The 137,312-nt window shown below is 45.3% G+C and overlaps 2 protein-coding genes and 1 long non-coding RNA gene across 10 annotated transcripts; 1 reads left to right on the top strand and 2 right to left on the bottom strand.

The window, feature by feature from the left end:
- Positions 1 to 1,869: 1,869 nt before the first annotated feature.
- GSG1 (germ cell associated 1) lies at positions 1,870 to 37,779 on the bottom strand. 8 transcript variants are annotated; one of them, XM_079304548.1, is made up of 10 exons: positions 14,883 to 15,256; positions 14,029 to 14,202; positions 12,982 to 13,048; positions 11,673 to 11,729; positions 10,842 to 11,036; positions 8,396 to 8,714; positions 5,811 to 5,858; positions 3,656 to 3,808; positions 3,425 to 3,536; positions 1,870 to 2,210 (listed from the first exon to the last, which is right to left on the bottom strand). In XM_079304548.1, the coding sequence occupies exons 6-10, from the start codon at positions 8,712 to 8,714 to the stop codon at positions 1,898 to 1,900; spliced, it is 945 nt and encodes a 314-aa protein (XP_079160674.1). In that variant the 5' UTR covers positions 10,842 to 11,036; positions 11,673 to 11,729; positions 12,982 to 13,048; positions 14,029 to 14,202; positions 14,883 to 15,256; the 3' UTR covers positions 1,870 to 1,897. The 8 variants fall into 8 exon arrangements, with proteins under 8 accessions (XP_079160674.1, XP_079160671.1, XP_079160673.1 ...); XM_079304545.1 differs by lacking the exon at positions 11,673 to 11,729; XM_079304547.1 differs by lacking the exons at positions 11,673 to 11,729; positions 14,029 to 14,202; positions 14,883 to 15,256 and adding an exon at positions 37,436 to 37,779.
- A 163-nt stretch (positions 37,780 to 37,942) lies between these two features.
- On the top strand, positions 37,943 to 52,349 carry EMP1 (epithelial membrane protein 1). Its single transcript, XM_079304560.1, has 5 exons — positions 37,943 to 38,099; positions 48,914 to 49,031; positions 49,701 to 49,803; positions 49,908 to 50,048; positions 50,653 to 52,349. Exons 2-5 carry the CDS (start codon positions 48,954 to 48,956, stop codon positions 50,814 to 50,816), a joined length of 486 nt encoding a protein of 161 aa, XP_079160686.1. The 5' UTR covers positions 37,943 to 38,099; positions 48,914 to 48,953; the 3' UTR covers positions 50,817 to 52,349.
- A 13,341-nt stretch (positions 52,350 to 65,690) lies between these two features.
- Positions 65,691 to 71,782, bottom strand: LOC306801065. The gene is made up of 3 exons (XR_013773968.1): positions 71,699 to 71,782; positions 66,231 to 66,394; positions 65,691 to 65,828 (listed from the first exon to the last, which is right to left on the bottom strand). It is a non-coding gene; the product is annotated as an uncharacterized lncRNA (long non-coding RNA).
- Between the last annotated feature and the right edge of the window lie 65,530 nt (positions 71,783 to 137,312).

Raw genomic sequence — 137,312 nt, forward strand, 5'->3', positions numbered from 1 at the left:
TTATGCTGCTGCTCCAGGTTCAGACAGAGACAGAACTAGAAGGCTTTTCTGTGCATTTTAACCCTATTCTGAGCCCAGTATTGCCATTCTCTTGCCAACCCAGCCCTGTGTGCAGCTCCAGGTGGAACAAGCCAGCCTTGGGACACATTTGTTCACAGTGTGTTTTGAGCTGTGTCCCAGAGTGTGCCATCATTCTCTGTTGCATCTGAAGAGCATCTGTATGAATTTTCTCATAGAAGAAAAGACAATATAAAAGGGGAACCACTTTGGTGCCCCAGTAGTTCCCCACAGTTTAGGGTAACAATATAGGAACTGCTTTCCTAGCAGGCCATTCTAAGTCTGGCCTTTGACATTAAACAGAGCCAGGCTGAGATGAGGATTTCAAAGGATTCTTCTGTCTAGCACGTGCCCTTCCAGCCTCCCCACATTTCCCTATGAGTTGTGAGGTGACAGCAGACTTTGACTCTCCATCCAGATGGGCACATGAGCCATGGGTTTGCCCTCCTGGGCCCTTGACACCTCTCTTTGCTGTATAACCCTCTCCATCATCCCACATATCTGTATAAAGCTTCCAGGGTAGCCCTTCAGGTTTAGCTGCAAGCCCCAAGGCTGGTCCTTGGGCCCTGATCTCCTAATGTCAGAGCCTGTGAACAGTTTGTATATGTTTAATGGTATTTTCATGTAAATAGCTTTGTATATATTAGCACAACTGTAGCAATGGCTCTAGGCCTGGCATCTCCCTCCAGACAGGGTTTAGTGTTTATAATATGTAGTCAATTAATAGAGCTGCATAATAGGACTGAAAGTGTGAGGACCAGTAACTTATGAGGGCTTAAACAGGAGTTCCTCTTCCCTCCTGTCCAGCCAACACCTTGCTGGGAAAGGTGAATTGGCTGTTACCTAAGTAGTTACTCCTCTGAGATTCTTCCTGAGAGAACTGATACTCAAGAGCAGTGATGTTAGCTCCTCCTTAATGTGAATTCACCCTGCCCACACATCCCCCACCCTGCCCCCACTGTGAATAAAGAGTCTGTCTGTATATTGTTGGAAAAATGTATTTGAACTGCAGTGAAGCAAAATAAATACTGTGTACAGCATCATGTGTCATGTGAACCAGTGTTTCGCATTTGAGAGATGATGAGTTTGCTTGGGGTTTTGATTCAGGGGTTGTTTGCAATACTTTTACAATGGACAAAAAGGAACAGATGATTAGAAGTAACATAAAAAGCAAAAGTCCTGCCAAATTCTTAAGGATTGCAAAGAAACAGTAAAAAGGCGCAGACAGAAAGTACCTCAGAATGGGAGATTTTTTGGGCAGAAGGCAAGAAAGGAACATGTGGGAGTCATTACAGATAGAAAAGAGGAGGAGAGAGATGTCTGAAAGCTACCCCCTATGCCTACAGCAGGACTTTTAATCTGAGGGCAGGGAGAAGAGTTTGGGCCTGGAAATTAAGAATAGACAGGGTGTTCAGAGAGTGTGACAGCTGATCAGTGTGAACACTGATCAGTATGAACCATAGCACTCAAGTGGAGGTGTTGACGGAAGGTCAGTGTGACACCACCCAGTGCAGTTTGCCATCTGGATGGTGCTGACTATCTGTTCCCAAGTGCAGTACTGGGATTAGGACATCTGACTCAACTCTGAAAGTGCTTGGAGACAGCTGGCACCAGCATATCCCTCCAGTTTCACCCTTGTCAGATGAGGGCACCCATCACACTGTATATGACCAGGGAGAACCCCCACACTTCTAGTCTAGTTGCCCTGACCCAGTGCCTGCCTCCTCACTCCCTGAAGAGACAGGAAGAGCTCCTCAAAACCTGCTGACAGTAGTGCCAGTGCTTGGTTCAGAGCTCTTGTGCCTCCCAACCCCACTGCTATGTCATTGTACACTCATCCCTAGCAGCGATCCTCCCCGATTGTCTGGCCCAAGACTTCATCCAGGTCCAGCTCTGGTTCCCTCTGTAGTATTTTCTGCTGCAGATCGGTGTAGAAGTCGACTCCCTCAGAGACTGAATGGAAGGCCTTGCCTTTGGGCTCGTAGTAGCTGCTTATTTGCTGTATGAAGCACTGGTGGTGCTGAGGGTTCTCCTTGAGGCTGTCATCGTATCCCTTGATGTGGTTCCTTTTGAATTCCAGTATTGTCTTGGTGTAGGTGTTGAGAGTGGTGACAGCAGAGGCCATGCAGCAGGTAAAGGAGGCCCAGGCCATGCTGCCAGAGACACACAGAAGAAGCACATGCTGTAAAAAGCTATGTAGGGTAAGGAACACTGTGACACACCCCAATTCTCCCTCATTTGCCAGGCAGAACCTACTGGGCACAGACATGAACTAGAGTGACTAAAGCTTATAGCATTACAGTTTTTAGGGGTTATCCCACCACAAGATTCTTAGATCAGTGGGATAAATATTGGTCATCCCCATGACAGGGAAGGGAGTGATAAAAGGAGAAGAGCAGCAGGAACATCTGTAACTGGCCAGAGCAGGAGAGCACAGCTTGGAAGCAAGTTCTGTATTTCAGGGCTGCATAGTGTCTTACTATGTATGAGGTTTGTCTATCTGAGTGTAACCAAATTGCCATCCTGGCATTTGATGTCCAGTGGCACAGAGCACTGGAGTGTTTAAGAATCAATGTGGACATCATCAATACAGCATTGTAAATTGAACCTGCACTTTCCATGGGTACCTGCAAGGCTCATCCAACTGTTTTTCAAGTCCGGTATGTCATGTCAGCCATGCTTGGCTGCTTTATCCTTTAGACAAAGGCACACTGAGCCACTTGCTTTTCACAGCTCCTCTTCCTGGCTCACAAGTGACACTGTGGTCTATTGCCTGCTTTCCCTCCTTCCTGCACGTAGAACCATTTTCAGATGACCTTTGCCTCCAGTGCAGCTTCCATTTTATGGCTGGGCCAGCACTGGAAGAGATGGTGTGACTGCTGCTTGGGGGCTGAGCTGTGCCCACATCTTCAGGCACCTGTCTAGGCTTGGTGTTGCAGGAATAGGTCCTTTGGCCCAGCCTTGGTTAGTGCAGGTGCCAAACCAGCATGCAACTTATTAAAATTGCAGAAAAACAAGGTGTGTTTGAGAGCATCATTACAAGTGTAACACTGGCCTCTGCACGCAGGGAAGAGCTGAGACCAAACAGGGCAAACCAGCTGAAGGGCAAACCTAATTAGTCAGCAGGGCTGAAGGCAATTGTTCAGGTGTGACCCTATTGTTTTCCCAGTCCTTTGGTAGCTATTCATTTAAGTAGCCACCATTTATTAAAAGAGGGTGAGGCAAAGACAGGAGATTAGTAGCAGGAGAACCGTGGTGCTCTTGTCTTTGGAACACACAGAAGGTCAAGAAAGGAGGAGGAAGGGGGTGGCATGGCTGAAGCTCTAGAGGCTGGGGAGGGGTGAAGATGGCTTCAGAGCTCACATACTAGAATGCCCAGCCATAGTCCCATGTGTGCGGTCTCCAGTCCTCCGGTCCCAGATTAACTGTTGCCTGGAAGACTTGACTGTACATCATGTGTGCCACCATCCCAAGGAGACCTGGACACAAAGGACAAAGCAAAGAAGTTACACCAGGAGCCAGAGCAGCATACTTCAGCCTTGAGTGGAAAAGCAAGCTCTCCAGTGCAGAGATTCCAAGACTACAATAATACACTTACCTGACAGCACTGAGGAGACAGCAGCAAAGGCATTGAGCTTCATCCCACAGACAGGATTGCCAGTATGCAGAATTTCCACCATCAAGAGGATGAAACTGATGAGCAGCAAGCTGATGTACAGCATCTCTGAACCCAGTGACAGCCACAGGATTCCTGCCAGGAATACAGGATGAAACCATGTTCAAGGAAGAGTACTCCCCTCTCTCAACCCAATCCTGAAAGGATGTCCTTTGGATAGAAGGGCATGAAGCAAAACAGCAAATAGCCAAAAGCAATCTCCCCAGCCTGTGAGCAATGGATGCTGTAGGGGACAGAGTGCCTGTCACAGAGGATGGCTTGGCTCTTCTAGCATGGCAGAGCTGAGAGGAATTAAAATGCCTTCTGTAAACAAGCCAGCATTATTCACAAGCAGCAAAGAGGAAAGCAAAGAGAGAAAGACAAGGGGAGCTGTTAACTGTTAGCATAAAATCTAATGGCCATAGATTGCCCACAAACACATTTGAGTTCTAATCATAACAATGAAAGAACACGGTTTTTAACCTGGGACTCAACTAGTTAAGACCTATATGGTGCATCCATGGGACATGGCCTCTGGAATTCAGGAAGCCTCTTGCAAGCCTGTATTTCTCACTGAAACCCCAATTAAAATGGAAGTGCGTTCCAGCCAGGGCAGTAACATTGACCACTCACCCTACTTCTTGAGCAGAGTGCAGGTCTTTCATCTGGGATTTTGAGTGGGTTTTAAGTGATACCAGAATCCACAGCTGAGCTTAGTTCTACAGCTGTGCAGTAAGAATTGAAGGAGAATAAAGGAAGGCACTCTGTAATGCTGGGCTGTGGAAAAGCACAGAATTCACTGAGGAAGAAACATTAATCTGACAAATGAAGCAGCACTGTGAACACTACTGTTAGCAACTATTAATGGCTGCAGAGGAGACATTCAGCTAGGGAAAAGGAGTGTGAAGAAAACCCTCATTAATGTGGCACTGACTTGAATACTCAACATCATTAGTGCTATAGAGTCACCCAGCTCTTTAGCAGAAATAGATGAGCTGCATTCCCTGTTTAAAGGAGCTGGCTTGCTTGCTGCAGCACCATCAAGGAGAATATTTCATTAAAGGTCAGACTGTCAAAAGTATTCTGGAGGTTGCAGTCACCACACATACACAGAGACCTCTGCATCATTTTCCTTGTGAGTGCAGGCTTCTCATTGATGATGTGTAATTTGGTCTTGTAAGGTTGCCTGTGCATTGTGGAGCTGCTCTGCACACACCCAGCTCAGCCAGCCCATCCTACTATCAGCAGTCACACCACCTTGTCCATTTCTAACCCAGCTGTACAATGGCACCTGCACTGGTCATGCTAAGATGATACTTTGTGCAGGAAGGAGTGAAAATGGTGTTTCAAATCCCCAGCATTTACTACACCCTTACTCTCAGGGTTTGAATACTGTCACAGGCTCTGCACCTCAGGCCTTTCCCTTCACATATAAACATCTTCTGAAACAACCTGCCTCCAGCCTCCATCTCAAGGAATAGTTAGCAAGCCCACAACAATTGAAAAGTCTTCATTAAGTAGAATCTCCATAGCATATGTACACTTACATTGAAGCATACTGAAGCTATCCACAGGGGGATTTGAAACATGTGAGAATGACAGGAGGGGTGATCTCTCCTACCCAAATGTAGTTTTGTATTTAATGAGGCAAGAACTTCACCTTGAGAACAAAACTTTCAGATGTACCACAAAGTAAAAGGTGATTCAGCTTCCAGATTCATCATATTAGACCCCAAAACTGAAGCACTGAGTTGACGTGTAGCCTGTATGAGAGGAGCTGCCCTGAGGCTGCATCCCTCCTGTTCCCCTTTACTACTGCAAGATGACAACCCCAGGCCAGGCAATTTACCATAAGAGACAAATCCCACTTCATACTGGAGGGAATCTGGGGTTTCTAGCACTGACTTCACAAATGGCAGTGGTTTATGCAAACATCTGGGAGGAAATCTTTGCTCTTTTAGCAACCACGAGGACAGGATTTCATGCCTGGCTCTTTGGGGACTCACCTTGCTGTCCCCACGCAGGCAAAATATTGCAGGTCCCCTGTCCCAAGAGACACACTCTACAGCTACAGTGAAATACAGGGGTTTGTTCTTACCTCTCTCTGCTGGTGGTGAAAGCTCAATAAAGCTGCGGCATTTCTCTTCTGAAACACAAGACCAAAGCTTCTTGTTTATAAAAACAATGCAGGGAACATAGGGGAAAAGAAAATCTCTTCAATCTCACTCTCTTTTCAGTGCATACATCTAGTCATCCCTGAAATTCCCCATCAGACTTTCTCACCTCCAGACTTGTCTATCTTTCCAGACCTTTACCGAGGCAAAGGATGAGAATGTAACATTTTCCTGCAAAACTAGAAATGGCCTCTTCAGAAAAAAAGCTTCAGCTTCTTCGTAAATCTTACTAGCCTCTGCTGAATAGAAAAATCTGTTGCTACTTATTCACAACATTAGTGATGATCAGGTCTATTAGGGGTGTAGCTTATAGACTGCAGATCCATCACTTCTGCTGAATTCCCACACACCCTAATCTCAGAAGAGCATTTCTAGCACCGCTTCTCAAAGAAGAAAACATAAAAAGAACTTCCCAAGTGAAATACTTCATGACAGAGATGCAAGTCCCCCTCCTGTGGCAGCGACATACAGAAATATGGTCTTTGGTCCTCACATTTTAGGCATGCTATTTCAACAAATTGTGTTAATATTTGCTTTGGCTTTTTATGTTGGCCAGGCACAAACTATTCTGTTCCTGCATTACTGCATTTGAGGGTCCTCTCCTCCACTTGGCACAATATTTTCTCCCAGACATTTCTGCTTCATGTAAGAATCTAATTTTCTTAATTTCTATCCCCACTTCTAATCTTTCCAAATCTCCTGTGTTACTTCTGTCATCCACAATTCTCAGGATGCTACCCAGTTTAGTGCCATCTGTGGTTCTCATTAACTTGCAATTTGCTACTTCACCTAGAGCTTTAATGAGGATATTCAGTAATGGCTCATCTAAACTGATCCTGAGATTAGCCTGAATAATAAAATCCTTTCTCCAGCTCAACTCAAACCCCTTTTGTTCTAAGTAGAACCTTTTTTTTGTTGTTGTTTTTATTGTCTATGCAGTTGCTTCAAAGATGCACAGTAGTGGGTGGGTTGAGCTTGATTTACAGGAAGCAGGAGACTGAGACTGACTGTGCTTCTGCCCCGTGCTCTATCTCGTGTTCTGCTGCAATCCAGATGTTACATACTTTCTGTGTTCCTTCAGGCACTGGGGTTATTCCAGGACTGCCCAATGGACAAAAAGTCGTTTAGAGAAATCAGTTGAGGGATGTAGTTTCATTCCCAAAAGCATAATGGAAACACAACCCGACCCAACCCAAACCAGTTCTAAATAAACACATCTCCTTTCACAGTCTGTCTGGAAATGCTCTTAACAAAAAGCAGCCCACTTGTTAGGACACGAGAGTTTCAAGCACATTCCCTTCTGCTCCAACCCCTCCTTCTGTCTGCTTTTCTTCACCAGTTATTTATTTTCAAGCTGTGATAGCAACAGAGATGAAAAATACTATACTGAAAGGATGGCTTGGTTAAAGAAGGTGAGACGTTTGTACTTGGGCAGAGCTGAAGGGAGGGTGGTGGGCTCAGGGGAATGAACCTGATGAAAGTGACTTTCATCACTCTGTCTTTAGATACAAATCTCTGTGTCAGCCACCTTTTGGATTAGTTCTGATACTTGATGTGTGCACCAGGCAGTAAAGAACATCTGAGCACTGCAAAGCATCCACCTGTGCTGGTGTGGCACAGGTTCCAGCAGAAGGACTTGAGCAGGTCTGGGCAGGAACAAGTCAAGGGTGAAGGGAAGCACCAAAGGGTTCTAGTACAGGTTGCAGAGCCAGTCATGGCACTTCAGGATTTACACTGCCAGTCCCACATGGTCAAAAATCATAAATGAAACCTTTCGCAATATCACAAAAACTAGAAACAATTACAATATTGTGGCTCTAATAATCAGCTCAATTTACCTCCTAGCTTTAGTTCCTTTGGGTTCAGACCTTCCAGTTTTTTTCTCTATATCTATAAGGTAGTAATTATCTTTCTCTGGTGTTTTTTTTTTTGTTTTGTTTTGTTTTCAAGAAAAGCCCAGTTTCTGTTTAATAAGACATAACTATTGAGTTTGGTGATTTAAGAACACCAACTATTGTAGTCCTCACAGTGATAGCTAAAAATTAACATCTGCATAAAATTACTGTACTTAAACTTCTGAGAGGATATGCACAAATTTACCCTGAAGAGCATGAAGTAAGCTGTGCATAGGAATGGAGATATGGGAAAGGGAAAGAAGGCTTATGGAAGTTCCCTTCAGGAACTTCAGGATGAACATTGGAACATCAGGAGCCATCAGGATGCAGTGCCATCATAAAGTCACTGCTATCACCACCATCACTTGCACTTCACAGCCTCTATTTCAGACCAAAGGGCACATCAGAGACAACCATTCTCCATCTCCCTGCTCGCTGAACATTCCAGTGAAGGACAGAAGTGCATTGACCGCAGCAGTGCACAGGCCTGATACCATCCAGGAAAAGGTAGAAGACTTTTCCCTCAAGTGTTCTCAGCCTCCCACCTTTCAGTTTCCAACTTCTGTGGAGTAAATACAAGGCAATAAGTTGTGGCTGCCTGAGCAACACACTACCTGGTCCTTCCAAGCTCTCTTCACAGGAAAGCCACATCCCTGTGTGGAAGTATCTGAAGGCAAAGCGGTCATCTCCAGTCTCCCAGCTGTAGTGCACTGACTCATCCGATGTAAAGTTGCTTGCCTCTCCATCAGGAGGAATGGGGACACCGATGCACTGGGAGGCTTTGGTCTTCCCACACAAAGGCTTGGGCACTTTCTGGGTCCCGGTGCACCAGTAGCTGCCCAGCAAGGCTGTGGTGGAGAGGGTGAGAGCCAGCAGGTTCAGGACGACGGCCAGCAAAGTGCGGCGCAGTGGCAGTCCCTTCAGCAGCTCCATCTACAACACACAGAGGAGAGACCATCACACCAGCCACTCATCCCATATAGCCTATGAATCCCACCTTTTCCCAGCATGCGTCTGTGGGGAGGGGTTAGGAGCACTCTGCCCTCCTCACAACATCCCAACAGCCCACTCAGCATGGAAGAAACATTTCTTGAAATGGTTCAAGGGCAGTGGACCAATAGGTTAGCTTCAACCATCTCAAAGCATGCTGAGTATCTGTGCTGGGGAAGAGAGGGCAATATAGCAGGGCTGAGTGCATTGAGGTGTCTGAGCACATGAGTGAAATGAAAGGAACATCAGATTTGACCATCTCAGAGATGACAGGGAGAAACTGTTAACCAACTTTCCTGAAAACCATGTGTTACCTCTACATGAAATACAATGAATGCTCTCTCCAACTAAATGAGAAATCTTGCTGCCAAGTGTCCCAAAACACTTTTTCAAGTGGTTCATTACTGTACCTAGGGAGGTTGAGAGTACAGTGATTTCTCAGTGGGAAAAGGCAAGAAAATGTTGCCCTATCGCTGAAGGTCACACATCAAAGCAGCGACTGGCTCAGAGAGGACATTCAGCTATCCAGACCTGGCATCTTAAGTACAAGCCACAGAGCAGCACCTTCCACCTGAGCTCTCATCTGCACATCAGAAATTTGGTAGGGTGGTTGGGATGACAGTGTCTCTGCTTTCACACAAAGTGCCAAACGTTTTTGTTTTCCTCTAAGAGTGAATGTAGCCACAAGCATTTTTACTGATTTTATCTTGTCATTAAAAGTAATTTAGAAAGCAGTTTGTGAACCAGGGACTTTCTCACTCAGAGGGAAGATAAAGACTTTAGGGTTCCTGCAAAACCCTGCACTGACTCCTGAGAGCCCCAAAATATCACTCCATAGATTGATTAGATGTCATCTACCCACACATCAACTTTCATGTAATCAATGCATGTTTCTTCCCACATGGCACTCCCTATGTTTGGCACAACTTCATCCAGATACTCCCACCCTTTCCTATTTATGCCTCTGAAAATCTATTTACCCATGAATAGATTCAGTTTGTACAGACACTGCCTGCTGCTGGTCCTCTTCACTTAACTTGGGCTGACTCACCCAAGGCTGAAGGTGTGAGAAAGACCCAGCATTCTGTGGAAAACACTATAAATAAACAATGCAAGACCCAGCTTTGCATTGTTTGTGACTGAACCACAGATAGAAGTGGTGCAGTTAGAATCATCTTTTCTGCTAACCAGCAAGCTTGGAAACATGGTCAACAAAGATGGTGGTGAAGCTCCTTTTGAAAAGCAAGACATTGTTAGTGTCTCATCACACTGAGAAAGCAGTGCCTGACCCCAAAAGTCCTCATTGAAAGCAAGAAAATACTCAGCTCCTGAAATTTTTCTGTATTTTTCATACTCTGGTTTCTTTTGTCTCTTCACCAGGACATTTCTTTCTGTACCCTGAAGATGGTAACATCTTAGTGAAGCCATAACTAATGGCTTTCATGTTTTGAAGATATGTTGAATATCACCATTTTTTGCAGAGTAGACACCTACTAGGAAGAGTTTCTGGCTAAGATTAGTGGCAAACTTCTCACTGAAAGTTTTTTTGGAGGAAAATTTGGCTTATGACTGAAAAGGAAATTACAGACAAAATTGCTCTTCTCAACAGCATAATTTTTCACCTGAAAATTGAAACCTTCAGCACACAAAGTTTTTCAGTTTTTCATCAATGACTAATTATAAGATTTTCTGTCACCATGTTTTTGGGTTGATAATGCTTTTGTTTAACAAAAAAAAAAAATCCACTCACAATATTTACAAAAATTATCTTTCTAATTTAAATCTTCAATAGTGGGAAAAGTATTCTCTCCAGTTGATTTATGACAGTAGTTGAAAGGCCATATAATTTCAGGAAGAATGTTAAGGAAAAGACAAAAAATACAAGAAACAAATCAGTCAGAAGTAGGAAGTGGATAAAGGATGCAGAAAACATATGGAATGAGAAGCAAATCTGAACTACTTCCTGAAAACATTGTTAGAAAAGCTTCCCTCTACAAAAGCCAAGCACTCACTGATAATAACCAACCATAATATCCAGAGAGCCCCAAAAGGAATGATAGTTGAATTTACCTTAGCAGAAAGTCTTTGAAGTCCTGTTAATTTGGATGAACTGCACAGGAGTGGAACTCACGCTATGTCTGCTGTTTTGTTCATTTCCACATCCTCCAAGAAACCCAATTGCTGCAAAATCCCTTCCTCCTTTGTGTGGTCCCCTCCTCCTTTGCCTTGCCAGTGATTATTAAATGTGATCCTTCTGGTCAGCAGCTGTTTGGTGGAAAAGGGTCATTTTGTAATCCACAATGCAATCACAGCACAGCTGTTCTGGGAGATTATATAGGAAGCGATTGGTGCTGTGGGTTGGGATTAAATGCAGAAGAGTGACCTGTATTAAATGAGTAGAAGGTTTCTTTAAAACACTGAAAGATTCCAGCCATGTGGTAGCTATTTGGGAGCTTGTATGGAGGAAGATGGCAGCTTCAGCCAATGCTACAGGGGAGGAGTGACCTTAGCTTGGAAACTGCCAGCACCCTTGGCATCGGGTCACCCCTTGCACTGTGCATTGTCTCAGCAGACTGGCCAAGACCAAAAGCATCCCAGCCTTAGGATATCATCTTGGCCACACCTGATAATTGCAGAAAGGGCAGAATAAAAAAAAAAAAAAAAGGGGAGAGGAAAGTTTGTGCAACTGCATCTGCTCTGAGGACTGGGAATTTCAGTCACTGAAGAGATACCAATACTGTCTTCCCATGGGCACTGGAAATTTTGATGTCAAAAGGAGCCCCTTGACAGAAGAGCTGCTGAGTGGCAGACTGACACCATGACAGCAGCAAGTCAAGCCAACAGTCAAAGCATAGGAGAATGAGGCAGATTGTCAGTGTCACTTGTAGTGCCAGCTCTTACCAAAATGTGAAGGTCAATGGGAATCCCAGCTGGTTCACCTTGGAGGAATTTGGGAACCTAGTAAGAAGAGACAGAGATTCACATTCACACAAAGTCGCCTTTGAGGTCTTGTCCCGGAAGTTTAAAGGCTCTCAAAATACCAAACCCATGAAGAGTAAGAGTGACATCATCTTTCATGAGAATGTAGTAGATTCCAAGGAGCAGAGCTGCACTGAATCAAACTGCAAGGGAGGGGAGCATCCAAAGGAAGACACGTCCTGCCTTCCCCACAAGCACTTTGCCCAGTGCCAAGCTGGGAGGGAAGGAGGCAGATTCCCTGCATGCAGTTCTCCCAAGACAGAGGAAACCAGAGGTCCATCCATCCATCCTCACCCCCACATCCAGCAGCAGGGCCCAGGGGCAGGGGCAGGGGCAGGGGCAGGGGCAGGGGCAGCTCTGGGTGACAGCACAGCCTGTGACAGCCCCGCACAGCACGGGCAGCAGATGGAGAAGTTCACGGTGCAGCACATGGGCTCTGCTTTCTGGGCTCCTGACCCTTCCTGCCCTGGGCAGAGTGGGCAGCAGCTCTGTGGTTATTTTAATCCCAGCCACCACATAAACTCCTCTAATATAGATAAGCATTTCTAAGACGGACTAACTGAAAGCAATGCTAAATGTCCCTGGGCTCCATGGACTGCCTGCAGGTTTTTGATTAAGAAAAAAGTTCTGTTTGAAACAGATGTACTTGATTTACTGAAGTAGGTAGAACAACAGCTGATGCCATTTAAAAGGAGAGAGATTTCTTTTTCTCTTTCTTTTTTTTCAGCCTGTCCACCTTAAATTTAACTTCTAAATGCCCAGTTAAAAAATAAAAACAAAAACCTGATTTACAAGCTCAAGAATGGATGAAATCCATCTCTGCTGATAATCCTTACCACCTTCCCAGTTTTAAGCTTGGTTAGAAGAGTATCATTAAAACCCAAAATCCTCTGTCAGTTTCTAAAGCTGGGTTCATGGCATATATATCAGTGAAATTAAATTGAATTAGTTTTATATGGATAAGGATTCATGTTGGGAAATAAATTTATCAGAAATATGGTATGGTTAAAAAAATATGCTTATAGCAGATTTAGCATTCTGAATAATGGCAGATATTTATCCTTCCAGAAGATGGCAATCTTTCTCTAGTCTTCTTTTTGGGAGTCTCTGCTGCTCACATGTATATTGGAGGGAAGCAACACCGAAGTTTAGACTTCTATTCCTTCTGTTGAAATTCCTCCCCCCGACACTTTTTTTTTTTTTAATATTTTTATGAACACAAACTCTTTACCTTGACTATGAAATGTGGTGTGAGTCTGTCTCTTGGAGTTATCTGAGCCTTGGAACACTTGAAATCACTGAGAAAAGAAAATAAAAGAGGAATGATTGCAGGAGCTTAGCTTTTGCTCACCTTCTGCCCTGCATGAAACTATTTTTTCTAACACTTTTCACAATATTTTGTCAAGTATCACATTAAATTTCCCCAGATTACTGTACACAACTCATGGAACACCAACACCAGAGCATGTTTCCTGATGTTCAACAAACGCCCCTTCACAAAATTATGGGTATTTTATCTGGTTTTGATTTGGATTTCAGTTGTTTGGGTGTTTTTTTTTTAAATTCTCTGTATTAACCTCACCTCAATCTGACCTATTATAAACAGGAAAATCAAGCTGCATCTGTCTTTCACCCTGCTGTGCCTCCAGTTTTCTCCTCTTTGTATCTGACATTTCCCACCATAATTTGGCTTGGCTAGAGTTTTTGGATGTCTCCTTCTCTTTGAACTCAGCCGCAGCCAGTCCCTGGTGACTTGTTTAAAATTCGCCCATTGAAGTGAATGCCCATAGCAGTTGATTTCCTGTGCAATCAGCCAAATGCTTGACTTATAGAAACAAAACAAGGAAACAAAATGAAAAAAAAAAAAAAAATCAAAATCTTTGCACAGCACCACGGTGGAGATTGCCAAGTCTAAAAAAGCCTGGGCGTTGACAAGTGATGCATTTTTATCCTGGCTCTATCACCATCTACACCCTGGCTTGGGTGTATCCTGCCCCAAAGTGACAAATTCAACTCCCAGGGATGTCGGTGGAAAGAAGGTCAAGGAGACCTTGCCAGATAGGGCCCAAAACTTGCAATATTTGACTAGTGAGTGTCAAGAGGCACCCAAGTCCCCACAGCCCCCCATGCAGCGATGCTCCAGGGATATCAGGGAGCATCTGCTGTCCTGACATTGGCTCTCCAGCTGACCTGAGGAGGAAAGGAGAGGAGGAAGGGTGGCTGCTCACACCCACAGAGTCGCTCTGTGGAGACTGGACAAAGACAGGCTCATACTCACCCCTCATTCCACACATTCCTCGCACATGACACTTCCCACCGCTCCTGTTCTCGCCGTTTTTACGGGAAGATCACTCGGACCCGCAGTCCCCTCCCTTACTGCCACGCAGAAGCAGGATGTCTCCCGAGTGACAGTGACACGGAGAGAGCCAGACTTCTCAAACCCAGTGACAGACTGCAAATGCCAGATTTCTCCCTGAGCTCTGAATAATTCCACTCAGATTGTAACCTTTATTTAGCTGTTTGCATGATGCATTAACTCTTGCTCTGAAAATGACCTCACCAGGCATATTTTTTCTAGTCTAAGCACATTTAAAGGTGAATTCTGTTTTCAAAGATGATCAGCTTACATTGCTAGACACCGAGACTGTGGCAGAAATAAAGATTAAACTGGACTAAGTAAATGCATCTTAAAGACGGACAAAGATGTCAATTTAGACCTAACTACTTTTTTTTTTTCTACTTTTTCTTCTCTCAACAAGTCGTACTTGGTTGCATATTTTTTCCTAATCTTTATGGTTGTCAGGCACTCAAAAACCACACAGAAAGCAGATATGAAAAGGAGAAAAATCGGATGCAGCAACAAAGATTTTGAGGGCTCACAAGAGATTCTAGGTGTCTCAATTTCTGGATAGGAAATATAAGACTATATATTATATAGAAGGCTAGGGGGTTGCTTTTCACAGAGTACTTAAACTCTGGGATGTGTTCACCTGAGCACACACCCAAAAAGTAGTATTTATGTAATTTAACAGACAAGAAAAGCACAAATTCATACATGAATCTCTGAGGATATTAAAGAGGTGCCAGTCCAGAAAAGGATCTGTACAAAAACTCAAGCAGATAAATGCTTACCTTATCCACTGGTCACTATTCCCATCTGCTCTTCTGAGGCATCCAGTGAAATACTACAAGGTGATCATGGATTCACCCCCATGTCTTTCTGTCAGACTGAATATGTAGTAGCCAAGAAATTCCATGAGATCTGACCAGATGCTTTGAAATGTACCAAGTCTGTCATTTTATTGATGGTTTAGTTCTTTCTGAGCTCGCTAAATCATCACAGCACATTATATCAGCTGCTAGATTGGCAGGGCGTCCACTTCTGCAGAATGTGCCTTTGTAATTTGGTAGTCCCCTCTATGAAAATTGTTGCTACTTTTAAATCTACCACTGACGAGATCTCAGTCTGTTACTACTCAGAATCCCAAACATCCAGACTCAGGGACTACCACAGGCTCATGGGGGTTTTATCATCAAGAGGAGCCATTGCAACAACACAGTTTCCTCTCAGATGTAACAGAACCCAAAGAACTCTGGATATAAATTTATAGTAATAAACAGAATTCCTTCTGGGGCTTTAGCATATATTTTATACAACTAACTGGTATTGACTGTGCAGCAGAGTATGATGGAGAACCCATCACAACCTTAGAAAAGTTATTCCAATTATTAATTAACCTCATTCTCAAAACTTTACTCTTGCTCTGTGAGTAGTGTCTGCTTTAGTTTTCCAACCTGACCAGGCTGCTCCAACGCACAAATAAATACCCAGTGAAGTGATTTCCTAAAAATGTTATTGTAAAAGTCACAAATCAATGAGTTTCATTAGAGGCACACAGTGTGATCTAACCAGCTGGCTGGTGGCCCAAATTCCTAGTTCTGTACTTGGCTCTGACACATAATTTTCCCCTCCCATCGGCCAAGTCATTAGTGGTGCATTTACACTGCAGTCAAAGCAGTGGCAGTGATGGGGAGTAAACATTCAGTGCTTGTTTTAATTGGGTGTTGCTAGGAATTCACTCCAGCAATATGGAGCACAATGCAGGGTGCAAACCTAAGTCCAGAAACAGAGTAAACTGTGCTAAGCTCCACATTGCCATGGCTGGATTGATATTCAAAATAGCCCTAGTTTCCATGCACTATAAAGTTGGGTCTTTGCAGTAATTCCCACAGATGCAAATCTACAGCACATGGGATCCTTGTTGGTACTGGAATCAGCACAGAGGGAAACTTTCTGCTTAGATACTGACAAAATTTAAGGACCTAAAATTAATCTGTACAAAGATTAATCTGGACCTAAATTAAATGTAATTTAATTCAAAATTAATCTGTACAAAGAGCACCTCACACATATGCAGGTGATCTTGGAGTTAAGGACATGTTTAATATGTTTTAAAGCAAGAAAATAAGTAAAAAATTGAAACAATACAGTTAAACCATATTTCACTTTGGTTTCTCTCATGGAAATGTGAAAGACAAAGCGACTGTTCTTTGCTTTAATTTATTTTTTCCTCCATTTCACTATGGTGAATCAGAATAAGCAGAGTTAGAGGAAGTCTACAAAGATTATCTAATCAATCCATCTATATCACTATGACCTTAGCAGCCTGAAGAACTTCAAGCCTACTTTTAAAATTTTTAAGCAAGGGACATACCACTCCATCCTGGAAAAAAATCCCTTGTAATATCTTTTTTTTTTCTAATCAAATCACAACATAAACCAGAAATTTTTTCCATCTCTGCTAAATGCCATGGTGTCTATTCCACATCTGATTTACTTGTTCACATGGATTGTCCTCTCAAGGCCATTGGAGCTATGTGGTTTATTGAAGTTCTACTCACATGCTGGTATTTGAGGAACCAGTGCCTCAAAGGAAACATCTAAGCTAGCAGGAAAGGTTTGGAAATCTAAAAGAGTGAGTAAGACAGAGTTAGCTTTTTTAAGGCAAGGCGTGGGAGGTGTTTTCGTTCTTTAGCTATTAAAAACTCCTTGCTTTGACAAGGGGAAAAAAAAAAGGGGGAAGAGAACTGGGAGGGGAAGGATTAATGAATAAAGAGGCAGCATGGCAAGAGATGCAGCAAGCATGGTGGCCAGAAGGCACGAGTGAGTTTCTCAGAATGTGCTCCCTGACAGAGCAGGGGTGGCAGCAGGCACAGGTCAGAGGAGTCAAGGTCTAATGTGCTGTTGGAAGGATAATGAGACCAGCTTTCCTTACAGAGCTGAGCAGAGGGGATTTGTTACAGTGGCTGCTTTGAAAACAATCATGCTAGATATTACAATTCCATCTTTTATCTTTCTGGATATCCTGATAATTATCCAGGATTGAGGGCAACTCTTTTTTTCCTCATATTTGATGCAGATTAGGGATTCCTTTTCATTTCTTTCTGGCATTTTGGAGCTGTGGCTTCACAGGCAGTCCTGCTGTCAAGTCCAATCTCCACAGCTCATGCCTCCATGGCCTTGCTTCAGTGTGGGCAGCACACTGTGCACCAGGGAGGAGACAGGTCAGGACAGGGTGACACTGGTCTGGCCCCGTGCCTTGGAGTGGGAGCAGGCAGTGCCAGGAGCAGATGGGGTCACTGCCACGGGCCTGCGGTGGATGCAGCACGTGCTCGCCCTGCCAGGGGAGTTTCGGGGCACCCAGGCTTCCCTACAAGTCCTCAGGGGAAGGAGTGCCCCAGTTGTTACAACACAAACACAAAATATTTTGGAGACAGCCAGCAGAGAAATTGGGCGTCTGCCTCTCTTCTGCTGTATTTTTTTTTTTTTTGGTTGCATTTCTTTCTGTTGGGTTAGTTTTTTTTTCCTTTTCTCGCTCCTCCTCCCTCCACACCTCCTTATTTCCTCATAGCCAGGTTTCCACATGCCTGGGCAACCCCAGTTCCATGCATGGGCAAGGACATCAGTTCCCAAGGGAGTTCCCAGCCATGGAAAGGAGGGGTCCAGGTGCAGTGACAGCACCTGGGAGGACAGAACAAGGTGATCCAGCCACAGCCAGGGGCCTTTGTGCCTTTATGCTTGCATAAATCTGGGTCTCAAATCACATGCTATTTTTTCCATCAAGCTCACAGTTTAAGAAAAAAAAAAAGATAAACAATTGTCCTTCCTAGCCCCCATCATTTTTTCTGTGCAGGCCCAAGCTGCAATATGTCAAAAGTTCATTATTAGCCAACTTTGCGGGGGCCTTTGTCATCAATGACAGAAGATCTGTTTCTGACAGAAAAAGAGTGATTTATTTTAATGCAAGGCATTGCTCAAAATGTGGTTTGCTGGGTTTTTTAAAAGAAAAAGTAATGAGGATTTTTTAATGTGGATAAAGCAGAATATTCCCCTGCCAGGCTTGTTCTCAAGAAATAGCAAAGTGGTCTCGACTGAAATTAAAAACAAAACCAAAAAGAACTCTATGAAACTACTCAAGCAGACATGAGCTAGATGATGTTGGTTTAATCTGGCAATGCCAAAAGCAACCAAAGCCAGACCTTGTGATGGAATGTGTCAAGTGACTTATACAAAAGAGCCAACACTACCAGCAATGTCTGCTGTGTTCTGTGCACCCATTAACATGCTAATCTCAACGTTAGTCTTTCCCAGGTAGTCAAGGACTATTATTGCTGAGCTTTACAACTAAGCATTAGGCATTGTGGCTAAACAGCTTGACTGAACAAGAATTATTTGCCATCACCTCATGTTACCACAGGCAGAACTCAAAGAAATTAGGTCAGGCAGAATGGAAAGAAAACTTCAGAAAACTCCTCCAAACAGTGAAAAGTAGTCCTCTGTGGTACAGTTTCTCATGGGAAGCAAAGGATGCAGGCTGGATAATGCACTGGAAAATGTATTGCAGGCAAGAATCTTGCAGGAATTGGGCTAGGCTAGAATGTAAAATAATGGACAGGATGAGCTAGCAAGATTCTCCAATCTTTAATTTCCATGGTTTAAAAAAATTGCCACAGTTTGCGTTGCTTGAAATTCCTTCACACGAGTTACAGAATCTCTGAGTGAGGCAGAATATGAGGCTGGAGCAAGAGAGGTGGGTGTGTTTCCTGGATGACACAAAGCAGAAAAAAAAAAAAAAGTCTTCAGCCTGGAAGAAGCTGTGAAACTTGGAGACTGGCTGGAGAGAAAAGGAGGGAACACAGCTCAGAGGGACTGCTCCCACCAGGCTGAAGCATGGGTGACACTGAGGACACCATGGTGAAGGTTTTGGGGCTAGGCCAGTGGTAAAGAGGGTGGCTTTGAGAGCAGTGACACTGCCTAAGCATCCTGCCATCACCCATGGCCAGTCTGCAGCTCTTGGTAAGAAGTAGGAAAGCTCAGATCCTGCTCTCTGCATGACTCTTCAATATCAGTTTCCACCAACAGATTTTTCAATTTTCAGAACATTTTGATTAGAGGCTTCTCTTCCACACTCCTTGTCTTTAAAACAATAATTTTCTGTTTTGCTTTGGTTTGAACTCAGATTCAGAGGGCTGGATTAAAGCAAGGGATTGAAGAGCTGGTCTTTCACGCCAATCCAGGGCTGGAGAATAAATATCCTCAATTACTCCCATCAGTCATGAGGCCTCACACATAGCTTTACCAATGCACTGCAATCCTGACTTTCAACATCCCTAGCATTTCAGTTCATGACTGGATGCAGTCACAGGTCACCCACACCGCTTTCAAAGCAGGGCACTGGCCTGTGCTAGGGCCCTTCACCACTTTTGGTAACCTGTCTGTGTAGCAATCCTGAGGATGCCCTTGGGCTCTGCTAAGGGACACCTGAAGTCCAACCTTACTGAACAATTCCCAATTCTCTTGCCTAGGAGAGTTCAGTCAGTCCTACTGCACCACATTTATTATTCCAGCCTTGGAACACCTCTAGGGCTAACCCAGCAGACCTGGAAAACAGTTCCCTCTGCAATCATCATGTTCCATGTTTGGTACAAAGGTGACATGGGATGTACAATATTGCTAAGATTCCAAATGAAACCATTCTTGAACTTAACTGGTGTTTCTTTCCACCCACAGTCTGTTACAGACCTTAAATGTGTGCTTCACAGCTTTGTTGGAGCAGATCTGCTGTTCTCCTCTCTTCATAGATTAAAATGAATGCATTCTTTAATTATTAAATGAAAATTAAAATCTATAGTCAACTTCCCACAGACCTTCTTAACCATTTTTACTGCTGACTTAAACTCTGCACTGAAGATCTAGACACTGTTGCTTCAAAAGCTCTTCTGAGGTCCTCAAGAAGCTTTGAGATCTTCTAGAACAGAAGAGCTACTAATGTCTTTACATTGTTGCTAAAGAAAAAAACCTGTGGGTCGCAGATCAAATCTGGTAAGGTACAGGCTGTCCCAGACAGCACCAGTTGCTGCCTTGGGGATGTATTCTGGAAAGCGTAGGCAGGGGTGTCAGAGCAACCATACATCCAACCTGGCTTTGTTTACTGTATTTCCTAATGGGAAGATTCCTGAGCTGTTCCTTCTCCACCTTCCCAGGTGTTCACTGGTGTCCTGACTCAGACACCAGGCTCACAAGTCCATAACCAAAATGTACAGGCAGGTAAAGTGACCTGATGTCTGCAGGACCTTAGCCAGCTTATTCCACCACTGCCTGCAAAATAGCCGTGGCTTGGGATGCCTATGTCCACCCCCAAAAACCTTCTCTCCCTCTTTCTGAGCTCTGAGCCTCTCTCAGCTCCTAGGTTATGTGTAAGAATTCCCACAGAAGAGAGCAGCAGGGAACATAGGGAGTGCCACTTCAATCTCCTGTCCCAGGGGCAGATTTAATCGAGTGCTTTCCCCAGAGCTTAGGGCTCCTAGCAGTCATGATGGAGAATGATTGTCTCTACAATCATTTGGAGGTTCTCACAGAGGCTTTCCCTGTGGTGGTCACACCTTTCAGGGACACAGCTGGACACAGCTCTGACCCTATGCACAGCACTCACTCCTGGGGCTTCTCCTGCCCACATTGTGGCCATGGATTCTCTTAAATCTCTGTCTTTTTAGGGTGACATCAATCTGTACTGGAAAACTTCAAATGACAAGGAATTTACTACCCATAAACTGTCCCACTAGCTAACCAACCTCACAGCTCAGAGTGCACACCCTATTTCTAGATGGTCTTCACTGCCAGCCAGTGAGGCTACTTCTTCATTAGCAGCTAATGCAGTTCAAGGCATGCACAAGCCCTGACAGGCATTTTCCCATGTTGTTCACATGCTTTGTGGCAAGTTTTGGCTTGTGGCAGCCACTGTTCTCTGAACAACAGGAGAGTACTCTTTTAACAGCTGGACCAGGGCATCATTCCTAACAGATTATTTGGCCAAGGCTACCTTCTTTGGGGGAGAAGAAGTTTTATTCAGATGGATGCTGTACCACTTGCTCTCAGGTTCAGAGAACTAACCCTGATCACTTTATTTACCAGTGTAGGTGTAGCCTAGATTTCGACAAGACCTGTTTTTTTGCCAGCAGTGTTTACTATTTGAAATCTATCTCTCAAGTGAAATATTTGTGGACTTTGATTAAGTCAATTCCTAACTTTCTTTTACATAAACTACATTTTGAGTCCTTTCCAGCTTTTAGCATCCTTTGAGAACTTCGAACAGGGAAATAGAAGACAGTCCTCTAGCATGATCTCACCAGCCAGACCTGTACTGCAGGCTCTCCCCAGTTTGCCTTGCTCTTAGGAGCACAGCACAAGGCACAAATCCTCCTGTCCTCACCTGTGTACCTCATTTCCAGGCTCAGGAATCCTACAGAATTTGTGCCAATTGGAGAATATACTAATCTTGTCCCTGATATGAGCTCTCAGGCAATCAAGACTTTACTGGGTGCCAAATTATACTTCCACTACTCAGCTTGGATACAGAAGTTAGTGGGACTGAAAATACGAAAATGTTGCCCCACTCACTATTCCCCTCATATATTTGAGAGTGATGTCTTTTCTAATCTGCCAAGGTTTTCAGCCTGGAGACTGTTTATTTTGATTCCCATATCCTCTATAGTGGCATTGTGAGACAGGACACTGTCTCCTCTCCCCCTGTCACATCCCAATACACACTTTGCTATGAGAAGGTCCCACAGCATTTTCTTGTTCAAACGTACTTACGACATCCATCTGTGCAGTTTGAGCTGACCATACTGTTGTTGGCCTCCTCCCTGTCATTTATGTGATATAGTAGAAAAATAAATTTTCCTGATGAAAGAGTTCAGGAGATGACAGAAGATGACATCCATAGGAGCCCCACTAGCAATTGCTGATAAGAGGATCTCCCCTGGCAGGAGCTTTCTGAGGTCTAACCATTGACACGCTTTCCAGCCGTGCAGCAGGGGTGGTGTTGGTTATTTGCCTCTAGAAACCCACAAGAAGGTTTCTGCATCCCAGCCCACAGACTCTTACACACCATGGTCCTGCTCATTCCATCACAACACAGAAACAGCTCCCACTCAGTCTGTGCCTCCATAACCACAGCAAGGCTCTGTCATTTCTGTCTGCAGGGCTGTTGGTAATGCCAAGCTGGGAGCCACTGCAGGCACTGTGTGCTACGAGTTAGGTGAGCACATAGACAGTGTCACCCTGTCACTACAGCAGCTCTCATTGACTGAGGGACACACTGAAGCAAGCTTTACACTATTGCAAAACAAACAGTACCGAGTTTCAGCCTCAGCAGCCCACAGGTGTGACACAGCTGTCACTGTGCCTCAGCACAAGTGCCACTGCCTCGCTAGGCAACTACCACAACATGGCAATGCCTGTCAATGTACCAGGAAGGTCACAGGGCTGAGTCCTGAGCCTTCAGCTGCAAGCTCTGGGGCTGCTCCTGCTGAGCTCCCCATGGTCAGGTAGCCCAGGAGGCAGAGATTCTGTCCACCAACCAATATTTGTATGAATAATAAAAAAGGGAAAAAGGAAGGAAAAAAACCAGGGAAAAAGCCTCAGCCTGCTTTGTGAGCACAAGTACAATTTGCAGCTATGAGCTTGATTTCCCTGCCATCAAAATGTGTTTTTCTCTGTGCCTGTCCCTTTTCTCCTCAAGGCAGATACTTCACTATCCTAAAACCTTTTAAGGGCTATGTTCAGCCCTCTTGAAAAATACCACACTTAGCATAATGAAAGCTTACTGTCCCTACTGCCACTGCAAAAACTTCTCCCTGAAGTCTTGCCCCTGACTGGTTACCTCTGCTGGGGCACTGAGAGGGGCAACTTGGCCTTCAGCAGAGAGCAAGGTGGCTGTAAGTGCTGAGCACTAGATAAAGGCAAGAAAGCAGGAGTCTCATTGTGCTAACCCTTATCTGCAGAAACACCTTTGACATGCAGAATGTTTGTTCGAGGTGATTACCTGGGTGGAGAGGTTATTGTTGCATAAATTATTTACTTTTAAAACCACAGTTATTCGCCTCCACCCTTCTCACCATTGCCCTGTGTACCCCCGTACTAACACACCTTAGCATTTGAAGAAGAACTGCAAAGGGCTCTAGGAGGATAGTTTCACCAGGATGCACCTGGACACAGACAGATATCCACCGGGACCAGTCATTAGCACAAAACAGCAAAAATTGTCACCTACCTCTGTAAGGGCTACTGGGCAGAGTAGCCCCAGGGGAGCAGGAGGCACAGGGGAAGGGAAGTAAGATCAAACCTCTAGAAAGGCATCAATTCATTTGCCTTTCCCTGTCTCTGCCACATCAGAGGCCAGGGTGAGCTTCAGTTAATCAGCAGCACTTGAGGACATGGTTTAGTGGTGAACATGGTGGTGGTGCTGGCTGGACAGTTGGACTTGATGATCTTAGAGGTCTTTTCCAACATTAATCATTCTATGATTCTGTGAAATAAACAGTCTAGCTGGCCTCATGCACAACAGGGATGTGTTCCCTCCCATCACTACAGGTGAGAAGTATATCTGACTCTCTTCTTCTAATGCTCTGTGCATCTGAAACTCTCAAGAACATTCCTTAACAGCCTGAAGGGAGCAAGCAGTAGAATTGAATGGAAGTGCATGGATTTGGATATATTGGTGACACAGCTGCACTGATAAGCAACACCTTGGAGTGCAAAGGGAAGATGGAAAATCAGCACTGGGTTGCTGGTTAGAAGGAGCCTGAGGTCACTGGAAACACTTACATTGGGTTTTTGGGGAGCAGTGTCACATCCATGGGCTTCATCCCAGACAAAGCAAGTTCATTTCCCGGCCTGCAGTATGTTCTGCAGTGTCCAGTCCAGCATTGGAGACCAGAACTAATAGGGTTCCATTACTGGGTTTCCCTTGGGAAGCTACTCCACACACCAACAAAAGTCAGTCCTGATATTCAACTAAAACTTTCCTTTCCTTCCATTACACCAGATACTTTCTTCTGGGTGATGTCCCTTAAGCAGCATATTCCATTTGCCTCTGTCCTTCCAAGACAAAGTTTCATCACTGTGTGTGCAAGCCCAGTTCTTCAGCAGAGCTGCCTGTCCCAGCCCTGCCCTGCCTTGGTTCACCACCTGTCACAAGGAAGCACACCACTTGCAATGCTGGGAGCAAGACTCAGATTTTCAGAATCATTAAGGAGCCATGATCCCAGAGCAGTCTGTGGGAGCTGCAGCAGTGACTGTGTCCAGCTGCCACAGCAGGCAGAGAGGACACAAATCCCAGTGGAACAGGACTGGTTATCTCCAGGGGCAGGTCTTGCTGTTCCTGATGGCAGCATTGTGATCACCAGAAACAGAACAACTGAGGTGCAAAGGTCAGCATCACATGCAGAGAAATACTCCCCAAAGTATCAAAACTGAAGAGAATTATGAAAAGAAAATTGTTCTCTTTGAGGCCAATCATTGCACTCTGAAACAGGGACACAGATCTCTGTGACAGCCATGCTAGTGATGCCTGCAACATCACAAGGATTTCCAAGAGCAGTGGTGGATGATTTTATTTCTGACCAGCATCTGGCACCCTCGGGCCTGGCTTCTCAGCCTTGCCATAGAGCAGATAATGTTAATTATCATTAGTAATAATACTGATGGTTTCTTTCCTCAGACTGTTAGAGTAAGTTGTCAGTAAGAGCAATGAGCACTGTGCTTGCCTTTCATGCCAGTGCAAATTCAATTCCACTGCTCAAAGATATTCATTTGGCTCTATGAGACTATAGTGACACTAACTCTAGGCAGAAATGGCCATATTCCCCAAAATACACGTCTATTCCAGATGTTCTGTCTCACTGAAAGAACAATCCAAAATTGAGAAAAGAAAAAATATATTCACTTATCCCCCAGAGCTGTTAACCCCTTGTTCCTTCAGTAGGCTTACCAGGGAAACAATATGTGAGTCAAACTATGTGAGGTAGTACATAGGCTGAATATGGCTCAAATATGTGCAGACTATTGAATTACATTACATTTGTGGGACAGCCTGGGAAGCTAAATTGAGTCAGACAAGTACCTATAAAATCTGTCATGGTTTGAGTCACTCCTGTTCAGTGGTTTATTGCTATCCTCTGAGCTATGACACATGAGCTGAACAGTGCCTGTCGTGGTATGACGTGAAACAGAACTGCATAAATCACATCCTGCAATAGTTATCAAAAGGTGAATGGATGCCTTTAGTCTCTCTGGGACTGAGGATTAGAAAAGTGAGATATATCTATTATAATATATTCTTCCAGCTCTTGAGTGCATGTACATACATAATACATCTATTCTTTTCAGAACAGGGCTCACTCACTTTAAGAGTAAAAATTCAACAACCAGCCACAAATGGTTCCCAAATTATACTGACATAGAAGAATACAGCCTCTCTAGTCTGTTTGGATTTGCAATACAAGAAGGAACATCAAGGCAGATGTTTCCAGGCAAGGAAGAAAACAGTACCTTGGTGTGATGCCAGAAGTTAAGGTAGTTGGACCCATTCAGGTCCCAGAGATGCAATGCAGGGTGAAACTCCTGAGGCTATTGTTGAAAACCAGTGAACTCCCACAGGAAAGGCACGAGGAGCTGCTGGCCATTCTGGGAAAATAAAAGCAGACAGATTCCCATTGGGGAACAAACAGGACATCCCCCTCACTGTTTATTTTTAAAATTACTTTAGGGGAAAGACACACCTGTGTCCTCTGTGCCAGGCCTTAAATTCCAGACCACTGGTTCAGTGATCCTTGTCCTCTTAGTCATGACAGGGGCATTTACAACAACGATGAGTGTGGTTGTAAGCATTGTAAAGCACTCCATGATGCAGTCATAGGAGAAAGCCTATACAGGCTAGGCAAACCCAGTGATAACAAATAAGTCTCTGTTCTGAGGTATTTAAAATTGAATTGCAAATTATCCAACTTCCTGGCAAGCAGGGGTCAGATTACAACAATTTACTCTAAGGCAAAGAGGATTCAAGAAACATGAAGTTTTATTCTTCAGTGGTGGAAGTCAGTAGAAGCTGCAGAAGTTTGTAGTAGAAGTTTGTCTTTGGGTGAGACAAAATGCAGCCCACAGGCCACTGGCTGGACCATTTGGACAAAGTCAGATGTGGATGTTGGAACCTATGCAATGCTTCAAGGCAATTCATTTTAAACTGTTGCTGGGTGCATTTAACACCTCAGAAGAATAAAGTTCCCTTTTCTAATTGCTTCCAAAGTGTGTGTTTGGAGACCCCAAAACAAGGAAGCCCCTAAACCCAAATAAAAATTCCCTCATAGCAAAGAAAGTCTTGAAGTCTTGCACTTGTAAAGGGATGTCAGGGTCACTGGTTTCTGCACAGACTTCCCTCATAAAGCCTTTATGCCATGTCTGCAATAGAGTGTTCAGACAGAAGGTTACATGGATTGGATTTCAAAGCAAGGAAGGTCAGAAGAGACCTTCCAGCTGTGAATGGCCTCCAGATGTGGGCTTTTCTTCTCCAGTCCTGGGGGAGGGGATGAAAATGCCTTTTGTTAGTCTCATAAAATTAAATGGAAAAACATTGTCTACTGAGGAGGCTGGGCAGCAGAGAAGGTGGAGTCAGAAACTGGGCAGAACAGAATAGGAAAAAAAAGCAGAACCACAGCTGAAATAGTTCAGGATGTGTATCATCCTAAAAGCTGTAGTCTCCGAGAAGGGATTGGCCATTAAACAATATGGCAGGCATCAGCAATCGAGGCATTTGAAATGGAAAAGGCCAAATAAACCAAAACATAGTTTTGAGGGTTTTTTTTATTTTGCAGAGAGAATATTCTCTCCTTCCCCAGAGCTGTGACAGATCCTAAGCTGTGAAACACCTCCAGGCAGGCTTCTGGGTGAAACTGTGCTAAGCCACAAACAACATGCTTCTCTTACCAGCACCCTGCAGCCCTGGATTTGTATCTCATTATCTTTATTCTGCAAAGATTGGCTATGGACAGCCTATACCTCCTCTCAGCTTATTCATGCAAAATTATTCTCCTTAATTGAAATTTTTCTCCAAGCAATGAATCTGTGCAAGCTGGAAAGACCAACATCCCTGGGGACAAATTTAACTCTCAGTTATTTCTGCAAATGTACTACTCAAAATTGTAAATACACAGAATCCAATTTTATTGCTGATACAAAATTTGGTATTTCCTGCTTGGACAGGTGTAACTGTTTGGATCAGACAGCCAGAGCACATTTACTGCAAGGGAAGACTATGTCTCTTCTATTTCCTAAATGTCTAAGGAAATCTACTGCCCTGGTAGAGCTAATAGGGAAAACCACATTTTCCTCATTTAAAGAACATTACCACAATATTTGCTTGCTTTCACCTAAAAGTCCCTGTTTCTGGATTATGGCATGTCCTAGCACATTGTTCAAAGAAGAGATGTCAGCTCTTCATCTGGAAGTTTGTTCTCTTTTCCAGCTCATCAGTTCAGTTTCCATTTCTCCTGCAATATATCAGCTGTGATCAGATAACAATGTGGGAAATTACTGTAGAATAAAAACAACAAAAAACATCTTTACTAGAAATGTAAGATGACCTGTATTAGCCCAGAATTAAAAAACAGTATTTCTTCTCTTGCAGTCACCTCATTTAGAAAAGAAGTGTAAGAAAGAGAGGAAATCCAAATTGTATCCCAGTCCACCTTCTCAGCTCCCATCAGCCTGCTGTTTAGGACACTTCTGATGCAGAGGTAACATCTGTGCTGCTGCATTTGATAATCTCCAAAAGAAATATGCTGCATAGATGTGCCCATCCCCTCCATGGACTGTCTTCCAGCAACAGTCTGTGGCAGAGATCCATTATTCCTGAATGCCTACGTGGAAAAGTTCATAGCTTGTTTATTTTAAACCTGTTGCCTAACCAGTTTATCGGGTGCCATTAGTTTTTGTGATATGGAACTGCATGAATGTTAGTTCTTTGTTGACATTCTCCATACCATTTGTGATTCCCTTTCAGGCATCTCCTCTTCAAGATTAGCAATCTGTGTTTACCCAGAAACTATCTCCTACTTCTGATCATTGTTGATGCTCTCTCTTCTCTTACTAGTGTTTCTTTATGCTCTTCAGTGTAGTAACCAGAAGCACTCACAAGTTTCAGACTTTCAGTAGACCATGAAGTACACAGAAGCATAATCATGTTCTTTGTTTCTTCTGTGCTCATTCCTAACATTTCTTTTTGGCTTTTTGACCTCAACAGAGCCTTGAGAGACTGTTTTCAGCAGCCTGCCTGCAATGAATCCAAGAATTTCTTTCTCTGCTAGTAGAAGCTGGCTTAGAGACATTAAATATATCTGAACAGACAGAGTGTTGTCTTCCTAGTGGAATTCCCTTGCATTTGCCACCACTGAATTTCATCTACCAGGGAGAGCCCAGGCACTCACCGCTGGCAGATTTTCTGCAACCCTTTGCAGTCAGCTTTACGTTGCCTCTCTGGAATAACTGTGGCACTCATGTAAACTCGCTGCTCATGTTCCTGTCCAGACCATTACAAGTGTGTTGAAAACACTAGTGCTAGCACAGAGCCCTGTGGGGTCCTTCTGATGAGCTCTTTGTCGAGACTGACCATTTGAAGTGCCCAGGTTGATGCTTGTTTTCTTACTCATGAACCCCTTTACAGAGCTCTCCACAGCCAGGGCTTGCCTCTGAGACTGGTCCAGTGCAAATGAGTGCCTGGCACCAGCCCTTACAGATGCAATGTGCTCAGACAACAGGTATGTGAGGCCACTCTTTGTGATAACTAGACCTAGTTGCTTTAATGGCCTGGACTTTAAATCAAGAAAATCCAGGGATACAGGAAAGTGAACCCAGATGTTTGCTGGTGTCTGTGTTATTGAGTTTCAGGGCATCTGAGGGCTGCATAGGAAAACCAGGGTTACTGCACAAGGAAGGTTGGGGCTATTCACACCAGTGGAGGATAGGGTGCAGATCTGCACCATTCCACTGCCTCTCCTCACCTCCATCTACCAAGACTAGGGTGGCTTAGACACAGATCAGTGGGCCAAGTGTGAGCACAGCACACCCTCTACTCTCCTCTACCAAACCACAGGCTCAGCCAGGATATCACCCTTATATCCTCTTCATCCAGCCCCTCAGAATCCCCCAGCTGGGATTCCAAACTGCAAAACATGCCTTCTGCTCCTGACTGTGCAGCTGCCAACAACCTCATAGTCATGTGCCCCACGGTTTCAGGTGCCACACTGTCTCCAAGGTGAGAGGGGCCACCTTGGGGGAAAGCAAATAGGAAAGTATCCCAGGCATGAAAATGCCTCTGTGGTTCTCAAGACAGGAATTTGTCTCACACCCATCCCCTCCCTCTATCCCCCCACACTGCTCGGTGCAGTTGCTGAACCAGCAGCAGCAGCAGCGGGCGAGTTCAGTCACTCCAGCACCTGGGTATCGATTACACCTGAAGGTGGAAAACAAGCAATCAAAAACAAGGTGTCAGCTTTGCCAGAGGATTCTCCTCAGTTCCCAGTCTGGGCCTGCTGCCAGTTCTCACCCTGCTGTACTTCAGCATCCCAGCTCTTCCCATGACAGGTGTTTATTCAAGCAGAGGCATTTCACTTCACAAGTCTTCAGCCTTCATGGAAGGCAGAGAATTTCCAGAGCTGCTTTTCTGAGCAGCATTGAGCAACCTAACACCACTGACAGTCAGGACAGGCAGAAAACAGAAGCTTCTTTGTGTCTGGGTCAAGCCCTCCCATTACTTGTTTCTGCTGCTGACATTTCCCTAGACGGCAAAAGGATTTTTAAATTACAGTGACAAGCTGGCCTTTCTTATATTAAGAACTCAGCTTGCATGGCACCCAGCAAGTCACGGGCTGAGCAACAGCCTGCCTTCAAAGACTGCTCTCCTGGGAAGAGAAACCTCACAGATCTCTGACTCAGAGCCTCTCAGCTTGGCAACCCTCTCCAGGCATTTTGGAAGGGACACAGTGCATACCCAGTGATCCACACTGCGAGCAGCATCAGCCTCTGCTGGGACAGAGAGCAGTGGAGAACCATCAGTGGCCACTTGTTGGGTGGGATCAGCTTCCAGCAAAGAGAAAGGCTGGAATTCATGCCTCCAATGCAGCCACACATCCTGCTCCCCCAAAAGGGGACAGCAGAGACAACAGTAAAACCCCTCTGGGAGATGAAGATGCACATCAGCTGCCAGAGACTTTGCAGGTTCCCTTTGTAGTTACTGTTTCCATCCTGCTTTCACTCTGCAATCACTTATTTTGGTGGTGGTGTCATGCCACCAAAAATCACTGAGTTAAGAGATCTCTTGACTTACAGAGTTTCACCCTGCCCACTCTTCGTCCCATGGCACAGATATCACAGGAGATGTAACATTTTTTCTCAGCAAGGCATTACCTACAGCTTTAGGTCAACTCTTAAAACTTCAGTCCAAGGCCCAAAATCTGAACTTTTCAGTTTACCTCCAAAAGTCTTTATTCTTCACCTCTGAGGATTCTTCACTTGTATGATGTGCTTTGCTTCAATTCACTAATTCTCACTTTTTGTCATATATCTCACAGAGCTGGAGATGTTCAGACACACCTATCAAATACAAGTAATCATTTTCTGACATTGAGATGTTTTGCTGAATTTTGTTCACACTCACAAAACATCATCCTTAATAAGCACACTTGAAATCCAAAAGTCCAGGCTTTTAATACTTTGTGCTTTCTAATCACCCTGAAGGCCTGGCAATGTGGTGAGTGCTCCCTTTTTCCTTCCTCTTGCTAGCTCATTTCCTCCCCCATATTCCCAGTATGGAGCTGCACAGAGACATGATGCCTTTGACTCCAACTGGTATGAAAGTATCACAGACCACCCAGGTAATTCCTTAGTCCCACAGTTTGAGACTAGGCTACAGAGAGATCCCTTGTCATAGGGTTTAAGTGAAACCCTCTCAAAAATGAAAACCTTCAGCTTTCACTGTCATTACCACTGGTAGGCCATATCTGAGGGCGAAATATGGCTCTGAGATCTGTGAATGTGTGAGAGACATCAGCATCTGAAGAGTTCTAAGTGACATGATCTGTGTTCTGTGCTATCACGCTGAAAGCTCTTCTCCATCTTTGTCTCTCTTCTGTCCCTGCTAAGTTGCTTCCAGCATTATTTCTCTTGCAAGTTCCAAGGGCTCACACCCTCTTAACAGCTAACTCTGAATTTATTTTCCCTCAGATAATAGGTTTGCATTTTTCCAGTTTGAATCCTGTACTATTATTTCCTGCCCATATCCTGCCTCAAGCACGAGGGAGCCACACAAGCAGTGACTGTACATTACAAAAGCAGAACAAATGGAATAATGAAAATTTTTGTGTTTGTGAATGCACAAGGCACAGACAAGGAGCAGTATGCACAAAGGAAGCAAAGTATAAGTTATGTTTCTTCTCAAAAGTCCAGTCAAGAGTTGGCAAAAAGCAAGGGATGAAGGGAGCAAGGAAGGAGAGAGAGCTTAGTAAAATGTTCAGTCTTTGTGCTGTGGTGAGAGGTTTTCCCCCTCACAAACTCTCTCTTTACCACCAGTTTCTTGACACGGTGGCACTGCTTCAATCCCTGATTCATCAACCAGAAAAACAGCCATGACATGGATTCAAGCTGTTCTAGGTCTGTCCTGCTGCAGATGAACTCAGAAGCTGGTCCGTGGCGTGACACAAGTACACGTTTCCTCTTTCGGAAGGAAACCATTGCTCTGCAGTCACAGGAATCATATCCCTCTCTGGCAGGGAATGAAAAAGCAAACCTAGAAATATTGCCCTCCTTCTTCCATGCAATGGCAACATAAAAGAGAGGAGCTGCCAGCCTCCTGCCAGCTGTCTGCACTTTGTTCAGGAGCTTGGAGCTCAGAGGCATTATCCTTCCTGGCTGCATCACCCATGGTGTTCAGCCCTCTCTGTCCTGCCCTCAACTCATCAATGTCTAGCTGTCTTTCCATCCCAGACACACTTTCTTTTTTTTTTCTTCTTCTTCTCCTTCTTACTATGCATTGAGCTTGATGCTTTTTTCCCTCCCATCAACCCTTCTCAATGGGAGATCAGTATAGGATAGGTAACCACTGGTGGGAAGCCCTCCCTGGGCTTTCCGTTCCATTTAGTTGTGAAAGTGATCTGCCTGCTTGGTTTGTTAATATGCCAGGTCCCTTTCAGCCTCTGCCATCTATATTCCCAGGCTAGACTCTTCCTGCATATCTGTAGAGCCTGTGACACTATAATATTACTTAAATAAATGCATGCTGAGATACAAAAAAGCAAGTTATTGTGCAGAGTGAGAAGCAAGTACAGAAGCCTTAGTGTGCCTTCCAAACCTCACCTCTAGCTGCAGGAGATTCTACAACTTTCTCAGAACACCAACATCTGCTCTAAGAAGGAAGTCCAGCAAACCTTGAATAGAACTAACACAGGCATACAGCACATGGGAGCAGCAGATAAATAGAAATATGTCCCATTATCAAACCTCAACCACAGTGCAAATGGCACCTTGCCCTTGCCATGGCCTCTTAACCAAGGTCCATTTCTATGAACAATCAACACAGCTGCATCTAGAATGCAGGGCAGTCAAGCAGCTAATTCACTTTGTTGTCACTGAATGAAAGAAGAACAGTAAGGCAATTTATACCATTGTCAATTTATACCATTTCTTTGTGCTTGTAGGGTTTTTTTTTTTTTTCCCTCTGCTAATATGGTAAAACCTGTTGGTGAAGCAATCAGTACTGAGCAGAGCACAGTACAACAGTCACAGAAGACAGAGTTAGAAATGAACCAGGAGCCTGAGAGAGCAATAAAGAAAACCTCTTTGGCTGACAAAATGCATAAGAAAGGCCTTCATGTGCAGGTGGAGAACACCACCAACCACCAACCCTTTGATGTGGAGTGGGAGAGGTTCTTGTGGAAAGTGACAGCTCAGATGGGTCTGCCCAAGCAGAGGCACCATTTGCACATTATAAGCAAATACCTTCAGTAGGGCTGTTCCCAATGGAAAAAAGGAAGAGACTAATATGGAGGTTGAAGTAAGGGAAAATAGGATGGGGACTGCAGTTCTCCTGCTATTATAAAAGCAAGAGAAGACCATCACATTTCAGATGGCTCTCACCAAGCCTGCTTTTACACCAGAGCACAGAAAATAGTTAATTTTTTTCAGGTTTGTGTCTCTGTTCCTAGCTCCAGCCAGCTCATGCTGCTTCCTCCATGTGCTCAGAACCTCAGCCTGAGGATCATGTTCATCCCATCCAACAGCACTTAGAAAGCCAAGGCACCTTTGGGCTACCCACCCCCTGAGAAAAAGTTCAAACCCCTCCACCAGTTAGAAATGGATTGCCATGACCCAAGCCCACAGAATCAACCACAATGTGATTGTCAGTCAGTCTGAGATGCAAGTCTGCCCATGCACAGCAGAATCATACCTCTCTTTCTGACATAAGAACAAAGCTATGGTCCTTTTCCAAATTCCAATAACTATGAAACGATGGTAGGAATTATTTCCCTTTCTTTTTTAATTTTGTTTTATTTATTTGTGTTAAGAAACAAGGAATCTGGGTCTTCCCAGGTGTGATAAATGAGGCATGAGGAATGTATTCTGTCACAGATCCCACACATAAAGTCCTTGAGGGAACTATTCTAATTTTTGCCTGCTAAAGCTTTGTGACAAACCATGCCTACACAAATGCTATAAACCCAGTGCATTTTCAATTCAATACCTGTCTTCCTCTTTCAAAAGATCAGCCAGGCTGGCAAACCTCAGTGATTTTAGAAAAAATCATACGTAGATGTTTCTGTGGGTTTTGATCATCTTGTAACTATTTGTACAGTTACCAGAGTACTTAAGACAGAGGTCATCCCTGACATTCAAAAAAACCAAAAAAAACCGAAAACAAAACAAAATTAAACAAAACACACACACAAAAAAAGAAACAAAAACAAACAAATACCCCCCAAAACCCCAAACAAAAACAAAGCATAGCAAACCCAAAAAACCTACCACAAAACCCAAAACAACAACCCAATCCAAAAATTAAATAGTGCACAGGAAGAATTACAGCTGTTCAGTGTTGACTGTAATCCACCCTTTTCTTGTACCATTGAGCTTGCAAAGTCAGCCACCCTAAGTACTGGACATCCAGCAGTCCTTGGAGGGACAGGAACATGACAAGACACATTTAGAGAACTGACCAAAGCCACAGAGGTGGGACTTCCAATATCTGCTTCCTCAAAACTGAGAGAAGCTATAAATAAGAGAACCACCACCCTTTCCTCTCCAGTGGGTGACTGCTCACATTTGAAGCCCTGCACAGTCAGGCGTGACAAATGCAGTTTATCATACAGCTCCGAGATTTATCCTATGTCTCTGCCAATTGTTGTATCACGTGGATAATCCCACAACACACACACAAACACATCAGTTACACCACTACAGAGCAGTATGAAACTTGCTGGTTTCTATTTCTTAAAACCCACACACCAGCTGAGGCTCAACCCCACCTTCTCCTTGTCATGACAAGTGTAGAAGTAGTGAACACCATATCACTTCCATTTGTCCTGCACCCAGCCAGCAAGATGATGTACAGGGTAAATAGCACATATAAGAGAGGGGAACTCTTTAGGTAGAAAGACTATTGTTATTATGCCATTTAGACTGAGGGAGGCTTAATATGCAATATGTGTTTGCAGATAGCCAGAAAAGCACATCCAAATAGCATATAGTTAAATTGCTGTTGAGAGCATCCCAGAGAGCATAAGAACCCAGTTACAGAACTTTCCCAGTTCTGAGTTACAGAACTCAGACACAAGCACAGATCCTTGCATCTGCAAAAAGTGCAGAGAATTCACGTATGGTCTGTATCTCCTGGCACCTCCAGTCTCTAAAAGCAATCTGTTCTAGATGTTTCCAGCCAAGCCTGGCCATACTTCCCCCACTCCCAACTCCACACCCCATTTCCCACTCATATCCTCCATTTCTCCTTTGATCTGGGCTTGCAGAGGCTTAATGCTTGTCTTATCTAATGTCACTGTGGACACTCACCTTTAATGCCAAGGACTACTGTTCACAGAGACTAATAATGCTTGCAAATGTGTGGGGCATGGCAAAACAAGCAGAGTTACAGCAGCTGCAAGCTTCTTTTTTGGGAAGGCAAAAGGCATGGCACATGTGGAAAGCTTCACCCTCTCATTCCCTGTGGAAATGCTAATCCAGATTCTCACATCTTAAATTAACGTCTACCTCCAATTAACAAACTGCAGGCACTCAGAAAAGCCAGTGAAATGAGTGCTGCTTAAGTCAAGGGACACCATGAAGTATGGCATAGAGATCTTAGGCAATTCAACCTTAATGTGTCAAATCTGCAGAATGCTTAAGACTTTTGATTTTGTGTTGAAACTTTTCATGTCATAGATTTTCTATTGCAACCTGGCTTGTGGAAACCATGCATCATAAAGGAAGAAATTGCTGCAGACACACAGAAAGACAGCCCTCTTCTCTGGATGAGTGAATAGAGCTAGTTCTCCATCACATACATAAGAAAAAGACTTGTTGGGCTAACCCTTTATCCACAGAAACAGCTACAGAAAACATGATAAATCTTATCAAATTGAAATTTTCTCCTTCCTTAAGCTTCTGGTAAGATACTTCCTTAGGCTTTCTCTGTATCCAGATGAAAGGTGGAAGTATCTCAATGAGCTACCAATCTGCTTGATGGAAGCTGAACTCTCCCCTGACCTCATGGTACCTTGGAATAAGAGGGATACCCTCTCTTCCTTAAAAATTATCTTGCTGGCATGCAGCACTGCTCCCTAACAGGAACATCTATCTGCACTCCTGTTCACTTGACACATGCTGCTACCCCTCTCATACCCAGCCTGGCAGGTCTAGCAGCAGGGATGAAGCCAGTGGTTGGCAGAGTACCAGTGCTCCTCCAGGGCCATGGTCACAGCCTGTGTGGCCTGTCTGGTTACTCTTCTCTCTGCTGGCTGGGCACCAACACTTCCAGATGGAGAGCTAGAAAACAACCCTCCTGTGGGGAAGCTGATGCTACACAACACCTCTGCCTCCCTGTGAAGCCTCTGATATTGGCCATTGCCTGTCACACCTCCCAGGGCAGAGAGCAGTTTGTACAAAACTAGTTTGCTCTCTCTCTGGACAAATTATGCTTTGCCAGTCACAGCTCACTTCATGCCCAGCCTCTTAGGGGGCTGCACTGTTGCTGCCCCATGTGGGTGTCTTTTTGGTACAGATGTTCTGTCTGCTGGGTCCTGGTAAGCAATTCTGTGATTGCAGGCAGCTGCTCCCTGACAGGTGGGCAGCAGCCTGTGAACGGTCTGGGGCAGAGGATACTTCACCACAGCTGAACTCTGCCAGCAGAGTTTGCTTTGGATCCTGCACTCTAGTATTTTGTATGGAGCTGAGCATCCCTCACTCCAATAAACTCTGCCAGGGGAACAGAGCAGGAGAAATGGATGGTGCAGCTCAAAGCAAATAACATCTTCAACTGCAGGGTAAGCAAATAAACTTTCCTATCCCTGGATATTGTATTCATATATATCAACAAGAAGCACATCCTAATTCACAGGTACTAAACACAGTTAGGCTTATTTTATCCTTGAGGAAAAAAAACTATCTTTACTTTCCATCAGTGGAAAAAATTCCCACGGGATTGTCTTTGCCCACCATATGTGCCATCTTTGCTGCTGTTTTATCCATAGCTCTTTTTTTAAGCAGGTTGCTGTAGTCTAAAATTAGACCAGACACATATCAATAACACCAGACAGAAGGAATAATCTGAAAACCAGTAAAATCTTTTAATCTGTGTAGATTTCAAAGAGAACCAGCTTTGTTTTTCAAATAAAGGCAATCCAATGTCATCCTCATTAAAGTGGGAAAGGCCTTTGACAGGTATTTTGACAGTGTCTGCTTATCTCTCGCTGGGCCTTACAAAGGCAGGGTTGATTCCCTGCATTAGCAGACTGGCAACTCTATCACAGTATGGATCATATTTTAACAGGGATGCTCTCTGACAAACTTATTCCCCTTTCACCCACATCTCAAGCACATCTCTATTCAATCTGCCTGTAGCATCTAAGACACAACTCCACCAGCCAATTCTCAGCAAATGTAAAGGATCTATTTTTAGAAGTCTTTAAGATGACAAGAAATGCTGACCTCAGAAAACTGAATAACAAGCCCCTTTATTTCTTCTTCCGTGCCTGCTCTCTCTGTGGAAGCAAACCACCACTATCCGGCCAAATTGCTCCAGAGTCACCACCAGGTCAGAGCTGCATTTTGAGCACCTCCACTTCTTGATATATTCCCAGAAATCTTGTCCATGCCAAGCTCACCGGTCCGATGAGAATTCCCGTGCTCACCCTCAGCGACTTCTCTCCATGCAGCACGGGAGGGGATGCGGTGACTCACCCAGCCTGGGATCCCCCTGCCAACCCACTGTTTGTTTGAGTGATTTTATTGTTGAAGCCCTGTTGCCACATTTGTAACTATCTTTTTTTTTTTTATGACAACCAGAAGTTCAGTTTTATAAACAGATGCTGTTGTGGGCCTCTCTTACTCAGCTGGATCAGCGTCAGCCTTTTTTCCAGCCTGCGGTCTCTGTGCTGCACACTGAGTCACAGGCAGCCCTGCACAGATTTCTTTGAATCGCTGGTTTCCTCCCAGAGACTCTTGACACCCTGCCAACAAAACAGGGCGTTGCTCATTAATTTTATTTTTTTTTTTCCCTTCTCTGTAAAGGCAGTCTGATTCATAGTAACTCCTTTAAAACAGAGTGGAAAGACACCACCCTCCCACACCACCGGAGGAAACTTAAACCACCAGCAGGTCACTCCCCTTCACTCCAGCTCTGCGCTCCAGGACATCGGCGCTGCAGCCCAGCTCCTTCTTCCAGAGGTGCAGCACCGGCCCCAGCCCACACGGTAAGAGCTGGCCTTCAAAACCCTCACCAGCTTTTCCCCCTCAGTGGCTGCTCTCCTCTCCTAGCAGAACCTTTCTCCTCTGCTCCTTCACTTCTCTTCATCTTGGCATTCGAGCTGGCTGTGGCACACACCTTCATTTTCACCTTTTGCTTTGAATCCAGCTGCGGTGCGGGGCTGGATTGTGCCTCTCGCAGTGCTAGCAGCAGCAATGTTATTTTCACCTCCAGGACACGTGCAGCCAGGGTGCAGGCACAGGGTGCCCAGCTTGGGCCAGCTCACACTCAGGAGCTGCTGTGTGCTTTTGGTGTAGCACTATGGGCAGATGTGGAAAAATGCCTGCTTGGAATTGAGGCTGCAGGCTCAGTTTTTCTGGCGCTCAAATATTTCTGCTCATCTCTCTCCCTTCCATAATTAGTTTGCCAAGCTCTAATTTAAAGCAATAGCAGTCATTCCAAGTGAAGACTGAGGCCCCAAAGGTGCAGACTCTGGGGTGCAATGGAGACAATCTCTCTTTATCCAGGGGTTCTGACTCCTGAGGCTGAAGCCGAACCCCAGTTCTTGAGCAAAGCCACGTGAAGGAGAGAAATGTGTGTTACACCTTCTCTGGCAGCACAGACACTGCAAGGCAAAGTGGGGTGGAATTGCTAGAAGCACCATGCTCTGCTGGTAGGGTGTGTGTCAAGGAGATAGAGACACTGATGGGAAGTGTGGGATTGCAGAGAGTGGCAATTTTTCCTCTTCACCTGCCTTTTTCCACACAACCTCCCCCTCTTTCTTTCCCTCCTCTTCTTCACCATTTCTCTTGTTTCATGTGTCTGCTATGGTTTGCATCCTGTGGTCAAATCTGAACTGTTTTTGAGGTCTGAGAAAGGGAGTGCAGCAAAGCCAGTTTGTTGGCACCACACTGGTTCCTGTTTCAGGAACTCAGCCCGCCCCTGCACAGTTTCAAGGATTTGAGAGACTGAGCAGTGTTTAGCCGAATACAGCCAGGAATGGGTGGGGCTCAGGCTGTGTCTGTGGATAATTACTATATGAATGAACTAGAAGCTGAGCTGACCATCACTTTTTGGATAAAGGACGGGTTTTGTGAATTTTTTACTCCCCTGTGTCCCTGTTGCTTGTAGCAACAGTAATGCAGTGGTGCCTCCTGACTGAGAAATGAATGTGTTGGAGTGGTGGGATAACTGTCTGAGGTAGCGAGTGTTTCCAGGGCAGTCAGAAACCAGAATGGGAAGAAAGTATTTTTGGAAGTTGTCATTTAATATGATTAACAATTAAATCATACTGATATTAAAAAAATGCTGTGGCCACAGAACAACTTTTACTCAGAAGCTTTGAATTCCTCAAGTCACCTCTGAGAGCAGATTTGCCCAGGAACCGCCCACTTGACATTTCTGGATGTAGTGGGATTCTTTTCTGAGCAAACACTCGAGGGAGGTGGGCATAAGAGTGTGAAGGCTTGGAGCCCATGAGCTGCTGTTCCCATGATAACAGGGGTTTGAACCAGCTGAATGCCTCCACCCAGTGCACCTGGGGACTGTGAGCACTGAGAGTGAGGCCTGAAGGCAGCTTATTCCTATTTGCTCCCTTGGGGATTAGCATGGGGAAAGGATCAGAATTGAGGTACCTTACTGTAGTGGCTGAGAGCAGCGCCTGAAATGCAGCGGTGGGAGGCTCTGCACATCCCCTAAGGAATTCCCGTCATGAGGCTCTGGAGGCTCCCCCAGCTATGACTAACCAGGCAAACACATGACACACGCTCTGAGCCATTCATCCCGGCTACCCCTGTGACAGCAGGGATCTCCACTGGGCACATGCCATGCCCAGCGAGACGTCTGACAGCGGCGGAGCCACACCCAAGGGCACATAAATGCAGGAATGACGTGGGATCTTGCGGACAAGCACCAGGTTGTGGAGTGGGTGCCTCCACTGCAGGGCTGCTGGAGCTCCCCCAGTGAGACCCTGCTGAGGACACAGAGCCCTGGGCTTGGAAAACCAGCCCTTCTGGCTTAGCCAGTGGTCATTCAGTTTTGCAGTGTGGGAGCAATGCAAGTGCACGCAGGAATTACTGTTTGGTGGTCTGGGGTGGAGCAGAGGTTGTATTTTGAAACAGTTCTGGGAGATTTGCTGATAATAGCCAGCATGTTTTTGGTAAAAGACCCACCTCAGGGCCTTGCTTATAATGACACTGGGGAGATTTGCTGCACTCTAATGCACAGATTTGTCACCCTCCCAGCCGCAGGGCTCACACATGGCACTCAGCCTGTGCCCGCTTCTGGCTCCTCAGAGCAAACAACAGTGGGAGGGAGCTTCCATAGCCCTGCTTCCAAACCCTGCCCCAAAATGGGCCCCAAAATACCCAGCTAGCTGCTGGACACCCCTCCCTTGGCATGTTTCCCCTTGCTCACCCCCCAGTTCACTTAGTGCTCCCTTTGCTGAGTGCTGATGGATGGCAAAGGAGGAGACACCTTGTGCTGGCCTGGAATTTGCTCTCAGATTCTCAAGTGCTCTGTAAAGCAAGAAATAGCACTACTAGACCCCTTTGGTCTCAACAGATTCCTGTGCCTGTACCTTTCAATAGGGAAGTGACAGCACTGTCACCCAGCACAGCATAAGGCAGGTTGCAAGGTACAGCACTCCTAATTTTTTTTCCTTTCTTCTGTTTTCCAACAAAAAATTAATGAGATAAAACTAAAAGATGAGATTTATTTATCCTTCCTTCAAGGAAGGGAGAATATGAGGCCTGGAGCTGCTATTTTACTCCTCTAAAAGGGAGGGCTAGGGAAGGGATTTCCAATCTTCTCATCTGAAGATGGATGCTTAATACTTCATTGGCCTTTTCTGCTGAGGCAAAGCAGCATTCACAGAAAAGGAGGCTCTTCTCCATGGCCCTGCCAGGATTGAAAACTAACTCATAGCTACAGTGCTGCAGCAGTGGCAGTGAACAAATGTGCTGAAGCACATCTCAATGATGCCTGTATTGATCCTCTGTCAGGGCCAGTCCACACCCAATCATCCCGCAGCATGACACAGGGTGTAGCAGCAGTTCCTGTATAAACTGCCCAGAGGGAAATCTGGAGGGCCTCTTAAGCTACTTTCTGCCATTACACAGCAGGGAGAGCAGCAAAGCAGCACATCTTGGGGCTGCCATCTGGAGTGGGATTTCTTCACACCCTGCTGAGAGAGTTTTGGAAAGTACCTGCTTAGCTAGAACAGCTTGACCATGAACAAAGGAAACTCTGGCCAAATTTGCAGTTTCATGCACCCTGCTCCTCCTCAACTGTTTTCAGGAGGGCAGAGAGTATATGGAAGGTGCTCTCTTGTTAAGACCAAATATAGCCCATGCCTTGTCTTAGAAGGGAGGGACAGGTTAGGACAACTCAGCTCCAGAACCCACGTTGCCCGAAGGAGTGACAAGTTTGCCAAGATCATAATTAAGATCTATCCCCTTTACCCTGTGAAAACCAGTCTGCAGCAGAGGCATGGGGAGACACCCATGATGAGAGCCCAGGGACAGATCTGGGCTGGGTCATCCCTAGTCCTGCAGGAAGTGCACTGAACTCTCAGCACTGGAGTGGCTGACACAGGTGAGCAGTGACTCATGCTGAAGGCTTAGTCTTGTAATGTGGGGCCACCTGGCAATATGTTTGTATTTGAGGAAATCCAGGGTGAGGACCTTTGTTGTCCTTTTGCCCTCGAAGGGCAGAGTCTGCTGCAGGAGAGGAGTTGTGAAAGCAACTGCCACGACTGGGTCCACTGTCCACATTCTTGTCATTCCAGAGAGATATCTTCCCTGCATTGGCTCCAGCAAGCCTCTGGGAAGGATAGTGATAGCCATAGGAGCAACAGGGGAGAGCTACAAAATGCTCAGAGCCTGGAGTAGGCTGGTGAGGGGATTGCAGAAGAGCAGCACAGGAATGTGGATCACTGCTGGAGGAGAGCTGGGCACATCACTGGCTGTGACAGCTTAGGCAGCTGGGCCAACCTGCCTGCTAGCTGGCCACCAGTGGCTGCAGCCAGGCCAGCGTGGTGGCCCTCAGCAGGGGAGCTCTTGTGATGTCTCCAGAGCACCAGGAACAAGAACCAGCTTATACAGGACTGATGACAGGTGCAGGGAGCCCTCTGAAAGCCAGGTGAGGTATTTTACACCACGACCACCTTTATCCCACCCTGCCCAGAGCACTGACCAGCTCCAGGCTACACAGCATCCTCCTGTGTCTGCTTCATACACATGCTCCCCCCAGTTCATCACTTGTGCACTCTGGTTGAAAGAAGGAGCTTTCACACAATTTTGTATTTGAATCCTGCAGAGTCTTTTCCAAGCTGGCTTGCAGGAGCAGAGGCACCCTGAAAGCAACCTGACCCAAAAGCTCGGACTCTTGAGATGCCTGAGTCACACTGACCTCAGTGTCTCATAGGCTGTACTGGCTTGTTCAGGGGTTTTGCAGTTTTGAGAGACAGACACACTGTAAGGTACAACTTTGTTTTAGAGTTACACTTCTTTGGAAAAGAGAAAAAGGAATTTCTACACAAAACTGTCTATATAAATCATAGGATTACAGTTTTAACCCAAGAATACAGCCAAAAGTATGGCTGATGTGGGCTTTACAGTTCTTCAGCCTCTATGTCAGGGCTGTTGCAAAGAGAAAGAGCAGGAGGTCCCACCAGAGGTGATGTGTGTTCTTTTGCTCATACCACTCTGTAAGCTGAGCTTTCCTGTCAGGGCTGTCAGACAGTTTCTCCCGCTGCCAGTGTGGCACAGGTAGATCCATGCACCCATGAAGAAGCTGTGCACACACACAGAGTTCAGAGGGAGCCCACAGATGACACTCCCATTCACAGAGGGAGCACACAGAGCTTCAGATGCACACCCCTACACACAACACCTCAATGCCCAGACTGTCAACCTTCCCACAGATGCTTCTCACACATCTCAGGATCTTGCTGGAACTCCTGCCAGCAGCTCTGGTGTGTGATTTACCCACCCAGGGAGCACCCAGTGCTCTGAGGGGTCAGAGTGCTCTGCATGGCCCCTCTGCAGGTGTGGAGGAACACCTCTGTGCCTCCCTTCACTCTGGGGTCCCTTCCCAGCCCTCCCTCTGCCCATCAGTCCCAGCCCAGTGAGGAATGACAGTGTTTTCCTGCAGCAGCAGCTGCTGGCTGCCTGCCAGGCCCAGGCAGCTGTCTCTTCCCTTTCCGATTACCAGGCAAGCATTGGAGTTTCACTTGATGTTGTCATATGGCTGAGCGCTCAAGGGTGGTTTCTTCTGGAGAAAACGCCGATTTTTCACTGTCTGCCTTAGGAGTTGTGATATTTTCCCCACTCTTATATGAATCATGAGCATGAGAGCTGGAAAACCCTCATGTGTAATCTTTTGTGACTCCCCTCTGCATCTCTCAATGAATGGAGGTTCATCACCAAGGGTAAATTCTTGAGGAATTTGTCAGATCCCAGAAGAAATTTTTCACTTGCTGGTGTTTCACCACTCCCTTGGGAAGGCAATTCCACAGATCTCTTGGAGTCTGTTGCAGACAAAATCTTCCATTAATTTATTTTCAGCTGTAGTCCCTCAGGTCTACACTTTCCTTTTGATTGGCATCAATCTGCTGGTTTTACAACCTTGCTCTGCCCCATGTGGTCATCACAGCCACTGCCCATATGTACGTGAAATCTCACTGGCATAAACCAAAGGCTCCAAAGGTCTCCATGTGCCCACGCCCAGCCCTTCTCCCACACATGTGAAATCTCTTCCCAGAGGCACTAGCCTACTCATCCCCATGTCTATAAAAAGCATCTGGCTTGTAAATTGAGTCAGGCTGGTCTGTTAAAACCAGGCTGTCAACAGCAATGCTGACATACAGTAGTTTGTAAAAGTCTGGAGTCAGCAAGGACTCTGGATTCATCAGGATCTGAAGCAAGACACAGAGCAAAGGGTGAAAGCAAAAGGATTCTTCCTGTTACTTTGAGTTGTCATGAGCGTTCCAGTAATGATGTGACATGTCCAAAGTCATCATAGCACCAAAATATCAGAGAGGTATTCACCTCTTTGCATCCTGCCAAATGCCTCTGGGCACAATGAGGACTGATGCTCATAGCCCACACAAGGACAAGGTGTGCAGTTGTAGCAGGTCCAAGATGCAGTGATGGCCTCAGCTCAGTCAAAAGGCAGATGTACAAATTCTCTAGAAGGTTTTATCCCACACTGAGGTTTCCCTTACTGGTAGCAGCATGGCAGCATTGCTCTGTGCTTGGCTTTGCACTGAGGAGTGTGGAGGTGGAAGTTTGTAGCTATCTCAAACAATACCAGACAGTTTTTACTTCCTGTCCATTACTCTCCAGTTTTCTCCTTCCTTTCCAAGTGGCCTTAGCCCTGATTTGAACCACCAGTATTCCTGCTGTGACTCTGTGCCCCTCAGACAGTGGCCAAGTTCACATGTTTTCTCTAAATATGGGACCTCCTGTTGTCCCCATCAGAGACTGGGAGAGTCAGACCACTGGTCTGACTTACTACTGCCTTCCTTATATTCTGTTGTGGCAGCTGGGAAAGGCAGAATTTCATTTGTGTTAGTTGTTTGCAATCTTTGGAGATTTTTGTTGACATTAAAACTAAAAACATTTGTTTTTTTCTCCAAAAGGCCATCTTCCATTGTTGAGAAATCTAATGTATCAAACTAAAAGGTCCTCAGGTGAAAAACTCACTTTGAAAGGAGTCAGAGGTCACCAGTGTGCACAGGCAGTGTGATTCAGATGTCCTCTGCTCCCTGGACACTCTGGGGAGCTACAGAGTATTGGCTGGGTTCTCACCTCAGCCAGCATCTCTCACACTGCACCTCACCAACTCAGCTTGGGAGAGGCAGTCCCAAGCAGGGACCTCAGTTCAGAGAGGAAGATGGAAATGGAAGTCAGATGAACTATATCCATTAAGTAATACTTGAGATCTGAAATACTTCAAATTTAGTTGAGAGTGCCCTGATTTTTCACCCGAAACAACCCCATTGTTCTGCAGAAATATCCTGTACACTCACCCTCTAGTCTTTTCACTGCAATGCACTCTGTCAGAAGCAAAGAACCTCTACCTAATCTGGCTTCCCTCTCGAGTACTCCCTCCCTATATTTAAGAAATGATACCATTGGCCTTTATCATATCTCCAAGTGCCACTTCACATTCCAGCCTAATCCTTTTCTAGGAAGAAAACCAGGGGTAAGGACTCACTTCTTCATATTGCCCTCAGACAGAAGGATCCAAAACACTTAAGTAGGCTGAGGGGTGATATAGGTGGCAACAATCTGCCTGCATGAGAAGTCTTAGCTTAGTTTTAACAGATAGTACCAGCCTGCTTGAACTTGAGCTGGGGTGCAGCAGAGCTGTGTGTTGTTCCCCAGTGTGTGCATGGTCAGAGAAAATCTCTCCACAGCTAAGAGTCTGTCATGCTTATCTGCAGTCTTTTTGTCCTGAAGGCTTCTATGGTGATTCTTACTCGTGCTTGCTGTTGGTGTGGCTTATTATTTCTCTTCATCCATCACCCCATGAAAAGGAAAGTCAGTCCACTGTTATCAGCACAGTATCTTCTCTTGACTCACACGGGCTGCCCAGCACTTCCCCAGCAGCCTGCCCTACCTCAGTAGTCCTGTTATGTCTCATTCCTTTTTTCTTGGCTTAGTTGGGGTCTCTCCTCTGAAAGGTGCTTGGGGAAGGCTCACAAATGGTTTGCTTGACTCGTTCTTGAGAAGCAGTCCGAAAACTGACAGTGTCCCGAGCACTTAATCTTTCAGGGTTAAATTACTGTGGGGTTTGAGAGCTTTGGGGTGAGTCAGTGGAAAAAACTGGCAGCTCTAGGAAGGCTAAGACTGACTCATAGCCCAAGAAATGCCTGAGGAACTCCAAATGCAGCTGCAGTTTAGGTAGGAGAATGGAAGAGAAGGCATTTGCATGCAATTTTGTCCTATTGCTCCAGTAATGTGACCCCACCCTGTAGTGGAGAAAGATGTCTCACACTTAACAAATGGAAACGATATCCTGTCAGTCCCCGATGCTCTGCCAGTTTCTGTGTCTAATGGGAGGAAAAGTCCACGCCACAGCATCAGAGAGAAGTGAATCTATTTCAGTGCCGTTCCTTCACCCACAGCTCCTCTGGGATTGTTCTCTCGTGTTTTATTTAACAGGCAGAGAGAGATGAAGAACGGGGAAAGCAAATGAATACAGAGGGAGGCTTGTGCTTTAACTCACAAAGAATCAAAACTAAGCTGTGAGCACACGTCCCCTGGGGGAGTTTGCATTTGATAGCGTGTGTATTCAGGGAGAGGTGCTGACGTTCTCAGGAAGTAGGTGCACTGAAAGCACCTGAACTAACACTGCTCTCCTGCAGTGCTAGAACAGGCAGAAAAAGCAAAAAGAATAAAGGATTTCAGTTTTTTCTTAGAATATTGGTCATAGTCATGGGCATGGGGTCATGATTTTGGTTTTTTTACACTGTAAAGTAGCATTTATCCCTCATTTTCATTTCTGAATGCAAACAAAAGATGCATTTAAAAGGAATGTTCTAGTCCTTAGGATGTCATAAAAGTAGGTTTTTAATCTTTCAAGTAGGAAGCTTTGTTTGAAGGTTCTAAAAAATAATAAGGGGAAAAAAAAAAGCACTGAATGAGATTTTAAAAAGGCCATAGAAAAATACATCCATCTAAGAAAGAAGAAAGTTTAGCCACTGTTCAGTAAAGGCAAATTTCAGAGCAGGCAAATTTGTCAGGGTTTGGTTTATGCTTGCCAGTACCCTATAGTGTCAAGAGCACTTGTTAAAGTTTGTGTAAGAGCCAAGGTAATCAAAAAAAACCAAAAAACAACAAAAAAAAAAAAAAACCAAAACAAAAAAACAAACCCCCCAAAAAACCCATGAGAAGTAGTCAAAGGGACAGGAAGACTTGATTCAAGAGTTTGCTGCAGATATGTCACTTAGTCATGGCAACAGCAATAGTTTCTCAGAGCTGCAGTGGTGATATGGTATCAGTTGTCATCTAGCATTTTGAAACCTTCATTCCTTTTACAATCAATGCAAAGAAGGGGTTTAACTCTTAGGTTAAGTATGTTCATGTGGTAGCCTGCATAAACAGTTGAGAACCTGGGATTTTAGCAGTGCTGAAATCATTAGTCACTGTCAGTACAGACAGGAGAGGTCACAGTGACCAGGCCATCCAGCCAAATCAAGCTCTAGAGCATGAGTTTGCTAGGACACCCCCAAAGCAGACAAGTAAGCCTGGCCCACATTCAGCAAAGCTGGGCTTAACATCTCTAGAGAGTTCTCCAGGTGAAGGAAACTTCACAGTAGACAAGATTGGCTGGGGAGATGGGACTAGTCACCAAACCTAATCTGTTTTGCTAAAGAGTAGCTTTGCTTGGGTGGGAGCAGTGGCTTAAACTGGTTCCTTGAAATCCTAAACTCAAGGAATTCTTCCTGGTCAGCAAGTAATGCTGAACTGGTCAAAGTGCCACTGATGGAGAAGCCTGCCTATCCACTGTGGTTTGGGAAGCTGTATAAAAAGCAGTGCTTTACAGGAATACACTCCCACTCATGTCCACAATGAGAGGAAAGACAGTCGTGGAGTAGGTGGAGTCATCAAGTAAAAAAAGACACGTGAATGGGGCTTCACAAAGCCTTTTGTCACAGTTTGTGTGAAAGGCATCATAAAGTATAAGTGTGTTGTTTCATGACAGTGTTACCACACCCTGTACAAATGTGACAGCATCAGACCTTATCTGAGTCACCTGGACCAAAATAATTTGACAGCTAACATTAATCACATGCTTGATACTGCTCTTCAGTACCAGCACTATTGAGGGAAAGAGCAACACAGCCCTGTCAAACTTTCTAGGAAGTTTACTAGCCATGGAGTGGACTCAGTACATGCTTCTGCCTGAAATATACTCACTTGGTTTGTGTAAATTGTCTGCACATATTCTCACGGCTTAGATTTGTTCTTTGTATTTCATGTTTTCAGGTGAGAAGCCATCAGTCTTGACAAACCATGTCATGCAAACTTTCTAAAGCACATTTCCTTCCCTCTCTTTCCAGTCACATGTTCATCAGACAGGAAATCTTTAAAAAAGAAGTAAAAGTTTGCAGGGTATAGAGGCAAAAATTCCCAAAACCAAAGAGGAATCTGCATTACAATAGAATTTTATTGCATTCATAAAGTGACCTGCATGCCTTAGCTTTTAAAAGGGAAACAGGCAGTTTTCATTGAAAACCTGGGCATCTTCCCCAGCTCCAGAAAACCTCATGGTATTTCTTTTCTGGTTACTCCCCTCTTCACTTAAAGGAGTGGTATACTGAGTAGAGCCTCTCCTCTGGCTCTCCACAACTACTCAACAGCTGAGGCACCAAGGAGCCCACAGTCCTCAGTTCCATACCAGCTGGAAGTGGCTGAGACACCAGAGGAGAACAGGAAGAGAAAAATCTTTCCTGACCTCTGTGAATCTCATGGACAAAAACTCCTCTTCCAAGAACGTAGGCCTGGAGTATGGCATTTTTACTTTACATTAGCACACATCAGTTTAAGCAACCTGTGTATATATTCAGGCTATATTTAAAATGCCTTCAGGTTATCTACATCTCCTCCCATATTGGTTCCTTAATCTTTAGGCTTTATTTAACCTCTTGAGCAGATTTTGACAAAGTTTTTAGGGTTTTTTTTGGAGTCCACATTTAAAGTGAACCTAAGGCCAGTGTGGGCTTTTGCATGTAAACAAATCTTACGGTAATGCTGTTCTTTGACTCAGTCCTTCCCTTCATGTCCTGCCTCTGTTCTTGTTCTCCCTCAGAGCTCTCTGTATCGGTGACACCGCCTAGAAGAGACACAAGATGTTGGTGCTACTGGCTGGTATCTTCGTGGTTCACATCGCCACTGTCATCATGCTCTTTGTCTCCACCATTTCCAACGTAAGTAGACTGCTCAGGATGGAGGTGGCTGTCACCTCCTGCAGCAGCAGCCAGCCTCAGATATAGACCAGGGTGGGTGCTCAGGTGGGGGTGAGGAACATGCACTCACGGTTATAGGGGAGGTGAAACTGAGGGGTGCGCTCGGGGAGCAGGAAGGCAGCCGGGGTGGTACAGGTGGTGCAGAGGCAGCCTGTGTCTGTCACCTCCCCGACCCCAGAGCAGCAGCCCCTCAATGCCCTTCATCAGGGAGTGGGGAGGTCAGCAATGCCAGCCCTGCCGGGGCTGTTCCACAGCTCCATCCCACCAAGGGGCGCCGGGAATATCTGTGCAGAGGGGGACCCCTGGTGGCACTGCCGGGGCCCCCACCCCACTTCGGAGCCGATTTTGGGGTCCCTCACACCACCTGGCCAGCCCTGAACCCCCACCACCTGGCACGGGAATAGGGCCAGGATGACCTGGGAGATTTCTCCACGATGGTTGGAACAGACTTTACGGTGTTTTGCCCAGACCAAATGGTTCCTGGCACTGTAAGGCAGTGCCGTATCCCGCCTGTCCAAGTGCTCATTGCCGACATTCTCGGGCACGTGGGCTACTCGTGCTCCCTTTATGGGTTAGTCTGACAGAAGAAGCTTTCCTGCCCCTTGACACAACTGTTCTATCCTATTTCAGGTTTGGATGGTGGGTTCTTCTGGCTATGGAACGATCTCAACAGGACTCTGGCTGCTGTGTAACAACACCTGCAGTCAGCTGCCAGTTAGCAGTAAAGATGAGGGTAAGTTACATCTGCATTTTCATCCTGGTGAATCACAGGACATTGATGAGCACTGCCAAGGCTGAGTCCTGACCTTCTCCCATCTATTCTCTGTGTTTTGACAGCTTCCCTCAAAGCCGTGCAAGCCTTCATGATCCTCTCCATCATTTTCTCCGTTGTGGCGCTCGTGCTGTTCATTATCCAGCTGTTCACCCTGGAAAAAGGCAAACGTTTCTACATGACCGGTGCTGTCATGCTGGTTTGCTGTGAGTATGCACCTGCACACCCTGCCATGGCTCTGCCTGCATCCCACTGCCTCTGTGAGCACAAGGAGCCACGGATGGTCACCAGGGGAGCTTGTCAGCCAGATAAATGTTTCCAGTGACCCGATTTTTTTACACAACAAAGCACCAGGGAACATGAAAGTGTTGGGTTGGGATCTTTTTTTGCTGTATATCATGAAAGTATTTCCAGATTTTCATTAGGAAATCCCAGTGGGTTTTGCAAAATACCTTTGAAAGACAATGAAAAGGATTCAAGTGTTTTGAGGGAGCAGAGGAATAAACAGTTAGACAGCTACTGCACATGGGATTCAACATGTAGCACCAAACTGTCGTCATATCTTATTACTGATTTCCTCCTAACAAAGGTTTATTCCTCATGGCACTCACTAAACAAGCCCCAAGTGTCTTATGTCATCACAGCTGCAAAAGAAATCCTCCACAAATAAGCCTAATGGGCAGCAGCTCCTCTCTCACATGGAACAGGACATGCATTACAATCTCAGGGGACAGCAGTACTTCAGAACTCTTGCAGTAATGCTGTTTCCTGTGCCTTTTCCAACTCCATTTTCCCTCTTCCTTCCCACAGGGATGTGCATTCTGATTGCAGTCTCCATCTACACAGCTCGGTTCACAAGTACTGTGGCGTACTCCACAAACCCTCACCATGGCTACTGCTTCATACTGGCCTGGATCTGCTTTTGCTTCAGTTTCATCATCGGCATCCTCTACCTTGTTCTTAGGAAAAAATAAGGCTGATGGTGTCCAGGGGAGAGGGTTGGCTACTGGGAGTGGGGAAGATTACTCTGCTGAGAGAACTGTTGGGCCAATAGACAAAAATAGCCACCGTCATCACCACTGCCACCACAGAAAAATCACTAACAAAGCTAGAATCCTCAGAAACTCCTTCACCAGAGAAGGAGAAACAACTCCTACTGATCTAGCACTTCTGGGGCTAGAAATCTGCAAGTGACCCAGACAGCACTTCTCCTTTCCTGCAAAGTTGTGCCATACCTTCACAAAGCTTCAAGCTCAGCAGTGATGACTAAAGGGCACCACAAAAACAAGGGCTGTATCTTTTTCCCTTCCTAGAGCCCTTCTCACTTACATTTGAGTGTGCCTTGTGGGTTGGGCAGTGAGGATTATGACCCCTTTATTTATCCGTTGAGACAAATGGGATGGGCCTTTTGTTACATTTTATATATATATATATATATATATATATGCACATAAGTGAACATTAGACATTAAATTGATAAAAAAATAGAAATTGGATAATTTTGTATTAAAATATCTGCAAAAATAAGGCAGCAATTATTTTGCTGTTCTGTTTTCTATTTGATATCACCATGGTTGAATAAGATACAAGTAGGAATGGCAAATATACAGTCATGGATGATGGAGGGAGCAAAAAAAGACAGAGAGAGAGAGAGAGAGAAAGTGCAGGGGTAAAGATATACAAGGGTTCTTAATTACAGAGGATGCAGTTGCTCAGTGGTACACGTGCAGGGAGGGAACCATCTGGATGTGTGTCTGCACTAAAATAATCTTCTGTTCAACTCCAAAACATGATAACAGCACTGCTACATCACAGATCCTTACTGAGACAAGTCCTTATCTGTAGGCAGGGCTTTTTTCTCCCATTGTCACCTGGTATATAATATTAATTGAGTGTCCCACCTTGTGACAAAGCTCATCTCAAAAGCAGATAATGGTTAGCAGAGGAAATTTATTCCCTAATGACAGATCAGGAGAGATGAAGCAGGGCTTGTGAGTTCTGCTCCTTGCTGTACAGCCTTAGGCCAGCCACTTAACCCAGTGCTTTTCATCTGCCAAATTCTTCCATAAAACTAGCTACCTCCCAGGGTTGCTGAGAGATTCTGAGTCCACTCTATAGCATAAGGTCCCCATGTGAAAGGCTGGCATATGAAAGTTAGGCATTGGTACTGCTGCAACCCACACATTTCTTTTAGTTTGAAGAATCTCAGTCATAAGAGGCATTTGCAAGAGATGAGGTCAAAATTTCCTGTGACTCCATTCACAAGGTGGAGAGTAAAAAAACCCATGTTAGTCCAGACTGTGCATGGATGCTATTTACCTCTCTCTCTCTTTCTGTTACATTTTCTTCTTATGTAGACTTTATCAATTTGGTGGATATATTCTAGTACTGTATGTTGGTGTTTCATTAACAAAGGTTATTTCATATATAGTCATTGTAAATATTTTGAAAGGCATATTTTTAACTTTGTGGGTATAAAAATAAAATCTGATTCCCTTTATAATAAAGAGTTTTGCTCTGTTGGGGTTTTTTTTGGGTTTTTTGGGGGTGTGTGTGGGGGGCTTTCCCATTAGTGTTTCAGATATTTGTTAGCAGAAGTATTTGCTGTTCTTATTGAATCCCAGCCTGCCCCTTTAAGACAATGCAGGACTACCATGATTTCTTGCATGCCAGTATATGAGATTTCCTGTTCTGGAGGAAAGGAGGAAGCAGAACAACTTTCAGAGATCCTGTTTCAGGCTGCCTGCAAGCTCAGGCAGACAGTGTGAGCAGTGGTATCACTCAGTCTCAGTGCCAGGCTTTGCTTCACACCCAGGAAAGCTGGAAACATACTTTCTCACTCTGGCAGAATCTCATCTGTTCTGAAGCAAAATCACTGAGGTGTTTGTCTGGGTCTCGTGGGTTGGTATAGCTGTTGCCTCTCTACCACTGGCCAAACACCTCTAGACCTTAAGAAAGAGTCCAAAGCCCAGGACACTGGCAGATCTCAAAAACTTGGGACACAATCCTGTGAGATGTGAGGTAAGACCTAGCAAGAATCAGCTGCATAGGAAATTTTTCTTTACCCATTAACCTATCACAGGGAGAATGAATCTTCAGGAGCTGAAGTTTTACTAGAGGGAGACCTCTTACAGCAGGATTTGAGAAGGGCTCACAGTGTGTCATGAGTGGACACTCGTCTTTGTCTCAGGAGGGTCCAGGAGTCACAGAATTATAGAATATGCTGAGTTGGTCAAGTCCAGCTCCTGGCCCTGCAGAGGCCATTCCCAGAACCACACCATGGGCCTGAGAGCATTATCCAAATGCTGCTTGAAGGCTGCCAGGCTTGGTGCTGTGAGCACTGCTTAGAGCTGTGGCCACTGAGTCCTGCTGTTCCTCATGCTCCTGGCACTCCTAGAAGGGCAGGGTAACCAAAGACCATCTGGCCAAGGATAATACTGACAGGTGAGACATGAGCCATCCACTGAGGTGGGAGTAGGGAGGGAAGTGAGCCTTGCAGGAGCACAGCCACTGCTGGTCTGGTATCTGTACCCTGTTCCTAGGGCACAGCTGTGCCCTGTACAGATCCTGTACAGATGTGACAATATGATACCTCACAGGATGGCAATGCCAGCCTTGTTGGCATGACTAGGACAGGTCATAGGCAATGCTCTCAATTTTTGAACAGTGGTCTCCAACAGCATTCGTGTCACTGCAAATGGTTGTCCTTGGTAGCTTAGAAGCATATGAAGGGTACTGGACACTCTGGGTAGCTTGGTTTGCCTGAAAAGTCACTTGGGCTACTAAAGGATCAGTATCCTAATCTACTGATGGAAAAAGTCACTGAGTCCCCTGGCATTTGACAAACCTAGTTATCTGGTCCCTGAAGTGTAATTCATTCCAAATGAGACAATAGTCTGCTCCACATTGAGTAGCTTCCACCACATCTTCTGAATCCTGTTACAATTAGGGGCTCACAGGCATGAAATCACATTTGGCACCACCAAGACAGAGCAGATCAAACAGAAAAGCAGATGCCAACAAATATGGATCAATTACAAAACGTAAGGAAGCAGAAAAGGATAGGTGCAAATAGCACTACTGGTTGTATCATATGACAGATGTTTGCTCAAAAATCATCTTCAACACAGCCTGAGGTGACACTGATCCAGTGCCTTATGGACTGTGAGATGCAAACTCATGTCACTCCTGCAAGAGCCATTACAGAGATTTCAGGGACCAAACTTCACAAGGCCCAGGACCACAGCTGACTCCAGCACTTCACAGCAGAGTCCTTGGACTTGGAAGAGAAACCTTTGAAAGAGGAGAAACAGAGAAGAGAAATTCCCATGCCTGAGGTTCAACTGCAGAGCAAAAGGATTCCCCCTCCCTGATTGTTTTCTACAGGTCACTGCAAGGAGAAAAGTGTTTGCCACAAACAGCTGACTAATTCAGGGCATTTGACTACAGTAAATCAGCTGCAGAAAGCACTAAGAATGAGGGACAGCCAAGGGGTGAGAGCTTTTTGGACAAGAGACATTCTTGCTCTGACCAGAAAGTCACACTGTATAGGCTGGGAAGAAGTAGTCCAATAACTGGTAGCATTAAGGGGTTTGAAAATGTCTCTTCATATTCATGGTTGTGTTGCAAAAGCTGCTGCAGACACCTTAGGGGAGAGCCCTGCTCTGTGAATGGCAGAAGCCCAGACCAGCCAAGCAGAGTAAGTGACTCCTGGCCTGATCAAAGGGTGATGACAGCACTGTGAACACAAAGGCAGCAGCACCTGCTGCACTTACAGAGTGTGGCTGACTGCCAGCACACCCAAAGCAGAATGGCTTGATTCCCTTGAAGCAAAGACAGCAGAGGAAAACCAAACCACCACCACCAATAACAAAATACCAAAACCCCCAAACTGAACAAAACTAGATAAAAACCAAGTGTGCAAAGATTGAGGAGTTCATGGGAGGTATCAAAGGTGATGCCAGGAATGATGTAAAAAACTACAGGATGCTTCCAGCACTGGAATAACTCTCCACTGCTGGCATCCTGGGTGCAACTAGCCCAGGAACCTTTTAACAGAGGAAAGTAAGGTGAAATCAGCGTGATATATTATTCCACTCAAAATATATCCAGTCCAGGGGTCAGCCTAGAAATGTATGCTGTGCTTGTACTCGCTGTAATTAGAAGGCTGCCTAAACTTGTGGTTATTTATATTTGCAGCTCTGTCTGCTCAGATAATAAGAGCAGCCAGGGTACCAGTTGATTATTGGAGGAACTGGGGAGGAATATTAATGGCAGACCCTCTGTTCCTGCATTGCACAGTTGGTGAGGTGCATCACTGCAGGCAGCTCAGCTCTCCCAACATTGTCAGCACCAGAGTATTGAATTAGATACACTATGATCTGATGCATGATGACAAATCTCATGTTGCACAATTCACTCAAAGTATGTGGGTATCTGGTATAAATATACACCTTGTCATCTGTTACAGTGCTTAGGAAACCTGATTGCCTTTCTGCTCAGCCTAGCATGGAAGGCTGTAGCTGGCAGCATTCCTACATTCCACCCCCATCCAGGCTTCTCATGTGAACCATGTTAGCCAGAGACCAGAGGGGTCAATCCACAGCAGATGCCTCAAGGCAAATACAGAAAGCATGCTCCTCAGCAGAGATTTATGAGAAGCCAAGATGCTTCAGCTGATCTCTGAGGCTAATTTCAATATCAGGGTTTGGATGATAGAACTGGATCTATCTAAAGGAAGAGGCAGTGCTGTGGAGCTCTATCCTGTGAATATGGTTACTCTCATACAGATGATCTGGAGAACACAACACAATCAGAGGTGCTAAAGAAGGGGGTTTTGGGAATGCCCCTACCTCTGCCAGCCTTCCAGATAAATGCAAAGGTGGACAAAGACTAGCTTTTCATAGATAGATGGGACTTTTTATGCAGTGTTTTATGGAGCATCATAGATTATTTCTTTCTCTGGAGAATAATTTAATTGATGTGCTCACTGCAGAACTTTTGGGGCCTTGCTCTGGTGATATCATGGAGCTGGAGAAACTGAGCTGTAATTCAGTGAGTAAGAGCACTTCCTAAGGCTTTGGGAGGACGGAGGAGTGTCTGGCTGTATGAGACAGGAGCATCAACCAAACGAGGCACTGTCTTGTTATCAGAGCCTAGAAACCATAAATGCACACACCAGGGCAGCTTAGCCAAGAAAGCCAAGGGTGCTGCTGTGGGCATGGCCCATGAGGGGTGGGGTCAGCATGCCACAGAGGAGGGCTGTGAAAGAGGCTTCCATGTGCTTCTCACACTGCAGTCATGCCAGGTTTCCCTATGCTCCTGGGAATGCAGGGCTCCCTGGGAATTGCTGACAGCCCATGACTCCTAGTGGTGTCCCTAAGAGCTGAGTCTGCTAAGCATTTTGGAGGTACATTTAGCAGCTCCCAGGACTGCATCCAGAGCTCTCACCATTTTCATTTACAGACTTGGAGAAGTAAAAGATAACACAGCTTGTGCATATTTTTTAGAGGGTTCTGTTTCTAAGTGGCGTTAGAAGCAGGAGATCCTTCATGTGTATCACACTGAGCATGATCCACGATGTGGTACAGCAAGAAGTTTTGTGGCAAAGAAACCAGAACCCCGGCCCTTTGCACCCCAGCTCTGGAAAGCACTTGCATGCTCTGCAGGAGAGCCAGGGATGAGGAGGTGATGCCGAGGTCAAGCACAGAGGTGAAGTACTCAGGATCACCCCTGGGCAGACTGGCAGTGGTCAGATGCTATCAAGGAATGGGGCAGCAAAAAGAATGGGGTGTGAAATTTAGGGACAGGAGGGAGAATGAGATGGACAGGTAGAACAAACACTGCAGAGGACAAGGACCATCACCACACCGGTGAGTTGGACAAGCAATTTAGCAGGGAGGTGTTTGGAATCTGTGACACCTGAGACCCGCTGCAGTCATCTACCAAGCAGTCAGACCCTCATCAGTCAGTGAGCTTGCTTCCCAGTACCACAGGCTCATGTTCACAGTTGTGCCAAAAACTGTGTTGAACTGCTGTAAACCACCCAGCACGGGTGGATGGACCCAGACATGCCCTCTCAGCCCATCGGTGGCTGAAGGCCCTGTCCCCTGTGTTGTCACTAGAGGTCAGTGCAAGCCCAGCAAATGCCTCTGCTGAATTCATGTTTCTATGTGGTACAGCCATCGCCAGCCACCGACAGTGCTGGTTTACCACAGCATAATCAGAATCGGGAGCATGCCCCAGCCCCACTCGGCAGCCCTCAGATGGGCTCCCTGCTGGCCTGTGGCACGTCATGGAAAAGAAAAATGCAGCATCTTGACCTAGGCAAGAGGCGACATCGTGGGAGCTTTTACCACCAGTAAGAAACCCACAGGGCAAATGGAAATGGAGGAACAAAGTCTATGGGGAAATCAGCAAAAACTGTGGAATCATCAGTCTGGAACAGATGACCATGGCTCAATTCCCTTTGGCTACTGAGAACTGTTTCGGGCTCAGGGAGGTAAATGGCTTTGCCCTTTTCTCCTGCAGTTAATGCTAACCCCTCTGCCATGTACAGACAGAGAAACTGAGGCAAAGAAATAACATCAGCCTGGGGGGAGCAGACTGGATGCAGAGAGTGGAGGAGGTGATGGGATGGCCTGAAGATGAAAAGACTTCAGAGCTTTAGGACCTCAACATGGTGAGGGGTGCTCAGGGGAGCACCATTTCTAGCTAACTCCCCTTCACTTTCAGGGTCTTTCTCAGTTTTGCAAATAGCAAGCCTTAGGTCCCTAAAGACTGATTGCAGCACATCAGTAGCTAAACCTGTGCTAAGGCAACCAGTTTTCAGGGGTGTGGTTTTAATCCTGATGATTTGCCAGTGAAATCTGTGGGAGCTGTAGAGGCTTGGCAAGATCCATCAGTTTAATATCTCGTTTCAAACACCCAAGATACAAAAATTGGATACAGGCACCCAGAGACCTCTAATCCCTGCAACAGGGAGACAAAGAGAAGTCTCTCTCTTTCTTTTTTTTTTTTTTTTTTTTTTTTTTTTTTTTTTTCCCATGTGTCTAGCAGAAGATTTGCAATGACCTTGATGCAATAAGAGCAAAGTTTGTATTTGCAGTGCAGTAAATCTAGTGGTCCCTGTTGTATAATTGCTTGCCCGTAGAGAAGCATGACTATAATATATAACAAAGTGTCACTTAGGCCAATACATATGCTATAGATAAAACTACTCCTTGCTCAGAGAATCCACAATCAGGAAAACGAGCCCATTCTTAACTTCTGGCCAATTTCAACTGTGTTGCACATGTATCCAAATATCAGAAAAGCTTTTGTGCCACAGTAGAGTCAGATCTATTTGGAATTCAAGTGGAAAACATTACACAGCCCTGCTTGTGTTATGCCAGATGGAGCTAAGAGAACAAATCCATGTCTCTATGTTTTAAACTTACTCTTTTCCTCAGAATTACTGATTTGAGTAGGATTCAAGTAAAATGGAGCTCTTCTTTCATCAGGGAGCTCTGTCTGTGAGAAGGTGCAGCGGATGGGAAGCCACAGACCCTGAGCCCTTGTTTCTCCCCTCTTTCACTGCCTGGAATTTCTATTTATAGCAGCATTTTTCATATGCATGGATTTAACTCAGTTTTCATAGTTCCACATCACCTACTTTACAGAAATTGAAAACATGGCTGCAAATTCACCTCCAGCAGGTCTGGAAAGGCAGATTTCTAGTATGAGAGAGAAATCATACTACCTCTGCTTCCTATGGGTCTGTGAAAACCTTTGGTCTGGTGGTTTCAGAAAAGCAAAACAAGGCTACTATGTAAATTCCTACTTTCAAGACAGCCAGATTAACGGGCACAAAATAGGCACTAGTTGCCATTATTTAACCAAAAGCACCCTTCTCCCAGTCTGATCCCCAGTCCTTCCAGTGGTGGGCTGACTCACATGCCTTGTCACACCTCCACCACACTGCTTCCCTGGGGACTGCATTCCTCTTGCTTCCCAGTGCTGCCACCTTCCAGAGCTCCCACTGGTATCCAAGGGGCAGAAGTCTGGCTTTAATTCTCAAAGCCATCAGCAATTATCTTGCATCACATTTGCCACTTTTCTCTGTCACATGTGCACTCTTAGCTCCCACCGGTGTGGAAAGCTTCCAACAGCCCTTGCCTTTTCAAAGAGCAGTGCAGACAGCCATTTACACTTTAAATAGACATTAAAATGAAGCCACCTGCATGCCTTCCAGTTCCCAAACTGCAGAGCAGAGCAATGGATAATGGAAGTGTACCAACACATCAACAGTTTCCACTGGCAACTGCTGCAGAATAGCTAATACCAACTTCAAATATGGACAGGAAATGGCTTTTGATATCAAATGTAAGTTTCAACCGCACAAGAGTCTCTAAAAAGAAACATTCTGTTCCTACCCATCCTTGATTTGATACCAAATGGATTGTGGAAAGGGACCAAACTCTAGAAAAAGGAATAATAAAAGAGGTACAGTTTTAATTAACTGATCCTATATTCTTCCTTTTTCTGCTGGACCCCCTGCCTCACTCAGCACACAGAAGTGCTCTGTGGATGAGGTTATCCTCGTTATTCACTCCTGTAGCCCTATTTATCTGCACACCAGCAGCGCACTGCACAGCACACAGAACTCTGCTTCCTTTCTGGGCTTTTCAATTCACCTCATTATTATCACCATCAAGCCATTCCCAAACTCAAAAGGACTTTTGTCTTCCAGTCACCTCTACAAAACCAAACCATTATCACAGATATTTTAGAAACAGGGGAATTGTTTCACAGGCAGATCACAGCTAAAAATCTGCAATGCTGGCCATTAATTCTAGCCACCGCAGTGGCCTCTACATACAAAACAGCTCATGGCCACTGCAGAAAAGCTGAGGGGCTGTGATGTGCTCAGCATCACATTCAGAGCCCATGGTAAAGGCAGAGAGGGAAGAGTATATTTCTACAACCCACTACAATGTTATCAGTATAGCAAGCTGTATTCATCTTCTTGCCTGCATAAAGAGGTTGAAGAAAGATTGCATGCCTCTCCTTAAGCCCCCAGTCACCTCAGGTCAGGATTCCTGATTTGGGGAACACCAGGAAGCCTCTCACCAGCATAAACACAAGAGTAACACAAGAACACAAAGACAAATGTCAAAAGGATCAGTTAATCTTAGATGCCTCTGCGAAGACACCAATAGTCCATGTATAAAAATCTCTGTGCACTCAAAGCACAGATCCCATAATCTTCAGCTACAGTGAGTTCTGCAAGCAGGCCCCAAGGGCTGCCATCAGCCCCTTTCCTTCCCTGCAATAAGTCATGTCTGCATAGATCTGCTCTGAAACAATTGAGCACAAGCTCTATCTTGGCTAAGCACCAAGTGCCGCACATTTGCATCCCAACTTTACGCCTTCTTGCGCATTGAGCCCATCCAGATGGCAGGGTGTATTCGAGGCTTAATGATCTGCTTTCCCTCCCCTCAGTGTGGACACAATAAATCACTGGCAAATCTTCCTGATGGTCTTTTAGAGGGAAGACAGATCAAACACATATAGTGAGTTTCAAAATACCAAGTCCTCAGGAAAATTATGGTCTGCAACATTGGTACAGAGCATGGATTCAACTGGATGACTTAAAATGCCTGCAACCAAACTTCCCCTGCCAGTCTCTCCTTCCCATGTCCCTGTGCTTCACTTTCTCCTTCACCGGGCAAAGATTTTGCCAGACTTGGCTTGCTTGCTCCACTCTTGGTAACCACAGTTCTCTGCCTGCTTCAAAGAAGCAATCTTTTAGCAGCAACACTCAGACCAAAACTTTTAACAATCCCAAGAAGACAATCTAGAGTTTGGTCTTTTGAAGGCTGAGCACTGCTCACCACAGAGGCTGCTGGAGACCTGACCTTCAGGACAGAATTTTACACACCCAAGGCATGACCAGGAAATGCATGTGCTCATGGCATGAGACCAGATGCAACTTCTGCCTACAGAGCACAGGGCAGGACACAGGGATCTGTTTACAGGACCAGACATTAAATACCAGGGAGAAATCTTAAGATGTTATTATATGTGGCTGCATAAAAAGCTTTTCTTGTTTGATGAGAGGGTAAAGTGGCACACAAAAATTTAATCTCAGCAAATGACCACAGCAATCTGAGTGCTCCCCACAACATCACACAGAAAGCTGTGGCAGAGGCAGGCATTCCACTGAATTGTCCTGACAGCATTGTGGAGGTACCTCTGTGTCCAGCCTGGGGACCTCCACCTCATTCTCTTCAAACTTTTCAATATCTGCAGGGACTAATATAAGGTTTTGTGCGTCGCAGTACTTACTGCCACTGAGCTCTGACCTCTCTTAAAGCTGCTTCCACTCTGCCTGATCAGTGAGGTTCTCTCTTGAAGCACTATGTGCTCTTGTATTCATCCCAGTGAATTGTTTGGGATGCCAAAGCAATAATTCAGTTTCACACCAAACTTTATTGCAACATTTCCTGGGTAATCAAGTCTTTTTATCATCAAAAGACTGTTTCCCAGTGTGTAAAGCAGACTTTTAAAAAGAAATTCCCTGCTCTGGAGCTCATTGTGTTTCTGGCCATTTAAACTGGATCTGACAAGTTAAATTATCTTTATGCCTTAAGCTAACCATCTGCATGGGAGCAAACATCAGGTACAGCTTATATGTAGTATACTCCACAAAATATAAATTTATCCACATGTGCATTCAAACAAAATGTCAATGCTATTTCTAAAAGTATACGGGACCAAAGGCCAGGGGCCAGTGAAATAATTTTCAGCTTTTAAGTGGCAGACAATGGAAGTGATCCAGTCTTGCATCTCCTAAGTACTGGCAGATTGTCCAGGATTTGGATGCTAACAAAGAGATTCAGTACATGGGCCTGGTTTCAATTAATAAGCATGTGTCCATATGGCTCTGTGTGTGTATGTGTTTAGACTGAGTGTTCTTTCCTGTTAATGGGTGTTGCATAAGTACAAGCATGCATGTGTGTGCCTGTGAAGACAGGTTCAGAGATAGTTCAAAAATGCCTAGCAGCACAGGCAAAATTTGGTGTTGATAACCAGAACAAAAGATTTCTTCCCTGGCAGTGAAAGCACCAAACATGATATGTTGACCATGCAGGATCTGCCACTCTGTCGGGGCAGAGTGGCCACAGCTGGTACTGGGACAAGCCTCACCCATGGAAGCAGAAGGAGCAAATACAACCAGACCTGCTCCTGGCAGGCACAGCAGCCAGGCTGACCTGCTCTGCCATGCAGGGAGGCAGAGACTCACAGTGCCTACTGCTGTAAGTGGATGGTACCACTCTTCTCCAGTGACAGATCCTGCTGTTCTGGTGCTCTGGGCAGCCTGACTCCCAAGGAGATGTCCTGCTCGTGCCCTGCCTGCAGCCAGCCCACCTGCCTGCATGTCAGACCACACACATGCTTCAGATTTGTCAGCAAACCACACAGCTCTGTGTCTTGTCCACAGCACTTGCTTCTCCTGTATCTATTTTTGAAAAAACAATGTAGTTGTCAGATCAGTAGCCGTCAGACGGGTAGAAGGAGGAAGAGGCAAATGAGATAAAATACTTTGTACGTGATAGGAAATTCATACCCAACAATTTTAAAACAATCTGTGCGTCCTTAAGCATAATTTAATTATTTATCTCCCCCATACCTTCTCAGTTTCTTAAGTTAGAACTGTTTCTGCAAATGATAGGCTAATTCAAAATTATGATGTATTAATGAGGTTGACGGTGGCCATACAAGACCACAGATTCTGATAAGGTACTTAGCTGTTATTTTAGGGTTGTCTTGACTTTTCAGCTCTACATTTCCTTCCTCAAGATGCACTAATTCTGCATTGTTCTAACTAATGCTTACTCCAAGCTGGCACACCTTCATATCTGTTGTTGTTAGTGCCTTAAGCACTCCTTCATGCCCCCTCAACTTTTGGTGCCTTCTTGCAATGCAGAGATAATCCTCTGTGACAAACAGCAGTGAAAGACCCAAAGAGATTCACAGCCAAATGCTTACTCCAGATTTTTTTTTTTACACAAGCACATGCAAGTATCTGAGCACCTCAGAAATACTCTCTGCACCTTGCATTAATTTTCCTGTCCAACTCCACGCCCACTTAATTTCTCCACGTTTAAATATACCTTGTATGATTATTTTCCCCTCACAATAATTCTAATTGTATAATTCACCTCTCAACCCCCAACCAGTGCTCAAACACAGCTTTAAGGGTTTTCATAAATCACAGTGTAGAGTATCCTGCAGTGCAATGACAGAGCCAAGTACGAATATAAGCTTTTCAGAGAACTGGTGTCTGGGAATGGGTCTATCCTACCACAACACAACCCCCAGAAGCATTTTTGAGGCCAAACATCAACACCACGAACCTCATTGGACTGAAGAGCCTATTTGGAGGAATCCCAACTGGAAGTAATGAAAAGTTCCCATGCCCCTGAGGTCGCAGCTCTGTTTAGGAGTACCAGAGGCAGTGCACAGCCAGTGTCACGAGACATGTTGGCCAAACAGATAGGAGCAGAATGTTAGGATCCTGGACAAGGGAAGTGAGAAATACTGAGAGGTATCTCAGAGCAGCAAAGCCAGGTAAAAGACTGGGAGCCAGAGCTGAGAAATGACAAGAGGACTGGAGTGCTTTATGGATGGGGTAAATTCCAACATTCATTTATTTTAAAAGCCTTTTTATTTCTTTTTGATGATGGGATGCAATTACATGCCAAAATTAATATCCTAAGACAAGATACAACAGATGGATACCAACCAGGAGGGCAATAAGAAGAGACAATGAAGCAATTGTGGTCAGTCTGACAGATCGTGAACTCAATAGCCTCCTACCCACCCATATCCATTCATAAGCACATAGTCCTTCAGACTCTTTTATTAAGTGAATATAATTCCTTTTTCCTCATCAGCATTTTTACTATGTATTTACTCCAAATCTGTAAAGGACCAATTGCCCAAAGTCTTGTGACTGCCAGGAAAGAGGAAGGAAGTTTTGCAGATGAACCGAGGGAAAGGTCAGAAAACCAGCTCAGAATTCCTAAATAGCTGTGCTCCTGTATCCACAGCAGCCCACACATGCCATGCCAGCAGTCTGCCTTGCAAGTGAATGGGGAATCCACGTGGCATCTAACACATCCACAGCTGGTTTGAAGCTATAAATTTTCAGGTTCCAGCCTGACACCATGCTGAGACTTACCAGGGAGAAAAAAAGCACAAGCAATTCTTCCATCCTGGTGATTCATTCTTCTGTGTCTCAGACATCACAGAGATGAAGCCAAGCGTACCTTTTCAAGCTTGTTTCTCTCAATTAAATAGAAACCTAGGCACCCACAGCAATGTCTGCTATCCTTTACAAAAGAGCTAACCACAGTAAATGCAAGTTTTCATCCTGGTAACATCTCTGGGGCCAACGCCAAGCGTATGATGGATTTAACTGGAGAGCATGAGGGACTTCATGTCTAAAAAATAGAAATTGCTTCACTGAGTTGAAATCATTACCTTTATGGAAAGTAATGCAAGCTGATAATTTTGGTAAGGATGACAAATTCACTTCTTCTAGCATAATTCATCCTAGAGAACCTGAGTGCGCTTTCTGGATGCCAAACAGCAGCTGCTATTAAATTTTTGTAAATGTCTTGACAAGCAATTAAAGTCATCACAGCTCTTAGGCTGTGATAACTAAGAGTATGAAATAACCCAAATATGTGGTAACATCAGTAACTTGCAAAGAGGGCAATACCCTCAGAAGGCAAAACCTCCACTTGAAACAGCACTCTACCTTAAAGCTTTTATTGTGAAACCCAGGCACTAATAAAGTCATCCACCCATTTTGCTTCAAATTTTAGTTGGACCAGAATATCAAGAAAGACATACCAGAAACTGAACATTTTTATTTGCTTAGTTTCAAGAGGCAATAAATAAATGAAGGTAGCAATAGATAAATATCAATGGAAGTTGAAGGCAAAACTATTGCCTTGTACAGGAAATGTAAGGGGATTCAATTACAATAGAGACAGGTACAGTGAAATGTTTTCCACATGGCATCTAAATAATTTGTGGAACTTCTTGTTCAAAGATGCCATTCGGGTTAAGAATTCAGCAAAATATAGAGCAAGATTCATGCATCTTGTAATGGATGGGAGTTTTTAGGAGCTTTGTGTGTATTGCAGGGTATAAAAACCAGATTCTAAGTGGCAGGGATTAAGCAGAAATATCCCTCTGGGAAGGTTATCCTTGAACAATGTCTTTTGGGATGCTCCCATTTCCCCTCAATTGCTATACACAAACCAGAGGTAGCTTACTTCACCCTGATCTCATCTACAGGATAATTCCAGAGAAGTGTTATCACTGCTGAATGGAGGAATTGCATGCTATTTAATCCAAGCCTATTGGAAATGCCTGGCAGCATCTCAGGCTGCACTGTTAGGAGATCAATTATTACACCAATAAAAGGAATTAAAAGCTTTGTCAGAAAACCATCAGAAGTGTGACTGCCCTGAAACATATACAGGTCAAATTCTCTGTTGCTTCTCAGCTGCAAGAGGGCCCTCCCCCATCCCTGCCCCAGTTCTGTGCCGCAGAAGGAGGGAAGCAGATTACAAAGAGCAATTCCTTGCAGTACCCCAGGTGAAAGTAGCACTTTCCTCCAGTCCCAGATGTTGTTAGTCACAAAGTTCCTCCTGGGCTGATTTGCATTGACCTACAGAGACACATATGTGAATGCAGTTAAGTGTTGACCTCAATGTCACACAATAAGAGCAGCAGTCACAGCATAATGGCTTAAGGCTGTTGCACAGTTTATTGAACACAGAGGGAGCTGGGCTGGCAGCACTACAGTTGTTCAGCAGCTCTTGGCCCTGCAGCAGCTGGGAGAGCAGAGCTAAGGGTGACAGAGACACTTTGAAGATGGGTACCAGGCTTTTGTCATCACTGTGAGAAAATGAGATTGTGCCTGGCTATGGGGGAAGAGAGGGAGACAATGGAGGTTTTTCATGAGTTGGATTAGTAAGTTTTAAGTCATGGAAAAGGGACATACATTCTTGGGATGAGGCTACTATCTTCAAATATAAGGCAATTTGCCTTTAGAATGCAATTTACAGTACTTCTGCAGTCTCCAGTAGAAAAACTCAGTAGTAGAGTAGTAGCTCCTAATTCCAGATAACTGTGCTAAAGGACTTGCACAAGCCTCTTCTGCACCTCATAAATCAGCACAGATCATCTCAGTGGCTGCAAATTGCTTAACTCAGTGCACTCAGCTCCTGATAGGAGTCTGCAGTGTTTCACTGGACTTGTTCTTCCCCCTCCTTGCCTGCCTTTCTCACACATGCATGCTCACACTGAGGAGAACAAGTTTCCACCTCTGAGTGAAAGGTGACATCTCTTCAGGGGGGCTGTTCAGCAAGCAGGCAATTTAATCTAGGCTTTCAGAGTTCTCCTGACGTCCAGTGGCTTGACTTGGCTACCTACGGCTCTGTAGTGCTTCTAAATCCTTTGTCCTGTAGGGATTTGATTGTTATTCTCTCTGAGATTGGAAAATAATAAAACCTTTTCTTAGCATGTATCAGGGCCTGGCTTAGGAGACTAAAAAATGCAATGTCATCCATTCAAACCAAGCCATATCATTGTGAAAATACTAACAAGCCTGTGATAAGAAGGGAACTCTCTTGCTATATACAAATTATTGGATCACTGTAGGGCCATCAAGTCTATCAACTTTTCACTATGTCACAGACAGGATCCTAATGTCATCTACTGCATAACCCATACCTCTCAACCAAAGCTAGATCAGGTCCAGATCTGCTTGCCTTGCAATATCATGCCACCATCAGATTGATTAACTATTCAATTGTCTCAGCAGCCTGGCAGGGCAGGTAATGACTATTATTGCTATTCAATGCAGGAGAGAAATTATGGCTGAGAAATCACTTAGCTTACAATCAAGACAGTGATCTGAGACCAGCCTGGCTCCCAGGTGTCCTTCTAACCCCTACAGCTTTCACTTAGCAACAAGATGAAGACTCAGCCCATGTCATAATGAAATTTATACAAACTATCCGCCAGAGTGAAATTTCATAAATGACCCCAATAATTCTTTTACCCATTTATGTGTAAACTGACAAAATTTCAGTAATCAGATTGGGGTGGTGCCTGTCCAGAAAACAAGCAATCCAAATCTGCAGTTCTCAACACGAGACAGGAGCATCAGGTTGACTCCAAGCCTGCAGCCTTGGACACCCAGCATTGTTCATATTCCATCCTGCAACCACCTAGCAAGGAGCTCACTGCCAGCACCCCAAAGAGACTGCATGGCCACCTTGCTCCCAAAAATAAGAAGGCATAAATTTATCTGAACCTCCTGGGAAAAGGTTTTTAAGATCCCCAGGTGTGTATTCACATGAACACACACACACAATAAAGCTTACTGGTTTTAGTAATACTAATACCAAAAAGATCATAAATGCCCTTTCAAGCAGTATTTGCTCTTTTCCTCTTGTAAGTCAGATTTTCTTTTCATCCAAGCTGACTCTTGCCTCTTCCTCACAAGGGACAGCTGCCTTCTTCCTCGGCTAGGAAAAAAGGAATTGTTTCTTTTTGGATTTCCACTGCTTGCTGTCTTTCACCTCCAGTCCAGCACACAAATCACAGCCCCACTCATTCAGAAGACGGTAGTTTCTTCCAGAGGTTTCTGCAATATGTCGGGAACACAGAGATGACAGATCCTGCATGACAGACATCTTGAGGGGAGTGCTTACATCATAATTGTCTGTATTCTATGATTTCTTAAAGCAGAGCAGTTCCTGATCTCCAGATGGATAGGCACAGATGATATCCATTGTGTCTTTTAAACTGTGGTTGTGTCAAAGCCTGACAACAGCATGAAGATGGTTTGGTTTTCAGAGGCAAAGAGAGAGGTGCTCCCTAGCTTGATATTACAGGGATCAAGCACACCAAGAGAGCAAGATGTGAGCCTAACCTAGGGGAACTGACTTCTGATCGTGACATCTTTTGGAGGCATGAAACCAGAAGAGATGTCCTTCTGGTCTAACCAAGGACAGACAATCTTTTTGTTTTAGTTTAAGAGTCCTGGGGAAATCAGCTAGACAGTGGTGCTGCTACAGCTAAAGTGCTTAAGAAGAGAAGGCTGAAGGAAAAGTGACGTCTAGAAAATGCAGTAGAACTGCATGGCATTTCCTGTATTCCTCTCCCCTCCTTTCACCACTTCCTCTGCTCTGCTCCAGATACTCAGACACCCTGAGAGAGCTGATAAAAATTTGGTTCTAAGATGGAGGTTTAAAAGGAAGGATTTTGACAAAGTTTCAGTACCTTACCATTTGAAATTAATTCTAACTCAAAAACACTCCCTGGATTTTCTTTAACTGCACAGCAATAGCTTTCATCAGTTTCCACTGCCTGCAGAGTAAATATGGCACCTCTCAGGCCAAGCTAATTTTCCAAGTAAACATTATTGAGCACCTGAACAACACCATTCTTAAGAAAGAACTGATGAAAATGTGTGGGAAAACTATTCTTAAAATGTTACACCAACATTTGCAAAATTCCCCCTTAAAAACACACGCACACAAAATAAGACATACAAATGACCATATACATTTGGATAAAATTTTAAAAATGAAAACAAAATGTTCAGTGACCACCAGAGGGCTTTGCATATATGTGAGAAATGACCAGCTGAAACTGACTCCTTAATTCATACCAAAATGACTATGTATGCTAAATACCAGGCAAGCGTCCCTATTCATTGCATTTCTTCCCATGCAACTAAACAAACAAACAAAAATATTAAAAAACTGTTCTCAATGGTTTTCCTAGGAGAAAATGCCCGTGAACACATCCTGGTAGTATGGCTGCTGTCTCCATGCCTTCACAGTCAGGACAAGCCACTTCATCTTCAAAGACTGAATACCAGAAAACAAGAGACATTTTAGAAAACATGAAGAGGGAGAGGGTGGAGCAGGAGGGAAATAAAGCAAATAAAGAGAAAGGAGGATGCTTCATTGGGAGAGCATCGGTCATGCAATATGCACAGCATTTGTCCACAATTCTCGAGGGTGAGGTATGCAAACACACCCATTCACCAGCTGGCTGGGACTGTGATCATAGACACTCTGAATGTGGGAGAAGACATAAATCATAGAATCATGGAATCATGTGGGTTGGAAAAAAACTCAAGATCTTTCCCCAGCACAGCAGCATTTAGACCCTATGCTAGATGCCAGAAGCAGTAATCTCCATGCACAACATACAGTTCCACTGGAAACAGTGGAATTGGTCTGGTTTCAGCAGGACCAACAGAAATAGCTCTTGTCCAGACCCAGGGGACACCTGCACTTTGCTGAAGTGAGTAATGTTGTTTGGTCTGGTTTGGAGTCGTCCAAGGATACAAATTTACCCCCTGAAAAGCCCAAGGGATGTGTAACTAAGTGAACTAATCTGAAGAAACAGAGAGTCATGCAGTATAACGTTGCTTGGGAACCATGAGAGGATCAATGAGATGCTCCTCAGGGATTATGTCTTTTACCTCTCAGTGATTTTTGTGGTGATTCTGACACTCACTTAGAGAGGTGGCATCTAATCTTTAAACTCCTGACAACTGAGGTCTCAGGGTAAAACTCAGCCACATGCTGAACATCAAATATCCTTAGTGGTGCACATCCTACCAGCCACTATGACTGAGGGTGGTGAAAAGAGAACAAAACCACTGTGGGGATGCCCACTAACCAGGAGCCTCTACATCATCTGCTTAGTGAATGCTTAATGCTGTGCTTCCTCCCAACTTTTCCAACCAGAGCCATGCCTCTGCATCCGCTGGTAAGCTCCAAAATATGGAAAAGAGAAAAGGGAGTAGTTTGCATTATCATATTACCTTAGCCACACATATCTTTTCTGAATCTGATTTGTATCTCAATTGCTGTTGCTGACCCTTAGACATCCAGCAGTCCAGAGAAGGTGAGGTTGGTTTCCATTTTATAACCATCATTCATGTGAGTTGACTCCACTCTGCCTCATTTACTGCAAATTGTAGTACATTGATCTAGAGATCTTTCCAGGACCCAACACTGGGCAAGGTTAAGGTACACACACTGCTACAAGTCCATAACCTGTGGGGCTACATGAATCAGCTGCACAGAGGAGTATTCCAGTTTGATCTGCTTCAAAGCAAGTGTCTACCTATACTTCCAAGAAAGGATGGAAGACCCCACAAGGCAATAAACCCAGGAGGCATCTTGCATAGATAGCCAGCAGATTTTTATTCTTAGAATGATTCTAGCATAAAATGTTTCCCAGTTTGTCTTGCTGATAAAGATAGCTCTTAAATCTGGACATGATGAAAGATGCCACCACAGAAAAAGTGCTGTCTAGGATGCCCAAAGGGAGCACAATCAGTGTGTGTGAACACAGCATGTGTCACAGTGTATAAGCGAACAACAGCATTATGCTCATGAGCAATATCTCACTGAGAAGCCAAGCAATATCTCCTGAAGTAGCCAAGCCTCAGTTATGCACACTCAAGGGGCATGGAGTCTCCAGGGTATGGAGCATACTGATGACTGCATTTGCCAGTGAGGACACTTTTGAAAATGTCCAAATGGCATAAATATTTCATTCCCCTTAATAAGGCCTATGAGGTAATATTCATGACATTACTTTTAGATCTCTCATAATTAGGCATCTGGGCAAAACTATGCATTTGGGTTCTTCCCTCTATTGCAAAAAAGGAAAAAACAGAAACATCTAGAGGGCATGATCACAAAACAAACAAGAAGAGGGCAGAACTACTCACTCAGTGCTCACTGAGATGGAGGTATTTACTGTTACAGCATGACCTCACTTGATCATGCTATTGATTTATGTTTCTCTCCTTGACTGCAAAAGGACCCCAAATGACAAACTGTGCTGAAATGTTTAACTTTTCCATGAGTAAAGTTGAACAAGATGAATCCACCTTCCCTTTCTATCAGTGTGTTAAAATATTTAGCTATAAAAGAAACAGAAGTAGCTATTTTAGAAAAGTGGTTTCAAGAGATTCTAAGAAAAATCCTCCTTTCAGTGGTTTTGAAAATGAAAGGAGAATAATAGATATTTCAACTGCTCTGGCATGAAAAGGTGTTAACAGTATGACACTTTTAAAGAACTCTGAGATGACAAGACTGATTTTCCAGAAGTAATTATTCAGGTTCATTTTAAAAATTCCCTGCAGAGGAAAAATCAGAAGTACTGCTTTTCATTCCCACTTGCCAGGAAAGAAGAGCCCATCAACTTTGGTAAAGTCAGAGCTTCCAAGCCCCAGAAAACTAAAAACCTACAGCCATCACTATCACAGCACAAAGGCAAATCCTTAGGAGGAATTATTTTGCAAATCCACTGTTGAACTGGGCTGTTTCTTTACATACCATACATTGCAGACACCTTGTAACAAACAAGAAGAGCCAATGCTAACTAATTTGCCCTAAGGAGGTGAGAGTAGTGGTCAGCAGGCTGAAATCCAGGCACTGGAGATGCCACAGGCAACACCAATACTAGCAGAACAGAAACAGACATAAGATAACCATATGTCCAAGCAGAATAAGTTAGCAGCTCCTGACTACTCCTGAGTACACCTATCCATCTCCCATAAAACTTTTAGGAAATTCTTGCTTTGCCTTCATTTTGTATGGATGAAAAAAAAAAGAAAAAAAAAAAAAGGGGCTTGCTGGAAACAGCAGATCTATAATTATTGTAACTCGAAGCAGGAACAGCTTAAAGAATGGCTGCTTGAAAGAAAAGACTAAGTGAAAAATGCCTGTCAGCAACACACAAGATTTACCCCGGCAGGAAGGGAAGAAACTTGTCCCTCTGGATGCTTTCCCTGCAGCCAAGGTCACACAGAAAGGGGTTAAAGAAAAGCAGTTTCTGTATGTCAGGTATGCCTCGGGGGCATGGCTGGGAGCTGGAGAGCAGAGGACAGGTGAAGGGGACAGCAGCACAGTGCTCCTCTATTGCCACGTGTGCTGACTCCCAACAACCCGGTCTGTCCTCCTGCTCCTGACAGCGAGGCAGCCACAGAGACACAGAAATGCAGTGCTGAACTCAGCTGGTGCTGAAATCCACCCCCTGACAGCACCACCTCCTGTGTGCTAAGGCTTGGCTCTCTCCTCAGGAGCATGTACCCAGATTTCTGTTATGAGAGTAACAAAATGCTGGGGAAGAAGCCTTCTGACATCTCATATTAATGTAAGGGGGAAAGAGACTGGTTATGGCTTCCTTTAGTTCTGGATTTTCTTGTGGCTGACATAGGTTTTTAATGAGAAACAAATGCTTGCATGGCTGTTCATAGTCTTACCCTTCCACAGCACATCCATGTGGATCCACATCTCCAGTCTAAACTTGCACTCCCTTCTGCCCTTGCACAGGCAACAAGGCAAAGAAATGTGCCAGAAACATGGGGCCTCCTCCTTATGCCTTTTCAAAGAAGCATCTGACCTGAAGATGTTTCCCTTAAACATCCTTCTTCCTAGCAGCACCCAGGACCTCTCCTGTGTCATTGCTCAGTCCACCCTACGGCACAGAGCAGCTGAGTGTCCTTCAGAGGGGACACAAAGGAAGGGTGAAAACCATTCAGCACCAGGGGTTCTGCCTGTACCACAGAGCCAATACTCCTCTCTTCCATCTCTTCCACCTCTTCCACCTACTTACTAGAGAAAAACTCCATATGCTACTGATATTGCATAGAAAGGGGAGTCAGAGGGACAGCACACATGGCCAGACTCAGGTGCTGCTGCTTCTAACAGAGAAGAATACAGACACTACCGAGCAGCCAGCGTGGCCAAGACAGGTGTCTCTCAGCAGAGCCCCTGTCCCAGGTTTTGCTGCAGCGCCCAGCTGGCTGGGACAGTGTCTCCAGCCCCTGCCAGCGCCGGTGACAACAGGCAGGAAACCATGGCACACCGACGTGTCCCCACTCTGCTCCCGAAATCCGTCCTGGGGAAAGCCCCATCTGCCTCTCATTCCAGACCATGTCACGTCATAATTATTCCTAATTATGCCTCATTTAGCTTGATAGGTACCAGACTGAGAAGGATGGCCTAGTGAGAGAAAGCATCTTGGCCGGCCGCAGTGGGGAGGCGCGGGCAGGGGAAGCGCGAAGCAGGAATGACCAAAGGGACGGGAGCGGCACGGAAAGGACGGGAGCGGGACCGAAGGGACGGGAGAGGCACGGAAAGGACGGGAGCGGGACCGAAGGGACGGAGCGGGACCGAAGGGACGGAGCGGGGCGGGCACGGCTCCGCGCAGCGCCGCCCGGCAGGGGGCGCCCGCCGGCCCGGCGAGACCCCTCAGTCCCCTCAGGGAGCGGGAGGCGCGCGAGCCCATCCTCAGCCCCGCGCTCTGTCCCGGGAGCGGCCCCGCGCTCTGTCCCGGGAGCGGCCCCGCGTTCTGCACCGGGAGCGGCCCCGCGCTCTGTCCCTGGAGTGAGCCCCGCGCTCTGCACCGGGAGCGGCCCCGCGCTCTGTCCCGGGAGTGAGCCCCGCGCTCTGCACCGGGAGCGGCCCCGCCGAGTGCCCGCCTGCCCTGCCTCACACCAGGGCCCCGCAGAGCTCCAGGGGCCGGCGGATCCAGCTGCCAGTTGCATCACAGTCACAAAGTAAGCTGGGTTGGAAGGGTCCCACAAGGGTCTTTGAGTCCAGCTCCTGGCCTGCCCCATTCCCAAGAGTCACACCCTGTGCCTGAGAGCATTGTCCAAACACGCCCTGAGCTCTGTCAGGCTGGTGCTGTGACCGCTGCCCTGTGGAGCCTGTTCCAGTGCCCAAACACCCTCTGTGAAGAACCTTTTTCTGATACCCAACCTAAACCTCCCCTGGCACAACTTCAGGCCCTTCCCTCGGGTCCTGCCACTGGTCACCATAGGGAATAAATCAGTGTTTAGCCCTCCTCTTCCCCTCACAAGAAGCTGTAAGTGCAGTGAGGTGTCCCCTCAGTTTCCTCCAGGCTGAACAGAACAAGTGACCTCAGCCACTCCTCACACACCTTCCTCTCAAGGCCTATCACCATCTTCTTTGCCTTCATTTGGATGGTCTCCTAATATCTCATTTACTGTAGCGTTTAAAACTGCCCCCAGCACTGGAGGTGAGGCTGCCCCAGCTCAGAGCAGAGCAGGACAATTCCCTGCCCGGCTGTGATGCTGTTCCTGATGCCCCCAGGACAGGGCTGGCCCTCCTGGCTGCCAGGGCACTGCTGGCTCATGTTCAATTATCCATCAACCAGGACCCCCAGGTCCCTTTCCATGGCACTGCTCTCCAGCATCTCATCCCTCAGTCTGTCTGTACCAATAGGGTTGCCTCATCCCTGGGGCACCAGTCCTGCACTGCAGGAAGTATTTGCAACTGGCCACTCCAGAACTGACACTACAAAAATGTTACCTTTGTCAGGGTCACAACACGGGGCTCACATGTTCCTGCATCCCCACTGAAGGCCTACACAAGTGTTTTTTAACTGGTGTGCTTGTCATCCTGCAGGAAAGCTCTGCTCCCTGTTTTTTCACACAGCAACATCACCTGTGAACACGTGGACATGGCAGCACCCTCACTGATGCACCAGAAGACATGCTGAGTGCCTGGCAGCTGATCCTCCATGACAGGTACTGGGAATCACATCTCCACCACAGACCCTGGCCACTCTCTTCCCCACTATGCATCAGCCATGGGGCAAGGCTGACCTGTCACCTGCTGATATGTGGGTCTAGCAACAAGTAAAGCTCAGGAAGGTACAAAAACTTCGGGTGTGTTGACCAAGAGAGGTGGGTTTTCAAGGGATGCTCCCTGCTCCACACTTCTCTGTGGCCCACGCTTCAGTAGTCAGTGAAGAGGCAAAGGAAGCTAACAGTAATATCACTGTGACCTAGGCAAAGAGACAAAATGTGTTAGGCCAGGAGGGAATGAGCCAGCAGAGGGGCAAAACTTGAAGAAATGGCATCCTCACATGCACTGCTCGCTTTCTGAAAAAAAAAAACAAACCACAACTTTTTTGCTTGGCTCTGAGATCCTGCAACTAACATGACTGGGTGAGCCAGGGCTCCACTGTAGTCAGCTGCAAGCTGCATCTCTGAGGTGATGCAGGCACTGCATCTCCAAGCTGCTAGCCATCCCCTCTGCCTGTTTGCCCTCCTCAGGAACCACCTCTCAAAAAGCCCACCAGGGATACAGGCCTTCATTGCACCTGTCCTTCCAGCTCCCAGCTGTTCTGCTGCAGGGGGGTGGGGTCAAATTCCAGAGGGAGAGAGGGAGACAAAGCCACCTGCAATGCAATCAAGCGACTGCTGTGGGAAGAAGCCAGGCAGCAAAGGAAGGATGGTTTACTGACACAAGCTAAGCCAATATAAACACTTATGATACAGGTGCCTGTGCTCTCAGATATTGCCTGACTTAATTCGATTGTTTTGCAAACCGATTTAGTTAAATCTGTATAAAACTGGTGTTTAAACAAGCCCAAACAGTGGTTAAAATGTTGTTAATAAAACATATCACCATAAAACAAATATATATTGCAGAGGCTTCCTTTTTGCTGACAGGACACATCCTTTCTCACTCTATTTCTTTTTCCCTCTGTTCTTTTCTTTAGAGGTTGTGCATTCTGCTGTGCCATGACTGTCTCTTTCTTTCTGTACTGTATAAAAATAGGGTTGTCTCCATTCAAAAGTCTGCAAGTCCATCTCTAGCATTTTTTACTGTTGTGCAAAGTAGAGCTGGGGAGACATTTATTTATTTTTATATAACCTTCAATAAGATTCAACCCAGAGCAATATTTTAAAGCAGATTTTAAGCAAAGTAGTTTATTCTGGATCCAGACTGACCCTTTTCATTCTTTCCAAACTGACCTATCTTACAGTTTGGAGTTATTTAATCACTCTGAAAAGATGTTCCCATTTTTCTTGTTTTCAGCAAGGTCACTTTTTTTAGCCATGTTAGTATTTTTTTGGTATTTTTCAGTCCTATTCCAAAATTAACTTTTGAAATACCAATATCTTCTCTGAAACTTGGCCCACATGCCAAATTAGCTTGGTCTCCTCCACCAAAAATCCTTCATTTTTAAAACAAATGCATAACAGAGTTATGGGAAGACAAAATAACTGTATCCCTAGTGGAAGTCAACAGTAAGACTGGCATAAGTCAACTCTTCCCTAGGCAAGTCTTTTTGTAGTTTTTGATTCATTCAGAAGAGAAATTTTAGCAAATGCTTCTAGGATCCAGCTGTTTGCATACTTGCATAATGCACTGGAGCAATTGTTCCCTTGGGGTGGCAGGTGAGGGTGGCTGGAGCAGCCACACCAAGCAGTGGAATTGCCACTGATGAAAATGAAGAAAAAAGGGGACACATTTGAAAAAAAAGGTGACAGGGGGACAGGAGACAGCCAATATCATGTATCAGGTGGGCAGCTCTGAAGGAGTTGGGAGGGATATACAGAAGCAAGGTGGGCTGGGGCTGGTCTGTGGAAAGGATAGGAGGCAGCCTCCGGACAGGTAGGGAAGCAGGAACCAGTTAACCTATGACACAACAGTGTGAGAGCTATGGGCTCTGGAATGAAAGGAGTGAGAATGCTGAGCTGGGCTCAGTGGCTGGAGGATGCATCCCTAAGTGGAACTCTAGCTTGGTGGGCATCCACTGTCTGCTACTACTGCAGTCACACTGCACCCAGAGAGCAGCCTGGTTTCCTACCCCATGCCACACAGCTCTGCTGATTTGTACCCTAGAAGCCAGACAGCCATGGAGAGCAGCCACACAGCGTGTCAGTACCTCAGAGGAGCCCATCCAAACCCCCACGGGCTCACACTGCTGCTGTCTGAAGAGCCCAGGCCCTCCCCTGAGGAAAATGGTGTGCATACAAAATCTCATGGGAGAGCTTGTCACCCACGCTCTCCCATCTGTCCCAAATTCTTGCTCTTTATCAGTCCCATAGCCCCTTTCCACGAAAGATAAAGCTGAAAACTGGTTAGGGTGCCAGCACACAGGGGTTGGCTCCTAAAAGCTGTGTTAAGAAGGGAACTCTGCTCCAAAGGACACATTCAGAGTAAGCCCTGTGTAGATTTGGCAGGGATCATAATCCACAGCCACCCAGCCTGGTGACACTGCTGGAGGCCTCAAGAGCAGACAGTCCAAGCCAGGATTTGTGATTGTTTACCTTGACATCCATTTGGATACACTCCAAGTGTAGACAAGGGATTTAGATACCCAGATTATTTGCCCTCATGGCAGCAATGCACAAATACAACTACTAGGAAGATTAGATATATTCCATCTGCTTAAATTGCTCCCTTTTCCTGCCAGCTCTGATAACCATGATGATGGGGATTTAAGCCCCAGTGCTACTAACTGTGACTGGCACCAGTATGATGATTATATTTCCCATAGGACCACCCTCCCAGTTCTATTCAGTCCATTTCTGCACGTCTCATCACAGCAGTAGTCTCATCTCTGCTTGTAGGGCCCCCCTCCTCATCCCCCATCAACAGGCCCCAACAGCTCCCTTGCAAGGCACTAGATAAGACTGGAACAGAAAGATGGCTCTTGGCTCCTTATTTGGCTGTTTAAGTAAAGGGAGGTAGTACAGATCATGAGAAAAAACAGCAAACAACAGAAGGAATTAGAGGAATTGTAGATCTTAGTTGTCTTTGCACGATTGCAAAGTTCTTCTGCTAGTTTTATTCATACTTTGAAATGTCACCTCTTTGGGCTGTGGCCAAAAATATTAAGTCCCAGTCCACGGTGGAAAAATAGAGGCTTCAACTAAAAGTATCTTTAGTAAGCTTGAACTAAACCATTTGTTATCAGTAATTGCTACAAAATAAGAGGCACTGTTCATCCCTGCATCTTTGGAAGGAAATGCTAGAAGTAATTATGAGTTTGGAGTGCAGTTGCATAATGGTTTAATCTCAAGCACTTTCCTTGGTGGTAGACAATTCTGTTGTAACGCTGTGAACTCAACAAGAGTGTATTTTAGCACACTGTATCATTTAGACCTGGAGAGAAGTCTTCCACTGCTTCAGCAGCTCTATCTTGTGGTTCTGCTCCCCAGAAGGAAGGCACCTCCCAAAGCACACCCTTGCCTTGTGAATATTTTCTATGGATGCTGGGGGAATTCCACCAACTCTGAATCCATTAGAACCTTTTTCTAGCACAAGTTAGGGGTCTCCTAAAAAAATAGACAGCTCAACCTGACTCCTGAGCACAGGAAAGGAAACAGAAGAGACTAATCTCCCTGGGAGGAAGCCATGTGTTTGGCAATCTTAAGCCTTCCAGCAGTGCGCACTGAGGTCTCGTAATCTTCCCCTCTGACCCTTCTCCTGGAGTGGGGCAATTGCAGTAGATTATGTGAAGTTAGTGGTGGTGGCTGATGACTGATTTTAGAGCATGTGTTCCCAAACTACCAAAGAGGAACAGTTTGGTCCACAGGAAACCCTTCCTTTTACTTTTCTCTTTCTGCAGCAGGCCCAACACTCATTAAGATTAGTTGTTGATTATCTGCACTCTTGTCATCCTGCCTTAGTATCTCAAATGTGAAATACAGCTCCTCTTATTCCTGGCTGTCAAATGCAGTAAACCTGGGCATTCTCTCATGCTTTTGCATGTCCTATCTTGTCCTTTTGGAGGGTCAGAGGATGCCTTCAGAGCCATCCAAACCCCTGCTACATTCAAATAAATTGCACTTTTCTTTTTCCTTTGTTTTTAATAATCTAGAAAACACTGTTTGTCTTCTAGGACTGACAGTTATTCCCTCACACTCAGAAGCAACAAAACACAAACAGACTACATCCTTTGTAGTCAGCTTTAGCACATAAGGACAGAGGTACCCAAAGATGTCCTTCTGGAGTGAAAGAATGGAGGGAAGTTGTGACTGGGGCTAATAATTTTATCTGAAATGCACCCCACAAATTCTGAGGGGATGTAACATGATGGCCCCCAACATAAGACCTTTTGCTATGCTTTTCAAAAGGTTTTCACAGGCTGTGAGTCACCTGTGGACTGCAAGGGATGAGTTGCAGTGGGACATACATTGTGTAGAGTGAACTGTAGGGCATGGAAGGAAACAGGCAGCTGCACAGCACAGTGAGGACCATCTCCTCAGAACCTGACTGCTCCTAGACCTCTTCTTTCATCTGTTATACAATTCAACAACCAAGACTCCAATATGCAAGTGCAGCCCAGTGCAATGCAATGAAGCAAGCAGGCTGTGGTTGTAGATTTCACAGTGGAGACTGCAAGGCATTGAATCTGCAGAGACAAAAATCATTGCTCTGAAAGCACATTTCATCACTTTCTTCCCATGAGTGGAAAAGCTTACACCTCCTTCCTTCTCACCCCCGATACCCCAAAAGACATTCAACTGCATTGTGTAGCAGGGACAAACTTAATCTGTGAGACAGGTCCACAGCAGCAGGACTTCTCCCTTGCCCTTGGGGAGACCTTCTGGGCACAGGCAAAGGAACTTTGTGTCACACAAAGCAAATTGCTGCTTCAGAGTTAGATTGTCACAGAAAGCCATTAAATGACAGAGACAACGGATAAGAGGGTAGGATGGCAAAGAGTCAGTTTAAATGGAAGAACAATTTTGTGAGTTGTTTTTTGTTTGGGTTTTGAAGAATAGGTGCGTTGCACTTCCAGCATATGATGCACAGTAAATGCTGAAGGGCCAAGCAGAGTAAAAAAAGGGAAAAGGCCCTGAAAACCTTCAACACATCATTAAAATACAAGAAGGAAAAGGTTTTGTTTCCATGGCAACATATCCTGTGGTACTTCTGCTGGAGCAATCTACCAGAGAAAGAGAACTTTCCCTGTTAGGTATGCCAGTGAAGTCAAAGATAATTACAGAGACCCCCTTTCCTCAATTGGGTGCATTTGTAAATTTTCTACTTGATACATGCAAGTGCTCAGATGTTACAGAGCTCCTGGAAATGGATGTCTCCATAGATGACAGAATGAGCTCCAAGGAAAGTGTAGGTACCTGTTGCAGACCAAATGTCTGTGAAGGTTTAGATGCAATATGTTTTTTTTTTGCTTTGCTGTATGAATATGGCCCAAGTTGTCAAAAGAAACTTAAGGATTAAAATCGTTCTTGACTGGAGATTTCGGAATAAGAAGTTGCAGTTTTTCATCCAAGACAGGAGGACTTTGTTTCCAACTGCCACCTCCTATTTCTCACACACATCTATGTCAAAGCTGACGTTCTCCATGGCAGCTGTTTTACCACAGCAGCATAGCATGAAAGAATTCAAAAGGGAAAAAAAAGGAATATGAAACAGGAGAGGGAACTGAAGAGATGCAGAAAATACTGATATGAGAAGAACTGGAACAGGACTCCAAACATAGCTTTCACCCTTTTGCAAAGAGCATCATTAGATCATCACTTTCTAAAAATGATGAGCTGTAATTCTAAAACTATCTGTCTGTGGTATGGCGATGCTCAGGGGCACAAAGAAAGGCAGTTATGCATTTTGTAATACAAGTGGGTAAGAGAAAGATTTTGGTATCTGTATTTTGCAGAGGGGAGGAAAGAATGAATTGCAAAAGGTTAAAATACCTTGTCTAAAGTTGCAATGAAAGTTTGTGATAGAAGTGGTTGAACCTACAGCTCCTGACCTCCATCCAGATGTCTGATGATATAACTATCTCCAGGGTAATATCTCCAGGTGTTCAGTTGAATTCTGCAGATGCAGCTCAACCGCCAAGACCCAGCATAATTGGATGGATGAAATACAGGCAGCACAACAGCTCCATGGTCATGGAAACATGACAGATGCTCTTCTGCCCACCATGGTGTCAGCAAAGACATTTTCTTCCCCGACTAGAAACAGCACTAACTAAACAAAATTTTAAAAACAACCAACAAACAAACAAAACCAAAAAATCCCAAAAGCAAAACAACAAATAAACCACACACACACACAAAAAAAAAAAAAATAAACCACAAATAAATATAAAGAAACCCCTAACCCAGCATCCTTCAGCCATAATAGTCTATTACACAGAGGAAGCAGGAGGACATTTAGCAGCTGGAAGGAAGATAGCTACAGTCGTCAGCTCCATTGAACTCACTAAGGGCATCTACAAATACCCTGTCCTGTATTTTAAGGATCAGACTATGAAAGGACATGCTGGGGAAAATTGGGTGGTCTGTCTGGTGTTTTTCCTTCTCATTTTGACTCTGACTAACTTTTGGGAAAAGAAATATGAGGTGGTGACTGAAGTGTGCCAATAGCTAGGCAAAACATGTACCCATGCTCCCAGATTCGATGCCAGGATCAGCAGCAGAGGAACAGGTTACAAAACTGTGCTCCAAGTGAGCAATCTTAGCACCTCTGGATCCTGAAGGGAAAAATGTACATAATTGTTGGCCTGGAGAGCAGTAGCCTTTCTTCACTCCAGGGAAAGAGCTGGCAGTAAATGCAAATCCCAACCTGCAGCTGGCAAAGCCGTTAGAGAAAGCACCAGAGACAGACCGATGGCCATAGACAACATCCTCCATCACTCTCTGCAGTTATGCCTTGCAATGCTTGTCCCTCCTCAGTGCTTCAGACTGGCCTCCAGCCCTTCTGTCATCCCACCTAATCCAATGCCACTGACAGTGACAACCATAACTGCTGAACTTATGTTGCATTTTGTCCATTGTGTTTTCATGCTCTGCTCCAATAATCTATCATGGATTACTCTTGTACACTCTTGGCACACACAGGGTTTATGTATCTACATCTATGCATCCATGGCCTTCTCTAGACTCATGTCACTACAGTCATTAAGGATAACATCACATTAACAGGTAGTTTTCTTTCCTTGATCAGGCTTCAGAAAATAAGGGTGATAATTTCAGAAGAAAGGAATTGGATTTTGAGCCAAGCATGTCTTTTTTACTTCTCTTCCTTGCAGTACTCTTTATGCAGAGAAAATCTTCAGGGACTTCTATGCAGCTCTGCAGAGCTACAAGAAGGTGGTTCTGGAGAAGCATTTCCAGCAGCCCTTGGGAGGCTACAGGAGGGCTGCAGTGACAGAGGGGTCCTCACAAGAAGTCAGAGTGCAGGTCTCTAGGCATGCAGACTTGACAAGTGTGACAGGAATGAATATCCTACAAGCTGCACAAAGCCTGTAAGTGATCAACCTCGCAGCTCAGATCTCCATGCTTAGGTATAGGTATCACATCCTCCTGGGCTCAAATTAGGGAGTTCACAGGTTGGAGTTCAACATGTAGGACTCTAGAGGAGCAAAGCAGCAGCTGGAAAAGGTCTGAGGAGAGGTGGAGCACGGCTCCCGTGTGAACACCCACACAGCATGGAATCTCTCCCAGCCCAGCACTGAGGGCATCCCAACTGGCTGGCTTCAAGACAATATGACACTGTAATTCTCATCTATCCAGTACTTAATTATCCCTTTCCATTACACCCTTTCCCTGCGAAACGTTGAGAAGCATAAGGACTATTTGCTGCCTTTTTGTAGCTCACAGGCTTCGCAGAATACAGAACTTGTTCTCTGGGTCCATCTCATGCTAGAGATGCCCCTTGCACTGGAGAAGCATCAGGGGTGGGAGTCAGTGTGCAGCCTTGCACACAGCCTGCCCTAGGGGAAATAGAATTTTCATTAGCTCCTCTTTGCTAGAGGAGCTGCACCCAGCCCGTAATCATCTCTCCCAGTACAAGCTAAGTGGGCAGAGAGCTCAGTGCCTTCTCCTACTGTGAGGACACCCTATCCACAGCTGTGAACCTAGGTAAAGTGCCAACAAATTATGGAGGCGAGGCAGAAAATCATTCCTACAGTTCCATTTGCAAGATAAATTATAGCATCTGCTTCTGAATTCAAACGAGAGCAATGCTGCAGCCTTTCTAACCTGCTGTTCTTGCTGCAGGTCGTCACCATTTTCTGGCTGTTCTGGGAGCTTCTGTGAAAGGGAAACACATTAACAGACCTCAGACAGCTATTAGCAGATGCTTGTCTAGATTGCAATAGAGATCATGACTTGTGTGGTTGCCCACAGCCTCAGAAAGATGGTCAAGGTATGAAATAAGATGACAGAGATGCTAGATCTGCTCTCACCTAGCAGTGCTGAAGGATCAGCAGTCAGGTGTAGGAAGCAAAACAGGAAATCATAGTCTCTCTGGTCTCCTGTTAGCAAGCATAGTGGAAATGGTACTAATGTGCCAAGGAAAAATGACTCAAATATGATTTGTCTGTGTCATGTCCTCAAGCTGGAAAATCGTCTTTGTGTACCTGCCATGCATTGCTGGAATGCACCAGGCATTTAAGTCCCTTAAGTCACAAAATCTTTGTCAATATTTTGATGTGGGCTGGGATGAGGCTATGGCTTGCCTACACATGGCTGATGGAGGCACGATTAGCATATCTCCTTTGCAGTATATATTTGTCTCTTGCTCTTTCTCCTGTACCCTCCTTTCTCACTAAGACAGCTCCTAACTCACTGTGAAACCTGAGTTTCTCACCAACAACTGGATCTCCATTCCCACTGGATAAAAGTAGGTAACAAGATGCTAATCGCCTTCATAGGGATAATAATCCCCAGGGTATTTGCCTGATGAGCTGGTCAGCTGGTGTCTCTCAGAAGTGGAGAATCAATCCAGCCCTCCATGGTAAACACTCAGAGTCTGACACCTCTGGTCTGACTTGGATGTCTCTAAGAGTAGTATACAAAAGACATGTCCTCCGTTTCCTCAGAAAATGATTGGATTAACCTCTCTGATGCACAAGGATGATACAAGAGCTGCCATGTGGGTTGAGTCATGTTGTGATAAGTCGTGGTTCACACCAGGCTTAAAGTTGTGCCTGAGCCACTCTGGCAGAGCTGCCCAGTGCTGGCCCTCTCATGGTCAGTGCCTCCTGCCAGGAAGGAGTAGAAAGACAGCAGCCAGCGCTGCCATGCTGCAGGGCACTCCTCGTGGTGCTCCTGCTGCCACTGGCCTTCCCTCCAAGAGCCCATCTGCTCATCTTCCTCCCTCTCCTCTTATGCAAAGCAGCTCATTAGTCCGATTAGCAGCCAAGCACCATTTCTGATTGTTCATCAGTGATTCCTTTGTTGCCCTCCATCACTCCTGTTGAGCCTCATTAGTGCTGCTAGGAAGCAGAGGAGCTGTTGGGATATTTATAGGAAGAGTGGGATGTTCTTTAACTTTATTGCTGTCTAATATCCCTTCTCCACTGTCTACCTCTTCCCCTGCCCCAGCCCTCCCTTAAAAGCCTTCTCTTAATATGGAGCTTATCTAGGGGGAACACAGACAGGAAAGGACTAGTCTGATGGTTTTGAGTCAGGGAGGTGAGAAAGACAAGCTGGAGGTATGGAAATATGGAAAGACAAGCAGAGGTTCAGCCCTGGGTCAGGAGTGTACTAACCTACATAGGACAGGGTACCTGGAGCAGGAGATTGAGGCTGTGCACACACACATCAGGTGGGGTGTCTGGAACAGCCCACAAATGAATCCAAAGGGATCATCATGTGCACACAGCATTGCTGGGGAGGTATATGCCCCAGCTACAAGCACAGCTTGGGCATGCAGCACCTGTGTAAGCGATTGGGTGTGAATGCATTTCCATGCAGGACACCCACTTCTCTGCCTGTAAGCTGATGGAGAGCTGTAACATGCTCCCAACAGCTCCAGAGGGAGCAGCTGCCTTGGTTACTTATAAAAATATTCTTTCATGCAGCACTTAATTATGGAGGCAACTAGACAAAGACTAATCATTCATTCTGATATGGGGAGAGTAATCATTCTGACAGCAAGAGATACTTGGCTTCTTTGGGAGCAGAACAGAGTGTGAAGAGGAGGAGGAGGCTGAAGAAAAACTACAGGACAGTGAAAGGAGGAGAAAGGAGGAACAAAATCCTAAATCAGTTATCCAGTACAGACATCTTTATGACTTCATAAATGGAATATGCTTAGTGTCAGCAATCTTTCCCAGCATCACGAGGATACCTCTCCCTAGTCCAAGCCTGAGGACCTGATCATGCCAGAAGTCAAACCGGGTGACATTTTAATATTACTTTTCATCTCAAGATTGCATCTTCCTTCCAAAGGGTCCTAAAGTGTTTTTATAACCTTTCCAGGCGCATAATTCATGTCTTGTGGCACTGAAATAGAGAATGTTCCAGAGAAGGATAAACCATCTCCATCACTGCACAGGAATTTTGGACAGAAAGCAGTGACAGCTTCTGTGTCCTCTTAAACCATGGGGTGTGCATGTGCATGTGTGTGGGGAGGGGGATTTCAAAGCAGCAGAATGCAATTGCAGAGTGTGGAAGCTGGCCAGAAGCTCTAGCCAAATCTTCAGCTAATACGTAGGTTAGCACAGGGGAGCTGTAAGAAGCAGCACTGGTGATCCAGTGTGACAATCCTCCCTCTGCCTTCCTGGTGGGTCATGCCTCTGCATGGGGTCTGACCTCTGCGTGGCTGGGGATGGCTCTTGAAAGGTTGCAAGCTGTGGTCCTGACATGGGTAGTCAGTCCTGATCAATCACCAAAAAATACGGTACTAATCCAAGTGTCTTGGACAAAATCCAGGTTTGGAAAATGGCATCACACACTTCTTCATTCCCCCTTTTGGGCTTCAAGCAAGTCCAATGACTCTTCCCTTCAGGGCAGTGCCTTGCTGGGAACAGAGATGGCTCTGCTCTATTCTACTTCTCCCACAGTCCCTGAGTATCTGTTCTGTGCCCAGAGCTGGCATGGGTGAAATGGATCCCCTGTTCAAGACACTGTACCTATCAGGCTGTGTTGTGCCCAGTGCTGTTCTGCACTGTGACTGGTGAAACACTGCCCTGTACTGCCCTGTGATGAGTCTTCCTTACTCCCCACCAGGGCTGCTGCTAGCTGACTGTCATGAGGCAGGGTTGACCTTCACTCTCTGGGAAATGGTTCTGCTTTCTCCTGAAGACCTCACAGGAAATCATCATCCTCAACACAATTATGAGCAAGAGCCATGTGAGGATTAAAGAGAGCCCTCTATCCCATAAATCTGACAGGAACTGACCCTTCTCTTCCTTAGCCAGCAGACTGCTGCAGTGCAGCCCAAAGCTGTAGGAGAACATCTGCACTCCTACACTAACAGAGCTGTCTCCTTGGCTCCCTTAGTAGCAAGAACAGAGCTTTCCCTGCCCTCTGCAGCTGCAGGCCATCATGCATACAGTATTAATTTTGTATCTCCTCTGTCTTCCTCACTGTTCTATCTCTCCACATCCAGCTAATTTAATTGACTGCTCTGGTTATGAAGAATCATGGTGTCTAGGCACCAGGAGTAATACTTAGCATGATATTATCATTTTCACATCCCAGGGCTGTGCAAACATTAACTAACGCTAACTCTAATTAGCTGCAACTCACTGGAAAGTAGGTAAGCTTGATATTAACCCCGTTTTTATAGCTGATGACACTAAGACTCAGAAGGCTCAAGTTACTTGTCTCTGCTATGGTGGTGAGTTCAGCTAAAGTACCAGGATAAAAAGGGGTATGTTTTCCAGACTGTTTCATCATTCCGAGGGGTATTCTGGCCTCCCAGACAGCGTGCATTTGATCCAGACATACCTCAGGAGCTGAGCACAGGATGCCTCAGTCCTGTCATGCCACAAGCATGTGTGCTGTGCTTATCCAGCTGGGAACCCCTCCCCTTTCTGGCTGGGACCCCCTGGGGCTCTCACATACTGCCATCTCCCTTAGAGCACCCAACTGGTAAATGCAGTGCCACCCAGGCCCAAGGAGGTTTTCCAAAGCCATAGTCAGCACAGTACAGCAGAGACTTCCCCTTTCTCCCATTTTCCCACCTGAAAGTTGTTGAATTAAATGGCAAAAGACTGCATGACAGTGCTAGAAGCTGTATTATGAGTGGAAAATGATGCTCTGAAGTCCTGCCATGGTCCAGTTAGCAAATGCTGGTGAATAAATGCAGTTTCTAAATGCTACATTTTTTCTAAACAGAGTATGGCTCTTGCGAAGGGACATTTTATTTTTAGATATTTTGTTCTTTTCCACTAAAATCCAAAGTTACTTATAATTAGCATTTCACACTCAGGAAAAGAGTCAGGGAAGTCCTTCCTTCTTCCTTCACTCTTGCTCCTCATAGAAGACCTTTCAGAGAGGTCATCAGAGATACTGTCTGATAGACACACTGCAAGATTGTTTCAGGAGAGGTTCCCCTTGAGACAACTGCTAACTCCTGCAATTAGTTTGTCTCAAAATTCCCCCAAGCTACTTCTGTTAGCAGTAGCCCTCACCTTTACACTTCCCTGATTCACCAAACCCTTCTGCTGTAGCTTCCTGCCCAGAGGTGGCTGCATATTCCTTGAGGTGCATCCACTCCTGCTTCCTTCAGTGTATTGCTTGGGAGGGACCCTGAGCTTTGAGCCAAGCTGTCCCCATATTTGCAGCATGGGGAGTTAGGGTCTCTGTCTTACACACACCCTGTGAAAGTTTCCCTGATTAGTGTTGCATTTATAAGGACAGAAAGGTTGGGAAAATATCACAGTTAAAGTGATTGGTGAAAATGCCTTTGTCCAATGCAAGGAATGGATGGGAAAAGGGGTCAAGGATAGCACTGGCTGAATGTGTTGATTCCTGAATGGAGAAGGATGCCACTGTACAGTCCTCTTCCTTTGTACCATTTTGCTGCCATATAAAACCCAGATTCACGCAGCTCTGGGATATGGTGGGCAGTTTTGGTCCCTGTTTCCCAGGAGGGCATTGTGGAGTCAGAGAAGGCATGGAGAAGAGCAACTAAAATGTTCAAGGGCTGGGGCAACCACTGTGGAAAGAGAGAGAAAAATGGCCATGTCACTGCTTTTAGAGGAAAATATTAGGAATCTTTACAGACTCCTCAAGTCTGGTAGGTGACAACAGAAGTGCTGCTCAACAAATTCCACAGTGCTGGTGGGGTACAGAGTGAAGGCACTGCTGAGAGCAGTGGAGCTCCCATGTTATTCCACAATACCCACCATAGGGCACTGAGAGCTGAGTTGTGGGGAAGCACTGTTCTGACTCACAGGGTCATGACATTCTCTGTCACACCTGTATCATGCACAGTGGGTGTGCCTTCACACCAAGCCCAGCACACACCACACAAATGAAAACCTGCAGGTGTCCACTCCCAGAAAACCACCCACCACCTCCAACCTGGGCACACCTCAGTGTACACGGTGGGCAGGCAGCAGAACAGGCAAGATCCAGGCACCTTCAAGCACTGGTTCCTTTATAAAGCCACCAAACTGCTCCAGTGTTAGCTACAGCTGTAGCCTCACGTAGCAGGACTTGTGTTTGAAGCCAACAGGGCTGTGGCTGAGCAGGAGGGATAAAGAAACTATTTCATATTGAGGTGGTGTCTCCACTTTCTCTGTGAAAATGGGGTGGAGGGAAAGGTGCAGAGGGACTTCAGATACTGTTGTTACCCAGGCACCCTGGGGTGCTTAAGGACAGAAGGAAGAATGAAATTGCAGTCACTTCTAGTGTCCCCAGGAAGATGAGCTTTTGGGTCCAGCCAGTAGCCACAAGCTACCTGTCAACTGAGATGAAGGCTTTGCTTGTTGTTACTGCACTAGCCCAACCCTTCTTTCCTCACTAAATATATTCCATAAGCAGTGCTCAATCTGACAGATGTCTTACAGCTCACACGAGTTAGAGCCAGAGTTTACAGGGAAATTAAGACAAAGAAGGATTTATATAATCTGTAGCATTTCTCTCCATTCATCTTAATATTCCCTGCACACCTTTGCCTCAGGACTACAGCCCTACATCAGGGCTTGCTCATTCAACATAGTATGTATAGTCTTTGATGGCAGAAGACATCAAATGTAGGAACAGGTGGTAGAGAAAGAAAGAAGCAGAGGAGGAGAGAAAATTATCCCTCCTTCAGTTACATTCTTTATGGAGAGGAAAGCAGTGTCAAACTGAGGAGCTTTAAGAATTAATTTAACCACAGACTTTGGAGCACACACACCTACCTTCACAAAGCTGTGTGTGAATATTCCATTTCTTTTGCAGAGCATCTTTTAGGGTTTAGCTCACACTGACTCCTGACACCAGCTCCTTGCTAGGAACTGGAATGCTCTGCTCTTGCACAAACCTCAAGTAATGCAGCAGAGTTGAATGAGAGACCTTATTAGAGGAGATGATTTTATTCTAAACCCCTGATTTCATTCACACTTATTCTTTCATGTACACATCTTCTCAGGCACCAACAGGTGTGTGCCAATGTGCTCCAGATAGGATTCCTTCCAAAGACAGTGAGCAGGGGACTTGATATAATGTGTCACCACATCTTTAGAGTTTATCTCAGGCAGGTGACCAGGCTGGGTTTGGATCTGTCTTTTGTTCGCTTCAAGGATTCACAGTGATTGTGATCTCTCCTCACCCAGCTCCACCTTTCAGAATTATTTGGAAAGATTCTCTTTAGTTGCCTTACCTGGATATCTTTAATGGTTCGAGGCTTGTCCTTTATCTTACCTCTTAATGGCTTCAGTCTGTCTGCTGCGTCATCCCCAGCCTGGGTGTTTTAAGAAGCTGCAAGATATGGTGTGATCTTGATGATCTTCTAGCTTAGGTGTGATCAACAGCTGTCATTCCTGTTCTTCTGCAATGTCCTCTGGTGCTGTTCATGCCAATCCATTCAACTCTCAATGTTTCTGTTAGATCTCTATGGTATCTCTGGCTGAGGCATAGTCACAGCCCACACACCTTCCATCACTATGCCTGGAAGATCCTATCATAGAACACAGAAATTTTAAATGCATGGCATATTTAGCTGAAGTAAAGCTACTTCACTCATTGGTGATCCTTGTGTCTGTAAGAAGTATGCTCTGACTGCACAGTAACCTCCTACAGAGTTCATCAACATGACTTCAGTTACCAGGAGACATGTGGATGTGTAGAAAACCTGTCCCGTGGCTGGCCAGTGTCAAATCTGGACTATAGACCAGAGTAATTAGGAACAGGGAGAGGAGGGAAGGGAGGAAAGGGTAAATCCATATTTGGGCAAGTAAAAAAACAAATTAAATCTGACAGGTTGATTTTTTTCCTGTTTGAACAGCTGGGCTGAGCCCTGGCAGAGTGAGACATCTTGCTAGTGAGGCTGATAAAGGTTTCTGGTGAGTTCAGTTTTCCAGAACTGCATCATTTTTGTCATTTGCCACCCAGGTCCCCTGGGCTTAATCAGAGCTCCATTCCCCAGAGTGGTGTCCCAGCAGGCATCCAGTAGCTTCTCATTACAGATAAATTCAGCATTGTGCTTTGAGGGACTAAATGAGGTGCATATTTACTGAGGTACTTGGGTGCCCAGGAGTTTCTGAAGATACCAGTATGACCCTGGCAGGCACCTACATACTGTTGTAAATCTTCTCGCAAGGACTTACCCTGCACACAGTAGAAGCTGAGAGCAGGAATGAGATCACCACAGCTTATCCTTGGACCCTACCCAATAGCTGGACCTGTGCTGGCAGCCATGGCAGTGCAGAGGTGAGACCACTGACTGCAGGAAAGGTGGTTTTATTCCTCCACTCCTTGGGCCTCACAGGCCAGGATATCTGGGACAAATTTACTTGCATTGGATTTGGGTCTTTAAGTAGAGTGTCACTGATGCCTGCACCAGCTCCCCAGAGCTGCCATGTGCTGCACACAGCTCCTCTCCCTGAACACAGAGCTTCCTGTACTCAGCCCCCAGCACTTCCCAGAAACTCAAACTACAGAATCAGATCTGGACTGAGACTAGTGGTGATTTTATGCAAGAGATTTTTAGAAAAATATGCTATCAAGTGGGAACGTGATGTTTTACCACTTGCAGATGATATCGCTTGTATTTTAGCAGAGAAAAAGTCAGTGTTTGTGGCAATGCTTCAAAATTGCATATAGTGTTGATGGATTTCTGTTTAAATTATTATTATTATTATTATTATTATTATTATTATTATTATTATCATTAATTTCAGTTTTTTTTTCAGGTGGCATTACACTTAAAGCTACAGTGTCTATAAAATGGTGATGTGAAAAAAGTCAGGTCACTGACTCTGTCTGAGCAAGATCTAAATGACCCCCTGAGCTTCTTCCAACCTGAATCTACAGGTTTGCCCCCAAAACATAGTAGCTGTTTTCAGTTTTAGAAGAATTACCCCTCTGAATACTGAATTTATCACATGCATGAAAGAGTGATTTCTTTCTTTCTTTCTTTTCAGTAGCAATCTCTAAAAATAATTTAAAGCATCTTACTCAAAATAACGTTAAACCTGGGAGATATGTAGAGGAACACACATAAAAAAAAGCTCAGATTCATTCACAAACAGAAATAAACCAAAACCAGCAGCACTAAGGAACTTAGAGCAGTTTTGAGGCTTTTTATAGAGTTGAGAACAAGTTAACTTCCTTGTAATCACTGGGATGATAGGAGATGGCTGAAATGGATCAAATACAATGCCGTTCTTTTGTAGGTTTGTGAGCTTTTTCCACTCCACCTATTCTCTCTGTTCACCATCATTGAGAGGAAATATATGGATTTTCTCTAGATAAGAGGAGAAGGGGTTACATTAGGAAACAGAGGATATGAATAAAAAGGCTGAAATAATTACATTTACAGCTAGGATCTTGTTGGAAGTATGGCAATGCAGAACAGATCTTATTCTGACTATCCTAACCTCAATGAGGAGCTTTGGGCAGGTGTCCTGCTCTGTATAGGAATAAATCAGAGCAGTTGTGGCATTGAGGTTACTGCCTAGTCATCTCAGTCAGTCACAAAAGCATTGCTCAGTTTAGGGTCTGCAGGATGCTTCACCAAACTTATGACCCATATTATGCCACCGTTGTCATGTGGCATTAGAAGAGGCTAGGCAGAGCGTAAGTGCCGTCATTGTTGTGGATTTCTGCATTAAATCGTAATTTGTTAAACAAAATTCCCAGGTGATCCTAGGAGGCAGCATCCTTGCTTCCTCAGAGAAGGCTTAAAAAGGGTTCAGACGTCTAGCAGCAAAATGAATAAGCTCAGCAAATATGTTGAGCATGTAAGCAGAACACATCAAAGGTACCTGAAGCTCTGCAACTTTGTGATCTGCATCCTATCTTGAGCTATGACTGTCTCCAGAGATGTAGAGAAAGATGGAAAAGGAAGAAAATTCAGAAGAAAGGAGGAGTAAAGCTTTTCTAAGTCCTGAAAATTGCAGAAACATTGAATATAAGTCTGACATGAGATAAATAGAAACAGAGGCTGAGTTCCCTCCCATTGCATAAGACAATGGAATACATAGCTAAATACTCATATTTCAGAGCTATTTCCTCTTTTCAGAAATGCACTTATTTAGTTACAGATACGCTTATCAAGCTTCTAACATAATATTCTACTGAGTAGGGTTCAAACATTTCAATGGTGATGGTAAGACTAGAGATAAAATTAGCCCTGGATCTTGACTGGATACCTAGCCAAAGATCAAGAAGGCTAGACTTTATTTCAATACTTTCAAATCAGAATATTGCATGCAGACACAACTTTTTTCAGTCACCCCACCTTGGTTACAGATCATGTCACTCAGCTGTGGAGAGATGTTACTTTTGTGGCCTTGCTTCATATCCACACAACTTAATCCCAAATTCATGTTGCAAATGGTGGCTCCAACCCAGAAACAGTGATCAGCAGAATGGCAGCAGCACTACACAGACTGTCAGGGTGTTGTGCATTGTAGGACAAAGAGATTCTGGACATTAGAAAGGATCAAACTCTTCCTGGAACAACAGACACTGTGGGCTCTTCAATATCCACTCAGAACACAGCAGCTCTGCTTTTACACTTCACTTGGAAGGTAGAATACATAACCCTAAAATGGATGCTGAAAGCATATGAGATTCCAGGGAGGATTATATTTTCCAAAACTATATGCAGCCTGCTATGCTAACTATGCACTTGCTCAGCCTGAACTAGAAATTTAAATATGTTGAAATGGACTAAGAACTGGGACAGGGAAAGAAACCAGGAAAACAGTCTCCAGCTATTTTTTTCCAGTCTTTGGACAGCACCCAGCACTGAAGGACTCTAATCTGGACTGTTAGACTTTGTTCCCCAGTCCTTTGACCACTACTACTCTGGTAAAAATCCCAAACAACATAGCAATAGCCAAGTGCTACTGCAAAGAAAAGGTTAGATAAGCAGCATTTAAAGTCACCTAGAATTTGTCAGAGAACCAGAATTAACCTCTATAGCACTGAAAAAAACATGAGGGTCTTTGTTCATATCTTTTCCAGAACTGCAGTAGCCCAAGCTCAGGTGATCCACTATGTGCCCCCCATAGGGTGGCTATTCACTTAATTTCCCTCAAAAGGTTCACATCCATGCATTGATCAGGACAGATGTCCCCCTGTTACATACAAAAAAACAAGTAAGAAAGGCACACCTCTGTGGTAGGGACACTGGGAGTTTCAAAATATTAGGGGTCACAGATGTGTACAGGGAGAAATGCTGGGCAAGAGAATTTGAGCAAAATATTTGCAGAGTCTATATGATTGGTTTTGGGTTGTGAAAAGGCTGAAAAGGGACTCCCTTATGGGGATTTGCTGTCACCACAAGGTGTGTAGTGAATGCCAAGGCTGGGATAGAGTGAGTCTTATTGAAGCTCCCATGTACTTAATGATCAGCTGTGGAGAAAAATTAATGGCACAACAAGGGGATTCTCCTCTGCCGGTGGATTTTGTGAGCTCCAAACCTCTCTAAAAAGTGAAAAGAAAAAAGCTAAAAGAGATTGGCTATCAAAGCTGAGCAGGGTGAGCTTTTTGACTCACATGAAGTATTAACTCCAGATTTGCACAGCAGCCTGTTGCTGTCTTTGAGAGTATCACTGGGCAAGGAGAGAAAATTGTGTTGTGGAGATGGTTTAAATACTTATAATTGTATTGGAGGCAGGATGTCCAGTTTGGAACAAACTGTCAATTTTCACAGCAAGATAGGTCTTCTTTGCTTCAAGCAAGCCAGCCAGTAGGCTGCCAATACACCAAGAAACTCAGTACAAGGGAAAGGTAATGTGCTGCTCAGGTGGGCACAAGAGAAGAAAGAGGTCAGAGAGGCCAGGAACCAGACAAACTGTGTGCCCAACCTGGCAGGCAGCCTCCATGAGGATACCTGTTAAGATCAAAACTGCTCCATGGTCCTCAAAACTGAAAGATTGTGAGATCAGGGAAACCAGTCTGACACAGCAGGACTTTTTTGAGTGGTAAGGATCTGCTGAATAAGGAAGCCTCATAACCCAGCCCACTGAAATTTTCTGAGGACTTATTGGGGCACAAGAAGCCCAATCTGTGTCTAGGAAAAATCAGGTGTTCTTCTCTCTGACACAACAAGCTGGCTCAATCCTGTTTCAAATGGCTCAAGTAACTGAGCATTCCTAGTTGTCCATTAATGTGACCCATTTTCTAAAGCCAGCACTATAAACTGCAGTAAAATTTAAAGGCCTCTCTACCTCAGCCTCTCCACGGCCATGAGCATTCTGTAAAATCCTAGATAGATTAAGTTAGATAGACAGTATGAAGAAAAAGTTGTTGATGTCACTCAGTCTGGTACATCTCATTGCTTAATTAACCAGTAAGTCACCACAAGCAGCAGATCTTACCCCTTATTGTTATAGATAGGGAAAAGTTGCCTTGAGGAGCTACCAGAGAGCATACAGAAGTACCAGCACAGCCCCTCTCCCTCTTGAGGTTGCATTTTCCTGGGTGATGGACAAGACAACCACCTAAAGGCCTCTTCTGTGAGCACAGCCCACACAAGAAGGAGGCCTGGAGACACCAACAGATGAGGCTGGAAGTACTTCTCCATCACAGCAGTAGGAACACTGGTGCTGCAAAAAGGAGCACAGCACTGGCCCAGCATTTATCTCTCCCCACCTTTCTCATCTGGGCCAGCCATGGTGCTGGGCTCCTCTGGCACAGCTGAAGGCTGCAGTTCTGTTTTGGGTCACAGGTAGGGTTCTAAGAGCCATTAAGCCTAGAGCTCCAGGGACACTGCTGCAGCAAAGGACATGCCAAGGGGAGCACAGCACTGTAACTAACACTGCTCCTTCCCCGCCTTCCTCATCTGGGCTACTCACACTGTTGGTGACCACAGCCTCAGCTGTAGCTGCCAGTGAGTTTCAGGTAAGAAAAACTGGGGATATTTAGCCTAGAGAAAAGTAAGCTCAGGGAAGACCTTATTGCTCTCTATAGCTATCTGAAAGGAGATTGTAGCCAGGTGGGGGTTAGTCTTTTTTCCCTAGTAACAAGCAGTAGGACTGAAGTTGTGACAGAGGATGTTTAGATTGGAATTTTTTTCCTTGTTATATTAGGAGAATTTTCTTCACCACCTGAGTTGTCAAGCACGGTAACAGCTTGCCTAGGAAAGTGGTGGAGTCACAATCCCTGGAGGCTTTTATAAAACATGTGGTTGAGGCACTTCAACTTAGTTTAGTGGTGGACTTGGTAGTACTGGGTTAACAGCTGGACTTTATCTTTTCAATCTAAGTGATTCTATGATTCTGTATTCTATGATTCCTAATAGCTTCTCCCCATGTGGCAAGGCAGACCAGCCCCCCTTTCTGCTTTTTCAGGGGCTTTTAACACCTAATTAATTAGTACTCAAGGCAGAGTTTTATGTAAATTTTATTTAAATCCCAATCAGTGCTCTCATTTCCTTGCAGAATTATTTTTACCATAGCGTCAGCACTCAGGTGGGCAAGGAACACAACTGCCTGGGGAGCAGAACCCTATGTGCCCAGCCTGACAAAGAGGTTGGGAGCACCAGGACCACGGGAGAGGCTGGCAGATTGAACAGAGACATTCCCAGCATGCAAGCCAGCATTGAGGGGAAGGAGTAGGAGCAGTTATGGTTTCAGGGCACTGATAAGCTCTGGCAAGAGTTGAAGCAAGTATTGACTGTGGAGCTGACCATAAAGTGCTGTCTCCTGAGGACTTAGTGCCCCTTCAGTGGGGAATGTTCTAACACACAGGGATGCTGATGCTACAGCCACCAAAGGGATGCTGAGAGCAAATCTGAAAACCAGTCTCAGTCTAGGGGGAGTGTTTTTAGCCTATTTGCAAAAGAAGGGAGTGTCACAGCAGACACTTCTGCTGTAGCCTGAGCCCCATTGCTGGAGCTGCCAGGTGTGGGACTGAGCCTGCTGGAATCAGTCCTTCTGTTACCAAGGCTTGGCAAAGATTCAAGGATCAAGGATCTGGACGATCAAAGTGTTGCCACCTCTCTCCCATCTACAAGGAAAGCAAAGATTCTTTAGCATCTCCTATTGGGCCATGAGACTGAGACAAGATGCTTCAGATCACAAAAAGGAACCAGTCACTAACCTAAGACATAACCACACAGAAGAGGTAGAAGAATCTAGCAAGGAAGTCCCAGATTGCTTCAGATTGGGAAAGTGAGCTCATCCAGGTGATCCAGAAGCAGAAAATGAGTTAATGCAGTAGGATATACTGTTCAGCAGCACAGGACAGCTGCTGCTTCTTCATGACTGCTGTTTCACAATTTCCCTGGGAGTTCTTCCTCTTCATGCTGCTTACATTCCCCTTTTCCCTGAGGCAGCCATGGTTCACTGAGGTCAGAAAACAGTAAAAACCTGGTCTACAGTGCAGTCTGTGGAGTGCAGATTTTCAGCCACCATATATGACCCTCCACAGGGGAGACAGCTTTGCAATGTCTTTTTATCTCATCTTGTTCTGATTTTTTAGCAGCAGCCAGGAGACTGAGTCAATGCAAGTGGCTGTGCCTCGTGCTGGATAGATTCATGTTGTTAATCCTCTCTGCCAATCCTTCAACAGCTCTCCCTGTGCTACTCAACTCTTCAGAAATCTATCGATTTGTTGAAAGATACCTCATCTTTGGTTTCTATCTCACGAATCCTTCTCCTATCTTCAACCTGGATAATTATAGTTTATTTCTTAGGGGAGATGGAAGGAAAGGATTTGCACTGGAGTCACAGTTAGCATCTACTACCCAGAAAAACAAGGATTCTGCCACTCATGGCAAAAAGGCTCAAAGGAAATATATACTCTCTCAGTGGGAGAAACAAAAAGCATGCCCACTACCAATTTCTAAAGATCCATGGTCTGAGGAAATTCACTCATCTCCATCACCACTGGAATCATTAGAGAGAAGAGGGTGAAGTATCAGAGCACAAACTTCATGCTAATGCCATCAACCATCAATATTTATGACTTGGAAAATCCAGAGCAAGTCTCTCATAGACTCCCTTACAGTCATGGTCCATGCACAGCAAGAGTGTCTGCAACAGCTTTGGGGACACTGGAAGAATTCCAATGTGATATTAGTCAACGTCTAATAATGCTTCAGAACCAATTAGGTTTATTAATTTTCCCTGCCACCCAGAGTATTTTGTGTGATGGCAGACAGATGTTCACCAAGTGTTTGCAGACTGGCTTAGCTGATACTTTTGATAACCCAAACCTGCAGAGCAGATGCGTTAACAGATTTTGACATGATGCCATTAGTTTTACCATTGATGGCAGGGAGGGATGAGGGGGAAGAAAAAGAACAGATAAACAAATGTTAAAATAAAGAGAAGAAGAAATCCTAATTTATAGGCTTCCTTCTTTCCCCCAGAACATGCAGTCCAGGCTCTGGCAGGCAGTGTTCCCATCTGTGCCATTCCTAGGGCAAGGGAGCAGATTCCTCAACTAGCTCCAACCTGCCAAAATCCCCTCCTTCCCTCTCCACCTTTACCCCTTCCTTTGAAGTGTGATTGCACAGACTTCCATCTGGTTTCATGAAAACACACACATACTTTGAGACCAGACCAAGGAGGGTGCTCAAGATAGAGAGACAGGGAAAGTGCATCGCAAAAGGCAATAGTGGGTAATACAGAAACAGTCCCTTTTCTCTTCCTTCTGATGAGTCAACACCACGACTCTGTGTAAAACATATGCTGCTCGTACATTTGCATAAAATGAGGCAGCAGGATCTAGGGCCGTTCATTAAGGGGCTGAATTCAAGCCCTATTTTTAATATCAAGCTTGCTCTCTACTCATAATTAGGCCTCTACTCAGTCATTGAAGCTCTATCTGTGTGCCTTTCCTTACCCATAAGAGAGGATTAAACCTTCTGCTTAAGGACTTGTAAAGAACTGATTCTACATCCATAAAGCCCTGTGCTTTACACAAGTGAAGAGATAAACACATAGTTTACATCTGAGCAAGATCCAAAACAGACAGAGTGAGCCTTCGAAAATATGACAGAGAAAACCCACATCAAAAGATTCCTTCACCTTTCTCACTGGGAGTTAGCACCACAAGCAGAGGCAAAGCAGGGGAAACAGAAGAGAGTGACAATCCACCACCTTTGCCAACAGATACCGTTGCCATGCTGGAGATGAGTTCAGGAAGTTGGTGACAGCTGCCCTTTTCCCAGAGATGCTTAACAATTGCAGCAGCCTGGCATCAATTTGCAGCCTTTTTATAACATCTGGTGACACTTTTTACAAATTAAACTCATGAGACCCATGGATGCATTACTGGCTCAAAAACAACTCCCTTCAGATAAAGTATGACCTCTTCTGCAGGAATATTGTGTAGAAAACTGCAGCATCTCTGCTTATGTGTCATTTGACCACATTTGATCATGCCAATCAATGTTTCCCTAAGCCCATACACCATCAGATTTCAAATCCATCCTTTCACAGTAATGAGCATTTTGATGGAACCAGCAAATATTCACTGAAGAGGGCAGAGAGATTAACACCATGTAATGGCTCAGCAAGTACTGCTGTTCCCACTCACTAGGCAGACGTATTTGCCTCCCCTCCAAGACAGTGGGGCAGAAATCATCCCCACCAAAACATCCTTTTCCTCCATGGGAAGATTGCACCATAACCAAAACCAGTACTGGGTGAGCGTTTGTGAAGGTTTTTTCTTTGCCTTTCATGAGAATTTTGCCTGGACCATTTTCCCCCTTTCTGAGAAGTTAAGTTCCCTCATTTATCAAGGGATCATTATTCCCAGCTTGTACAGCTTTGCGCAGGCTTTCATGAAAACAGGACTGCAATTTAAGATACGTCTGATTTATACATTATCAAAGAGGAAGTCACTTAGTCAGGAAAATTATGTAAGCCTGCGTGTGTCTAAATACTCCATCTCCATTATACAGAAGTGGCAGGCAGTGTCCTTCCCGGCGAGAGTTCCAGCCGCTCTGGGATTAGCACAGTTTGCCTTTGTAAAACATGATCAGCGCAGCCAGGCGAAAGCAAAGACCTCATGGCTCCAGCCCCCTCTGCCATGCATCAGCTCAGTTTGCCTGTTTTAACTTATTCCAGCAGTAATCCTAAAATCAGGGCAACAATTACTTAAGGCAGAGTTCTTTCAGATGCAGGAGAGACTTGCATAGGAAGAGCCTGCATTCCTATAGGCCATGAATTCCAAACCTTCCCTTGTCGAGCATAAATTATATTAAATCACCAATGTTAGAAGATATAGTGTAGGGGAACAGAAGATTATTCAGAAGGGCATGGCTGATTGCTGATTTATTAGCATCCAGTTTCATGGTGTCAGTCAAGTGAGTGTGTCAGGGGAGGGGAGCAGAAGGCTATGACCTTGTTCTCTACCCTTCATTCAGCCAACTTTGAGACTTAGGGTTCACAGAAAGGACTATGTTCCTCAAGAAATGTCCCTGTTGAGATTATAAAGACAGGGACTACAGAGAGCCTTGAGAGTTTTCTTTTTTCATGGAAGCAGGCTGATCTGAAGGAGTCTCTGTACAAGCCTTTGGAAACATGGTACATCACAGCTACTGTGGATTAGAGCTCTTGGCTCTAGTCCTCCCCTAATATATTGCACTGGATCGGTTTGTCTGGCACAGCACAGACACTCTCTTGCCTCTTGGCTCCATATACCCTGTTATTTCCCTTTTATTCTGCCCCTGGCAGAGACATCACTACAGAGAGAGAGAACAAATTATTTGTTCCTGTACTGGCAAGGATCTGGAGGGAAAAGTGGTGGCAAACAATTGCATCTTCCCAGATGACTAGCCAAAATTCTCTTTCCTAGTCAGGAATACAAACCCCACTGTCATCTCAAGGATGGTGTGGGATGTATCCTGCTACTGCATTGTTCCCTACAGGATGTGCCACTCTAAGATCACCAAGGCACACTTACAGGACTGGAAGACTGGCCACAGGGCAATTAAGACTTCCTTGATGGTAGCTTGAGAATAATCCAACTTGAAGATTGCAGAAGAGGTAGCTTCTCAGGAAGTGTCCCAACATAGTCAATTATTTGTATAACAGACTGTGAAAAAGTTAGAACAAAAGCTTTAGAGAGCAATGTAGCTCCAGTGGCCACATGTTGTCCATACAACATCAGGAAGGCAAGTGGCCACCATTCTGCTGGGCAAAACCTATTTTATCTAAACATGAAAGCATAAAAAGCAGAGCATCTTGTACTACATATTGTGTTTATTTTTTCACAGGAAAACTTATGTCTTAATTCATCTTGTTTACATGAACTGGTGTTTCTGGGGGCAGGCAAGACCAGAGCCATTTGCATTAACCCCACTTGCAATTCACCTGGAATCTGGCTTTCAGTTCACCTGGAACTCAGTGCTCAAAGGTTGCAGTGGCAGCAGGCTGTCTGGATGGCTCTGCAAGTGTCTGTATCAAAGCTGCTCTTACACAGAATATGCCAGAGACAGTAGCAGGCCAGAAGTACTGAAGTATTAATCTTCTGGCAGCGTTTTCCTTGCATGGTGCTTGGAAGGAGACAGAAGAGTCTCTGCTGTGATACTTCTCCCCAGGTGTAATGTCTTACAGTAAAAACCATCAGCAATTCGCCCACACTGGAAGCTGCAACTCTCTTCAAACAACCCTTTATGTTACCCTCTTACACCACAGGAGAAGAAACACATCTCTTTCCAACCCTTTCATGATTACAGACACATCTGCACTGCAACATACAGGTGCACCTGCTCAAGTGAGGTTTAGAATCTACAGCCTCCAGTTTAGGGCTTGGTGTCACTATCATTAGCTCTAAGAAGCCTCTACAGATGTTTGCATTATCAATTAGTTGTACTCTGATAGGTTTGTTCCATAGTTAATAATCTTTTTACCAATGAGATCCTTACCTATGCCAGGATGGTAAAGACCTTCCAAGTTGACAGCTGGTAGCCTCAGGAGTTAACTTTCTTCTAGGGAAAACAAGAAATGTGTAACAGGAAGATTCCATAAACCCTAAAATAGCCAATATTTATAATTATGAAAGTTGTAGGTTTCACAGTGATTACACACATGACTTTGAAAAGTGATCAGGAGTCACCTAAAGAAAATTAAATCTACCATTGGGAAACAGTTAAACTGTACTTATTTTAAAGCTTTTACAGCCAAGAGATGCTCATCTTGTAACCTCATCCACACCATACGGCTTTTTCAGGCTCCAGTGCATTGGGAGGTTTACTGCACTTTTCAATTTAACCTATACTAAATCAGCATGTGAAGAACCAGCAAAGCACCCTCCCCAGCCCTGGCATCCAGCAGTCTCTGGCTATCTGATGTGGTTCTCATCTGATTTGGCAAGAGGAAGGAGTCACATGTCTGTTCTTCAGATAAATCCAGGTTTTCAAGGGGATCCAGCAGGTTTCTGAAATAAATATCACCCAGAGCCTCATCAATTGAACTAAGTACAAAACTGATGAACCCTAGAATTCAAAGCTTGCAGAAAAACCTGTGCCTGAGGACTATCAGGTTTTTATTTTTCTCTTGAGTTATTTGGGCTGCAGCAGGAACTTATTAGTTGATCTTTTAATAGGTGACATTTCTGGGAGCATTTGCTCCAATTTGAGAGGTAATTTGTATCAGCTGTTCTGGTTCCTGTTCCGTGACTCTTTTCCCCTCCCCTGCAGCGGGCACCTGAGCCGGCAGCTTTTATACCTGTGCTCTGAGATAGCATGAGAGGGAAAAGGGTCACTTTTGTGCAGGAGGAGAAAAATGTTTAACACCACAGGATCCTGACAATGTCTACACCTGTGCCTTTATCAATGTAAAGAGCCAGACCTGAACACATTTTCTGCAGAAAGAGATACTGAATTACATCTCGCTTTTCATTCAAAGACAGAGTGTTTTAAACTTTCAACAGTTTAATTGTCAGTGCCCTAAAACAATACTCATTCAGATAGCCTACATAATTTGTTCTTTGTATCATTTACCTAATGGATTTAACAATTTGGATAGCTGTAAGTCCTGCTGCCCTCAGTGCTTGCAATAAACACAGCCTGGAATTTGAAAACCCAGATTAACTTTGGGCATTCAGCAAGAAGACCTTGCAGGTTTGGTTATGCCAAGTGAACATCTTTTCCAGAAATTTAAATGTTCACATATAGATAGGAAATATAACTGAAGGAGTCACTACATCCAGATGCTCCCTACCTCACCTCCCTTGTGCTGAGCCTCTACCCAAGACCCAGCCCCAGCTGCTTTCCTGTTGGGTTCCCATTGGATCCTACATAGCCTCAAGGGCCAGTGACCCACTTCACCTTCAGCTGAGCATTTGTTGGTAGTCTCTCTCAAGCCTGAAGAGACTTCTCACAGCATGGATCAGACTGAGCCTATGGATAAATTGCACCTATGGACATCACAGACAGATTTTACATATGAGAGTTGAAGGACCCACTTAAATCAGGGAGCATAATGTTCTCAAAGGACTCAAGAGTGAGCTTTGTGCAACTACATCCTAAGTCTTGCAGGCCTCCATATTCTCTGCTCAGGAGAGCAGCTGAGAGCTTCCTGTAGATGTCAGAGTGACCTCATAGCAGTGAGGCAGTGCCTGGATGCAGGACCAGCTCCTTGTGAGGTTTGGTCCCACTCTCATCTGCTTGCCCCAGCTTCAGCCATGAGGGAAACAGCACTGCATTGTCAGGCTCCATTTGGAAGGAAAAATCCAGCAGTAATGGCCCATAACTTAGAAACTTGGGCAAAACAACAGCTAGGCTCCTGCTTGCTCTGTCAAGCAGTCTGTCTTGCCCAAGATTATTTTCATGCCAAGCATTTATTTAAATCTATTTAAAGTAAATCGAGAAGTCAGTACTAGGAAGATATTGTTCTAGTGAAATGCCTTTTTTGAGGAAAGGATGTGGATGTGGGTTTGCACTCAGGTCTATAGTGAAGCCACAGCAGGTTTTTGGCATCTAAGAGGTGTATGAATTTCCTGTGTATAGGATCACTGGATGAATCAATGCAGTCAGTAGAGATGACCCATACATCACCTGCATATCCCAGCAGTATTCACACTTAAGAAAATCCTAACACTCCTTTGAACTTAACATTTTCTCCCTTTAGGTCTTTAAGCTGGGTCAGCTCAGCTTTTGTTACCAGTACAGCTGGGTCACAGCATGCACACCTGCTAAATAGCCACACACTCCCCTAGTTTCTCATGTGCAAGTTTTGCCACTCATGACAAGGCCTGGGCACTCAAATATAGCAGGAGCAGCCTCACCCAGACAAATCTGTGTGCCCCTGAAGTTAAGCCACAGCTACTCCATAGGCACCCAAAGGCTGCACCTGGGCACACTCTTATGGGTGCAGTTCAGGAAGAGTAAGAAATCACCATGCTCCAGACCTGGCAGTAGGCTGTATGAATCGCATAGAGGGAAAAACAATGAGGCTTTGTCTGTGAATATAACTGTGAATCAGTTATATCTTTCATGGCCTGAAAAGGGCTGGAAGGACTTTAGATGGTCATATGATTTTAATGCCTTTCACCAGCAGTACAAATGTCTTCTGTGGTTGTTGTTGTGCTGTGATGAGAAAAAATCCTAGAAGGGGTTTTGAATACTCTGTGGGTTGTACAGTTGGTATTGAAAAGTTAACAGCATTAAGTGTGATGGATTATTTGAGTATGAAATATTCTTAGTCATAGTCAGAAGAAGAGCTGAGCAAACATTTGCCATGAAAAAATATAAGAGTTTGATGTTTTATTGTTTTTTCTTTCCCTTCCCCTATCCCTATGAAATTTGCCTGTTTGGCAGCCAGGAACAGTTTTTTATCAGAGTTTAGATGTGAGGTGAGAGGCTGTGTGTGAGCATGAAGAAAAGAAACATGAGGAAGAGCTGTCTGCAGCATAGCTAAGCTCTGCTATTAGCTGTCACCTTGGTCTGCTCCAGTGGTGCAGAGCCCTGAATTTGGGTCCATTCCCAGACACCTGGGTCCAGCTCTGAGGTCTGCCACAGACCTCCTGAGAGACCTCACAGGAGACAAGCATTTCCACTAAGCATGCTAAGCATGTGTTCAAACACTTGTTCAAAGCCTGTGTTGGGGAGAAAGGCTGCAGCATATGGGCTCAGTGAGAAAAGCTTGCTCCTGAGTTATCTCAGTTGTGGATTTACCAGGAGGCAGGGGAGCTTTGCCCACCCCAGCCCAGCTGCTAAGTGCCCATGTGCACCCAGGAATGTTTGCAGGTTGTGTTGATGCTCTGTGGAGGTCAAAGATGCCTCTACCCATGTCTGTTGCTGGGAATTGCTAAAGAAAAGCTGTAGCCTACAAGGTTGAATGTACAGCAGCCCACAGTAAAATTTGCCAAATCAGATGCCTATAACTGATAAGCTATGCAGGCAATGTACCAGAGATACTTTAAAACCTTCCTCTTGCATGGACATAAACATTTCAATAAAATGACCCATGGATAAAAGTGGGGATTGAAACACCTTTGCTAGGGTTGTTAAGGTGTTCTGCAAATTGTTGTGTGCACCACACCAAGAATGGGACAGGCAGATAGTGTTGCACACTTTGTTAGGTCATTTATCAATCAAGTGAAATGTACCAAAATGTACAGCATGAGTCTATTTACCAGAGAAAAATCCATGTTTTCTTCAAAGATCTGTTTTCCTTCCTCCTTGTTGTTTCTATAAAAGTTATGATGCAGACTAGCTAATTTTGTCCTGTCAGTGGCTGTTCAGCTCTTCCACCTCCAGCTAATTTGTGGGGTTTTTTGCACAATTCACTGTGTATAAGTGTCTCTTTGTTCTTGTGTAAGGTGATCTCATTCTTATGCAAATGGAACAGCTTGAGGCAGAACGATATCTTTCTTCAATTAATTTAGAAATTAAATTTGTCACCACAAATCAATATTTTCTACTTGTGGCCAACTTCAAGACATATGGACTAAAGGCCTTTCATCTGTTTAGCATCTCTGCTGATGCAGAGCCAGCATGGTGCTCTGAGCCACACAGCTCTGTGCCTGGGAGAAAATTGCTATGCAGAGCACTGTTATCTAATATCATCATAATACAGCCTCACATAACACTCCTGTATCACATAACACTCTGGTATCTTCACCACAGTCCACTGTGGGACAAGACACGTGTATCTGCTTGCTCATTGCAGCCAGCAGCCTCTCCTCTCCTGGCTGGAGACCCACCTACCGTGGGTAAGAGCTGCAGCAGGCTGGAATGCCCTCAAGCAGCTTAAACCTGGGATGCTTCTCCCAGAACTGCACAAAGGGAGTAATTAAAAAGCCTGGTTCAGACAAGTAATTTCTGGGCTGGCAGAATCTGGACATTAAGATAAAGGAAGATCTGCTGAGCTCGACAAATCTGTTCTTACTGACCACGTTTTTTCACTGTCATCCTGAAATGAGAAGAGAGATTCCTCTCTGGACCTGGCACACTAAAGGAAAATCACAAAATTTTCCCTGCTTATACTGGGAGAGTCCAACTGTGGCTATCATGAACGAAAAATAATGTCTTCTCTTAGTTCTGTTTTAGTAATATGTTTAATTTTCTGAACTGGTTAAGTGAGGCTTAAAAAAATAACACACTTTAAATTAAAAAAAAAAAAAAATTAAACAGTGGGAAGACACAGGAGTGAACTATGGACACTATGCTCTCACCTGGCTGGGAGAATGGCAACCTTCACTCCCTGTGACACACACAGCCCCTTTCCAATATTTTGGCACCTTGCAAAGCGGCCAGGTTTGTCAGTCAGGGTTCCCACATGGAGAAGTGGTGCCCCTTAGGTGCTGGGCTCTGATAGAAACAGGAGAATACACACTTTGCAAGCACATTAGCTTCCAGTAGCATCACAAATATGCATGGCCCCTGACTGCCTATTCTTGTGCCCCACCCTGTCCTTTTTGGCTTCTCTAAGTATCAGGTCATGCAAATAGCAGTGACTGAAGGAATGCATCCTGGCCTGGGCATATCTGTCTAATCCAGACTGAGACAGAGTGTCTCTTCTTTGGAGACAGGCCCAGAGCAAGGCAGGATTACTAAAGATTTTTTAGTGTGCTCTTTCACCCAAGGGATGTTATTGCCAGGAGCTGTGCATTTCCTATTGCAAGATCTTAAAGCATTTTTTTTAAATCACATCTCATGAAGTTTCCATCACCCACCCCTCTGTGTGAAGATGAAAAGTGTTATTGTCCCCATTTCAGAGCTGGAGAAACTCAGGCATGAAGGGCTAAGCTCAAAGTAACCTTTCTAAATGGATTCAGGAGGCTTTAGCAGAGTCCTGCAAAGAACCCAGCTCTCTGGCTTTACAATTTTAGCATTAAGACCATGTTTTCCTCTCCTCTACAGAGCCCTGACAGTCCTGTGAGAAATCTTATGTAAATACAGGTTGTAGCTGTTGATATAGATCACTGTAAATCATTAGTTGACATCAAAAGCATGAAACTGTGGCTTCTTTGTATGAAATGGGCATTTCACACACCTGACATTGCTGAGAATCACATCTCCCTGCAAGCCTGCTTCCATCCCTTGCTCTCAGACCAGAGGCAGTGCTGCCCCATCTCTGCATCCAGGCAGAGACAAAATCTGCTAAACACAAAGGGAAGTCTCCCCTAACCTGCAGGCACTATGTATTGGGGCCCACCATCGGGTACATCAGTGACTACCAACTGCAACAACAAAAGTCAAAGTGGTGCCAATAGTCAGCCTCAGATCCTTAATGCTACCAATGGATGAGTGGGTGACCCCAGGGAGTATTCAGCATGTCCCATCGTGGCTCCCTGGGTGCTGCTGCTCCTCTCACCTCTGTAGAGCTCCAGCATGGAGCAGTGCTTGCTGGGGCAGCCAGCATCCTCACGTAGCAGTACCTCATTCATATTGCACGACCATCCCTTGGGCTCAGAAAGGTGATTGTGCCCAACCAGCTGTACAGATATTTCAGTCCAGAAACCTTGGCAGCACTGACTGGCAGGGGGAGAAGCTGGTGTGAAACCTTCCTGAACCTGTGCCGAGTTCAGAGCCTGCTCCTCGAGAAGGGGCAAGCAGGGGCAGAGCAGAGGGAACACGTCATACACAGCCTGGGAGAAAATACAGCACAAGTCCCAGGCAGCTGGGTTGCCATGGCTGAGCAAGCTAAATCTGGACCATGGTGTGTGGTGAGAATAACTGCGTCAGTACCCAGCAGAATAGGAAAGCTGTCCAGGTAGATCTCTTCTCCTTTTTCAGGCTGCACTACATGGCTTTGCTCCATTGACTTGCAGGACAGAAATCTTTGATTTTTGAAGCTGATTATCTGGCTAAGAGATGACAGGGAAGAGAAGAGCAGTAGCTCTCAGCCCCCAGTAACCTATCTAGGGAGTGAATGAAAGTGACAAAAACCTGCCAGCACACTGCCTACACATGAAGAAATTCTGTTTTCAGTCCCCCGGGGGAGACTTCTCCTGAAAATCCCTTTCCTGAGAGAAAAAAAAAAAAAAAAAAAAAAAATTAAAAATCACTCCATGTGTGTGTCTGTATGTGATTTTTCCGCTCGACTTAGACCTATACAAACAACGACACTATGCCAGTCATCACATTTGTGTCAAAGGAATGGGACAGCCTCGCAGCTCTGGGCTGTGGCAGACTGGTACCTGGGATGACCCCGGTGCAGGGCGATACCTGCAGTGCCGACCGCCCCGCACGCTGTGGGCGCAATGAGAAGTGACAGCTTTAATTGCTAACTGCAGAAACAGGGAGCATGGAGGCAGAGGTGCAAAGGAAATGCAGGAGGAGGCCATGCGTGGGATCTCCCCATCCCGCACACGTCCTATCCCTGCCTCTTTTCCTAGACTGAGAGAGAGGAGTGGAAAATGCAACGAGAGGATGGCATGTATTTCTCCTGGAGACACACTCCCCCTTGCAGCACTAGGTGCAATTTACATATGAATGCTGCGCTGTTCTTCAGAAGCAAGAATTAAGAGAACAAAAGAGGGCAGGAAGTAAGGGTAAGGGAAAGGGAAAAAAGACAAGACAGAAACTGGAGGTGGTGACAAGCACCCAGAGGTAAGGTTACAACTCAGAGTTATTCAGTGTTGTCCCTGCTGACACGCACTCCAAGGGTATAATTTAAGAAAGAGTTACCTTCCTACGCTTCGTCCCCATCCTGCCTGGCCCCCTGATCTGTTCTGCCCTGATTTCTGATACACTCGTGCAGCATCCAGACCATCTTTCTAGGCTGGACACAGCAGGCTGAGCTTTTCCAGCCCAAGGAGAACTTCTCTTAGTGCTGCAGCCCTCCCTCCTCTGTATTGCATGCTTTTTTTGCATGTGACCGACAGCCACATGCCCACACAGTGATGAAAAAAATTAGAGGGATTTGGAGAAACAAATTTAAATGGTGCCTATACAGTGAGAATCTCCAAGGTCAAGGTTGGCAAGCACACAGGCTAAGGTCCAAAATCTCAATGAGGCACATACAGATCACAATACATGAAGTCAGAATCTTACTTGATAGAAAATAAAAGAGCATAGTTGTGCAAATGTATATATTTGGTTAAAGAGTTCCTTAAAAGTAGTTACTGGTAAAACAGAAAATCATATCTTTATTCCATCTCTTGTAAATTTACTCAACATCCTCGAATTGCTCAACTCTCAATTTCAATAAGTAGGGACTACGTGTCCAGAAATTCTTCTGACAAAGGGGTCCCTCAAAATCCAGAAGACTATCCAATCCTAATTTTAAGATTGTTGCAGCCAGAATGATTGAATAAATATTGGAGTGGTAAGGAAAGAAAGTGTGAGAGCATGTATGAAAGACAGATAGCATCACTTTCACACACAGGGAGTGGGGAGAACTATTCCTGTCCTTCAGTTTTGTGGCAAGTGGAGTTGAGGTTCTTGCTGCTGGGTTTGGACTAACTTGCCTTCTTGTCAATCTTCTTTTCTTCTCCCTCTCTCTTTCTTTTTTGCTACATGAAGGCCTTGTATTTTTATGGAAAACTTTCATTGCTTCTTATAGAGTCTCTTTAGATTTGTATGCATCAACAAGGAGGTTAAGAGCTTTGCCCAGGGCATTACTGGCAGAGAATAAAAGGCTGCTGTTATTCCTGGGCTGAGTCAGATGCAGTGGTAAATAGATTTTTCTCTTGGGGACACAGAGGAGGTGTCAGGGAGTCATTACCTTGAAAACCCAGCCAGAGCAGGTTCACCAGGTGCTAACAACTCTTCCAAACTCTCTCTGTGTACTGGGAATTGTCCAGAGAAGGTAGTTGTATTATCAAGCCTGGAAGGAGAACTGCATGATAATGCATTTCTATCCCATGCCCATAAGAGATATTGGAATCCCTGGGTTGCAAAGAGAGAATGTCCAATATATTCAGAAGCATTTGAGATTGACTACAGATCAAGCCCATGTGCTCTTTGTTGCCAACAGCTCCTTCCCCACTCACCCTTGGCCGTGGCTGGGCAAACCCTGGTGTTAAATTCTTGTTAAACTCCGAACATCAGGTCAGACCTTCTGGTGTAGACAGCACCAAAAATCTGTCAGCCAGTGAGCCTGGACAAAAGATGGAAGCACAGTGATGCACTTGGCTCTGGGCTCCTTCTGTGTTTGCCTGAGCTATGGCTCATGCAAGGTGGTTCAAAGTCTGAAGACTGTAGAACCAAAGAAAGCATGGGGAGGAAAGCAAAAAATTATCAGCTGCAAACTTTATTTTCAATTATAAAATCACTTTGAGTCTTAGTACCTCATCTGTGGTCATTTTCATAAGGTTTCTAGGATATGAGTTCAGTTGTGAGTGTGTTTGCAGAACCAGCAAAGTTTAAATGAATCCTAAAGGAGATGTGATAAGAGAGATTTCAGACCCTCTGTAGTCAGGATTTACATGAGGAACTTGATTCCAGGAATCACACTCATCCAGCAAGAGAACAAAGACCTATTATGTGACCTACCTATCCAGTCTAATCAGTGCAAATGCAGAATTAGAAACAATTAGAAATTGAAATTAATATGCCAGTGTTTCTCAAGAAATAGAACATGATAATCTCTCAATTACTGAAACATTTCAAAATCATGTTTTCAGTTCTCCTATTTCTTTGTAATTTAATTTTCCAGTTTTGGTCTTTTTAAATAGCTTTTAAATAACTTCTGATGACGTCAGAATGTATAATCTTCACTTTGTAAATAATGTGTATAAAGTAGTGAAGAAGAAGAAAAAAAAATAGTATTTTCAAAGGCAATTCCAGCAATTTCTGAATATTTTTTCCGTATTTAAGTTTTCTTATCTCACTTTCTCCAAAAAGGAATTTCACAAGATTCATTCAACTTTTACAGCAGAACAACAAACAAACCCCACAACCGTTGGAATGAAGTTTTCAGTGAGACATTTCTGCCTAGCCTTGCTCACTGCAGCGGATGAGTGGCAGGCGCAAATTATCCATGGAAATCACCTGCCAGGTCGCTTCAGATGAGGTGTGCGAGGAAAGCAGGGTGTGCTCCCGAGCAATTCGGAGTCTCCGCGCTCCGCGGTGCGCTGCCCCGGCACCGCGGCCGGACCGAGCCTGCCCCGGGAAGGGCAGGAATCACACCCTGCCCCGGGAAGGGCAGGAATCACAGCCTGCCTCCTTCCCCACTCCCCCGCTCTTTCCACCAGCCAGTGCAACGGGTTTCCAAGCAAGTCATTCAGTCCATTGCAGTCGATTAATCAGAGCGAGTCGCACTCCCCGTCTGCTGTCACAAGCCATTGGGAAGAGTTTCTGTAATCCTGCCTTTGAACTCCGCGGTTATTGCCGTTTACAATGGGTTTATTAGAGGCTTAATTGAATCGGTCCTGCTCGCACCGCTCATTGCTAACGCGATGGCCATTAGCGGCTGCTAATGAGGGAATCCAGAGGATTACTGCATCAATTATCAGGCTGGGCTGGGACCGGAGGGGCAGCCCACAGCGAGCTCCCGTGAATTCAGCCGGCAAGAGTGACACAGCGAGCAGGCGGGGAGCCGATGTGCTCAGCGCCTCCGACACCGGGAGAAGCACCCAGTGCCTCTTTCATCCCCGTGTACTGAGCCTCAGCCATCCCTCAGCCATCCTCATCCTCATGTGCTGAGCCTCAGCCATCCTGCCTCTCATCCTCATCCTGCAGTGGATGTGCTGGGCAGGGAAGGACAGAGGAAGAAACACCAGCTTAGGGGAAAGCACCAAGAAAAAGTATTCAAAGCCATGGGGGAAAAGTCAAATTATCCTACCCTTTCAAAAATAGACTTACTGTTTGCTAGAAATGGGTGGTAGGGCCTTGCTTTCAACAAGCAGAGTCAGGAAAGAATATTGCACGTGAAACAACACCATGTGCACTGCAGTGTGCAGATCCTTACACATACTTCAGACAGGTAAGCATCCCCATCTTCGGAGGAAGAGGGAAATCCTCCCCTAGGAGAGACGGGCTGGTTGGGAGGAGCGGGAGGGAGGCAGTAATGATCTCCCACACTAGGAGAAGGATAATACATGCAGCCAGGACCTCAGAGCAGGAAGGAGGCATCAGTCACAAGCTGCCTCGCTGAGCATCAGCGCTCTCCACTCCCCGGAGGGGAGCAGGGGGCTGACCCTGCCTGGCTGTGAACAAGTGCTGGGGATGCAGCACGGGTCGGCTGGTCTGTGCCTGCCAGGACCACGGGATGCTGGCTGCCCATCTGCTGCCTTGCTACACTGCCAAAAGAAAACAGGGAAAGTGATTTTTTTTTTTTTCAATTTTTTTACTCTCCCGTCTCCCTTCCCCATAGCTCATTTTTCTTGTGTTTCAGGCTAGAGAGTGTTCATGAGCAGAGTTGATTATGTTTCTTCGGAGGTGAAAATGGGGCTTTTGGGTTGCAGCAGGCGCTCTTGTGCCTGAGGCAGATCCCTTGCTGCTCCTCCACGCTGATGTGCAGCCCTAGGAAACCTGCACATGGACCTGCTGTGGAGCTGCAGGGAGGCTGCAGTGCCTGCGCTCCAGCCGATGATCTCTCGTGCCATGGGAGCCAAGGATGCTGCAGAAAGCAGGTCCAGCGGCCTAATGGGGGAGGGCTGTGAGGGGAAAGGAAGAACGGACTATTGAAGGAAAAGCAAGGACGTGATCATGAGGTGGGAAGAAGATGACATTGGAGGAATAAAGCATTCCTTTTGGGGAGCCCTACAGAAACGGAGAAACTGGCGGTCCTTTTTGCATTAAGCATTTTCAAATGCTATGACAGTTAGATTTTAAAAAATTATGATAGGGGAAGTCAAGCTCTTCTCCAGCACCACAACTCACTCCTTTCTTTTTCCCTGGCTTGCAGTTGTAGCAGGAGACCTCTTTTGAGAGGTTGCCTGAGTGGGAGAGATTTACACACAAACACATCCTTTCCATGCTCCTGAGCTGGAGTAATACAGTAATTGGGACTGACAAGCAATTTCTGGCTGGAAGACAAAAAGGCAGTGAAGAGGACGACCAACCAACCAACTAACCAACCACCAATAAAAGGACCACCTTCAACCAGTTGTGCCAGTGAGTGAAGACAAAAGTAAAAAGATGGAGGAGTGAATTTCCAGATGATGTCTTGTTTCTTCATACAACCCTGAGGAGCCGCAGCTTAAAGGGAGGAAATTGTGTTTCTGCTCTGAGGGGTGCCAAGGCTAAGCAAACCCTGAGAGGCAGGAGGGCAAAGGCAGGGACTACAGAAAAGAGGAGCTTGCTGGAAGCGAGAAGAACAAGAAATTATCAAATCTGGATCAAAATGACACTGGGAGAACGGGAAAAAAACCTCTTGCTGAGGTGGAGTAGGCTAATCATTAGCTCTCCCGAGTGGTGGAGGGGGAGGCAGTCTGCCGAAGGAACCGGTGGGACGATTACTTGGGGACCTGAGGAGCTAACAAGAGCAGTTATTTCCATTTCAAATGGAAAGGCGAGAGCAGATCAAACACATTTCGCAGTAATGATCCGGAGCCTTTCCCTGAACACTGAGCCACACAAACGCTCATGGTAATTGAAGCAACATGTAGCTCGGATGGAGAAATGAAATCTGCTCAAGGGGACTGGGCGGGGGGGGGGGGGGGGGGGGGGGGGTTGGGGGTAAAACACCCACAAAGCAAACAAAGATAAAATCCCAACCTGCAACAAACAAACAGCTCTGCACTGGGCTCCCCACCCTCCAATTTGCCTACCACATGCGATCCAATATGCATCAAGTCCTCTGCCAAATGACACCACCCTCCCCAGAATCCACAAATACCTATTTCCAGTCCCATGGGTGAATGAGCTCATGAAAAATAAATAATTAAAAACTAGTAGTTAATACATATTTGTTTTGAACCTCAGTTTCAGATAATTATGGAATAAGAATGTCAGTAGAGCACAAGATGGGCTTGAGATATTTTTGCTTATTCATCCATTCTCTAAAAAAACAAAAATTATTTCTGTTTAGAGCTAGTGAGGAATACTGATCAACTGCTCACTGCTTTTCAGTCCCTGATCTCCTGCTGAGACTGAATTTAGCTATTAAGTGGTAGTTTGATATGGTCCCATTCTTCCTACCTGGAAACCAGACTGAGATCCACCAGCCTATTTCAGAGGGAGACATCTGTTGTCACTGTCATCATTGCCCGGGGTTAAAAAAACTGTCAGTTCCAAGGTCATAAACACTAATTACCTTACCAAATCCATGAATGGTCCTCTAAGAGAAAATCTGAGTCCCCATCCCATTCTAGCAGTCCAAAAACCCTAAGGGAGAAATGTTTCTATGCAGTAAAACTTATGAAGGTCACTAAGCTTTAGTGAGTCTATTTATTCAATTAAGCTTTATTTAGTTAAAAATGTGTGTCCCAGGTTAGAAACAATGCCTTACAGACAAGAGCATCCATAATGGTATCCAGCACCCAAAAACTCTGAGCCCATCCTCCTCTTCCACAGTCACCTTTGACAAGCTATGGGAGGAAAAATAGGACTTTTCACTCTGGCAGCAGAGCCAGGAGCACCTTTATGGAGAGGGATAAAACCAGTCTGCAGAGTATTGTGTCTTTTCTCCTGTTGGAGGCAGAAGCCTGCATTCTTCCTGCTGTGCCCATCAGTTAACTCATGCACAGCAGCAGGAAGAAGAGGAAAAGCAGTTTCTAAGGTAACGGCACACCCAGCGCTGTGGGCTGTGCAGAAGACAGCCAGCTGCTGCAGACAGCTGGGAGCACTGGGCAGCGTGCAGGTGAGGGCTGTGCCTGGCAAGAAGCCCCACACAGCACTGGGAAAGCACAATGCCACACTGAACCAGATGAAGGAAAAGCCCTGTGCGGGCCATGCTCAAATAACCCTGTGGGGACAAGGAGGTGGGTCACTGAGTCAGCTGGGCTCCCTGAATGAAGGTGCAAGGAAACCCTCTGGGAGCATGCCAGTGTGGAAGCTTACTGCATATCTCACCAGGTTTTGAAGGCTGCTCATCGTCCCTGCTGCCTGTCTCCTTCCCCACAGTCCCACATGGAATATTTGCCTCCCAAGAGATACTTTTAACCCGTTGTAGCCTGTTCTTTGCAATGCAGATCAGCAGCAGTCCTGGCTGCAAGAGTCTTCTTTAGCATCTGCAGCAGACAGACGTGAGTGTATGTGTGCAGGCTGGACCCAGGTATGACCCCTGTGTGTGTGTGTGTGTGTGTGTGTGTGTGTGCATTCAGGGCAGACAGAGGTGCACTGCACACACGGGCTCTGTGGCACTGACTGAAAGCCTAGACACTTATTTCTGAGCCCATCTTGTAAAAGACAGGCAGCAGAGGCTCTGCCTGTGCAGTACATGGGAGCACCCCAGCCAGCTGACAGCCCCACCTTGTGCTGCAGCCAGCACCAACGCAGTCTCGCCTGATATTGAAACCATTACTCTTCACCATTCCCTCACCCTGTGCTGCCTCTTCATCCCCCAAGAAACTTGGAGCTAAAATTATATATCCGAATAATTATTCTGTGGCTTGAAAACAATCTTCCTCCCTCACCACCCTTTTTTTTTGACATGTGTGTTTAATATCAAATTATTTATAACCCAGCCTCGCGGTCAAGCTTTTAATGAAAGGGCTGCCAGAGACTTTTAAAAGCATGGCATTCACTCGACTAGCCACATTATGCTGAGTAAGGGCTGCAGGGCTTTAGCAGAAGGAGCCTTGCTGCTGAAAATCCCCCCAGTCCATGTGTGCACGTGTTCTACTCGCTCCCACTGTCTGCTGTTCTCTCCATGTCGTTTGTTCTGTGACTCCTTCTCCCTTCACCTGTCCAGATCTGCAGTCTCTGCCTGGCTATCGTGAAATACTGTCCCTACTGATTTCTACAAATAAAAGAATGATTAAGAAGGGATTCTTCAGTGCCACAAGGATTTTTCCTTCCCTAGGATTACACATAACCAAAGAGAGGTCAAAAATGGAGGAATGGATCCTTTAAACCTCCCTCCTTCCTTCCTCAGCTTTATCTGCTTCACTTCACTAACCTTTTCCTTCTCTAAGAGTATATATGCACATACACATATTCCTCTCCCCCCTTCAGCATGAAATATTGATGAATTCTGCTCCCCTAAATGAAGGTTTGTTGCAGAGGAAGCCTGCAGTTCATCTTCAGCGGGAGGAATGCAAATGTGTTGAAATCCTAGGAGGGATAGGACAGCAAAATACAAGGGCTGCTGCAGCAGCTGCCACATCATGTTTGATTCTGTGCACGGGCACAGGCAGCAGCAGGGCAGGAAACCTGCCCCGAGCAGTGCCGACCCTCCTGGTTCCCCAAGCAAGAGGCAAAAACATGCTGCCCAAGTAGGGAGCTTATTTACACAGAATTTCTGCCTTGAATTATAAGGGAGGGCCAAGCTACTGTTAGCACAGATGTAAATCTATGGCTAGTGAAGCTAAAAAGGAGTTATTCCAGATTTACACTCCCATCAGGGGGGTTTATACGTGTAGTTTTCCACAGTGCCTTCTGCCATCCCAGGCATCGCTGCACATGTCCAACTTTGCTGGGTTCTGGCAGGAATAAAGCATGCATAACGATTTGGTAATCAGTCCCCTCCGGGTCTGATGCAAAAGACTTGCCCCCGGGGGATCTGAGCACTTGGAAGAAGAAAACCAACAACAGCCCATAACATTTAGGGAGATGTGCTTTTCTTTGCATCCTCGGAGGAACAAAGCGATGATGCCTGTTAGTCTGTGTGTGTAATTGGACTCTGAGTGCTGAGTGAGGAACATCAAAGAGGTGAGGATTGCTAACAGACTTCCAAGAGAAGTGCTGTGGCTCTTCCTGAGCATTTGTCATTCCAGTAGGAGGAGATGGAGATAGAAGGCCTGGAACATTGCTTCACACAGGGGTCCCAAACCACAGCCCTTTCCCAGAAGAGCTATTGGCCCCTTTCTAAATGCTCTTACACCTCCTGCCTCTGAGAAGGCAACCTGTATTCTCCAGTAGGAGCAGAATAGTTAGGGTCAGGCAGGATGGCAGTGTAGAAAGGCACAAGTGAGAAGGGGTCAGGTGCCAAGAGTGTTTTCTCAGTCTTCTAGGCCACTGAAACATCCTGGTTTTGCCCAGGTCATAAAGTCATAGGATAATTTGTGTTGGAAGGCTTGGCTTGAAGATCATCTAGTTCTAACCCCTTGCTATGAGCAGGGGCACATTCCACTGACCAGGTTGCTCAAAGTTCCATCCAGCTTGACCCTGAACACTTCCAGGGATGTGAAGCTTCTCCTGCTACAGAGAGGTGCATAATAAGAATTTCCCAAGCTCTAATGCTTGAAATTAGTGCTGCACTGGCACCTCTAAACCTCACTGTCATGTGCACTACCTTCATTTTGAAGTGATTAAAGACCTTGAAAAATCCCCTTTGAAAGTCCCTCAGCCAGAAGCCAAACCCAGTGAAGCCAGACATGAGCAGCAGCAGCCAACCTTGCTTGCCTGATGCTCACTGCATACCTCAAGTGACCCTACCAAAGTCACCACCTGCCCTGACAGCCACAGCTTCTCTGCTGGCCTCACAGACTCCTGCTGGAGCTTGATGTGCTGGGAGATTTATGAGGGTTCTCATGAGCTCTTCTCAGAATCACACATCTGGTGTGATGTGTCCCTGGTCACAGCCAGCCCAGGGACAGACCGTAAATCCCATTTCACAGATGAGAGGAGGGATGCACAGAGAGGTAGACTATTTCACAGTCAAATCTCCCATCCAGATCCCACTACCCTGGTTCCCCAGCTCTTCCCAAATCCTCTTGAGCAGCCCAGGCCCTTTACAATGTGCTACTCCCACACATGACTTGTGGTGACGTTGATGGAGGGTGCCCATTCTCCCCCTCCTTCTCCTCTGTGCACTGGCAGCTGAATGTGTTATTTTTGTCCCCAGTTCAGAGGCAGTTTCATGCATCCCACTGTGTGGCTTATCTTCTGCAATTAGCACTTTCCGCCATATCTGATAGGAGAGAAGGGCTCAGCTGCCCCTGATTAATTGCCAAGTATTTGCTTTCTTTTCCACTTCTGTGGCCTGGAATTAATTAGTTTATCCCTCTTATTCTTTCATGGGCCAGAGCGTTCTCCATTTTTTGTGCAATTATATATAATAGCACTGCTTCACATCCCCTGGGGAACAGTTGTGAGAGGCTCTCAATGGGGAGGAAAGGAGCCTGAAAGCAAGGAGATTACTAAAGGTCATATGTCCTACAGCTTCCCTGCGGTCTGAAAATATGTATTATCCTCTGACTCCAGCACAAATTCCTTCCCTGCACCACCTACCTCGCTGCCTTCTCCAGGTTTTTCAGTTAGTTAATGTCTGAACAGCAGGAAAAGCTTGCAGACCTAAATCCCAAGTGTGAACAAGAGATGTAAAAGGATGCCCCCCCTTGGCTGGACACTTTCAGGTGTTGCAGAAAACACAGACCTCATAGCCCAGCAGGGACAATCTTACAATGCTTGCCTGGCAAGCACTATAGGGTACATGGCAATAGGAACACTGGCTCTAGTTTGAAGGAGATGCTACAGTTTAGATACAGCAGCTAAACAGTCTCACAGCCTCTGGCTGAGGAGGATGAGTCCTGTGCCTCAAAACAGCCAGCCAACAGCACACTGCTGACTTGGGGAAAAGGAGGGCAGAAGATGTCCCTGGGCAAGAAGACCATGTCCAGTTCCTCTCTTCCAAATGCTGGTGACACTGGCACCAGTGTTCACATCCCAGTCTTCTTTTCCTGAACAGTAAATCGGGAGTACATGAATATGAAAGCTCTGTTACTGAAAGCAAACCTTGATCCTTTGGCCAAAAGGGGAAGACTGGTTTTGATAATTTTTAATTGAGTATCCCAGAGCCAGGTCTTGTCTAGACACTGCAGCCCTTGGGGAACAGTATGTAGGGCAGTCCTCTACCTGGCACAAGGAAAAATCAAGGTATCTGGGAAGGAGTGAAGCAGCAGAACTTTATCCAGAATAGTTGGCTGTAGATCCATCTAAGCTCCTATTTACTGAGATTCTTAGGCCCATTTCTTGTATCTTCCTTCTTGTCTTGTCCACATCCATTTTTAGGCAATGTGGTCTTTACAGTCCACTCCATTTGAATAATTTCACTTACAGCATTTCTTCTTAAGCTGGTGTCAGATGGCTGCATTTGACCCAACACAGCTTGTGTTTCAGGGGGCTTTTTGGGTGTCAAGATTCCTGTGCATTAAAATTTTCATACATCTCACTTGAAGATAAGGAGCCATGATGCAGCTAAGATGCTGCCCCCCAGTTTTTAGGCTTTCAGGATGACTGTGGTCTCATCCATCATAGGGAGGGAGGGATTCCAAGACAGCCAAAAATTAGGCAAGCACTGGTTTTCCCACCACAATACCTGAAGAGCTAAAGCTGTTCAGCTTTGAGTCAGAGAATAGACAGCAGGCTGACTCTTATGGGTACAAAAGAGAAGGGCTGATCAGGCAAGACAGAGTGCCTAACACCCTGGTACCCTGTTCTTTATGTTGGCATTTCTTTCTGCCAGCTCCCCTGCCTCTTATCTCTACCTTCATTTGGCTGTCTTAATTATTAGCAGTGATGAGTTGTCTCCCCTACAATCATCTTAGAGGTGATAAACCTGTGGAAGGTGAAGCCTGTGCATTTCCTGAGCTGCAAATCAAGAAGTGGCAGAGGACTGCAGCTGGGTGACATGGCATCTCCCACAGCTCGTGTCTCCTCCCTTTCTCTCCTTTTTCTTCTCCTGACTTACAGCTCAGCCAGTTCTGCATCATGGACCCCTCTGAACTTGCTCTGCAGGCAGGGTGTGAACAGAGCACAGACATGCCTGGAAATGTATAACTGCAGGGAGACACCTGTGTGTCAGGGAGGGGGAAATGGGTCAGGGGCTGGCCTTGGACGTGGTATGGAGCTAGGAAATGCAGGTATGCTGGGTATATTACACACACATTTACAGCCCTGTAATTAGAATCATGGTCTGCACCCTTCAGTATACACTGCATGCTCCAGAGAGCATCTGCTGAGCAAAAGGCATTAACATAAATAAAGGAGGGAGCTTGCTTTAAAGCAGCTGTATGTATCCATCCAGAGTGTGTGCTGCAGTCAGTGAGTTGTTTCAGGTGAAATGGTTGTTTCTTTCTCCTTGGGAAGGCACCTCAGTGAGCACTGCTGGACTCTCCCTCAATTCAGTATGGTGTTGGGGCAGCAGCCATTTCCTTACTCTCAGATTCAAAAGGACAAAAACCATCCACAGCCGTTTTGAATCAATTTGTTTCTGGAGAGGACAAGGTGGGGTTTTGGTTTTTTTTTTTTTTTTTTGCCTTTTGAGGGAGTTTTTCTAATGCTGTGGGTAAGAGCTGGAGTAGATGAGTCTCTTTGGGGAGAGCAAGTTTTGCCAGTAGTCTGTTGAGGGGGCTAATACACCTTCTGTTCCACGGGGACCTCTGGGTTGCAGCCTCCAGCAGCAGGCACACAGGAAACCCTTTTTCCTCCCTAAATGAATTCCCATTTATACATGAAAATCTTAGATTTGTGTTCTAGTTCTGTTCCTTCAACATCTGCATCCCCCAGCCATGCTCTGGTGGTGTAAAATGGTCAATCTGCCTTTACTTGGGCAGTGCTACAGTCATTTCACACCTCCCTAACCTCTAAAACACTTTCCTTCATAGTTAGGGGTGTAACTGACCTCATATGAAGAGCTCTTTGTCCTAGGTTACAATGTAAAGATATACCCAAAGGTATGCATTCTATCACCATCTGCTGAAATCAGGTGTGGCAGTGATTCTTATCTCTGTGGGAGATATCATCTGCTAATGGACCATCTATTAAAAACCAGCTGGGGCAATGTTCTTTATTTTTCCCACACCAGTCCTTCCTCCAGGAAGATATCTTCTGTTAATGGGCCATTGAGTCCCACTGCATGAGTGATAAAATCACATCATCCCACTGGAAGATGCTCCAGCCAGGGAGAGGAGCTCAGCCTTTCCTACCTAGATCAAAACTGAGATTTGGAACACCAAGGCAGCCTTTACTCACTGCTTTCCAGAGGACAAGAGCTATGAGACCTTTCTACAGGATCACTGCTTCAACAAGATCACTTCATCTGGATGCTACCACCACCCTAACTAACAGGGTGTCAGGTTGTATTCTAACTCTGTCAGTGGTTTTTCTTTTGTGCTATTGCATGTATTTTATTTTTCCCTTTTTTTCCTATTAAATTGTTCTTCTGACTTGGGGTCTCTCACAGGTTTTGATTTCAAAATCATTACACTCTTAAATGGCAGGAATGCAAAACTGAGGAGGCTCTTCATCCCCCCAACTCTCTCCCACCTACCACAGCGCCTGCAATGTGATTCATGCACATGCACCAAGCAACATTCTTTGTTTTACCTTGCAATAATCCGCAGCTTTACTAAGGTAGCACTCACAGAAGTGACTCGAAACAAACCCATAAATGTCTCTCCTAATTAATTGGTAAAACATTTAATTTTCTATCTCTTTGTTTCACTTGTGAGTAACAGCAGATAGGGAAGATATGCAACGTACTGGCTTTGAATGACATGGAGAGCCAAGAGGCTGCTCATGACAGCTCATTCAGGTTTGCAGAACCAGAGCACAGACACACATGCATTCCTGCCTGCCCAGTTCTGAAATGGCATTTGCAATTGCTGAGTGCCTGTACAAACCAAGCATTTTACAGGAGCAAACATTTTTTCAGCCTCATTTGAATGCAAACCTGCCATCATTACACACATAAAGTAAACATGGAATAGCCTCACAAGACCCCCAGCGGTGACAGAGTTCATCCCCCAACTTCCTAACAGCAAAGTCCTGCGATTTCAGTGTCAAACACTGTGGAGACCGAGAACGACCTTCCCAATTAGAGAAGCCAAAGCAAGCCCTGTGCCCTCTCCCTGTCAGTCAGCCTTACAGTCACTCCCACTCTGCTCCCCTGTTGGCCTTTTCACCCTAACCCCACCCTTGAACACCCCCTGTCCCTTGGCAATTGGTCCCTAAGGATTTCCCTGCCTGCTGATCCCATGACAAAACCTGAATTCCCTCACAAGCCCCTTTGCCTTTGTTCCCTGAACTCTGGATGATGCAGACCTCTGTCTGAAATAAACATCTCTGTAAAACTCTTACAAAGGCCTTTCCTGCTCCTTTAGTTGCCTTCACCCCAAGCAACAACTAGATGCAACAAAACACTGCTCAAAAAAAAGGTTAGAATCTCATTAGATCTTAGTTTGTTGCTACACACTGTCTACCTCAGGTTCATGCTACTGACTTCCATACAAGGTGTTGTTTTTACTTACTTCTATACATCTTAGCTGGGCTTCCAGACATTATTAAGCATCTGACACAATCCATCCCAGAGGTAGCTGCATTTGGTTGTGGCTGAACGATTGCTGAATGTATGTAGTCTGCAAAGCAGTGAGTGATTCTTCAAGATGTCAGTCATCTTCATTAACATAAATAAGATATGTTTCATTTAAGTCACTCTAAAATCATTGAGTCATTTATTGATGTCTCAGTAATTTATGAGCTCTGTATCTTTGGTGGAAAGCTACCAGTGTGACTGGTTGCAGGAAGAAATGGGCACAGTACAGAGATAGGTCTCTGTCTAACTGAAGTTCAACTGTTTCTTCCCTGGGTCAAAGGGTGAAACAGATTGGGGTGATAATGCTTGCAAGCCTTTCACTTGCAGTTCACACAGTAATAAGAAAATGCCACTGTATAGCCCAGTGAAAAATGATCATCTCATGTTCCTGTTTGGACTATGATTTACCATGAGCATCCAAAAACTGAATCCAATTCCCCTTTCTGGCGACTTTAGCCCAGAAAGCAAAGGACTCACTAGAACAGAAAATGAACTTTCTTCCTGTTCCAAGAAATGGTCATCCAGGAGAGGTGCACATTATCTTTGCTGTGCTGCAGCTGGAGCTTTTATCTGGAGGGGTGATGAAAGGGAAGCATGAGTCTCCCGGGGTGTCAGTCAAGCACTCTCATCAGTCTAATTTCAGACAGAAATTTTATCAGGCAAGAGAACTGAGTGGGTTCAGATGAGCTCTGGAGAGGCATCCAGATCCTCTGCTGATAAGAGAAATCAAAATGGAATGCCAACATACCACAGTTCAGAGAGAAGAGGAGCCCTGCATCCTCAACACCACTTCAACAGCCCTCAGCTCAGTGGTGGGATGGAGAATTTGTCAAAAAGATAGATCCAGATTCAGCATCTCTCACAATGGCCTCCTTCTGCCACGTTTCAGATCCTCTCTACTCAGAAATGCCCAGCAAGTGTGACTGTGAAGCCAAAGAGGAGAAGGGTGAGAAGTCATGGCCCATACAAGAGTCAACCAAGCTAAGTGTGATGATACTGGGTGTACATAGAGTCACTCCAGCTCTGACTGTTAGTTTCCCCTCAGACAGGAGGAGAAGGAGAGCAGGACAGGTAGGATGCCAAGAGCCCACATTGACATTTCTCACTTCCCCATAATCTCACATCTGTCACCTCACTGCTGGGAAAGAGGCAGCTTTAAAAAGAGGTTTTATCTAGCCAAAAAGAAAAGAAAAGGACTCCAAAGTGTAAATAAACTTGTCTGCCTTTGTTTCCTTATCTCACCCCTATTTGTTCCCTTCCCCTTCTGTTTCTATCATGTTTTCTTCTACCTCTCTTGCTTCCCCTCTCATCTCTTTCTGCCTCTTCCAGTCTTCTTCCTCATAATTTCTCCTTGGCATTCCCATAGGGATCCTGCTGTGTTCACAGGCCCATAAAAACATTTTGTGCCCTTAAACTCTACTTTTAACATGTGTCAGTAATGTTTCAGTGACCAGTCAGAGGCACTGTGGCATCACTGCTTTGCCACCAAACTTCTCTGTGCCATACAACCTCTTCCACACAGCCCACAAGAGCTGGTAGCACCACCCAGGGACCCTTGGCCCTGGAGCAGAGGGAGGAGATGGCCCTGTCCTCGCTGTAAAGTTGCATCACAGCTGAGGATGATGCACTTTAGAGAGCATCCTTAAGGGCCATTGACACAGGGTGGTCCTTCCCTGTGCTTGTGTGGATGACCCATGTGCAGGCTACAGATGCTCAGGTGCTGCTCAGTCTTGTAACTGGAAGCCATCAGGATCCCTGACTTAACATAGAGGGGTTTATATCCCAAAATTAAAAGACCTTGCTCCTCCTTCCTCCCACCTGAATGTCACCTCTTGGGATGCCAAACCAAGGCTTGAAGCTGGAATTTGTCAATTCCGCATTTGTCGACTTGTCACCCAGGGATGTTAAAGATCTTCCTGCATGGCCCACAGCCTTCAGAGGTAAAATAGCTCATGTGGAACATTAGGACTTCCATTGATCTACTCTTACCGCTTCCAGGCAGTAACATTCTCTTGGTTTTAACCAGTTAATTGTATTTCCCAAAGGGTTTTTATCTACCTCTCTGTCACTTGACAGTAGGATGCTGCTGCTGTAGCTGGGTGGGCTCACGCACAGATGGAAAGACAGGTGGGCTGGTAAATATCAGTGGGGCCTTTTGGACAGGCTGTGGGGGAGGCCATGTGACTGCCACAATCAGCACAGTTTTCAATGCAGTTAAGGCATGCAGCATAATGGGTCCAGGTGACTGCAGCAGGTCGCTCTGTGGAAGTCCAGCTGCCAGTAGAACCATCCATGGCTTTTGAATGAATGCTCCTTTGCAAGCTACCTGTCCTGCTAAGCCTAATGGAAATTCAGCTACATCTGGTGGCACTGGAGCAGTAGCCCAGCAAGTCTGGCTGTATCAAGCTTCTCTGGCCAGTGGAAAAGCTGTGCAGATGCATTTTCATGATGATGATAACTGAGATGTTTTATCTCCCATCTGTCATCAGCTATTAGCATCCACACAATTAGTTATTACAGCCCAGCAATCAGCAGTAACAGAAGATGCTGCAGTATCTCTCCTGCACATTAATATCTGCCCTTAGTCAAATAAAGCAATCCCTCTGTGTGAAAACAATGTATGATATATCACACTGCCAGATGAGTTTTCACAGGAATCCAAAAGCAGGAATGCAGGCACAGCACACACACAGAGGCCAGCACAGGAACACTCAATTGTTAAAGGCACGTCTAAACTTGTCACATGGGACACTTCTCTGAATCCAGGCATTATTGCTTTCTGAATGTCTTCCATCCTCACAAGATGTACTGAAACTCTTCCTCACTGAGCACAATACAGGAGTCAGAGCTGAAATCTGAAAGCTGAGGCAGTTGTCTAAATGCAAAAGACAATAAATCTATATCAAGTCAAAAGGCCAGAACCATCTGAGGATAGTAGAAAAAGGGTATCTCTAGGCCAATGTCCAGATGGGAATCCAGACCAATCCCTGCTGACTGCCACCATAGCTGTTTGGTACTTGGAACATTTTGTTTTAAATTTTTAATTTGCTCTTAGTGTAATTTTTAAATTAGCCCTTTGAACTCCTTATAACATATTCCACTGAGACTCCCCAGATTTCTTGACACATTTAGGAGTCCACCTTAGCTCATAGGGTGAAAACAATGTCTGTCAGAGCTGCCTGGGCTTCAGGAGGATGTTGGAGTCTGCACCCAGGTTTCATGCCATGCCCAGTACCCAGCAGCAGGGTCGCTTGCAAAGATGAAGCTCCTGGCCTCAGGACTGTGGCTTCTTCCCTTCTTCTGCCAGTATGTCTAGAGGTGGAGAGGAGAGAAACTCCTGCCACCCATGTTAACAGTGACTCAGTGTGTTATTTCTGGCAGTTATTCCACAAGATTTCTTTTTCTACATTAAAATTCAAGAGCCCAGGAAGGCAGCTCAGGGCTAGACTGCAGGATGCTAAATCCTGTAAATCAGAGAAATACACAAATGTATAACAAAACAGAGATAAAAAAATAAAAAGGCTACACTGTTCTTATTGTGAAAACCTTTCAAGGGTCCAGAATATTATTTAAAAACAGAAACATAATAACCCAAATCTCCAAGGACTAAGCAGTCTTGTGCTGCACTGATGCATCTTCCTAGGTTTGGCCTTTCAAGCTGCTGCTGCACTGCATGTCCTGACTCAGAGCATGGCACCCTGTTCCTCCCCTGGGGCTGGACTGCACCCCAGGGACTGAGCTGCCTGTGCCCCTTGTGATGGTTTTGAAAGCAAAATCAGTGAGAGACTCCAAGTCAGAAATACAATTCAATTGGGAAAAAAAAAATAAAATACATGCAATAGTACAAAAGAAAAACCATTGACAGAGTTAGAATACAACCTGACGCCCCGTTAGTTAGGGTGGTGGTAGCATCCAGATGAAGTGGTCTTGTTGAAGCAGTGATCCTGTAGAAAGATCTGGTAGCTCTTGTCCTCTGGAAACCAGTAGGAAAAGGCTGCCTTGGTGTTCCAAATCTCAGTTTTGATCTAGGTAGGAAATTATTGGCTCCTGCCCCTGGCTGGAGCATCTACCAGTGGGATGATGTGATTTTATCACTCATGCAGTGGGATTCAATGTCCCATTAACAGAAGATATCTTCCTGGAGGAAGGATGGGTGTGGGAAAGAAAGAACATTACCCCACCTGTTTTTTAACAGATGGTCCATTAGCAGATGATATCTCCACAGAGACAAGAATCACTGTCCCACCTGATTTCAGCACATGGTGATAGAATACAACCCTTTGGGCACATCTTTACATTGTAACCTAGGACAGCCCTGGAGAGGAGAGGATTCTGAGAGAGCCCCTTTATGAGTCAGGGCCTTCCCCAGGGTGACTCAGCTGAGGGACACAACCTTTTTTTTCTGGTTTTTTTTTTTTTTTTCTCAGCCACTTTCCAGGTGAGTCAATCACTCCCTGAAAAGCTACAGAGGATGCAAAGCTCATACCTATCATTCAAATCCTGGGGTGTAGTGGAAGACAGTAGGGCCAGCATTGCACTTCAAGATGTGGTTGATATCTTCAAGTTATCTTCAAGGTTCAAGATACGAGATGAGCCCCAATGCCAGCAGGGGCATTGTGGAGCACAATGTCTGTACTTCCCATGAGATTCCTAGACATGCAAGGCATTATGGAAATGCAAGGCACTCTTGGTCCTATTTCTCTCCAGCCTGGGCACTCCATCCTGTCTTTGGAGCTTGCAAAGGGGACATCCCTCTGCCACTTTTACTGACCCCTCTACACTGGCAGCCACCTCACAGAGCTTAGCCTGTAAATGCATTTCACCCTCTACCTCCAGGCAGTCCATCACATTCCCCACTCCTCTCCCAGATGTCCTTAGCACATGCCAGCACATCCCTGGGTGTCCCCTTGGGTGACTACTGCCCCTGACACAGAGATGTCTCCTGTTTTCCAGCTTCCCTGCTTCTGTCTGCTCCTAGCAGGCATGACCTCCCCAAGCCCTGGGAGAGTGGCTGGTTTTGGGGAAAGTACACAGGTGGGTGGCTGCAGAGGACAAGGGTTGAAAGAGACACACAGAAAACAAAGCTCCTGGAAGAGGCCTGATAAGAAGGGAATGGTTCCCACAGATTTGTGGAAGGTCAGAGGTGCCAGTAAATTGGGGAAAACCTTGAAGAAGTGGCAGGGGTTTGCTGTTGTTGCCCAGGCACCTTACACAGGGAAGGCAGGTCCATTGCACAGGAGGTCATTGCAGGAGAAAGCACTGCTGTAGGCAGAGCAAGGATGCACATGAAGAGTGAGACTTCAGGAGATCTGGATTTGGGCTCAGCCTCAAGGCTTTGGTGCTTCACAGTGTGGCTCCTGGCTGCCAGCTCTTATGCTTGCTTGTTCTTGTGCCTGAGTTTTTCTCCCTCACTCTCTCCTGCTTTTCTGTTCAGTAACAACTTCACTGTGGCTTGGCCAGGGCTGGAACTCCAGCTGAGAGCACAGGGCCAAGGAGCAGAGAGGACAGAGGTGCAGACAGGTGGTGGCTCCACATGGTGGAGAAGGGACTTTATGGTGGGGGCAAGGATAGGGGAAAGGAAAAGCTGGAGGGGAGGATGAAGAGTAGAGTGGAACAAGTTGAATGAGAAATCAGTGGAGAAAGAGACCTGGCCATTCAGCTGGGCACCACACACTTGGCACACTGGCTTTTCTTGTCTGAAATGTTTTGGTTAATGCTTAGGGAATAAAATATGTGGAAGGCTTTTTTTTCTTTTTTTTTTCTTTTTTTTTTTTTTTTTTTTTTTTTTTTTTTTTTGGTTAATAACAGTCATCTATTTATAGGCTGTAAATTATACACCATGAACGTTACTCAGAGACAAGACATTATTTTGCTGCCAACAGGGAAAAGGGAAGGAAAGGGGGGAAAAAAGCAGACAGAGAAGGGAGAGAAAGGGAGAAAGGCACACAGAGAGAAAGCAAGGAAGCTGTGAGCTTCTGACCCCCCCCCTGCACCCCATGAATCTGCACCCAAGGATGACACTGAAAAGAAAAGAAGCGTGTGGCACCAACTGCAGAAGCCCCATTCTTCTTGTTCCTTCCTGACATAGAGGAAACATGTGGGACCACTTCTGAATGAGTTGGATGATTTTCTAGTGCTTCTTTTGAGTGCCAGAATAAAGCACCATGAAAAATTTGCTCAGTAGCTGATGGCCTGTGGAATCTGACACCCTCTTCTGTGCTGCAGACACAAGTGCATGGGCCACTTTCCAGGCTTTCCTGGCCCCTTGACAGCAATTTGAGTGCTTCAGAAAAACACTTTACCATCCCCCCTCTCTTTTCAGCCCCATCTGGTTTCCCCTCAAACCCTCTCCCTCCTTTTGCAATCACATGCGCACACATTCATCTGCCAGAGTTAGAAACCAGATCACACTGTCTCCCTTTGCAGTCAATAGAAATAGTGAGAAAAGGAAATTTGCCTACTTGATCTCCTCATTAATTAAGATGGACCTACAGTATTTAATTCAGTATAATATTTAAGTATCTAACTCTAGATAAGACAAGTTTAGGCTTCATGAGAAACCCAGTAAACTGTTTCCATCAAGCTTGCTGTGTAGAAGGTGAAAACATTCAGAAGTAATCCCAGACCACAGCAGAATAAGAACAATTTATTTTTAATGCAGCTGCTGATGCAGTTTTAATTCAACTTTTTCATTAATACTTGGACTTCAGAAAGCATCACAGCAGATATAACACAACTTACTCCTTTTCTAAAGTTTATTGACCTTTTCCTTTGGCTCCCTATGCTTCATCACTTAATTGTTCCTTTCTTTCCACTTCCTCATTTCTTGTCTATATTTCATACTATTTTTATAACTCCATTCCTTTTGATTTTATACACTGGAAAAAGAGTAAGAATAAGAATGGGAATAAGAATGGGACTAAGAATAAGAATAAGAATAAGAATAATGGTATTGACCCAGCTTGCCTATAGGATTAAAAAAAATTGTTAATCTCTGAGGTTTCCCAATATCTATCCTATGTATGATCAAAAGCAAAATCTGTAATGTGAAACTCTCTCATTTTACAGCCCCACCACAGAAAGAACCATATGGGAAGCAGCCCAATGCAAAGCATCTGTGACCTCTACTTAGGGATGTCACAGTCCAGATATGGACCATAATCAGACACTACTCCCTCCTTGAATACAAGAGCACGTGTGGAGGCATGCAACACTGAGATCCAAACTCAATTCACCTCTTTCCTCTGGTGCTTAGTAACTGAGGGCACATGTTCAACCACCCACATTATGCAGCCAGGGCTCCCCTGTGTTTCAGTGAGGTCACCATGGAGAACTGGAAAAGGATAAAGATTTGTTTGACTGCCTACTGAATTATCAACAGTTGAGCAATGGGTGGCTGAGTAACTGGCAGGGTGCTGCTTGGCGTTGTTTCAAACCACATGTTGCTCACAAGGAAAGAGAAATTTAAGTCAGTAATCTGAAGGGTAGAGCAAAAGTGAGACCATGAATTTGGATCTGAGCTTACAGAGCAAAAACCTCAAAGTGGTTTCCTAAGCTGCTGGTTAGGAGGGATGGCACACAAGTGTGAGGTGGAGCAATGTTCAGTGCTGTGTAATGAAACTTGTGAGCTCCCTGGAAGCTCCAGCAAATGGGAGCAACAGCATAACAGTGCTTGGTATTGAGAGTTGCCATTGCAAGCCATTCCACTTAAAAAGATGCACAAAAAACATCCTAGATAAATTCAAGGGTAACTCTTATGCAGTCCAGTACAGAGATATCTAGGCAGACACTAAGCAAAATCTTACATCATACAGAGTCCCATAAATGTGTTCAGAGGTATTGCCTTTTGCCCTGGGGATATAATGTGATGACCATTCAGCTGAAATACCATGTCACTGAACTGCCTTTTCATCCCAGCAGAGGGTCCTTCCACAGCTAGAAGACATCCATGATGGCAATGATGTGTGGGCAGGGAACCTGCAAAGCAAATGCTGCTGCCAAATAAACAGAAAGTCAGCTCTCCAGAATTTCTAGTTTGGCCTGGAGGAAAAGTCAACCAGCAGAATGTATCATAGTTACTCCTCATCTGAGCCCCAGGGAGCATCTTTACCTAAGCACAGTGCACCCTTACCCCTCAAGCTCTGATCTTGCCAGAGCTCAAACAAAACCAACATGAAAGAAATCCCACAGTTGCTGATGAATTAGTGTGTGCTGCCTTCTCTCCAAATCAGTGCTAAAGCTAAATCTGTCTCCATCACATTAAAGAGCCATGCTCCCCTCCTGAACCCTGATGTGTGAAACCTCACCTCACTTCTATCCCCTGAAGCTCAGAACTGATCCTGGACCAGGGCTCCCAGCAAGCCAGCTGGAATCCTGTACCCTTGTCAGGGTCTCACAGCCAGGCTGTATTTTCAGTGGTGCAGCAAATCAGAACTGAGCAGTCTCCTGCTCTGAGCCTTGCAGAGCATAGCAGTCTAGTCCCCAGAGCTACTGTCTGTAGCCTCTGCTCTCATGCCCTCTCCATGCCAGAAATACCTCATGTCTTTGTGCCACACAGCCAAGCCATAGCTGCCATTCCAACAGCAGATACCTGCCAGGAAGACCCAGCAGGGCTCAAGTTCTGCCAAATCACATCTGCTTCTTTGTCCTGGTTTCCCCCAGCTCATCTATGATTTCAATTAACTGAAATCACGACACTATTCCAGTCCTACGTAGGCAGGGCAGATCCCTTCACTGTTTTTTCTTTCTTTTTTTTTTTTTTTTTTTTTAATGAGTATTATTTCAGGGTGTAGGTGGAGGGGATGGTGCTTAAGTGAAAAAGTCTGAATCTGTAGCATAAAATCTCATCTCAGCCTAAAAGAAGAAGCTGGCAGATTGAAGGGAAGCATCACCATATCAAGAAAGAACAAATAGGGTGAAGATGCTTCCAGATGGAAAAGTGAATCCTCCCTGGTTCTATGAGTATGGATATTGTTGGTGGTGCATGTACCACTGGCACATTCTGCAAGTAAACTTTAATCTTAGCTGCAGCTATCACCAAATTATGCCATGGTCTATAACAAGCAGCAAAATATTTTACCCAAATGATCTGGGGGTTTGGAAAATCCTTTGTTTGCCTCACTCAGCAGATCTCAGATTAACACCTCTATCCTTACACCAGTGATTTTAGCAGCATGATGAGTAAAGGGGACTGGAGGGATATTTCCTTCCTTGTGCACCCCATTCCCCCCTCTAACAGCTGGAACCTTCTTGCAGTGAGACAACTGGGAGCAGGGACTCTTTGCAGAAGGAAAGTTGGTTTCTGCGTGGGTGAGATTGTTGTTGTGAGGGCTCCGAAGAAGAAGAAAAATCTCCTGTAACTAAGCAAGGATCTGAAGGCCATTGTCAGGGGAAAAGCAGAAGAATTTCCATAAAAGGAAGAATTATTCTGCCTGCAGACAAACCACCTGGACTCTAATCTTGTCAGATGTCACAGCAGTAGCAGGACTGGTCAGCAAGGGGAGACAGGGTGTTGCAGTGATGCAAGGAAAAAGGGAGGGAACTTCTTATCCTGTGCAGACAGTAAATACATTATCCCTGTGGACTTTAAATTTTATTTTTCTTTCATGACCAAAAGAAGAGTCTTTTATGATCCAGAAGGTGAAGTGTGCATCACATGATGTCTAATCTGACTTTCTCATCTAATTCCAATAGGAGCATTTAGATTATGCTGCATTACTTTTCATCTTTCCACTTTCTTTCATTCACCTAAGCTGCTCTAACTGGTTGTGAGCCCCAGAACTGTTTGAACAACTGTTTGAACAACAAATGAAAAATTTCCTTCTGTTGTAAGCAACATAAGGCCCCTGGAAACAGTGACCCTTTGCCTGATCAGCAAGAGGGGTCCCAGGACATTAAAGAAATGGATATGACAGAGGAGAAGGGACTTAGAGTACAGGGTCTCTGTCCATCAATCCAACACCAGAGCCACATGGATCACTCTGTGGGCTGCAAGGAAAAAGAGCATCCCCAGATCCCAGCCCCTTTTCCTGCATTGCCTAGGAATTACCTGACAGCTTGTCCACTTGCTTAGTCTCTGAGCTGCCCAGCAGAGATGGCAAAGCTGCCATCAGAGGCTGGCACAGCAGAAGCACCTCCAGTGTCCTTGGAGTCCCTGGAGAGAGCTAACTCTGGGTTAAGTGCACCCCCAGCAACTTCCCCTTGGCTACACCAACTCAGTGTTGAAGTCTCTCCACATGATGGCTGCTTGAATTCACTGAGACAAGTAGGAGGAAAAGAATGGATCAGGGGTAGGAAATAACCAGCTCTTGTCCTGCCTCTCTTTGGCCAGTAAAGTGATAAAGCAGAAAAGAGAGAGGAGGCTTTTCCCCTGCTGTATTAAGAAGATGAAAATTGAAGAGCAAATCAAGAGTATATTTGAAGATAGTACAAATCCTCGATAAAACCTCTCTGAAACTTGATGAAAAATTTCAGTGTGCATTAGGAAAGTTGGGATTTGCTAAAGGATAAATCCATCAGACAGGACAAACTGAGGAGACAGACACAGATGGTGATTTTAGGCTCCCTGGAGTGGGCTAGGGGTGCAGAATGAGCATTGACCTCTGTTGGTCTGTCGGTCAGGGATGGAGCACTAGCATGGAGGTCAAGCATGCAGGCTCTTCAGCCTCTGCCAAGCCTCTTGTGTGTTTGAGGAGACAGCCCCAGCATGCTGACACTGCAGATACAGAAGGTTCTGGGGCAATCATGAGCTTGGCACAGTCCCCTTCTTGCCCTGCTCTCTGTGCACTTCCCTGCCCCAGGGACAAGCCATGGGCAGCACAGGCAGGCAGCACTCCTGATGGCTCCCTGCCTCATCAGGAAAGCAGGATAGCATGAGCTGCTCTGGGCCACCAAATCCAGAGTAGTTTCAGATGTGGTGATGAGGTCTTTGGGAGGAGGTACAAATGCAGTCACTAATCTCACTCATAGTTTTCTCCAGTGTTCCTATAGGAGAGCAAGCAGAAGCACTCTGCCTAGCTTTCCAAATCTGCACTAATACCAACTCCCCAAACAGGAAAAGATATGGCCTAAATCTCCTACCTGCTCTTCAAAGATTTCTCTTACCCCCTTTGCATTTCCAACAAATTAATTCCCTTGGAACAGGCCTGTAATTAAGAAACTGTAGAGAGAACTTTGTCATCAGGTAAATACAGATGATGGTATCTGGAGACAGAAATTCTTTCAGTGAAGATTAATAAGCAGAGTTCCTGTCCCAGTCTATCTGGCAGTGGGGAGAACAAGGTTGGAACATGGGGGAGAAGAGTCAATGCTCCCCCCACTCTGCACATCTGGCAGCATCCACCCAGAAAGCACAGCTCATGGATGCTTCAGGGGATACAAATGCTTTCTATGTTCTCAGGCTTTTTGTTTAGGCAGAGCTGTTCCTAAGACTGTTCCTGCAGCAGCAGGGGAAAAGGGCAAAGAAAACATGCTTATTCTTGATCAGAAAGTGCCACATCTATTTGCCTCATGTGCATTTGCTTCCCAGAGGGGACATGGACAGGAATTGATGTTTGCAATCCTCACAGTGCTTAGTGGGAAGGCAGGTCCAAGAGAGGCAATAGGACACAGCTATGCCTCTTCCTGGCAGATCATCCTGCAAACAGATGTTTTGCCTTAGGAGTTTGTGCTCTTCAGTGCCCACCAGGCAGCAGCAACCTGACTGCAAAGGCCTGAGTCAGTGAAGGGAGCAGGCAAGAATAAAGAGAAAAAGCAATGCTTTACATGTTGAATGGAAAAGAAAATATCCCAAATGAGAGCAAAAACACCCACAGAGGTCACAGCACATAAAGCAAAGGAATGATCCAAAACAACCCCAGAAACTGTGTTAAAGCAGCAAAAAGGCTGAGGAAAGACGGACTAAGTATCCAGCACTAGAATCAATTAAATGTAGCTGAAGAAGGAAAAGGTCAAGAAAAGGCAGGCAAGAGAAGAACAGATCCTGGTGGTGAGTGTGATTTGGAGAGGGTGCTCAAGGGAGACTGACAGCATAGCTCCTGCTGAAGGGCAGATTTGGGCAGGAGTACATAACCACAAACAGGGAGATTGCCTCCATCTTGCACAGCCACATATGAACTCTTCCCATGGATTTCATATTAACCATACCAGAATTTTCTTATCAACTCAGCCAGCAGTACTGGCAAAGGCAAGTAAAAAATTGAGTTATTTTCACAGTGATGCCTTCCCCATCACCACTCACTGGAAAGTGTCATGGGCTCTGTGGCTCTTGACAGCAGAATTTGAGCAGAGAGGGGAAGGGTTAAGCACATGGGGCATGTCTGATCATCCAGCCCTTCCTGCAGGCAGTGAACAACAGGAGCACACAGCTCCTGGGAACAATCTCAGAAAAGCTCCTGCTTACCCACAGTAACTTGTTGTTTTACAACAGGGACGATATCTGCACTTCTTGTAACAAGTTTGGGACATTTAATGACAGAATTCCAGAAAGCTGGATCACCTGGCTGGGAAGGCATGGGCACTTTAGTGAACACCAGGTCTCATCTGTGGTACAAATGGCTTGGAGTAAGCTCTCAGCTCAAAGTAGTGACTGGAATGCTGCTGACATTCCCAGGAGGGAAAGAAATAAAAAAAGGTATTATGAGAAGGTGAAGAAAGCCTTTGATGCTCAGTTTATTGGGAGGCATAATGTGATATATGAGAGATTTAGCCAGCATTATCAAATACTGGAGGAGACTGTCAAGTCCTTCAGAGGAGTGATGCAGAGCTGTTCAGGACACTTTCAGAGAAACCATTATTGCAGGCCTAAGATACAGGGAGTACTGTGCTACTCCTTCCAGCTTGAACAAACACTGACCTTGGCAAAAACCAAAAGAAACTACAGGATTAGAAAAGAAACAGGAAGATTTGAAGGCTAAGGTGTGCAGAGGAGGAAGAAGCAGATAGGTTAACCCAGCCCCTGGAGAGTGAAAAGGACCAGACACACCAAAAAAAAACCCAACTCACCTCCAGGGACAAAGAACAGAAAACATTCTGAATATCTCCCTGAATTCATGCCCTGTATTTTCATGTTCAAAACAAGACTTCAGGAGATCAAAAGAAAGCAGGGCCTCTGTTTGACAAGCAAGGACATAATTAAAAGAAGCTGTATTTGGCACCAAAAGCCCCCAAGGTGTGCAGAAGCAGGGTCACCCCTCACACCACAGAAACATTAAGACACAGGACTTCAGATGTTATGATGAAACCCTAAAGGCAATTGCAATGTGGAGTGCCAGGAGGTCCCAGAGACAAGCAAAAACCCCCTAGAGCCCACAACCCAAGGCTGGCCCAGTCTTCCATAAAAACTCTCAACAGGGGCAGGGTAAAGTGAATTTTTTCCCTGACAAATATTCATTTATGGTCAGCATTTCCATGCTCCGTACCACTTGCAGCTTGACAGGATATTTTGCCCACAAAGCTTTCCTAAGGAGGCTGGAAAATGAGAGCAACAGAAGTGGCAGAAGATGCACTTCTGATGTGGGGAAGGAGCCAGATACCCAGGTGTGATTAGGGTAATGGAATTTTTGGTGTCAAAGCACACATGAAAGCATAACATAGAAAATGGAGATGGAATTGCTGGCAGTCAAAGGAGAGACGGTTACTTTTATATTGTGATTCTTTGATCTTTTTGAGATAGGTACATAAAGATGAGATAAAGCATGCCCTTCCTCTCCCATGGTATAAGGGGAGCCTTGCACTGTGCTAGGCAGCATTTGTTAAAGACAGAAACTGCTCCCCACAGCTAGAGAGCTTCTAAAGTCTTCAGTTAGCCAGGTAAATGCACCAGTGACCTGGCAATAAAAAACCGTGAGGACACAGTGGCACAAACCCTGTGCTAAAGCCTGCATGTCTGGGAAGATGCTGTGCTTGCTGCAGGTGCAGGACCCATGGGGCTGCCTTGGGCTTCACTCAGGAGATCAAGACTTTGCTCAAAAGCCCAAGTGCCCAGCAAAAGCACAGCTGTGGAAATCAGAGTATCACCACCCAACCCCGTGTAAACAAAGCCCCAGATTATCAGAACCCTCAGTAGAAGAGGCAAGAAACAAGCAGTTGTCATTTTGTTTACAAGACAAATGTTTGTCTATCCCATCACTTAAGGCAGCCTCCGTGCCAAGCAGGAGCTAATGCTCTGCTCTGCCCAGCCCCATTCTCTCATTTCTCTGCTTTTCTGGGGCTGCTCTGGAGCTGGGAATATGCCAGCCATGTGCCCAACAGCACAGCCTGAAGGGCGATCACAGTGAGCACTTGCCTTTTCCATGTTGGATTGGCAGCTAAGTGCAGGCTAGGGGAGTTGTGTCACAAGCTGTGCCCAAGAAGTACTTCACAGAAAAACTAAGACACTATTAAAAAATAAACTATATCCTGTTCTGAAGGGACCCAAAGAGGTCTTTGTTTAACAAGCAACACAAGTGAACAGTGACAAGTCAGGAGCCCCTGCTCTCCTCTACACAATGAATGAATTTTGTTGGTTTGCAGGGAGGAATATTTGTGTCTTGATGTTCAGAATTTAATCCTGCTTGGGGAGAGGTACAAAGCAGTCTGCTGCCCCTGGTGCTTTAGCACTGATGTCTGAGGGAAGCCAGACTGCTCCACCTCTGGCATCTCCTCAGACATTGCCAAGAGGAACAAAGTCAGCTCCAATTGCAGAAGGCCACTAGTTTAGTATGTGCATAAGCACGTGTGCTGACCATGTGAAAATGAGCTTACAGAGTTGGAAAACAACAATTTCCCCTTTTGCATAACTTTCTTTGTCATCTTCTATGCAGACATAACAGCCTGGACAGTGGTCACAAGCAAGAGAATTCAGTCATAATCTGGAGAACTCCAGAGGTCCATTGGGGTTGAGGGAATATTTTACAGCTAGGCAAAGGGGGAGTGTGCAATCTTGTCTCTCAGGAGGAGAGATACAAGCTAGGTTTTTTTGCATAAAATCATCCATGTAGATTCTCCACAAATGGCACACATCAGGCAATTATGGCCTTCACTAGTTCTATCAATAAACTTCAGTTCCGGATTTGTTCCCCATGGCCTGAGAGTGTAGGGCATACCAAAATATCCCTTGTGCACAGGAGAGGTTCAGGATGAAGCAGAAGGGAGCAGTGGAGGAGCAGAACTGGCAGAGGGTTGAGCCTATCTGAGCTCACAATAGCAAATGGATTTTGTTGGAACAGACTGTGGGATACCCAAGAGAGAAAAATGGACCTGCTGTGCTCCCTGAAGAGCCTGTGCATGGAAAGACTGGACAAAGAGTTGCACAATGGACCTGAGAGTCCATTGTGGCTCCTCTCATGCCAGGTGTTCCAGCATTGGAGACATTCCAGCACAATGCTGTAAAAACACAGCACTGAGGGCTGCATCCATCCAGAAAAGCAGAGAAACCAGACCATCCCTAGGACTGGACATTTTGGGACCTC

Source organism: Erithacus rubecula (assembly GCF_903797595.1).
Source record: "Erithacus rubecula genome assembly, chromosome: 4".
NCBI classification, from domain to species: Eukaryota; Metazoa; Chordata; class Aves; order Passeriformes; family Muscicapidae; genus Erithacus; species Erithacus rubecula.

Bases quoted from the DNA above. Each gene is read 5' to 3' on its own strand.
- GSG1 (XM_079304547.1), bottom strand. From the start codon at position 8,714: ATGGAGCTGCTGAAGGGACTGCCACTGCGCCGCACTTTGCTGGCCGTC. The intron at 3,537-3,655 runs GTAAGTGTATTA...CTTTGTGTCCAG, and splicing joins TGTCTCCTCAGTGCTGTCAG to GTCTCCTTGGGATGGTGGCA. The intron at 2,211-3,424 runs GTATGTGAGCTC...TGTCTCTGGCAG, and splicing joins GACTATGGCTGGGCATTCTA to CATGGCCTGGGCCTCCTTTA.
- EMP1 (XM_079304560.1), top strand. From the start codon at position 48,954: ATGTTGGTGCTACTGGCTGGTATCTTCGTGGTTCACATCGCCACTGTC. The intron at 49,032-49,700 runs GTAAGTAGACTG...ATCCTATTTCAG, and splicing joins TTGTCTCCACCATTTCCAAC to GTTTGGATGGTGGGTTCTTC. The intron at 50,049-50,652 runs GTGAGTATGCAC...TCCTTCCCACAG, and splicing joins TGCTGTCATGCTGGTTTGCT to GGATGTGCATTCTGATTGCA.